At 37.5% G+C, this 123,380-nt stretch overlaps 1 protein-coding gene across 4 annotated transcripts; it reads right to left on the bottom strand.

Annotated features, from left to right (window-relative positions):
* Positions 1-1,728: 1,728 nt before the first annotated feature.
* ofcc1 (orofacial cleft 1 candidate 1) lies at positions 1,729-81,399 on the bottom strand. Of its 4 annotated transcripts, none has more exons than XM_027169841.2 (21): positions 80,729-81,398; positions 71,013-71,079; positions 70,432-70,635; positions 65,042-65,146; positions 64,256-64,345; positions 62,377-62,555; positions 60,942-61,016; positions 60,644-60,717; positions 59,323-59,440; positions 55,321-55,560; positions 51,676-51,939; positions 50,633-50,750; positions 45,652-45,725; positions 43,792-43,913; positions 31,036-31,269; positions 28,807-29,059; positions 26,714-26,877; positions 19,382-19,541; positions 6,208-6,387; positions 2,028-2,163; positions 1,729-1,927 (listed from the first exon to the last, which is right to left on the bottom strand). In XM_027169841.2, exons 2-21 carry the CDS (start codon positions 71,014-71,016, stop codon positions 1,872-1,874), a joined length of 2,850 nt encoding a protein of 949 aa, XP_027025642.2. In that variant the 5' UTR covers positions 71,017-71,079; positions 80,729-81,398; the 3' UTR covers positions 1,729-1,871. The 4 variants fall into 4 exon arrangements, 3 of the variants coding, with proteins under 3 accessions (XP_027025642.2, XP_027025652.2, XP_027025661.2); XM_027169851.2 differs by having other exon boundaries at positions 80,909-81,398; XR_003444240.2 differs by having other exon boundaries at positions 1,898-1,927; positions 6,208-6,937; positions 80,729-81,399.
* Between the last annotated feature and the right edge of the window lie 41,981 nt (positions 81,400-123,380).

The following is a 123,380-nucleotide window of genomic DNA, read 5'->3' as shown; positions in this document are numbered from 1 at the left end:
AAAAAAAAACAAAAAAAAAAACACAGTTTGTACATTATGGCTCAGAAGAAAGGCTTTTCTTTTAACTGAAATCAGCAGCTGTGGAACATGAGTACCCAGGGGTCCTGCTTGCAGAAATCAATTTGAAATTTAAATCGCTGTGAAATGGTGTTTGTCATTAGCAATCAAATATTTGAACCGGTGGAACACTCCAGTCCTTTGGTAGAGAAAGCGATTGCTCTCAAAGCAAAAGCCGGCACAAAGGTCTGGAAAAGAGGCAGAGCTTTCATTGCCAACAGCAAAGAAACAGACAGAAACGGAGAAGAAGCAATAAGACAAGAGAGAGAAGAACTTGTAACACTAAAACAAGCAGCGACTCTGACATGGCATTGTGGTGTGTGTGACTCTGAAGTGTTTCACAATGTTCTACAGTGTTGTTGTACACCTACTGTATATGAGCAACATGCACATTACCGTGTCTATGAAGAAATATCCACAAGACAAATAATATCTGGTCAGTGGTGGTTATCTGGTGGGCAGCTGACAAATTATGAACAGGACCAGAAGGGTTATAACCATTAATAACAAATATAATTGTAGTTAAAAAGTAAGGTGCTCATACAGTAATAGTTCTGAGTATGTGTGGCCATTGTATCAAAGCATCAATGACAAAGGACAGAAAATCAATCATTAACACAGGAGGTAACACAAATGTCTCCAAAAATGTGTAAGAATACAATAATAATAAATATAGTATAGTGGAATTTTACTTGTACAAACGAAGGCATAAGAATAGATTCAAACACTAATCTCACACCCGACTCGACCTTTATAAATGCTCCTACAAATGAGTTTGAAGTACACATTCAGTGATATGACTTCCATAGCAGATAGAATAGAAAAAAAGCATATGAAGTGTTAAGAATCTCCTCTGATTCTCTACAGTCACACAGAAGCTAAAAACTTCAATGGTCATAAGAATGTAATGACTGCAGAGGGGACCACAGTTCCTGATCACTTCATACCTGACCCCCCCCCCCCCCCACACACACACACACACACACACACCAGCTGCAACTTTGAGCCATTATGACTTACCATAAAGAGAATCATCATCAGAATCATCATCAAAATGACAGGTTATTAAGATCCAATATTAAGCGATGGGCTTTAATAATGATAGGTTATCTATAAAACCTTTACAACCTGGCTCAGTGCGAGAGCAGGTCTCCATCTCTCAGACACATGTTAATAAGCCCACAACCTTTAATTAAGCTGTATGTATAAGTAGGCTCCCATTATGGCCTGATTTGTGGGCCAGTTCATTTCATCAAAGCCCCAGCCAGCAGACACATACTCAATACAAATCAAGGCAGCTAGAATATTATCCTGCCTAATGGCTTCCCAATATTGATATTTTATCACTGGCTGCTGATAAGTGACTTTTAGGATCCTAATTTCTCACAATGTGGAAGCAGCATCGAGGATGTAACAACCAGCCTTTATTATAATGGAATGTTTTTTTTCTTTACAATGATTATAATGTCTACATCAGACTTTATATTCAGGTTTAGCTTTATGGTGTCTACACGATTTTCAGTTAGTAGGTAACTAAATGAAAAATAAAGTAGATATGGTGTATACACTACACACAGACACATGTTTGGGTGTGTGTTTAGGTGTGTGTGTGTGCTCATTTGTGCACAGTGTATGTTTTATCTGAGGTGTATCTCACACCTGGTCAGAATGTGTGTATTTCATTATTTATTCAAGATGGAAACATTTAACTTGGAATAGAAACATTAGCTCATGTATTTTCTTTAAAAAAAATGTTTGTATTTGTGACTTTTCTTATTTGGTTTTAACTCCAGTAAAGCAGCCTTGCTTCAGCTTCAGTGATCCTTAGGCTCACAGGCAATCCCACTGAGAGGTCCAACCCTGTTACAACCTGAAAACACACACACGCACACAAACAAACAAATGAAAAACACACTCAGACATAAATCTAACAAAAGCTCAGTTTAGTTTGAACAAGGCCAAACACTTACGCCATGTAGGATTCTTGCTCTTCCTCTCTCTAAGTGTATTTGTTGAGTTCTTCATCCTCCTATCAACATCATTCTGCCCTTTCTTCTGATAGTGGACGTTCTGATGAGCAGCGGCACCGTCCAAATCCCCGATGAGCTGAGCACCATAGACAGGAACACAAGACCAAAAGATAAATTAGATATGCATATGTGAGTTTCATATTTGAAGACATCTGTATGAATTTAACACTCAATGAGAAGAACAGATTTCCTCTCCCGTCAAATACCCTACATAATTGTGTCTAACTTATCACATGTGTCACAATTGTTGGCACCTCTAGAAATTCTTATTGACACGCTGATAGTCATCACTGATGTCTTGTATCAATAGGATATAAATCAACCCCAAAATCTATAAGTATTTATTATATATCAATCTTAGCAGAGAACAGCAGAGTGGAGATGAGCGTGAGTTCAGAGTGGAGATGAGCGTGCAGCTAAGTTAAAGTCCACCATAGTGAATGTTTAATATAGGATGTCTGAACACTGACAAAATATAGACATTGGTTATAAGTAGGATGCCAATATTTTTGAGAGTTGAAATTTTATTCATTTATCAACATGAAGAAGATTAGAGAACACACCAATAAAATGAAACAAATGCATTTTTGACCTTCAGTGAGGCCAACATAGATACATGACTATAAACATGACCATTATCACTGTTAGAATATATCTAGAGAGGCCAAATAATACAGTTGCCAATGGCCCTAAATATGGTTAAAGTAAATGACCACAAAATGTATTTTTATGACTACACTAGTCCTCTGACTTGAACCCATTTACAGTAAAATCTGTGGAATAAACTAAGAAAGAGAGTCCATAATTTGGAATTTGGAGAGATTTTGGAATGATCTCATCAAGCATTACAGTAGAACAGTCAGTGCTGTTATGCCCTCCTCCCTCCCACAAAGAGATTTTTCAACTTTTTTTTACCCCTCTCTGTTAACTGTGCCAATAATCTTGGAGGCGACAGTAGAAAATCAGCAGTGAATAACAAATCTGCTCTTGAGCATTCACATGTTTGAAGAGTTTATCTGAATCTGTCTGTAAATAGTTCTGTGATATTCTAAAAGCATGTTTTGACCAGCACAAACCTGCAGGATAATTGCACCATTCACAAACCCAAGGTCTCCCTACATAAGAGATATGCCTTCCAGCTTGCATTATAACACACGCACGCACACACACACACACACACACACACACACACACACACACACACACACACACACACACACACACACACACTCGCCAAGGACATCATTTTGCAGCAAATAAATAAAAAAAAGGAATAAAGTAATTTTTAATTTTTTTTTTTTTTTTACAAAAGGTGTAAGCTCAATAAATCACCTCTGTATTTTTTAAGTGATGCGTCAACCACATAGCAAATGAAGCATAGTCTCCCCCTCGACAGCAGCAATCAAACACGTGCAGGAGTAATTATCAGAGCAGGCCAGGGAGGAGAGAGGATTGATGCAGCTTGTCAATTAAAGTAGCTGCAAGGTTCTTTCTTAAAGGTTAACTTTTTCATATTCTGAGAACTGATCTGAGTCAGTGTGGGGCTAAGAAGTGTTTCACACGGCTGCATACAAGGTGAGTCATGAACATGAGGCACAGATAAAGAGCGATTAATGAGAGATTTGATAGCGTAATATGTCACTTTGCACCACGAAATATGCAAGTGTGTCTACTTTAGACTTTGTACAATACAGCTTTATTTATTTGCATATTCATGAGGAATTTAGTCAAATCAAGGTATTCAATGCTAAGAAGCAAGATTTCTATTCACCAGGTATCTCCGAACATACAGTACACACCGAGATACCTGGTAAAGAGAAATCTTGCTTCTGAGGTATCTGGTGAATAGAAATCTTGCTTCTTAGCAATGAATTTTCAAACCTAGACTAATTCTTTAAACCTGAACAATAGCACAAAGGTTCATTATAGCATGCTGGTAATTCAGGTGTAGATATGTTTACTGGCAGTAGGCAGTCACACACAAAAAAAACTGATAAACTCTAAAATGTTCCAAGAAAAAGTGTCCGTGCTTAGTGCATGCTGAATGTTCAGAGTGCTTTTGTTTTTCATTTTCTCTTCTCACAAAGGCATTAATAATCTGTTTGGAGGTAATATTCAAGCTGTTGGAGCTTTAGTTGTGCATTTTTAATGGAAATTTTACAGAAGTGATGCCAGGCTTCGCATATGCTCCACTAGACATATGGGCAGGAGAGACGACACAACACAGTGGGCCACAGCAACGTTTTCTTAGGCCACAGACACTTAAACAGTAGCCTGAGAGGAAAGACATGCGCAGACGTACATAAAGCCTCTATCGTTCTACTGCAAAGCATAATGAATTCACACACGTTTATGTCCAGCGGCAACTTGTTTCTACAGATGAAGCTGCACCGAGCTCAATCAGGAGCTGAGTAGTTATGGTTGCACTCAGGTTTGAGCTGTTATAATGTGCAGTTTGGAGCCATTCAGAAGTTGGTAAACATCTGTTTAAATAATGGTTTGGTTTCATAAGCAATTTCTAACTTTGCATTTAACATCACCGTGGTGTAATAAAGGTAGGCTGTGATTACTAAATGACTGTTTACATCGAATAAATGTTTCAGCCATATGGTGAGGAAATTTGTTTTCCACTGCACTGTGTTTAAAATCAGCCTTCCAAATATTATGATATGTAAAATGAGATTTATCCATCAGAGACTAATGTCTCAGGATACGAGGTTGAACGCTGGCAAATGCCTTCTTGTAACTTTCATAGTAAATAACACTATCATAGAGATACACAAAAACTACCACCAAAACATAAAAACACAAAATCAAGTGTTTGCCCTTCTATATTAAATCTTCAGGCCCGTTTGTGTATCTTCAACAAATCTCTTTGGCGCTAGAAGATAGTTGATGGACGTCAAGACTAACCAGTGGCATGCTTCATATTCTTCAGAGTTACAGGAGAAGTTCTCACACCAACTGCTCTGATTGAGCAACAGTTTTCTCTTATACTTTGCATCTTCCATGCAGAAGAAAACATGAATGTCCTCAAGAGGTACGATCTCCTGGATTGAAATTTAGCATGGGCAGGTATTTTAGCAGGTACTGGTCAGGATGATATCATACATTTCATCCAATACCGCACTTCCGGTGTGAATCCCTGAACAATCAACAGAAAGAACAACCAATTTAGATGTGTATGTGTTAAGGGAAACCCTGTAGGACTTCCCTGGAAAACTAAACCTAATTTTTTCTTTTAGGATCACTTCACACTCCTTTGTATTCTATGCATTTGTGGAGCATCGCTAAGACTGATAGATATGCCGCGTGTTGGCGTCGTTCTCATCCGTCAAAAGCAGACTTGTGATCCGCCATTAGCTGAGTGCAGTCCCTGGGAGCAAGCTGTTGACACACACGCGGCATTAATCTGCTGCTTTTGACATGAAAGTTTTAAAATATTAATTTTGTTGGGCTGATCCAGGTTGTTCTTGGGGGGATGCGAGTTAATTCATATGCTTGCAGTTGTTACCAAGTGGAATCTGCGGAACATTTAATTAGACAGCAATCTGGCCAGCAGTCTGCTCAGTGCTGCTCGACTGGGTGCAGTAATGTGTAGCGTCATGCAAAAACATACCAAGTATACAAGCACTGGGGAACGCATCAATGCTTTTCTCTTAGCTTCTAGCTGAAACCCAGAGAGCAGGAGTTAGAACAAGGTCAGCAGGTGAAGGATACAAAAACGCTTAGGTCTTCTTTAAGCTCTCTTTGATCCAAGTGACCCCACTGCCCCAGGCCAGATACAGTAGTCCTGGTCCTAGAGTATATTCATGTATCTTTCTTACATCTCTTTCTTCTTCTAGTAAAGTTAACAAAAGGTTTAAACCTGGCCCATTCTAACCAATGACCATTCATTTACTTTTTTCTTTACTTCATGCATTAAAAAGGGTGTAAAGACAAAGTTACCAAAATTGGGATATTCACAGCATATTTTTTGTTTCCCAAAATTACCATCATGCCTTGATAAATAGTGTCATAGATTAGACTGATAAATTAATGCATGGATAGGATTGGACGATTATATATGAGCTTATTGGAAGCAATAAGCAAGAGTGTCTGAGAGAGAAACATGTCCCACCTCTACAATGGCTCCAGTGGGCTGCCTGAGGAAGTGTCTGTAGCACTGACGAAGGCCGCTCAGGTATAGCGTGTAGATGGAAACATGGGTGCTCGTCTCACCCACTTCTGTGGCTATAGCCCCAGGGGATTCGCACCCTCCAGACACCTCCTGGGTCCAGATGTAATCATACACTGCCACCTAGTGAGAGATTCCCCCATCCCCCAACTCATTAGAAACTACTCAAAGACACAGCTATGATCAAACAGCACTAGATTAGCTAGTTGAAAAGTCAGCGAGGAGAGACTGTAGACGGCAGGAGGAGAAAGAGGTCACCATCATCAACTTCTCCACCCAACAGTGTTATGTCTACATGTAGGTAGGTGCTTACAGGAAATCAGGCCCAGCTAAAAATGAAAAGCTAAGTAGTGAGAAAACGTCTCTGTAGTGCATACATTCTGGTAGGTATGCACACATTCAAACAAAGGGTAGAGGTGAGAAGGGTTTTAGTGCCACATACCTGCACAAATGCTCACTTTGATGCAATTACCTGCCTGTACCTTTGACAACAGTTCAGCACTTTTGAGATGAATCAAATCCCATACCAGTTGACAGTAATCCTCTTTAATTTAGCCACTCTTCTTCAGCTTTACTGATGATCCGTACTCGCTGGGGCAGGAATGTAGGGGATCAAGTTGCCAGATTACTCAACCAATTCTGACCCTGGCACGACACACAGCACACCCACAGCCTGGAGAAAATTTATTTTAATCCGTTTTCTTAATAGAATAAGAAAAGAAATGCACGATATGCTATTTGCTTGTAATAATAATGTTCTCTAACCTATGCTGAAGAGGTCCAGGTAAAATGAGATCAGATGTTATGAAGTTAGTTTTTAATATATTTCCATATAGTATGGTCATGCTTATTATTGGCTTCTTACCATTTACTATGGCTGTACTTGCTTCTGATGAGCTAACATTCATTTAAATTTATGACTAAATGATGGCTTTACCAGGTATCAGCTTGCACAGCTCTGATTTGGCTGATCAGATTCCTGGTGTGGTGTTAAATCCCATACTGCATAGAACATACCAGCAATCCAAGTGTGTAGCAAGGCCTTAACATCAGTGTGACAAGATCAGTCTCTCACCAAGCTGAACTAGCTTACATTCAACATAATGTCATGTTTAACAAACAAATACTAACCACAAACACGTAGACATTTATTTAAATAATTGTTTCTACAAACAGTATTTATGCAAATGCGAGTGATTTAGTCAGCATTACAGTTTAAACCCTTTTCTCGGATATGGTGAGTTGGTTGTGGAGAAGTTAGGAGGAAAACAGAAACTATTGAGAGCGGGAACAGATTCAGGGGCATCAGTCGTAGAGATAGAGAAAGAAGCCAACAGGCTAGGACAGGCCTGTTGCTGCATGTTATTTTTTTTTTTCGAAAGCACAATTCCGTTTCCCATCCTCTACCTCATTCAGTTTTCCACTCTCTCACTGTTACTTTTCATGGTTCTTTTCTACAGGCTTAATCAAGGCTTAAAGTTTATCAACTATAAGACTCAAGGTGACCCTTCAGCTGGCCCAGTAATTATGACTCTGATCAACAACAACAACAAGCAGGAACAAAGTGTTGTTGGGAAAACGAGGGCAGGGTCAAGCTAAAAAAAACTTAATTTCAAGTCAGTTTTTCAGCTACTTAAAGGTGTTGCGTACACTGACTGACGTTACTATTAGGACAAGAGTCATTACCGAATGCAATTAGACACTTCACAAGTATAGAAAGCCCGGAGAGAATGCTCACATTGTGCACCATCAGAAATTCTGAAAGGCATCAGAAAGAAATTACCTAGTAAATTAGAAACACTCCCCTTTCCCAATCACTTCCAACCTGAAGTGTCTTGTGTGTCAGGACCCGGTGTTGACTGTGCCACATGTGTGTTCTATATTGTATTTTACTCTACATAGTTTAATATGAAAGCATCCCAATTCCAAGGTTGTACATTACGCAATACCTGCTCAAGTCCTTGTAATCATGAGGAAATCTGGCACTCTATAGAGTCTGGCTCAGTGCTAATCTGCATGGATCATTGTTTGGGGGTTAAAATGCTCATATACATAAATACATCAAATTATAACTTAAATATATCATTTTGATCACTTTTTTCTCATCATAATTCATCTACTGAATATTTTTATTAGCATAATGAGGAGAGTAAGTAGGTGTTATCCCGGTGTGTGTGTGTGTGTGTGTGTGTGTGAGTGTGTGTGTGTGTGTGTGTGTGTGGTAGAGTGGTTTCTGTGCCATTGTCCCAGCGCTGGCACTAAGTGACTGATTTAGACTCAAAGCCTGGGTGTTCTCAGAGAGCCCATCTGTGGATTAAGCAGATAGCATTCAAGTGAGCTAACCTAATTCTAACCAATCTAGTCTGGATTTATTGTGGACGTCTGTACATGGGGATCTGATAGAGCCCCATATCTGTCCCTTTATTTGCATCAACAGAGACAGCAACTGCTTCTTTGAGGACTATAAACATCAAACCATGTCTCCAAACCCTGACATAAATTCTGCATTTTACAGATGTTACGGCAAATGCACAGACAGGCCAGGATCCAGGAAGTGGAAATAAAAACGGCAGCCGAAGCTCAACTCTCCTCGAAATGAGCCTGCGTCTGCTCCCAGCCAAATGAGATTACATGTTTCCAGATTTGTAAAAATGGATATACGAAATTTGATAAGCGTCGCACTCAAGTGTAAGTGTCTCCTGTATTCAATACATTCTTAATGCACAAGCTAAAAGAGTGTCGTACAAGGAAAAGCTGCTTCATAATAGAGTTGTAGTTGTGCTGATGGAGAGTCATATGAGACTGGTGTGGATTATACTATATGCTGTGCAGCACCGAGAGGGAAAGCCACAATAACAGACTCCAGAAACAAAAGGTCAAATAAACGTATGCAGATTTGAAAGACCATATATGAAATAATAAAACTATAAAGGTTAGTAATAACAAACCAGGAAAAGCTACACATCATTGGCACAGCACCGGTGTTCTGCCTCCACAAACTGGTTTGTTGTCTTTTAAATTCAACTTTTATTAACACCACATATAGAATAATTGTTGCCATCTACATCATCTACTGTAAGTGAGCAGAACAAAAGAGAAGAAAATCATAAAGGCTATTCTTCAGGAAAAGAAAAAGGTCTAAACAAAGCTTTGTATCATCTCGCTCTCAGTGATCCAAATAAGATAGTGCCATCATTACTGAGTCTACTCATCTGCAGCGCTCCCTTTTTAGCCTAATTTTACCTTCCATCTGCATACTCGTTGAGCTAATTAAATCTTTCCCTTCTCTCTCGCCATCTCTGTCTCTCTAGTCATCTGGATGACAAATAATGCAATGCAATTTTGGCACATTATTATGTATGAAATGTGAGGAATAATGTATTCCACTCGGCTGAATATCTCTAGACTTGCATGTAATGAGCACAACAGCAAAGTCAACTGTGTGTACGCATGTGTGTCTATGTATATGCGTATAAGTGAAGTTTCTCACATCTGCCTTCCTCACGTTCTCACCCACCTCCTTGCTGGTGACCTCTGTGATCAGAACAATCCAACCAGTACTTGGAGATACACTACATATAAATACATACATCACATACACAGACAGATAAGTAGATATAGAGATAATGATAGAGTGAAGAGTGAGAGAGTGATAAAGAGAGTGTAGTGTTGCACCTGCTGGATCCTCTGGGCTCCTGGTTCTGTCCCACTTGGCTTTAATTTACAGTGGGGAAAAATAATTAGAATCTCACTTTTGCGAAGAGTGGAGTGAAAATGTAAACAATGCTTCCCTGCGGGCGAGTGCTTTATCACAGTGACAGGTGCATTTGAATGAGTCTGTGTGTGAGTGTGTGTGGCGGACAGCCTGGGTTATTTATGTGGTAGTGGCACATGGCAAGTCTGGTACAGTTGGATATGATAGAGCACAGAGCACAAAGAGAGGATTGGTCGATCGAAAAGGAATGATGGACAGACAGACAGAACCAACAGGAGCCATTGTGTGCCAGTGAGAGATTTACATCACAGACATCCAGTGATACAAATATAAATATGTATAAAGATTACAGAAAAAAAAAAAAAAACTTATTGATGCTTACTTATGCGTAAGATGTAAACACAGACCTAAACATAACCATGTCTGGGAACACATAATTTACATTTTTTAATATCTCTCAATTTTTTCTCAACAATTTCATGTTTTTGCTCATTGACACATGCACACAGATGCACAGACCCCAGGCATGCAAGCATGACCTGGTCAAGCTTCCAGTACTAGGACACTGTGCAGACACTTGTTCAGTCTGCTCAACAGATCTGAATCACATGCAGATATATAAACCAATAAATAAGAGAAACTACAAGAGTGGTTCACAATTTCCATTCATTTGCTGATCTCCAATAACCTGTTTATACTGATCAGAGTTGAGGAGGATCTGGAACACTGGGTCTAAGCACGCATTGGATGGGACGCCAGTCCATCACAGGGCCACATGCACACACATTCTTATACTTAATCACACCTCAGTATTTACATTTAGATTAGCCAATAAAACTAACATTATGGTAAGGGAGGTGTTAGTAACTGGTGCTAGAAAACCCAACTGAACCCAAACTCACAACCAAACCAGCAGTGAAGCGGTAAATGTATTCTGTTCTGTATTGTGCACGGACAAACATATCTGACGTGTCTCCTCTTAATGCACCATAATGCATTCACTTATCAATTCTCCATAAATAACAGACCAGTAAAGTGTGTGCATGTGCTCTACAGTTCTGTTCCAAATACAACCGTCTCGTTTGATTAATGCCTACATTTGAACCATAATGTTTACATAATAGCGATGCAATTTTTATGTCATTTCTGTGAATGCAGAGTTCTATGGCTGAGAGTTCATATTGGAAAGCAGCAGAGCAGATGCATTGTAATTCTAATTCATATTCTAAACCAGCAGATGTAGAAAGCTCAGCTAATCAGAGCTCGGTCCCACGCATGGATAACCCGCACATTGCCAGCCATTAGAATAGAATTGAAATAGGCTATTATTGTAGACTTGTGGAAGAGGGAGCAGCCAGTTTATGCAATTAATGCTGTTCATCTGCTATTTGGATCTGCAGAAGCTGACTGTTACCTGGTAAATGCTCAGATATGACATGGTAACTGATGGAAGAACGGCATGTTTTAGTACTGCAAAACCATTCATCTGTCATTTACCCAAGTGTAAACTCAGTCTCTGCACTAAAATCCTAGCTGCTTCAATGTAAGATTTAGAAAAATTTTAAATACTCAGAAGAGAATAACACTAAGAACTGAGAAAGTTGGAACAAAGAAGGTAAAAAGGCAAGGTGAGACACTTCAGGTGATAACATCTCATCTGAGGATTATCTAACTGATGCATCTGCATAATTCCCTGTCACTAATCTGCTTCTATAAATGCTTTAAAACGCCTGTTTAATCCATAAACAATTCCTTAAGGTGATCTTCTACTTACTAGCAAAGACCAAAAGTTCCTGGGAGAAATACTTTCTAAGTTTTGTTTGTTCTCAGGGTTTAGCATCTTGCAGTACGCATTTAAGGACATTCTCATTTTTTTAAAAATAAAATCTGCAACAAGGAAATGATGCATAAAATGTGCTTTTGGTTAAATTATATTATATAATCTAAATTATTTTATTATATTCCTATACATTTCCTGAATGTTAAAAAAATAAATGAATAAATAAATAAATAAATAAATAAATAAATAATAATAATAATAATAATAATAAAAAGAAGAAGAAGAAGAAGAATTTCACAAACATCACTATTTTATTTCCTTTATATCATTATCCCAACACATTTATTTATTTATTTATTTATTTATTTATTATTTGAAAGCATCATATAGAAGAAGGTAAAGCAAAAAAAAAGCAAAAAAAAAATAAAAATAAAAAATTATCAACAATTCAACAGCCTAAAAATCAATCTTAGACAAAGACTTGGACGATTTTACTTTAATCTACTTTCTCAAATAAATAATACATATTTTTAACGGAAGGCTAAAATATTTCTCAGTTGATGTGTATTTTTAATTGGTTCTCTTTTATTCCAGTATGAGAAAACAGCTGTACAATGTCCTTTTGCGTGAACAATTCTGCAGCATTATATACTGCTCCTAAACTTAAAACGAAATGTATTAAAAAAAAGAAAACCCTCTAACCCAGACTGATACAAATGCTAAAGATTATATTATGATATAATGGTAAACAATATCACTAGTAGGCTGGTCTAATATTAACCTAGAGCATACATAGTCTTTCTTAAAAATTCCATTCATCCAGAACATCTCTAGAGAATGTTCCCTCATCTGTCGACAGTTCAATTTGGTCCCTCTGTTCTACATTATGAGAGGAGGAGGGGTGCAGGATCTACGAGAGTTTGAACATGTGGACCTAATTTTGCAGCTTCCAGCTGCATTTGTTTTGACAGCTGACTTGGTGAGCAACATATTAGGATGAAATGAAATGAAAAGCCCATCTCCAATGTGTCTGCTGAATGAATCTCCCAGATTTTGTGGAATCAGTCAGTCTAGCTCTTTAGCTAAATGAAAGACTACTCTTTTTTTCAGACCTTTGACATACATCTGATCTACAAAAAAATCAGCAGCAATGAAAATATTGCTCATTATCACAACGAGGTAAAATTACAAAACTTCTGATAATTTCAGATAAAATGACTATTAACCTCTATAGTAATGATTATTATTTGTCCCACACCACCTTTTATTGATTAGAATTAAGCCGGACTTGTTGAAATGTAAAAATTCTATTGATAAACTTAGAGTCGAAACCACTCAAGATATTAAAAAAGTCAAAGAATTTAAAATCTGGCTTCGTATAATATTTAAACCGGTGTCTGAAATGATGTGATTGTACCTCTACTGAAGGGTAAAAACAATGACGGTACAGAAATGAACAATTCTTAGATAAGATAAGAATAAACTGATCCCAAAAAATAACAGAATCCCATGAAACAATATTTTTAGCATGAATCAATACATCATCTAAGCATACATGGACAATGTTTTAGGAAATAAGCTTTTCTTTAATAAGCTTTTTTTTTTTCATTTGTGAGTAGATGAATAATGTCATACAAAATATATACAAATACATGTATATACACCATGTATAACTCTAAAAATCACCTGGTCTACTGTCACGGTCATCATCTGTTTGTGTGAGTCCACTGAAGCCTTACAGTCCTGTTCTTGGCTGAGAGGAGTGGAATCCAATCTAGTGCTGTTGTCTGCCTTAAGGTTTGATGTGTTGTGTGTTCTGAGACACTTTTCTGTTCACTATGGTGGTTATTTCAGTTATTGTTACCTTCCAATAAGCTAGAACCTTTCTGGGCATTCTCCTCTGAATGCTCTTATCCACAAGCTCACAAACTCTCAGTTATTATTATTATTATTATTATTATTATTATTATTATTATTATTATTATTATTATTATTATTATTATTATTATTATTATTATTATTATTGCACTATTCTGAATAGAGTGTAAAAATACTATTGTGTACTATAGAGAGAAAATGCTCAAAATATTTAATACACAAACCAATATAGTAAATGTAAATGCACATGCAGGGAAATTCTTTCTCTACCTCACGCCTCACGACTTCCTGTACCATTGTGTGGCTGCACAACTTTCACACATTGCTGCCCAGCAAAAGCTGTTGACCTTTTCTCCACGGCATGCCCACCCCTTGCCTAGTCACATCTCATATTGTGATGTGTGTGTGAGGGCTCTGTAGCCTCAGGCCTGCCAACCCATGCACAGCACTGTCCACTAATAGCATCCTGTAATTGAAGAAGCAGCTCTCAGACATAATGCAAGCAAACAGCTTTGTAAAAGGGACGTTGGTGTGCTTGTAGAGGGGTGCAGGTGCCTCACCGTGACCCCAGCAGTATCAGGTCAACCCCTCCCTTGTGTCATTTTGTCATGTTTTTGTTCCTGTTCGGGGTTTGTTTTCAGGGAAACCTGCTTCCTCTGTAGGCTCACAGTGGAGCCGGAGCACCCGGTCACGCGCTGCTAGTCAGCAGGTGAGAATTAACAAACAAATTCTGTGTCTAATTGTCTCATGAGCATAATGGACTTCTTTCTCATGTTACAGTATTTGTTTCTGATGTTTAATGAATGTAAGCATCAGTAGAAGAGAGTGATGTAGAATGTTGTGGCTGCACACACATCGGTCAGACTCATAATTTCATAACAATGTCTGTAGGCTAATAGATGGTGATGCAATGTAACAATTTGTAATAGCAGCGGTTTATGCTGTTATTAACTATGCACTGAATCTAAGATTGAGGCCACAGATCACAGTAGAGGTCTTCCCTATCACTCACTTAATAATATATGAGAGAGAGAGAAGAGAGAAAGAGAGAGAGAAAAATCAACACAGTCTGCTCATCATTAGGCCTCAATTCTGCAGTCTGCCTCTCATGACAGCCCCCCAACATACCCACCAATCCGTTGTTTTGTAAAGCACCTTCGGTGTTCCCTAAATTCTGCCTGTGGAAACACATTAAGGAGAGACGGGGAGACAAACGCTGTGGCTTTGTTAGAATCTTGATGCAATTTTAGTTGCGAAAACATCTCGGGGGCTATCAGCGGCCATTAGCAAAATCAATGTCACCATGAAGTTTCTGGAGAATTATGGCGAAGATTAGAGTTCTGGCACACGGCTGCTCCGTCACTGTCAAACACTCGGTGACAAAACAGTTTGCATTACCTGCTAAAACGCGGCAGGCATTAGTACCTCCCTCCCAGGTACAGTAATCAAGAAGGCGACAGCAGACAATTAATGAGGTCCATCTGCACCAATGGCTATACATAATTAATGCCCTCATTACACACACGCTATGATTTTAGGCACCACTTCATTTTCTATCTCTCTCAGCTCCATGCAGTTGCTTTACAATGCAGCACACAAAAACTGAAAAGAAGATTAAATAAAGGGTGAGTTGCCTACTTCACATAGACAGATAACTGCCATCAGTGAAAGCTCTGCTGCACAGTTTTGAAGTTGGAAATTGTTGCAATTTATACTGAATATTAAATAGGCACAAAAAGAATACGCACAACTGCTAAATCTAGTGGCATTTATGTTATAATATTCAGTACTCAAATGTTAATAGCAGAGTGTAATATCTTAAACAGGAGCAATAATGATCATCACATGGCCTGAAAGAATATAAGCCATAATATAAAGTTAATTAAAGAGTAAAAAAATCGGATTATGTTTTATGATCAGCTGCTGAAAATTACACAGTGTTTGATGATAGTAACACCAGGCCATTTGTGGATGTGTTATTGAATGTGGATCTTGTTTTATTGTTTTAAAGCTCATGGGAAACAAACTAGCATTAACACTTTACTACAGTTTGGTCTTTAAGCATCTTGTTTGTAGTATATTGTGCAATATAAATACTGAATTAAAACTGCAGTGTATGTTGCCAGGTGTTTAAAGGTAAAGCGTAACTTAAATCTTTTCATTATTTTATGTGGCACCGTAAGACAAAGAGACACCAGAGACTCTGTGTGCGTTTGTTATTAGTATTTGTTGTTATAATACTGCATAACCGTAAAACCACTGAACCTCACTTAAACCATCATGAACGATTCGATTAAGATCTATTTGCGTCTTCTGTGGAGAAATTCCAATTTTCTAAGGAATGGCAGCATCAGTTTTCTCCACATATGTAAATGTAGCAGTGTAATCATGCTGACTTATGGTTTAATTATTTCTACCGCAAAAGTCCTCAGCTGTATGAATCTGTCATGTAGTGAATCTTTAGCCATGAGTGCTAGAAGCAGCCAGGCTTAGCTTATAGGTAATGCATAATAATACCAAAATGATTATCTTTCTTTCTTTCTTTCTTTCTTTCTTTCTTTCTTTCTTTCTTTCTTTCTTTCTTTCTTTCTTGTTTCCTGTCTTTCTTTCTTTCTTTCTGTCTTTTTTTCTTTCTTTCTTGTTTCCTGTCTTCCTTCCTTCCTTCCTTCCTTTCTTTCTTTCTTTCTTTCTTTCTTTCTTTCTTTCTTTCTTTCTTTCTTTCTTTCTTTCTTTCTTTATTGTTTCCTGTCTTCCTTCCTTTCTTTCTTTCTTTCTTTCTTTCTTTCTTTCTTTCTTTCTTTCTTTCTTTCTTTTGCAAAAAGTAATAATTTTTTTCTTTAACTATACTGGGATTGTTATTTATTTATTTGGCAGACCTGAGACTAAAATTAGGAATACCATTCTTTTAAATAAAGTGATATTTAGAATTTCATACAATTTTATTAAAAGAAAGGGATTTACTTAACAATAACACGTGAATGAATTCATCAACTAATCAGCACCAACTGTGTTTAGATAAAAAAAACAAAGCTAGATGATGTAGTGCAGGCGTCATTCTCTAACAAGTCGTCATTTAACGGGTCAGTGCATTAGTGTTCTTTAACAGAGTCATACAATTTTGTAGAGCCTCTCATGGAGAGAATAACGACACTGGGCCTGTTTTAATTTGACGTATTCTGTTTAGGTTTGTACATGTGGATGCCTTCCCCAGTGTAGACTATAGGTTTAATGGTTGTTTCAAACCTGTGATCTTGTGCTCCTGTAACCATGCTGTGATCATCTGGATATGTTTGCTAGTCCCACAGACTCAGGGGCTTCATTTTGTGAGATGAGCTCTGGAAGAGTTTACAACTCTTCCACCATCATGATGTTGAGGAAGGTCATGTCTAATAGGTGTTTGTTTGTTTGTTTGTTTAATTTGATGATCACAGTAATCAGATAAACAATACAATAAATTAAAGAACTGTATGTGGATTTTATGGTAAAGGTTTTCCACATGCTGAATGACAAAAAGTGATAAAGTGGATAGACAGATAAGTCTAGTTCAGTAAATACTGAAACCAAAATAGGTGAAAAAATTAGTTTTTCATATTTATATGGTAAAAATAAAAAAAAGAGATATTTTATATGAAATATATAAACTAAATATATAAAACTAGATTTAAATCAATCTCTCTCTCTCTCTCTCTCTCTCTCTCTCTCTCTCTCTCTCTCTATATATATATATATATATATATATATATATATATATATATATATATATATATATATATATATATTAGTTTTATTTACATATGTTTTGTCCAGTATTATTTGATGCTTTATAGTTTAGTGTTGTTGTAATTGTGTCAATCATTTCCTAATCTAATGATTAAATTTTTTTTTTATCTCTCTTATGGTTATTTTTATAAACTGAAAATTCTTAATTGAGAACATTAATATAAAACAAAGGCCAATATATAAAGGGCTAAAGCCTGCTAAAATATTCACTGTAAAATCAAATGAATGTTTGAAACATCCGATAGCTCAGTTTTTGTACTTAGAGAAACTTCAGATTCTCCTTCTTCTTGTCTTTCCTAATGAAAGCCTCATGGCCTCTTGTTATTAAAATTGTGCCTCTCCTACATTAATTGGGTTCATAATAAGAAACATGCTGGATTCTCTATGTAATTGCTACGGCACATTTGGAATACAGTTTTGGAAATGTATTTTTAATGAAAACCACTGCATCCTGACCTAATCATATCAACCTTCTCCTATCTAATTAAAGATGCAAAAATCATTAGAGTTGCAAAATATTAGTTTCAAATTTGTCTCAATGCTCCCTTCCCTATCTGCATACGTTTCTTTGATATGGTGATGATAAATAGTTAATGAGATATAAATGACAAAATTTGCATGTAGGCAAATTAGTTTAATAGGGATATGTATTTGGAGAGTTGAGAAAGTCACCCTTTTTTGCAGGCAGAACTTGCTATAATAATTATAAAATAATGGCCCAGGCCGTCTTATTTAAATGAAAAATTGCCTAGCTGGATAATGTTAAAAATGGTGAAATGCAATAACCCTAAATTTTCATCATGCTGGCAAAGGGCTTTAATGTGTTATCATTTTATCAGTTCAATAAGGGGGAATTAGGGGCAATATTAGGAAAGCAGTGATTGCTGTAATTCTGGAACAGAACTGTACAGCGACTGAAGGTTGGGATGAAGAGAGGAGATGGTGAAAAGTCATTGTCTAAATGAGAATCATTGCAAATGCATTCCACTGTTCTCCAGACACACACAGCTAGTGAGGTCTTACCCTGTATGTTACGTACTAAGCCCTGAAGGTCAGAGAGTAAAAAGATTGAAGAAATCAAGAAAGTAAAAGCAAAACAAAGATGTTGAACTGACGGCAAAGAACGCATGTTAATATGTGAACTGTAAAAAAACAATGGGGGGCTGTGAATTTTACCATAATTTACTCAAGACAAAACCCTTTAACCTTAACCTTCAGCTGAGTGTTATACATCAGTTGGAAGTCTTTTCTAAAAGCATCAGCCAAAAGTAAATATACTGGATTATGCGTTAACGATGGGTCTAAAGGCAGGTATTTGTTAAAATAGCCTTTCTTCAGTGAAAAATAAAGTAAAAAGTTAGAACCTGGTTTCCGTGGTCTAATCAAACAATTGCTGAGATCCAGTTTGGGTAATTATCTCCAATTAATTAACATGAAACTAAAGACCTCTGAGATGAATTTGTAGCTTTCAGAAATGTAACTAAAGAATCATTTACATTACTGTATCTTCAAACTCCATGCATGAATTATCAATCATCCTAATTCCTGATTTCATCAGTTTTTTCAATTATCATTCCTGTTCATGAGCAGTCCTTTGTGATGTTACAGGAAACCATTAGAGCATGTTAAAATGCCATTAAGCTTTGATAGACTCACTTTAAATACCCAGAATCAGAACTGTGTTAAAAATCATTTACAAGAAAAAGTACATTTTTAAAAATGGCTTTCCTTCTTCACATAGTCTAGGAGTCATGACATGAACTATCAGCCAGCAGTTGGGCAATTTAGCAGAAGCAATCGAATGGATTAATATTAAGCCTTTTTTTAAATCACACATTAATCCAGCTAAGCTTTTGGGCTTGAGGAACACTGAGAGATTTGGCAGTCTTTTTGATGGTGAAAATGGTGGTTAAAACACACGAGACATCTAGACCAATGAATTAAAGCAAACGATCTGCACAAACCTTTCGTCTCTCGCCATTGAAACCTCTCCATTGCTCCGCATTTTTTACAATGTAACTAAGCTCCTGATTGGACACTTCTAAATCATCTGGGATAAAAAATGCCCTCTCTGGACTGTGGAGACGAAGGTACACATCCAGGATTCTGCCATCATTATGGGACCTGGAATAAAAAAGAAAGCCCACACAAGAGTATTAATCAAATATAACCATTTATCCCCGAATTGCTCTCATCAGCTTAGAGGTTTTTTAATTAAACACAACAAGCATTTACTTATTTATCCAAATTAATAACCATGTATTATTGAACTGCATCTGTTATCCAGTCAGTCAATCATGCAGCAGCAGCACAATGCATAATATCATTCAGATACAGGTCCAGAGTTTCAGACCAAACATCAGCTTCACATCAAATACTAGAATGTGTAAAAAGTGTGATCTCTGTGTCTTTAACCATGGCATAGATGTTGGTGCCAGATGAGCTGGGCTGAGTATTTCAGAAGCTGCTGACCTAGCATTTTCCAGGGTTCACAAAGAATAATGTGAGATACAAAATACATCCTGTGATCAGAGTGTCTACATGCTGAAACACAGTGTTAATGGGAGAGATCAGAGGAGACTGATCTGAACTGCCCGAAGATCTGTATTAACTCAGATAAGCACTCTATAAAACTGTGGTAAGTCAAAGGTATCTCTGAACACACAATGCATCAAACATGGTGGTAGATGATTCAGTAATTTATGAATACTCATACTTTAATTCTTCTGGTACCAACAATGATATGTTTGATTAATATGTGACCTGGAGTATTCTCATTTGTCCAGGATGCTGCATCGTTCCTGAGATTTCCCTATTCTGATGTTTGAAATAAATGATAACTGAAGCTCTTGACCTGTATCTGCATTATTTTGTGCTGCTGACATATGTTTGGCCAATTGGATAACTGCATAAATGTGCAGGTTTACCGGTGTTCCTATTAATGTGAATATGAGTGTACTGGATATGACAGTAACACAGTCACACCAGAATTATGTCCAAATCATGTGCGTTAGTGATATTTGAAAGTTATTATTTACTGAAAACACATATACACTTGTATACACTTGTCTGTCCACATAATGTAATAGACAATTCATTAGATGCGGTGATTGTTCTTCTTCTATTGTGTCCTGTGGTAGGTGCTGTCGACAGTAGACAGGGGTCACTAGTCTAAGCAGCCCCAAATGCAGCATTATGTGTTCTGATACCACTGAATCATGGTCAGAGTAAATTCTTTTAGGAATTTGGTTTAGAAAAGTTAATGTGTTGGATACAGAAAACATGGGAAAGGATAAGAAGCCAAGCAACATTGACAAGGGCTAAGTTGTGATGGCTAGAAATAATAGCATCTCCAAAATGGCAGATCTTGTAGGGTGTAAAACTGGTTTGCAGTTTTAAGTACCACCCAAATGTTTTCCGAAGGGAAGGACAACTGGTGAACTGGCAACAAGATGATGGGCACCCAAAGCTCATTGATGTGAAAGGCTAGAGCGTTTGTTCCAGTCTACTGTAGAGCTACTGTATCACAAATTGCTGAAAAAGTTATTGACATAATTGCTGAATTGAGCAGCAGATATCAAACATCTGCTAGATGTGCTGGATACACAAGTCTCATCCATGGAGGCCCATCTCACAAATGACATGAATCAAAGGATCTGCTGCCTATGCCTTGGTGGCTGAAACCACAGCACACTTACTGTGGACTGAATACCAGGAAAAGTATAGCGCTGTGATAAATTGTAGCATTGTCAAACACAATAGCTCAGTTGAACTGTTTTATCAATTAGCACTATTCCATTCAAAATGAATGTGAAATGAGAGGCACAATATGGTTTAGAATTGAACTCATGTTGCACTGTACACACCCAGTTTTATAGAACAACTCTTGGCATGGGTTCTGACACTTTGGAAACCTTTTTGAGCTGTGTTGTCTCACTGGATAAACAGAAAAAATAACTTGGCTGTTAAGGTGTGCCTAATATCTTCACTCTTTCATACAGTAAATCCTAGCTTTAGCTTAGCCTCAAAGATCTGTGTGCAGGGATAAGATGGATGCTTTGTCTGATGAGGAGTGCTTGAGTAAAACGGGGAAGATGGAACGGCTATTGATTGGAGTCTTGAGGTGGCAGTGCATCAGACATTTTCTCATCTAACAACTTGGCTTCTGTTCAAAACTCTCTGATCTTCGACCCCAACAAAGGGATTTGGTTCAGTTAAAGGGTAATCGGAACTCAAATAAAACTCACATGACAAAAAAGACTAACTCATGCAAGAGAAGAGCTTACTGTCTCAATGGGAGAAGGCAGAGAGTGATGTCTGTTGGCTATCATATGTAAAACATGACCTCAATGCATCTGAATAACTCACATACACGGAAACAAAGCAAGATTCAGTTCACTGACATGACCATGCTTTCATGGCATGGAGTGAATATCAGACGGTTTCGCACTGATATCTTTAGCAACGATTTACAGAATTGGCAACAATTAATGTTATGATCATATCCAAATAAATGTAAGTAAAAGAACATTATTGTCAACAATATTGTCCTGAACTAGACTGACACAAGACCTATTTAACATACTATTTATTTCATTATTATGTCATAATTTCTATGCATTGGATATCCTGGTTTATTCACATACAATGTTCAGGGATAGATGGTGTTTTTATAAAGGTCATTTTTTCCCCCCATACTTGCCAACTCCATGTAACATCCCGATTTGAATTATTTTCCACCCATGATCTCTAGTGGTCTTTCAGGATACGTTTGTCAAGTGTGATCTTTTTGTGAATATCTAACATCCAGCAGAAAGATGCCAGACAATACAGTGAGGTCACACATCATACTGTAGAGTAAATACAAGTGTATTCAGTGTGGTGAAGACCAACCTACTCCAGTCCAACACATAATAACACTTTTTAATACGTCTACTCCTTACATTGAAGCCATTTCAATGTAATTGAATTGCACATCACACTAAATTTAATAATGTGCTTAATGTAACATTCTGTTTTTCCTTTTTGCAGGGAGTGATGCAGGGCCTGCTAAATGTAATTAAAAAACAGCTATCTATACATGCAGCCTTGGGAGGTATTACAGAAATAGGTCAGCTGGTGTGTCATTGTCTCTCTTCAGGCAGCCCATAGGAACATCTTAAACCACAAAGCATGATGGGTAATAAACAGGCCTACATTTAGAGTCTATGCTTTTGTCCCAGCGCTTGGACAAAAAATGACAGATAGACATGACACTAACACATACAATAAACAGCAGAGCACAGAATCTCTGAAGCTTCATTAATACCAACCTAGGATTAGAGCAGTTTTATACCTTGGACTGGAAAATAAAGCCAGTTCCTAAAGCATTATTCAACTATATCTTGTTTACACTATTGAATATAGTCTATTATTTACTTGCAACAGTAAACATAAAAGAAAAATTACTGTGTGAAATGCATTGCAGACACAACGGTGGTCAGGCAACTCAACCACTACAACATCCCTCAGGCACCCTCACACCAACTAACCCCAGAGAGCAGGATTTCATTTCATCAACTCCATTTAATTTTTTTTATGCTGGTCCTTTGCTCATCAGCAATCACTTGAGACTATTAAATCAAGGTGCATTATATCAGCAGCCGGTTGCCAGATGAAGGCACAGAGGAAAATGTCCCATTAAAGCCTATTTATGATGCTTATCATTTTGTGAACAGGATACCAGTATTTTATATTATGGGCAGAAATGTTATGCACCAGAAAGGTCAGGGGAGAAAAGATAGTGTGTCCAAATGAAATACGTAATACTAGTGGGGCAGCTGGACTTGGATCTCATTCCTGCACAATCTGACCACTCTCATCCACTCTTCCAGAAAGCCAGTGCAATCCTGCCAGTAAATAAGCTTGCGAATTCAGTCAGATCTCACAGAAAGTCTAAGCAAATCTGTCCAACCATGACCACTCCTACAGAAAGCCTGACCTATCCCATCTGCAGTAAGTCTGACCTATCCTGTCCATTCACACAGTTCACAGATCACACTTCTGATGCAGTGCCTTTGTGAATTACATGTCACTCATAAAACTGAGCAGGAACAATTGAGAAGAGTGGAAAAGTAGGAATTTCAGACTGAGAGGACAGTTATTTTTGCTTGTATCTACCTGATAAATTTCCAAATGAACTTTATTTCTATTTACTAAAATACAATGAACTAAGTCATTCCATTTTTTTTTACCCTACGGATAGACTGTAACTGAGAAATGGCATAGAAAAATAGAACCAGTATGAGCCAGTCATGTGCACAGTGTCCAGGAATGATGCAGATTACAGACAAATGAGTGTATTTTAGTCAGATGTTAATTATTAGCAGAGAATACTGAGTTTGTGGGATATGTAATAATGACATTTAAATAAAATTTTTGCACATAGTCCACAGGTAAATACAGAGCTGATCGGCCCTATACGCTCAGTTGCGTAGGGCCCCGCAAATTACGCAAGGCCCCGCCTCCCCCTGCCGAATTTTACAGTGTGTGTTATTGTTTACTGTGTAGATGACAATATGAAGCGGAGCTATCCATCTGGCCATGAAAACAGAAAAAAGAAACAAAATGAGAGTGAAATGCGAGAACAGCAATCAGGTCAAGTTTGATGTCAGCAAGAGCAAATAACAGTAAAGTTAAGTTAAGTTGATGTGTTTCTGTCTCTAGTCTCTATCTGACTAGTTAATTTAGCTGTGCAGTTCTGCCAGTGCAAGTGTGAATGCGTGGCAAATGTTTACATAGCTCATGGGTCAGGTAGGAGGGCCCCTTAGCAGAATTTTGCTTAGGGCCCCAGGGAGGTCAGGATCGGCTCTGGGTAAATAAACATAAATATTATTAGTCAACAAGCCTATGAATGCAACAAACAGCCAAAAACAAGAAAACTTTCCAAAACATGACGTTATGACATGGCTGCTAGTAACATTTGATTTATCTTTTTTTTAATGATACTAAATTGCAAATTACGTCTAACAACTAACTTAGAAGGCATATTCTTAAACATACAACATTACTTCTTTTTAGCTGGACCACTATCATATGTCATAAGATGTTCATTACTCTTTCCATTTTGCTGAATCATTAAGACAGAATCACTTGCTTTTAAGCAAAAACTGTTTAGAACAATATATTAGGCTGTTTTGCTATTGTCTGTTTAAATGCATGATAGAATGACTATTCGCTGGTGGTGTTTAGTCGCATTGCAAAAAAGATGACTAAAGTCTATATGTTTGTGTGCTTGAATATTGTACTATTCTGAATATTTTTACTGGACACTATGTAGCAGGTCTATCATAGATGTTTCAGTCAAATACCAGTAAAGACCAGCTAAGGAAAACATGGTATACATTATACACTCACTCACCCACTCACTCACTCACTCACTCTCACACTCTCACTCACTCACTCACTCACTCACACTCTCACTCATTCACTCACTCACTCACTCACTCACTCACTCACTCACTCTCCTCAGCCTCCCTCACTCCTCACTCTCAGCTCACTCACTCACGCACTCACTCACTCACTCCACTCACTCACTCACTCACTCTCTCACCCACCCACCCACCCACTCACTCACTCACTCACTCACTCACTCACTCACTCCTCACTCACTCACTCATCCACTATCTCACTCACTCACTCACTCACTCACTCACTCACTCACTCACTCACTCACCCACCCACTCACTCACTCACTCACTCTCTCACTCACTCACTCACTCACTCACTCACTCACTCACTCACTCACTCACTCACTCACTCACTCACTCACTCACTCACTCACTCACCCACTCACTCACTCACTCACTCACTCACTCACTCACTCACTCACTCACTCACTCACTCTCTCACTCACTGACTCACTCACATACACACACACTCATGCATGCAGTGAAAACTATTAAGACTATATTAATACTGGGTATTCCCCAAACTACACCACCTCCACCAGCCTGGACTGTTTGAACAAGGAAGGTTGACTCCATGGATTCATTCTGTCTCACAGAAATCAAGATTTCTCAGACTAGGCTGTTTCTCATCTTTAATTGTACAGTTTTGGAAAGTCCCACTGCAGCCTGTTGTAGCTCATCCACTTTAAGGTTCAGTTGTATTGTGAATTTGGGATGCTTTTTGATTTTATGCATTGCTCTGCTGCCAAATGATTAGCCGTTTATATACTGTACATAACAGTGTCATGCATAAGTATTCAGACCCCTGGCCAATTCCTGCAGCACGTCCGGGGAAATCACTATTATATACACCTTATTTGAACATGCCACCAGCACACGTTCCTTGTCAGATGGTCTGTCCAGTTTGTCTTGTGTGTCTGAGAACCATTCTGCCTTACTTCCTGTTCTGCCTCGCCTGTTTTTGACCCTGTCTGTTGTCCGTTCCGGATTTCTGCCTGCTCTGTGCTGCTGTGTCTGTTGGTTTTGGATTATTGAACTGTCTATTGACTTGGATTACTGCCTGCCCTGTGTTGTGTCTGCCTATCAGTTCTGGATTATTGGACTGTCTATTGACTTGGATTACTGCCTGCCCTGTGTTGTGTCTGCCTGTCAGTTCTGGATTATTGGACTGTGTTTGAATAAGATTACTGTGGCTGTATTGCTGTCTGTTCTCTCTTCACTTTATCCTGCATTTTTCCCTGCTCTCATTAAAGGCTTTAACTTGAACGCTTGTCTGCATCCTGCATTTGGATCCGAATGTTACCTTTTGTAATTCATCCATTTGGTCTTGATATAATTGACTGGTACATCATTATTCACTCTCACCCACTGAGCTCTGTAGCTTCTTTAAAGGGATTATTGGCTTCTCTGTGGCTTTTCCCATATGTCATATCTCTAAAAATGTGACAAATATCTTTAATGATTCACAGGGGGATGCTGATATTAAGGTAAATGTGTCCTCATTAGGGCAGTTTATTTCATCAGTGTAAACTGTATGTGTTCAGAGCACGGGGTTGAATACATGCAAGCAAGGTTTTGTTTTGTTTGTTTGTTTGTTTTTTTTCCTTAAAAAAAGGTTTCCCAACATAAATCCAATGTCACTTTGCAATAATTCTTAGTCTCAGGTTTAATTTATCACATGTAATTCATTAACATGAGAGTATTCATAAGTCTAAATACTTTTGTAAGGAACTGTATGTATCTATATAATGCGTAACTATTTTATATATGAGCCTGCACACAGCCTTGTGAAACAGTTAGCGCAGAGGAAATACAAACCATATAAAAAACTTTGTGGCTCAGGCTCACCTGAGAAAGTACATGTAGAGCATGGTGAAGGAGAGAAAGAAGAGGACGATGTACAGGAAAAGGGTGATGAGAATTCCGGCTGTGCCTGACTGCTGCAAGCGATGGAAGTGCCAGTAAAGCTTAGCGGCATCAGCCACTGGCTTTTCTGCACTGTAAGACAGACGCTGGAAGTGATGTATACACACACGCACACACACACACACACACACACACACACACACACACACACACACACACACACACACACACACACACACACACACATTATATATAATGAAAACACTTCTGTTTTAACATTAAATAGACAAAACTTTGTGCAGTGTAGGAAATTTTATACATTTTTCTAAGAATAGGGACCTCTTGGCTAACAGAACAGGTACAGTAAAGTAAGACAGCAGTTGGGATGTGTGTGTGCTCCACTGCTGCTGCACCATTTTCAGCTAATTTAAAAAGCGACATTTATTAGGTAAGCATTGTTTTGCAACAGTGCAAAAGCAGTGCGAAAGCTGTACGATTAGCACTTCAGTTCAAAATAAGGTTTACCATCCTCACATTTAACTACTTTCACACTGAGCAATGTGGTGGAAACAGCATAATTAACTGGAGGTCCATCTAGTCCAGCTAATTCCTGATCCTTTTAACTCTCTTTCTAGCAGTAAAATGAAACCCTGCATACAATTAAGCACCATTACCAAGCGTAAAGTACTACTGATATTAGTGGGGTATCAAAAATTAACCTTTTACTATTTTGTTAAGTTACCACAGAAGCTATAAATAAATGTGAAATCCTAACAATGAAATAATTCTATTAATAAAATAATAACCTTTAATAATCCCTAATAATCCCTAAAATCCACCTTCCAACCATCTCAAGATGTCTTCTCTATTTCTTCAGTCACTGTCCCAAAAGGACCATTATGGACAGTAACCTTTATTTTACCTGCTAGACCCAACATCAAGGAACATGTCTTCATCTGTGAAGAATCAAACTGGCCCTCAATGCAAAGTGAGCCACAGATCTCAGCTGTATAGTTTCTGATATGCAGCTGCAACAGCAGCAGGAGTTACAGTATTTATATACACTGTGGTAAATACAGTAGGTTAAGATAAAGAGATTGTTAACACGGTGACAAAGTGGCTTGCCTTTTCAGCTTTTAACTCACCAGCACACACACACACACACACACACACACACACACACACACACACACACACACACACACACACACACACACACACACACACACAAATCCTCTCCTTAAACATAAATGAGCTTCTTTGCTGAATTTGTACAATGTATTACAATTTTTAAGTTTGTTAAATCTGAAATATTTTCAGCTATGCATCAGTTTGTACATAAAATGCCTTAATCTAATGAGGTTTAGGTCATGAATTCATTAATTTTGAAAGAAGAAGAAGAAGAAGAAGAAGAAGAAGAAGAAGAAGAAGAAGAAGAAGAGCACTGTTAAAATTAGGCCAACTGGGCTTCCAGAAGCTATGTGAATATATTTCAGTACAGCATCTCGGAAATCTTATGACGTTTCGTTCAGGGTAATAAATGATGATGTTTAGTCAGTACAAATTTTTATAAACAATTGGAAATGGTATAAAGTAATAAAAGTGCAGTTCTTTAGTTCTCTTCATGCTGAAAATAACAAATGTATTTCAGTTGATCACAGCAGTTTGTGTGTGTTTGCACACACAGACACAGTCGCGGGGGTTAATTATGTAAGCCACAGTGAAAATATGCGAGATTATGAAAATATGCCTGCAACAATTTTGCAGTACAGCAAATGAAGGATATAATCAAATAATACTGTTCTATAACTCCTGTATAATCAAACCGTTCACAGAAGCTTAGAACTTATTGAATAATCATAAACTTCTAATCAAGCTACATCTCCCTCTCTCTCTCTCTCTCTCTCTCTCTCTCTCTCTCTCTCTCTCTCTCTTTCTCTCTCTCTCTTTGTGACAAACTCTCACTTTAACCCTCAAACTAGTTTAACTTTGTATTTCTAAAGTCACTTTGCTACAATAATTTAGAAACTTCTATTTACAGTGCCAAAATGCTCATATGATTTTATGTGACTTACCCCAAGGACAGCGTCTACAGTGAAGACCGCCAGAGGGTCAAGCACTGTCCACACTCCCAGAGCCATGATCAGCTTTGACAGGAAGGAAGGAGTTGAGCCAAACACTAGCTGACAGAGCCATCTGATCAGAAGCAACAGAAACATAGCTGCATTCAAGGTCAAGGGCCCCAACAACACCAGCAGCAGTTCCTCCAGGGTGAGCAGGAGAGAGCTCTGATATACTAAATCCACTGTGTGGGCATGGAAGCAAAACCTAGACAGGGTGGGTAAGAAACAGAGAGGGGGAGAACGGGGGAAAGAGGGTGATTCTTGTGTTTATGTGGGCTTTGACACACATCAGAGAATAGACAGTGAGAAGATAAAGATAGTGTCTGTTATAGTGATCTCTGCTAAACCCAGTTCTGGCTTATATCCACTGTAAATACAGAAATTTGTTATAAGTTAGAATGGATAAAACTGTGAAGACATGATTGTGGATCATAAAGGATAAGTTCAGCTTCGACGTATGTTGACTAGCAGGCTGCACAGTTTCACTGAATAGGAGGCCTCCTAGCTCTCTTAATTTAGCATTTGCAGGACGCTGGTCTTTTTGTCTGTTCATTAATTTCCTTTAGCATGCGTGAGTGAGGCAGCACCACCCCCCATTACACCTGCATCGGCCCATTGGAGTTCCTCTCCCTGACCAAACGGGGCATCGAAGCATAAGCAAGTCTTACTGGGAGATTTATAGAGAATACAGACAGGTGACATTTTAAAGGAAAAAAATAACGAGTTTTAGTAAGGTGTTGGGCAACCACAAGCCACCAGAACATCTGCAATGTGCTTTGGTACAGATACTGCAAGTCTCTCAAACAGTGCTGCATAATAAATGCACTCGTTGTTCATCAAAATTAGTATTTTTTTTTAGTATTTTTTTGTATATTTGCTAGTGCTATTTGATACACTTGAACCTGTAAAGACCAGAGATTATGATGCTTATAGATGCTTATGTAATTTTCATCCTCATTAAATCATTCAGTGAGTCCTATGGCTGTGGTTATGTCATCAAGGAAGTGATTGCTCCCATCAAGATGAAGGTGATTAGTCAGAAGACGTCTGCATTGACTTTCCTCTGGACAAGTAGCGTGAGCCATCTTCTGCATAAGCGACATGAATCTTGACCAAACAGTTTATCTCACCTCTAAAACTTACTGAGAAACTTCATACATGTCTCAGAATGAGCTCATTCCACCATGTCACTGGCAACACTTCTCATTTAGAAATCATAGACTTGTAACACACTGACCTAAAAGCATGACTGACAGGGAGCATAGCAGAAATGATGAAGTTTTGTGTGTGTGTGTGTGTGTGTGTGTGTGTGTGTGTGTGTGTGTGTGTGTGTGTGTGTGTGTGTGTGTGTGTGTGTGTGATAACTCCAGTCCTGTGGAGAAACACAGAGAGGATAAAAACAGATAGACACAAGGAACTTGTCATCTGCCACTGCACCTCACTGTTACTTGCTGTTTATCCCCATTTCCCCTTTGCTCCCTCTGTCCATCCATTCACTCAACACAATTCTAATTCATTTCCCATGTTCTGTGGTGTTGATTTGGTCTGAAAAAGAACTGGGGTGTAAGTATATTCACTGCACCTCTCCAAGACAATAAATTAAATCAACACCACATGCACAGTGCAACCAGAGCATCTGACTTCATTTTTATTATATTTTTTATGACAAATGCCTGTTGACACAATAACGCATTCTAAATTCTTTCCACATAGTGCATACTGAAGGGAGGTTGTGAATGGATCTAAAATTGTTGAACTTCCCCCATGTGGAGTCATTAAAAGCTAAGGGAGGGTTTGTAAATAAGACAGATGTTGCACTCAGTATAGAAAATTCAGGAAGTTATCAAGCACATTGTAAATGCATAAAAAATAGCATTAGGAGTTCCAGATTTTGTGGCTTCAATTCTTTAAAAAGTGCATATAAAATACTAAAATGTTGCTGTCTTTCCATAATTCTCTTTATTTCTCTTCTCTAAAAACACACTCAGTTCAGAATTTGCCTTGTTGTCATGTGTGCTGTCTCACTCACTCACTCACTCACTCACTCACTCACTCACTCACTCACTCACTCACTCACTCACTCACTCACTCACTCACTCACTCACTCACTCACTCACTCACCCATGTACTCATTCACTCACTCACTTACTCACTCACTTACTCTTTATACGTCTGTCTCACCTGTTGACAGGAACGTTTCGAACATGAAGGTAGAGCCACTGGCTGCAGTAGTGCAGGTAAAGGCGGGGAAACCAAGTGAAGAGGATGAGGGTGAGGAGGAGTGTGAGCTGGCCAAAACTGGGCCGAGGGATTCCAGATAATCCAAGCTCTGTGGGAAGCATACGCCATACAATGCGCAACCGCTCTGCTGGACCACAGCAAACAATATTATAGAGTGGAGCAGCTCGCTGAGATCTGGGAGGAACACACACACACACACACACACACACACACACACACACACACACACACACACACACACACACACACACACACACACACACACATGTATTATACTGTATGTATACACACACTATATACACAAGCTCAGTGCAAACACAGGATAAACTTCACACACCAGCTTCAGAATCATGGGCTGTCTATCAACTAGTGTTGAAACATGGCTTAGGCGTGACTAAGGATCATGCTGAAAGAAACACCAAACACTCTCTCTCTCTCTCTCTCTCTCTCTCTCTCTCTCTCTCTCACACACTCTCTCTCTCTCTATTCCTCTCTCACTCACACTCTCACACACACACACACACACACACACACACACACACACACACACACACACACACACACACACACACACACACAATAAACAAAACCCTGCACTTACATGTATAGAAATAGAGACAGCTCCAGAAGTATTGAAGTGTTTGATTAAAACATTATATAGATTCAAATTTCCACTAAATTAAGTGAAGAATCTAATTAAATATATTTTAATAATTTCTATACTTATATATCTCAAAGCACAGAAACTTTAAAAAAAAGTTTAAAATTAAATTATTATTTATCTCTAACATCCAATGTATCTCTGATGAGCAAGCCTGTGGCGAAGGTGGCAAGAAAAACTCCCTGAGATGAACCCTTGAGAGGAACCAGTCTCAGAACCCATCCTCATTTGCATGACACTATACACTGAATGATGTAAATGTAAATAATGTCCTTTCTACAACAGTTTATAGCCGAGTGGTATTGTGCAACCAAGACCGCCTGAGGAACTAATAGGTCAGGGTACATTTTTTTTTTTACATTTACATTTTCATCAACAAAATTATTTTCTTTTTATATACTGCAAGCGTGTTATGGAATATTAAGAGTGCACTACAAGAGCTGTTTAGGTCTGCAGCTCAGCTCTGACACTGATCTACATGCAGCAATAGACAACCGGAAGCATTACATTCATCTGGATACTCACTACAAATTTATTCTACAATGTGTCACAATCCAGTGACCAGCGTACCACAAGGATGAACGACTGGCCATCGTCTCACTCTACACTACGTCAATGAGTGCTCGGCTTACACAGATACAGAGTGTAACCCTGAATAGTGTGTGAGAATGATTTTATCATCGATAGCAATATCATGATAAGTGTTGTTTAAACAGCCTTCTGTGCTTCTAACGAAAGTTAAAACCAGGCACTAGACAAAAAGCCAGTGTGTCAGAAACAAGTGTAAGATGGCTGGCTGTCAACGGGCATCATGCCAGAGCAGCAAATAAAAGATGACTTCCATCACTGCCATAATGAAGATATTGATGATGCATGAACTGAAATATTTTCAGCTGTCTGTTAAAAAAAGGTCACTTCAACAGAGAATTTGTTACAGAATGTGAAATCTTTCATCGTCTCTAAACCAGTTTTCAACACCATGTATATATTTAACAAGGCAGGACTTTCAGGAGCAAAAGGGTGTGAAGCATTTAAAACACAACATTTTAAATATTACAATATTAATATTAATTATCAAATACCAAATATATATATATATTTGAATTTGCTTGACAATCTCGTCATCATAAACAGAGATTTTATTTCATGATGTTGTCTGTCAGATGTGAGATGCCAGTGTATTGGTCTGTAACAAGAATTTTTTATATCAAGAATAAAGAACAGTGAGCAGGAACTTTTCTGCCAGCTCTGAAACTGATTTACACGTTCAAGCCCATGGGCTGGAATTCTGGGAACTATTTGTGCCTTTGGTTAGGGTTCTAAATCTTGGCTTACTTAAACACTGGACTTATCCTTTATTTAGTGGATTAAGTTATTTGCTATCGCTTTTTCCCTCCTTCTTGTTTCAGGCCATAGGCATTTTTTAGTGAATGATCCAAAACCCACTTTTTAGTCTTTTGTATCAGAGGATGGAATTAAGAGAATTAGAGATTACTGTAGGTGAAAAAGCATAAAGAAAAAGAAAAGCAGACAGGGGAGAGGAAATTAGAATGAGAGGAAATTGTGATTGAGATTCTGTTGGTGTGACAACACTACAGAGTCAGTACAGAAAGTGAAGCATATTAAAATGTTAAGTAATTAAAACTATAAACAAAAGAATGTAATATATCATAGTTATTAATCCATAAAAGAGATGAGCAGGTTTTCTGTATGCACATGATTACATGCCTCTGCAGTGCTTGTCTGTCTCTGCATGGGTTTCTTCAGGTTTCTCTAGTAAGTAGAATTGTTAGTCTAAATTGCCCCTAGTTTGAAAGAGTGTGTGGATGTGTGTGTGCATGGTGATCTGTGATGGACAGACATTCCAAGCAGAGTGTGCTCCTTCATCATGCCCAGTGTTCCTGGACTGTTCCTGGAGTGTTCCAGCTCACTGCTGCTGGGGATGCCTCCTCATAGACAGCCTTGAGACACATGAGACTGTTGTGGATAAAACCTCTAGTATGCTGTGGTGCCAGCTTTGAACTGTTGTTCCAGCAGTCAGGTTTGCAATTGGGTCTCCATTATTGAACATTCGATGGCTTTGGCAGGAAGGAATTAGTGTTAAAACTATAATGAATTTAGTAATTTTGCTGATTTATAGGTTTCTCAATTGCTCCTGGTTACAAAACTCCAATTGTCTACATGCAGTTTTAGAAAGTAAATTATATATAATCGCATGAGGTGTCACACACATAAGGATGGGTTCCCATTGGGGTCTGGTTCCTTTCCGGGCTTCTTCCCCACATCCTCCCAGAGAGATTTTCTTTGCCACAGATTTGCTCATAAGGGATGAATATAAATTAAAATTAAAAACTTTGTACTTTCTATTCAAGTTTTTTTTTTTAATAAAGTCACTTTGAGACATTGTCCATTGTTAAAACCAGTATACAAATAAAATTGAGTTAAACCTAAAAATCCATACCAGACAGCTAATCTGTAATATCAGATTAAATCACAATCCACAGACCAAAACCATTACACTAGTCACCATGATGAAGTCTCGTACTGAAATGAAAAACAAAAAAAATGCATACACTATTAGTCTGTGCTCAGCTAACTCAGCGGTAGCTGTACATAAATTAAGACTGTGGCTTTCATCTTTAATGCCAGTTGACTGCTTTCAGAAACATTTAAGGGTGAATCCTCAAAGCAACAAGTTCTTCTCAGACTGTGTCTATGAAAGGAGAGCGACGTGCTAAACAGACCTATTTATCTGGGAACATTTATGGATGTGGAGCTGTGCATTTCTTATGATACAGGCTGTAATAACAGCAATACGAACAAATGTCTTCAGAGCAAAGAGCTAATACAAACGGATGAACTACTTTCGAGTGGCTGTAACATGCCACTTCTGCATGCAGCGTCTTTGAAGTGAAGAACAAGCACCGTATTGACACTGATCACTGAAAACAATGTAACTGTTCATTTCCATTTTTACACATATTACATGCCCAAACACACTCACTCACGTGCTTTCTCGTGCTCTCTCTGTCCAAAACTCACACAAACACAAACAAACACACACACACAGCTTGGTTAAGCCAAACCTTATGTTAGTGTATTAATACGATAGCAGTGTGATTTACAGCAGATCCTTCATGCAGTTCAAAAGCAACTGTTATACTATTTTACAGTTACTGCATGAAATGTGACTGTATTCATAACAAAACACACCCACTCACTCACACACACACACACACACACACACACACACACACACACACACACACACACACACACACACACACACACACACACACACACACACACAAAACATTATCCTCACACTACATACTAACACCTGTATTATTACATGGAAACCTAATATAATGTCATCAGAAAAAAATGTTTCCTGTTATAAAGCAGAGAAAGGTTTACATCACATTATAATCTTCTTGAACCACACACAGAGACCAAAATCAAAAACAGACACATACACACAGTCTTTTTGTGCGACTCTATAGGGTGTCGTAACACAATGTAATATATTTAGCACAGTGAATAAAAAAAAACTGGAGCAATAGTAATCTACTTATACACATTTATGGGGCTATGTAGTGAAAATGACATCATTCATTCATCTCCAGTAAGCGCTTTATCCTGGTCAGGGTTGAGGTGGAGCCATAGCCTACAGCAGAGGAACACTGGGTGTTAGTAGACACTGACAGCAATGCCAGTCCTTCAGGGTACCATGTACACACTCAATCACACACTCATTCAGATTTAGAGCAATTCCATATAGTCAATCCAACTTGATGTTTTGGGCAAGGAAGGAAACCTACATGACCACAGGCATAACACGTGAACCTTATCAAAATTACATCTCTTTTTCAAATCCTGTAAAAACTATGACACACTAATGTATCTACAAAGAGGAGAGGGCTGGAAAACAGTCCCACTTTCAGGGAGGTCATATAAAAGATAATTGGTCAGTGTTTCATTTATTATTTTTTTTATATCTAGATTTTAAATTATTCCATCTGTCACACTCTTGAGCATGTACTATAAACTAATCACAGAATATTCCACAATGTATCTCATTTGCAACTCACTCGAAATAATCACAGATAATGACATTAAGGATGGAGGAGAATCAGCTCATTTGGACAGGATTTGTGTTGGCAGAAAAAGGGACTTTTTTCTCATGTGTTCACTGATTTTCATGTTTGTTTTTATGTTTTTCAAGCTTGCAATATCAATCCCCTTTACAGGTATTTTCCGTAGCACAGGCATAGTAAAGGTGCATGTAAATTTATTTCATTGAGAGAAAGAGAGAGGTGGGATCTAGGGAGCTGTAAAAGCGAGTTATTGCTCTCTGACGCAGCTGTAGGATTGGGCTACGTCTGATAATTAGAACAGGACTTCAGCCACTGCCTAATTATGAGAATTATTTGCAGCTGAGATACAAGAGGAGATGGCAAATACGGCACTCTGACCTAATCTGGAATATGAAACTTAGCTCTTATTTGATTACAAGCAAAGTGCTTCTGAGGTTCTAAACTACAAGACAAGTGCTGGGGTCTCTATAAAAGCATGAGAATGCCAACTTGGGTTTGGATGTGCAGCGAAGTGTGTGTGGCACCCTACTGTGAACACATGCACACAGCTTTTCTCCTTATAGTGTTTTTGGCTTCTTAGCTCTTTCTCCCTCACACACAAACACACACACACACACACACACGCACACACACACACACACACACACACACACACACACACACACCGAAACACACACACTTTACAGGCCAGCAGTGAGTGAATGAGTGTGATGGTAGTTGATTAAAGCGCAGTACAACATGTGGTCGTTTATGTGCTGTCTGTGTGTCTCTGCAGGGACTATAATGTCGAAACGGCCGGATCCGCCAAGATTCGTAAACCCAGTGGAAACATCGGCATCTTCACCTGGGGTCCATGCTGAGACGTAAAGGACTGGGTTACGAGCAGGTTGCTCTCCAGAACCACTAAATAAATCCTCGCTGTGACCTTTAACAGGCTGATGGTGGATGGCTCTCAGCATGGGAGCACTGGGTTTTATCAGTGTCTTTATTAGCAAAAGGAAACAAGGCATCATCTAATATGGGCTTGTATGCTGTGTGGAGCGAAACGCACCGACACAAACACACAGATATCATGATGGTGAAATGAAAAAGAAAGAAAAAATTTGCCAAACGTCAAATCTTTTTAAGATTTGCAAACATTCAGTAATCGGCATGTCTGGTTGAACTGACAAAAACTGAACTGACAAAAATGAACTGACAAAACTGACAAAAATAAGTACTTCATGTAGTGTAGTCATGTGTATGTATCTTATGTATGTAGTCATGTGTATGTATCTTATTAAGACTAGTTCATGTAGTCTATTGTACCACTAACACAGACACACTGATAACAATTATATCAACAACACAGATAGGTGAAGCGACAACAGCAGTGGTTTTCTCTGTGATTACTCACATAATAAACCAACCAAAAAGGGAAAAAGGGAGAAATTCTCTGATGGAGGAAGGATGAGAAGGGCTGAAACATTATATTCAATGATCAAAAATTCATTAATAGAGAGTGATAAACAAACCCAGGTGGCAAGTAATATCATAAATATCAACCAAGCATGCAGAAAAAGATAAATAAACTTCAGAGGAACTTCACCTGTGCACAATTAACCTATGATTACATAAAAAACACTGCTATTAATTGTAAAGGATTGTAAGTTCACAGTCGAAATGGCTTATCAGTACAATATTATTCCACATGAGCCTCTGTCTCGACACCTGATGGAACAGAAAAATACTGATTAATTGGGTCTGTTCTGTTCTGTTGACTTTTTCTTTTCTATTTTTTTTATTAGGTCATTAAAAAAAGTCAAACTTTGACCATGTTCTGATGAACAGAGTCAGTGCTGTTTTCTGTTTTGACAACGGAATGATATGATTATCACAGACATTTCTGATTACAAACTGAATCCAATGTCCATTTCTCTAGAGCATGTGACCGTCCAAAAACATGTTATTTATTCTGTGACAGTAGAAAGCAGACTCTTAAGCAGACTTCTAGATAATGTTAGTAATATATATATATATATATATATATATATATATATATATATATATATATATATATATATATATATATATATATATATATAATACTAATAATAAAATATATTTTATTTCATATTTAGTGATGTCCGGTTAATTTTTCCTAAATGCAACACATTTGTTCTTTTATTATCAAAAAGTTCCATATCTATAATCCACCCAGTCTTGGGTCTAAGACACTTGGGTTTAATGATATCTTTCTAGGAACAAAAGTATGTGAACACCTGACCATCGCTCTCATATGTGTGTGAACATCCCATTCCAGATTGATTCCCCTGTTGTTATAATAACCTCCACTCTTGTAGAGTGTGACTTTGAGGATTTCTGCTCATTCAGCCACAAGAGCATAAGTGAGGCCAGAAAAGGATGTTGGGAAAAGGGTCCTGCTGTGCAATCAGCATTCCACTTCATCTCAGGGGTGTTCAGTGTTGTGGAGGTCAGGGCTTTGTAATGCTCACACCTTCCTGGAGCTTGCGTTGTGCACAGGCGCATTGTCATTGTCATGCTGGAACAGGTATTGGTGCCTTAGTTCCAGTGAAAGGTAATTCTCTAATCCAGCAGAAAAAGACATTCATTTATACAAACAGCTACGTGCTTCTAAGTTTCTGGTAACAGTTTTGGGGAAGACCTGTATGTGTCTGATGGTCAGATACTTTTGGTCAAATAGTGTACATTTGGCAGTGCCTTCGATGTTTGTCTCCATTCTCTCTTCATTCTTTCTTTTCTGCCATTTAAAACCCTGATATTAGCATAGCCAGGTTTTGGATACAGCTAATGTGAGTACAATTATTATTCCCAACTCTCAACAGCTTAGAACCGATGAAAATGTCTGTGAAAAAAGGAAGCTCTGAAATACGGCTTTTGTTCTCACTGTGATCAGATCTATCAGATCTTCACTTATTACACAATTCCATGCACCTACAAGCTTTTGTAGAAATGACATTATTTACATTTAGATTATTTACTGTCCAGTGTCACCCAAATGAGGATGAGGTTCCCTTCTGAGCCTGGTTCCTCTCAAGGTTTCTTCCTCCTATCATCTCAGGGAGAATTTCCTTCACCGTCGCTGCAGGCTTGTTCATTAGGGATAGATGTTAGAGATAAATAATAATTTAATTTTAAACTTTACATTTTTTAGTCTGTATCTATGCTTCTGTAACGCTGCTTTGAGGCAATTTCTATTGCTGAAAGTGCTATACAAATAAACTGAATGAAATTGAATCTTAAATTAAAAGGTCCATACACAATGATTTTTTTTGATACAGTGGAATATCTGACAATCCTTTGAATAGAAATTTGTTGTTGTTGTTGTTCTTGAAAACTAGACGAATGAGTAAAATCAACACAGATTTATCTGAGTTATGTAATAATTGCAGTTATGTATACTTTGAGCATTAAAGTCAATCAGTAATCAGAATCATATTTTAATCCCACTTGTTTATTAACATATAATAACCATGACGCTGAAATCAATTTGAATAACACTGTGTCTTCTTTTCCCCCAAGAAAGGTATGAAAACATCTGAAATAGTGTCTGTTTATATATGGGGAGATTGTGTTTAAACCCTTTCACGGTTAAATGTTTAGCACTAGTACGGTCTGCTGAGATCAATGTGTCATATTAAAGTAGCTCAAGTCTCCTCAAGTGGAGAGAGAAGGTATTTTATTTCCTTTTTTGTACATGACCATGACCTTATACAGCATTGCACTGAGCACCTGAGTGTCTCAAAGCACTTTAACAGAAAGGCTGTGAGAAAACACACACACACACGTGCACACACACACGTGCGCACACACACACACACACACACACACACACACACACACACACACACACACACACACACACACACACACAAGCATATAAGGGCCTGGATATTGCTCTGTGACCAAAAGAAGTCAGAGGCCATGTACACTGGCAAAGGAGAAACCAACAGATGTGTGTATATGCATGCACATGTATCGTCGCCTTGGTTCTCAAGGGCTCAGGTCTGACTGCGTTTCTTTGTCTCACTTTCAAAACAGAAAAGGGCCCTGAGGTGATTAAATGCCAGTCTAGCCACAACAATCCCATGCATCACATCAACACTGATTACTCTATGCCCATTTAGGATGGAGCATCTTTTCAAGCATCTATTAAGAACATTTAAGCATCTTTTTTTTTCTCTTTACACACTTCATAAGACACTTCATAGAGTTACTATAGGCCTAATGTGTGTCTAGCAGATTTGTCTTAAAATTAGTGATCTTTCAATTCACACTCTTATAGCCAGCTTTCACCTATCCTACAACAGCATGTTGCTTCCTCAAATACACATGAATCTAACTAACCACAGCTTTCCAAACTGCTGCTCATGCCATGTCACAGTGCAGCATAACTGACTGAGAGGAAAACACTGTATACCTTCTACTGCATGCATGCTGTTACACACAAGCATTATTGGCTAGGTTCACAGGTCAAACTGTTTCGGTTACCAACAAATCGGAACAAATCACTTTGAATCTGGTAGTGATAGAAATTTTAGCAAATATCTAAACCTAAAAATTAATCAACTCAATAATGATTTGAGGGTGAAAGAGCTTCTGAAATTCAGACTTTAAAGCACTGCTGATTTATTGCTGAAATACAAATGCAAAATTGTTCAACACAAGACTGTGCACTCTATCTATCGCAGTATACATGGGGAAGATTGTTACATCTAATCAAAATGGCTGCAATAAAAGAACAATGCAATAAAAAAACTAGCCCGTTTGAATTTCAAACATGTATTAAAAAGAAACCATATTTCAGGAAGTAAATTATTCTAAAAGGTAAAAGGCAATTTTATGTCAAACAAAATAGATGTGGGAAAACAATGTGCCATTTTCAGTGGGGTGGGGTGGGGTGGGGTGTGGTGGGGGGGATTTGCATAGCCTCTCTAAAAGAGCAATAAGTGGAGCATGTGTCTTAATATATCAGAGGTTTTCCTATAGCAGAGCGAGAAACAGAGAATGAGTGTAGAGAATAGTGGCAACACCAAGCGTTCTCTGGAGGCAACAAGGCCCCTCCATCACATCTTATCATCTCTTTTCTCCTTTTTATAACAGGAAAAGTCACAGATATAATTGATATGAGATTTAGGGGGTATATTTCAGTGTAATTAGAGTCTTGATAATTGGGCTAATTAGATATAATTGTTATGTGAGTCTGAGTTTGATTAAAGCAGGTTTCCCCAAAACGAGCAAAAAAAGGGGAAATATTTAGTTGGCAGGCTAACAATGCAGCGGATGCACATGCAGGCAGATTAATTAAAGAACAAACACATGTGAAGAAGGGACAGGCATCAGCTCCCATTCACACCCACCCACACATACAGGCCCAAGCAACCGACAGACTGACAAACACCCAGACACACACTGTATCTGGGCTTGTGAGCATCATAATCCCAACACATTATGCATATTGAAGCACTTATGCCTCAAAATGACATGGGCATATTTGTTATTTAAAAAAAAACAACAACAAAAAAACAAACAAAAAAAAACCATATTACATATATTGAAGCATTATTTATTTATTATTTATACCTCAAATTGACATGGGCATATTTATTATATTAAAAAACAAACAAACAAATATATATATATATATATATATATATATATATATATATATATATATATATATATATATATATATATATATATATAAAACAATAAAAAAAAATCATTCTTGGACACCTGCATACATAATACAACATGCTTCTGTCTGTTCCCAGAGAGAAAGCCTTAAGCATGATTAACAAACGAGCAGAAATGAACACCAAGAAGAAGTAAAACACCAGCTGAAAAAAAATTAGCAACTGAGGAGCCAGTAAAAGTGCTGGACCTCCACTTGGCTCCTGTGCTTTTTTTAGCTACTTCTGTGATGAAGGTAGCTAAGTCCTCTCTCTCTCTCTCTCTCTCTGTCTCTCTGTCTCTCTCGCTCTCATCCACACAGGCACACAATACACAACACACCCAGTAAGCAAGGTGTAAGGTCATAATGAGACTTTCATCTTCTCTTCAAACAGATATCAACTGTACCGGCGTGGCCCGTAACATCATTCCTGCCATGTTTTTTCTTCTCTCTTTTTCTCTTTTCATTTCTCTCTTCATTGAATACAATGTCAATACTTGCACTTCAGTGCACTGTGTTTGTTCTTTGAAATTGTAATTTATGGTTTACGGATATTAGCCCAGCTTGGATGATTCGGGAAAGTCGCGTATGAGGTTAGCAAACAACAGCTCACTTTTTGATATGTAAATCTGAGTGAGGATAAAAATGAGGAGGAGGATAATGAAGCTCAAAGCTAGAGTGAGTGAGAAAGAGAAAGAACCGCCTCTGCCCCGTATAGATAAACTTCAAATATAAAGCGGTATTCATGTGATCCTCTCTTGGAGCAATAGACAGTGTTCAATGTCTTTTAAGATAATGCCAGGAGCTTTCACTAACTGCTACATGGTGTTAAGGACAGGTTTGGGATGTGGGAGGATACAGAGGTTAAAAAAATAATGGAATGTGTTAGCTTTGTGGTTTGATTAAAACGGTATTTATTTAATTATTAATTTCAAGCCTTATAAGAATTAATTGATATAAAATGAACATTTTTCATGTCAAGTATCTACACGGTCGACACTGCTTCTTTAAACTATGTATTTAAAGAATATTGTGCAGGTTAGTTAAATGTTTATGTTTAACTTTTTACATTTTCTTTATCATGCAAACTGAAAAATGACTCCTTAACATGTTTTGTGCAGCTTTAATAAGCAGCGTGTAGAACTTTTTTCACATTCACTGTGGGGTCTCTTGTAATTCTCTAGATGGCAGTAATATGCCTCAGTCATCAGAATATAGAAGCAAAAATCAGCAAAACCTTCCTTCACTGACACTTTCACATCCGTACTTTCTTTTTGTAGTTGCTTTCAGAAGACATTCAGAGCTGTGAGTTCTTTACAGCATTTTCCTTCTGTGCTCTATGTGTGGCCTGCACCTCTAATCATTTTATTTACTTTCAAGAGCTGCAACTGTAGAGTCTCTCATCATGTTTTAATTCCAGTCCAGCAGCAACAAATTACCAATCCTCTGAAATGAGGAAAGTTTTAAATCCTAGGGAGCAAAAACCCTCAACATTTTTCCTTCAAGAAAAAGGCATAATGCTTGACTATAGGATTCGAAATGAATATAAACATACCTGGATTCCCCCATTTTATCCCCATGGACTAATCATGGGCAAACCACTTCCACGTGTTTTTTTTTTTTTACTGACAATGTAGAAAGCAGTTTCACAAAATGCAATTTGACCAGGGCCATTTATGAGATTTGTTTGGTTATGTGACTTGTCTTGGTGAGTTTCCGCTCCTGTTTTCTCATTAATATCAAATGCTGAGAGACACAATAAAAAGGAGAAAACATTTATCCAGGAAGCCTTCTTCTGCACTCTGCATCACCAGAGAAAAAGCAATTATCCACACTGGGAGGTTTTATGTGTTGTCAGTGTCAGTATTACCCAGGTTTCCTCAATAAAAACAAACACTGGCACTGACAGAAAAGAAACATTCACATCATTGATCTAAAGGAATGAAATGAACTTGAGCAGGTAACTGCATGCAGATATGCACACTCACAGTGTTCAGGGGATCCTGAGGTGCAAACTAAGAGACTGGAGCTTAAAAATATGCTAACAGCTTTAACGCTTCTGTTAGAGACATTCTATATCTAGCTATTACCCTTATTACTCCAGGGCAAGAAAACTGCCTCTCTATATATATACAGTATATATACACACATGCACTCTATCTCTCTCTCTCTCTCTCTCTCTCTCTCTCTCTCTCTCTCTCTCTCTCTCACGCACACACACACACACACACACACACACTCACTGTATGGAGAAGGAGAAGTGTTGAAGTTCTTCTGTGATGATACTCTCTCGCCGTACCTCTCTCTCTCCCTCACAGCAACTTTGGCTGGTTATCTTGTGGAATGGCTGGTTCTGTTTGCCACCCTAATTGGACACACACACACACACACACACACACACACACACACACACACACACACACACACACACACACACACACACACACACACACACACACACACGTCAGCCATAATCAGAGTGAATTTTACCCCAGAGAGATGCAATGACAGTTTGCCTTGCCTTTATCCCATAAACATTCCCACCAGGACTGAATGACATTCAGATTACACACGTCTAATCAAAGTTTATGTGAGAACCAGATGAAGGCAGAAAGGGAAGAAAAAGTAGGGTTTTTTTTTGTTTTTTTCATTAAAAATGCAGACATGAAAGACATTTTTAAAGTTCCTGATACACAGGTCTTCTCTTCCTTCTGACATTATTGAGAATTATTATTCAGCAACTTGCTAACAGTTTAGATAGAACAGTGTTGTATCATCCGGTGGAAAGTGCCTCTGGCTGAGCTTAGGCCTGCCTCTGTGATAGTGGAGCCACCACATGACTCTTAATGCTAATGAGACTCACACATTATATAGATGCTATTTATGGATTAAGAACACAGCAAACATACATGTGTGCTGAGTGAGCAGAGGTGAAAAAAAATTAAAAAGACAGGAAAATGACTAGATGAAGATGAACCTGACAAGACATTTCTTGAAATTAAAGATAAATAAATATAAAGGTATAAGTGCAGGTATAATTTTATTATATATTATATATATTTTATATATATATTTAAAATTCTCTAGATTATAAAAAAAATAAAAATACTGAAAAATAGAATTGTGTTCTGCCTCAGGGATAACCAGCAGCGTGGTGAAAATACATTTTAATTAGGCAGCAGTGCAGGACCACGGGTGAGAAGCTGATCCTGTGGCCTCCAGGTTCAGGCAGGTTTTAGATCAGATCACTTCATCATTAGACAACTGGCTGAAACTAGCTGACATTTGAGGGAATCTGAAAACAACTGCAGCCCTGAGCAGAAAAGCTGAGCAGGAAAAAATGAGAGAGAGAGAGGGAGAGAGAGAGAGAGAGAGAAAGAGAGAGAGAGAGAGAGATAGAAGAGAGAGAGAGAGAGAGAGAGAGAGAGAGAGAGAGAGAGAGAGAGAGACGCATTGCACTACATGGTTTATTATGGAATATTTTTAAAAAAGCTAATTGTTTAACTGCTTCAAAAATAAATGAACAAATATTATACAAAATATAAGTTTCTAGAGAAACAGAACATTATCCTGCTAAGACGTGTCAGATGTGTTAAGATGTAGGATGTTAAATACAGTTGATACACGGTTTAGATCTATTTTGAACAATTTTATGAGCAACAAATTTTGTGTGCACTAATTTCTGTGCAAAACTTTTTTTTTTAATTTTTATTATTTTTTAAATTGACAAAACTCAAACACCAGCCCTGCAGACGTAGCACGAGGAGGGAAGACAGTGTATGTCTGTGATGTCTGAGACATCCGTAGCAGGTCAGCAAGAAAATGTCACTCTGCAATTATCACTTCAAAAGCAGGCCAAGCGGTGTAGGCACTTTGATTTATTTAGTTTAAGAAGAGTGCAGCGCAGGAGACGCGTGAGCACCGAGAGTCAGTCACTGCTGAGCACACAGAAACGCTGCTGTTTTGGCTTGTCGAGCACATTGCGGCCTGCTTTGAACACTCTGCTAATGTCTGCTGGTGTGAAATGTATTTTGACAAACGTCAGATATAAAGAGGAGAGAGGTAGAGCGGTGAGGGCGCGGGTGCTCATGTGCAACACACACCTTGGCTTGCGTTCCAGGTTTAGTTTTCTCTGACGTCGGCTCTAAGACGGGGAGAAGTTCAGCTGGACTCTTACCTGCGAATAAAGAGAAAGAGCTTCAAGCAGATGATTCAAGATGAGGAGTCTTGCACCTGTGAAGAATTCATTATTTGTTAGGAATTAAATTGTTTCTCAAGTTTGAAAAGAATGACATCTTTTTTTTTTGGACTTAATAAAATAAAATGTTATTTAAATATGCTGTAAATCAACACCTCGGTTTTACAGAATACCACCCAAACTTGTGTATATAAGAAAGATTAAGTAGCGAGCTTGTATTCCTCCCTGTAGCTGTGCTCTAACTGATGTAACTCCAGCAAGACGCAGGTAAATGTGCTGCACTCGATTGTCTAGAGACTTCACACAGACAACAAAGACAGTGAGGCAAGATAAAGTGTGATGAAACTTTCCTGGCTTTCTCTCTCTCTCTCTCTCTCTCTCTCTCTCTCTCTCTCTCTCTCTCTCTCTCTCTCACACACACACACACACACACACACACACACACACACACACACACGCACACACACACACACACACACACTTTTTCCCACCATCGCTTCAATGCACACAATTAGACATGATGAAAAATCTGAAAAGAAATTAAATTTAGTTGTAATACATATCACCATTCTTTTTTCCTTTGGAAAATTACTTTTGAAATGTTTTCTCTCTCCATCTCTTCCTCTCTGTCTCTCCCTCCCCCCCCCTTGTCTCTTTTTTCTTTTCTGCGTGTGTAATTTAAATGGTAAGCTGCCAGATGTGTGTCTCATGCTTGGAAGTGCAGGAGCTTTGCATTATTTAGCATATTAACATTCACAGAATTTAAAAAAGGGTTCCTGCATTGCCTGGAGGTTCCAATTAAGTAAACCTTAGCTTGATACATGTAAAAAATTTCACCATGAGAAACTTTTTTCATTGCTTTTTTTCCCCCTCTTTCCCTCTCTTCCTGTCCCATCTATATAATAAATATGGAAACTTCCCAGATGATATAATTTTTCTCTTGCTGCAGGATTAAATATATCAGTAATAATAACTTTTAAACATAGGCTACATATCAGGAAAGGTTCTGAAGGCTAAAAGGGGGTTTAATAGCAGTCGTTCTCAGCCTCGCAGGGGAGCAGACACGTCTTCTTTCCCATTTTGGAAACTGACAGATCTGATTGAATTTGAGCCCAGATGTAGTTTTTAATTACCATTGCTGGTAAACACTCAAGCTGCCTAGAGTTACAAGGTAATAGTGTTAAATCTGTCCTATCTTAAAGGCAAGGAGATGTGTTTATTGTATTATAGTGATTTCATAATCATTTCTGCTGTTGTAGGATTTGACTGTCATACTTGAGCTATCCTCACTCCAACTGGTGACACACCCGATGCGTGTAGAAAATCTTCCACTGTGTTAGCTAGAAATAAAGGATAAATAAATTCGCTGTTTGCCGAGGCAGCATGTCTTTGCCCAGGTAACCTTTTTTAATCTCCAATTTCGCCATGCAACAGTATACAGTAAAGTGCAAAATGTTTCATAATAATTTCTACACAGTTGCGTCTACCAGTTCATTCCTTTCTAAAACAACATCCAGTTTATTGCAAAATGATAATTAGCTCAGACAACACAGACACTGGTATAACTTCATTATGTAAGTCAGATTAATGGCTAGAACATACAACACAGAGAGAAACTGGCAATTTAATACGTGTATGTTATGTACTCACAGCTATTTTTTTTTTTATGCAAAATGTCCGGTTTATGGTTTGTCATGACATCATTTTGAAAAAGAATATGAAAATCCCAACTTAGATAGCATCTGCGTTAGCAAGGAAACTAGCATTGGAATAATAAAAGCAGACTGTTCAGTAATATAACTAGCAAATAGACCTGCGACAGAATGGAAATGAAGCTTGCGTAAAACAGTGGCTCAGAGATGTAATAAAATCGTTTGTAGTTTCCTGTTTCTGTCCAACAGTCCATCCTCCTAACAGCTGACAGAATCAAAAGCCTGGCCTACACCTCTTTTCTCTGCCCAGAGACTATAACCCTGTCAGCAGTGTCTTCAACCAGCGCTGCAGTATTGCCTTTAATTACACTTACTTCTGCCTGATGCTCACATGCTGTTTCACAAGAATTAGCACAGCGCTGACAGCTATAGGTTACGTCCATGAACTTGGAGCAGTGCAGTCACAACCCTTGGTCTCCGGGGTCCGACAATAGTTCCTTGTTATCCATAGCTTTCCCACTGCTATGTGCGTGTGTGTTTGGTGAGCAAGGCCTCAGGCTGGTAGGAAGGTAGGAAGAGGTAGGAAGAGACGACTGAGACCTCATCACTCACCCAGGCTCTGGATTGCCCCTTCGCTTGTTTTAGGATTTGCAGCAAATCGAAGGTCAAGGAATTGCTGATTTCCCGAGAGCAGCGGCCTTCATTCGAATTACAGCCTGATAAGTGACCTGTGCTATTGGAATAGTCTGCAAATGATCAAGTCTAGGGTTGGATTTAATTAGTTTTAGCATTTTGATAATAATCATAAAATATTACTGTTTGAGTTGTGCGTTTGTTTGTTTATATTTAACTTCATCGCTATGCACTTTATTGAAAAATGAAATCTAAGACAAGCTGTTTCAGATTTTTTTCCCAAACATTGGCTAATACAGTAATCAACATTACCTTAAATCACAGAGACCAAGTTAACATAGAATCGAGTCACTTTTGAATTTTTGCATGTTTGGGTTTTTTTTTTTTTTTTTCTGTTCTTGTAAACATTTCTATTCATTTACATAAATAGCTTTAGCTTTAAGCAGAGAAGATGATTCTGTTCTAACTGCTAAATGTTAGCTGTGACCAGACAAGCTCGACCTTGGAAACCATCTTTCTTAGTAGTGTCTTCTAAATGTATTTATGTAAGAGCTTAAGAAGAAGTTTTCAGCAGCTCATTTATATAATACTGCATAGACCAATTTTATTACTCATTTGGATTCTACAAATTATAAATACAAATTCTGTGTAACTGAATGATTCCACTAACATGTCAGCTAACCCACTGTATCTGCAGCCAGATCTTATCTCATATATCCTGGAAAATAATCAAGATTTTCTGTTTGTTGTTGCAGTTTTTTTTTGTTTTTTTTTGTAAGCAAAACATTTTGTTATATATGTCTATTCTTTGATGTATCTTTGTATTCAAACCAAAAACAATTTTTTGGGCTTAAAATTTGCTAAAGACTGGATTAAAGCATCATTGTCTACTTTTAGCATTTTGGTAATCGATTCATATCCTGACTATAAATTGTGAAGAATCCTGAAAGTGCAAACCAAATAAGACCCGAGTAAAATCTGATGGACGTCTGTTGTGAATAGAATTGTCTCTGGGGAGTAGTTTGAGGCTGCCGGTTCACTCTGTGCTCCTGGACTTGATAAGATTTTCTCCATCTCCATCCAAAGGCAACGCAACTTGAACCAATCCATATGCAAATCATCCACTAATGTCAGCTTCATTTACCCCAGCAACACTCTGATGCCCCATGAGAGCCATCCTTTGATCCACCATTTCAATGAACCCAGAGTTCACTTTACCTGCACACCCTTCCTCATCCTACTGCACCTGCACCCCATTTTCACTCTCTTTCCCCTTTTGTCATCTGTTCTGTACTTTTATTTATTTCTATCTTTTGCCTGGGTGGAATAATGCCGAACATAAATCTTTGGCGTGGGGAGGAAGAGGAGGGGTCGACATTCTACCCCCACCGAGGGGGTGTTAGGAGCAGGGTGGGAGGTCAAAGTTCGTGGCGGAGAGGAAGTGACAAGCTGTGAAATGTAAAAGACCAATTTCTTCCACATGTTTCAGCACTCAGAGATCAGCGCTGAGCTGTCAGCCGACATCACGCTTAAAATGGGACAGGTTGCTACCCAGCAGACCTGTCACAACTCATTTGTAATTAAAAAGTCTGTGCGATGTTTAAAGCGAAACACCCCTGAAACTTTTTTCATACTCCAATCTGTTAAATAAAGATGAGTGGTGCCAAGAAAAAAAATTATTATTAGCTGCAACCTTCCTTCCTGTTAGATCAATACCAGACAAGCCTGTTTGATTTGTTTGAAGATGTGACCTCAGAGAGGTGGCAAAGGTTTTTGTATTTTTATTTTTTATTTATTTTTGCGTGAGTGTGGGAGGAGGTGAGTGAGCGTGAGCTTGATGTGTTGCTTTATCATAATCTATATCACTGCCAGTCTTTGCTCTGTCCTTTTTAACGCAAAGTCTCTATAGTAACTCAATCTACACAACTAATATAGTCAGTCTGTGAAAATACTAGTTCAAAACCTATCAATTTTTTGGTTACAGAAACTAAAGCAATAAAAACATCTTCATATTCAACCAATACAATGCTCTAACCAAAGCACTTTATTAAATATACAGTACATAACTCTTGCTGAACAGGGCAAGAGAATTGATTCTGTATTCCTGGGAAACACGGTCACCACAGTGCTGAGATGTGAATTTGTATGTGAATGTGAGATATGAATCAGACTTCCTGGTTTTGTTCTCCAACTGTTCCAAGCAGTGTGTTTGCAGGTGTGTTTGCTAATATCTATGTGCAGCTTGGGCTTTTCCCAACACATGCCTGATGTTGCAGTGCTTTTATCTTTGCAGGTAATGCCTCATACTCACTCACTGTTTGCTGTTTTAAAAACAAGCTGCATCTGCCTTCTCACACTCAGAATATCAACATGGCAGTAGTGGCAGTTGGGAAGTTCCTATTAAAACCTTATTTTTGTAGCCTTTCCTCAAGAGGCATAAAGGAGATATTATAGAGGAACATCATTATTTTCTCTGCATGACACCACATCACATCTAGCCTGGCACCTGCCACTCTGCCACTGTGTGTGTGTGTGTGTGTGTGTGTGTGTGTGTGTCGGCATTCACTGACACACCTTTCCATGCACAGGGTATGCTGTTACCTGCTAGAGAGTTAGAGGAGCAGGTAGAGGTGGATATATCAGGACGAGGCTCTTCATTTGTGCCTTCGGTGGCATTGCACTCTGGAACTATTCGATCGCTTTGCTGGAGTTTCCTTACCTACAGAGACACACTTCTGTCACTCTACATATAAAACCTCTTAAATACCAAATGAAAAAGAACTATGGCACAGTTAGTTACATTTAAAACCTAATCTAGGCCACATTATCTGTTTATTAGAAATATCATTCAATTCTTGGCTGTACAGCTGTCTAATTTGTCACAGTAACCTCACTCCCATTATCTTACAGTACATTAGTAATGTTAATCCATAATTCAGTAGTGGTGTGGAGATACACAATAAGCAAATCCAGGTCTACTATGAGAGAAGCCACTGCACCATCTCCTAATTAAATGAAGATGTCATGAAACTGTATCACTAAGTTTCCTTAATTGTGTCCAGGTTTAGTATAAAAGTGGTTTGTTTACAACTGGTTGTAATTTTCGATTTCCTCTTGAAATTCCTGCTCTGCGGTCATCACACCACTAGCACATTACACACACAGGTATTAAAATGAAATATTCTAAGGACATTTGATAGTACACGTTGAATTGTACTTCCTTTTTTTCCACACTTTTCATTTTTTCTCAAAGTGCTTTAGATATAAAACATTTATAAACGGTTCAAAGTGTTTATACTAAAGCATCATTTTTATAAATGTCTACACACTACTGAATTATTAATGAATTCGGAGCATTAGACATTATATGAATAAGCTCAACAGACTGTAGATGAATAAAACCTATAGACATACAGTATATTGTAGGCCGAATAATATTATAATATTTAATAATGTAAAATGTAAAAGAAATTCAACTTTGTTGACAAAAATGTTAATAAAACCCTACAATGATTTAAGAAGTAACTGTCTATTAGAATATTCCCATCCAATGAACAGTAATAGGCAAGTATCTGTAGTTATTTTAATAATTGTTAGATATGTTGTCCAGGTCCTAACGGTTCAGTGCAATTCAGAATGAGTACCTGGAAGTAAAGGTTGCAGAGCCAGTTGTCCAAGTCAGCAGAGAGCAGCCGCTCTATTTTACTGAACTGGTCTATCGCTGAGTTGGGACAACCCCGAAGCAGTGGAGTGCGAAATCTACCTTGGATAAGGGTTAGAGAGCAGTCACACACGGGGAATACCCCCCAGGCCACCACTGCACTCACAGCACATTGCTTACTGGGCATGCTCAGAAGCTTGAACATCAGCACACTGGAGGGTAAGAGGTCACATGATGCAGGCAAGACCTGAGACAGAGAAACAGAAGCAGCAATTTGTATCATGTGCTACTAAAACAAAGGGCACACCTCACTATTAAAGGCTAAAATGTAAACAAAAAACTATCATAAATAATTTTTTTCACATAAAATGAAATACTTGCCATTTGCATATTTTAAGTGTGATCAACCTGTTCAGTTTGATATTATTAAGGCACAATATTACCATGAATTGTGACAGGGGCTTGGACACAAACTCAGATGGTACAACATGAAAAAAAATTGGATTTTTTCTATATTTCGCTGTCCAAAATAAAAACTGAACTAAAAGCTGAAGGGTTATTCGAATAATGTCAATGTTAACTGTAAATGTTTCTAAAACATCTCAACAATATTAAACCATATCAGCGGTTAAATATCAAACCATATGTGCATGTAATCCTGGTCAATTTTAGCAACAGAAATAGAAGGTTTAACACTATTGCATAGTTTTATTTTAGTCCTATTTCTGTGCTAGGGAGAGAAGCCAAGGTATGGAGATCACAAGAATGTATTCCACATAATCATAATGTTCTCAGGCCGTGTGTAGAAACTGCATGCATGTGCCAAAATACATGTTTAAAAAGGACATTCAAAAGAATTTAGCCATGATTTATTGTACCTTGTATAAAATACACATTAGTTGACAGCCATGCTGGGCTTCATGCGCTTAACAAACATGGATTCCTATTTACTGAAAATGTGAGAGACAGACCTGTATCACTGTATTAAAAATGGAGTGACAGACACAAGCTGAGCACTTGATCAATCATACAGAGAAATATTTAAACCTAGTATTATTTGGAATGGAAAATGGAGGAGTCTTGCTTTATCCCATCCATCATGCTCTTTCTCCTCACTGCATCTCCATCACACTGGAGAAATGATGATGATTATCCGACTCAAGCCTGGAAATTGTTTAATAATCTCCTGCGTTTTACATATTGAGAAACAAACAGATTTCATATACTATAAATATCAAACAAAATAAAGGCAAAGAAGAGAAACAGAGAGGAAATAATAGAATAAGGTGGAACAAGACACTTGCTTCAGCTTTAGATGGAAGCTGCTTTTAAACCAATAAAATAATCCCTTTTCATTCCAAACACCCTGCATTTTCAAACAAGCGGATGAAGTAAAAGGATGGATGAGGGACAAAAAGGATGGATAATCTCCAACCTCATACATTAAAATGAATTTTTTTATATTTTTGGAGGGTGCATGGTGGTGGAGAGGTAGATGAATGTGTAAGTTTATGGTTTTTATAGTCATTTACGAAGGCAAATGAAATACAAAGGCAACTCTCAAAACAATGGACATACTAAAGGTCAGGCAATCAGCAAGCTTGAATAAACTAGACAAGGCTAATGGGATAATGATAATCAGGCAAAGGTCAAAACAAGGAGGCAAACAGGTAAAAAGCAAAGGCTTCAAATTTGTTTGTCTTGGGTATTTATAGTGTCAGTGGTTTTGAACAGTATTCCTGAGATCATAATCAGGTACAGGTATTGTTTGGCTTTGTGACTAATGTTATTGTGAAGAACTGAGGATCATGAGAACTGTAGGATGAGGAATTTGTGAGTTAAACACACGGGCGTGACACCATGGACGTTTTGTAGAAATGGCAGAGGCCTTTAAAAAAAATGACAAACAAACATGCCAAATATTTGCTCATCATGCTCAGTCTTGTCTGTACCTTTGAATCCTGATTTTATAAAAAGACCTTGATAAGAATGCCAACACACACACACACACACAAACACACACACACACAAACACACACACACACACACACACACACACACACACACACACACACACACACACACACACACACACACACACACTGCACTGATGAAAAAATTAACAGATTTAAGTTAAGAAAACATGTAAAGCAGGCAATTACACCTTCTACTGATAATTCCTCAAATGAGAGAACAAGAGAGAGAGAGAGAGAGAGAGAGAGAGAGAGAGAGAGAGAGAGAGAGAGAGAGAGAGAGAGAGAGAGAGAGTTACAGACAGGTCTTTTTTCCTGTAAGTGACCATAAAAGAAAAAGACTACTGATCATAAATGTGCTGTTTTTCTAAAGGTTTTTAAAGGATTTTTCGGGCTTATCAGGATTTATAGATTATTACTGATGGGGAGGTTTTTGCTTTTGTATTGTGAGGTAAAGCTGTGATCAAAAGCTGCTATAAAAGCCTGTGTAGACAAACCATTTCAACCGTACAACTTTGCATTTGAATGTTATATTTTGAAATATTTTTGGTATATAATAATAATAATAAAATTGTCTATACATGGTGTATAATGAAGTCGAACAAGTCTTCTTTCCATCATAATAAAATGCTCTGCCATTAAATTATTGAAATGGTGATTGTTTTAAGATGCAATGACAAAAAATGATGACTTAAATATAGAAGAAAATCCACAGTTTTGTTTTGTTTTGTTTTATTTTGTTTTGTTTTATGTCATCTGTCATTTTTACACAGGCAAAAATGTGCTTTTCATCACAGCTATAAGATCATCTCTCTCTCTCTCTCTCTCTCTCTCTCTCTCTCTCTCTCTCTCTCTCTGTCTGTTCTCTAAATTTGTCTACAGTTCTTACTGATCTTCACACATCTCTATGCATAAAAATGAATACATTAAATAAACACAATTCAGGACTGTATACGAACACAATGCACAATCCAGAGCATATTTAATAGGCTGTGGATGATAACATAGAGATGCTGAAACAACAGGAGCAGTCAATGGACTTGTAAGTGTTCATACAAACAGGTTTAATAAGGAGAGTTTATGACCATCAAATGGCCAGATTTCAGGCCACAAAAAAAGCCACATAAAGTCTTAACTTCACTTTTCTGAAGTGTTTCATCACTGACTAAGCTGAAATACATTTGACCATATAGTCTCCTCTGCATCTCATTAAACTACTAAAAAGATTGTTTTCTTCATTCATGTTAACTATTTTTACTTTTTTTTTAAATGATCATAATTTAATCAATAATAATAAAAAACCAAGATGAAATCATCTTTTCAGTAATTAGTAGTTTGTCCTGAAAAGTTTTCTGTTTTTATTGAAAATGACTGAGAATCAATTAGACGAAAATTAACCCTGTTTTTAATAGATATTAACAGCTAGTTTTACTAATGAATGAATTAAATGTATAAAAAATAAATCTGAGAAATGTTTATAAAAGAGTTAAACCCAGAATGATCTCAGTTTTATCTGCAGTATTAACTGTAGATGTTTGTGTTAGATAAAAAATGAGTTAAAAACTTTTAACTTGTATGTTTTTTCCTGTGCTTTATTACACTTCAGGGGAAAGGTGTGAATTGAGTTACCGACTCTAGTCTGTATTTTTTCTCACCACATGGAGGTTCTGGTTAATGAGTAGCTCCATGTCACAGATTCTGCCATGATGTTCCACTGGCTCTGTGACTCTCGTCCACTGCTGCTCCTTCAGGCGAGACCAGCGCAGCGCAGGGCCACTCAGCCCACTCTGCAGGGACACACACACACTGTACAGCCCCCTGCTGAGCTTCTCCCTCACTGCCCGTAAACACACCACACGCACTTCCATGGGCTGTGGGGTGCGTGTCCACTCCACCTGATCAAACACAGGAAAGGAAAGATGGACTAAGATAAAGATGAACAAAAACAGAGATTGTGTGGGGAAGTAAAAAGAGTCCAATTTAGCGGCCTGCAACCACCTGAGAGATGCAGCCAGTAAGCAGTATTTGGAAGGCACTGAGGGAAAAGAGGTACAGTGATAGTGAGGGATTACTTTCGGTGGGCGGCGGTTAAATATAAGTGTCTTTGAGGGAGGGGTGTAGGCCTCTGTGGAGTAGATGTGGGAGGGAAAACACACATACACAGACTGGTGGGCGATTCCTGTCCGAAAGCCAGGACTGCGCTGACCCGGAGCACACATCTCTGTCTGTCTGTTTCACGCAGACAGGAATCAGACATGGAATCCCTTATTCTGTTACACACACACACACACACACACACACACACACACACACACACACACACACACACACACACACACACACACACACACACACAGCATAATTTATAGTCTGAAGGAATTTTTTTCTTTATCAGAGCTATAAGCAGGGAGACAAATCTGTGTTGAAATTTTTTTTGTTGTTGTTGTTGTTTGTTTTTTATAATAACTGATAGCTATTCTAAACAGCATATATGTAAATACCCAATATATTGTGTTATCTCAATTATTAGTAATATATGACTTTTTTTTTGTTACCTGTTATCTGTAACTATATCTGTAATATGAATTACTTTTAAATTTCAAATGTTTGTTACAAGATCAGGGGACACATAAAGGTTGGAAATCCTCCATGTTCCTTAATCTTAAAGCTAAATTTCAATTTGACACAACGTAAGGGTTCAATTTCATAAATAGAAAGACAATCACAGAGCGTAAAAATTCGAATATTCACATCTTTAAAAGGTTTTGTTATAACAATTGTAGGGTTTAATCTGAGACACAACCTTCTTCATTAGTTCTACAGAGATAAAATGTGTTAAACAGATGAGGTGCATTAATGATGAAGAACTGTGTTGTTAGCTGTGTTAAAAGAGCAAGTAATGTATACATGTACACACATACATCCGCATACACACATGGGAAGTGAGAGAGATTTCCAGGGGGTTAAATGGAAAAGCGAGACAGTTTTGAATCTAGAAGTTGACAGGGTTTTCCTAAAGTGCCATAGCACAGCTCCCCAGGACGAGATCAAAGCTCCCGGATCCTCCGCTTACTCCTTCTCTTTTTACTCCATACATCGCTCTCCATCTTGGCACATAGAATATCTTTCGTTGAAACCTCTTTTCAAGCACACACACTGACAGATAACAAAAATACACTTTAAATATACACAAAAACTTCTTTTCTCTCTAAGTATAGACTAATATTCTGAGATTAGGCTTTCTTGTTAATTATTTTCATTTTAATTAGTAAATCTTAATTAACAATGAACATGTACCCTTAGAATTTTTGGCTCCATATGTGGGGGGAGGGGTGAATAAATATGACAATCTTTTTGGAACCCGAAGGCAGGATTACTGATGCAGGCAGAGCTTAGTTATTAAACACATTCTAAATTAAATGCCTCCATGAATTTTGCACAAAAATATATTTTCATAGTTTTGCATGCCAAATGTGACATTTTATATTTGAGATTCATCTGCTGTAGTAATTTTGGAAATGTCATACAAACAAAGATTTTGTCGTTTACCAATGAAATTACTATGCATGGCAGGTTAGCCGTTGCTTTTCAGGCTGCACTGGTTGTTTCAAGTCAGCAAGCCATAAAAAATCTTTATCTCTCTGAAACACAGCAATTTGGGAGATAATGGAATGGTGACTTGGGGGCAGAGATGCCAGTGTGAGGAATTATACCACAATCTCGCACCATTTACAGCCTTCCTCAAATCCCGATCTCTCTCTCTCTCTCTCTGCCTCTCTCTCTCTCTCTCTCTCTCTCTCTCAAGCTGCCTGAGACAGAAATCATTACAATTCTAAGCTTGGACTATGACAGAAAAGCAACATCTTAAACTATAAACACACACACACACACACACACACACACACACACACACACACACACACACACACACACACACACACACACACACACACACAACCTCCTCAAAACACTTTGCTAATAATATGATGTTTTATTTTGATCTTTCCATCATTTTTCTGTCCATATTATCCTATTTAAATACTCACCTGGAAGCCAATACATTCTTACTGATATCTGATATACCTTCTTAAATGACACCAAAAAACTAACAAACAAAAAAACATTTCTGTCTGATTCATTCATCATGCTGTGTTTAAAACTGACTGTAATATTTTGCGTCTCTGTACCGTATGTGTTATTACAGGTGCAGATAAATGATTAGTGAGAACAGCCAGGGTGAGCAGTTACAATGATGATAAGCCAGTCAGCATTGGATGTTTTTTCAGCTCGCTATTTCTTGTTGTTGCAGAACTATTCCCACTGAAACCCACCACCTGCTAAAGTCGACACACTTACCAAATAATCTGTTAAAAACTATTCTTACTAGTTGAATAAAATAGCTTGTAGTGATTTATTTAATTTATTTATTTATTTTACAAACACAGGGATGTGGAAATAGTGACGTAATTAAGAATAATACAGAACTGCTAAAAGCATGTGGAGCACAATTATGGGCCAGACTTGGTGAGGAGAGAAAAGTCAATATTAGCCAAAGCTTACAAGCAGAGTATGCAGTAAATTTTACTGAGATAGAATACAGAGAGTCATCATCTTCCTGGGAACTGGCGTATTCACACAACTCTGTTAGTTATCATTAATGCACTTAAGGATTCTCAAAGCATGTAACCAGGGACTCTTTTAACTATACAATAAATTAAACAGACCCCTTAGCTTACATTTATGAACATAATAAATCAGTCTTGAATTGAGTCCAGTAATATTCTGGTTATTTATTCAGTGTCTAAAGTGGCAATACTTCAATTCAAATTCATTCAACTTATTGAGTTTGATGGTTGAATTAAACCCACTCAAATAATGTTTCACATACACTATAAACAATGAAAACATAATAATAATAATAATAATAATAATAATAATAATAATAATAATAATAATAATAATAATAATAATAATAATAATAATAATAAACCTTTGTGTGGGTTTGATGTCTAGCTCATGGCTATGAGTCACTAGACCTTGCTTTAAGAACCACTCACATAGCTCCATTGGATGAATTGGTAGGAAGGATGGATGGATGAACAGATGGCTATGTATATGCATGTATGGATTTAACCAGAACTCGAGCTTTTGTCAAGGTGGAGGAAACCATGAATGGCTACAAATAACAGTCACTTTTATTACAAACTTTCAGGTGTCTGCTATTAAGATGAAGATGAAAAGGAACGTCAGCTTTCATCGCCACAATTTTTCATCAGACCCTTTTTCAGAAGAAAAGAAAAGAAAAGAAAAGAAAAAAAAGAAAAGAAAAAGAAAAAGAAAAAGAAAAGAAAAGAAAACAGGTGACCTGAAACAGCCAGTACAATTTGGTGGATATTTGATAGATCTAGAATATTTTTGCAGGAAAGATTTAGAAAATATCAGCAGAACAAGATCTGCTGTGCTGATCGGCTTTTATCCAAAAAGATAAGATCAAAAAGGATCTTTTATTGTTTCATTTTTTGCAGCAAAAACCTGCAATATTTACAGGTTATGTATGCTTATTTGGACTGTGTGTGTGTGTGTGTGTGTGTGTGTGTGTGTGTGTGTGTGTGTGTGTGTGTGTGTGTGTGTGTGTGTGTGTGTGTGTGTGTGCTTACCTGCCAGGGAAGGTCAGATCCGATGCCCAATGGCTCAGTGATGTCAGTGATTTCTCCATACTGGGCAATGACTTCAGCCTGACGCTGACGCAGTGATTTCAGCAAACGTCTCTCTGAACTGATCGTTCACACACACACACACACACACACACACACACACACACACACACACACACACACACACACACACACACAAACACAAACACACACACACAGCTCAACATTATAGACAAAACAACACATCCAGTAATCCTGTTACCAGCCACCCTCACATTGCCCCAAATGTAATCTAATAACCTGCAATAGACCTAACACTTTCTAACACTTTTCCCTCGCTTTCCATTCCTCTTTTTTTCCTTCTCTCCACCAGTCGGCCTCTCTGTCTTATTGGGGCCAAAGCAATAAAATCCTCCTTTGTTCCATCTCCTCACCTAACCTCTTAATTCCTCAAAACAGCAATACCACAGCGCCTGTCTCTCAGAAAGGAAAAAAAGGTGTAACGCATGTAATTGAACAAACACACCAGAAACATCACTAGAACAGGAAAGTGTTTGTATTTCTTCTATTGTCGCTGTCTGCTGAAAATGTTTCATAGTGTTTCATCACTAACAATGCTACAGTATTTAGATAATAATCACAATGTAGAGATTTTAAGACAAAACACAAAAAATAATGTAAAAACAAAACAACTGTGGGAAATGGGAAAAAATGTTTCTGGCATCTGTTTCTGCTGAATCTCTAACAATTGGTGGTTGAATCTGGGCAAAGTAGCTTTGGGCTAATTCATGATGAGACTCTCCTATCTGTTTGCTGCCCACCAATAAAATGAGGAGAAACTTGCAGGGCCAAGGATGCTCGGATAAGGTCAAGGACCAAAACTTCAGTTTCCAGCTAGCTACCAACTTCAGTTTCTAACTAACACCCACAGCTTAGCCGCCTCGATGCATCGCATATTCCCCTGATTTTATTATGTCAGTGTAGATGGGGCTGAACAATTCTTAAAAACTTTAAACACACACTCATGCCCACAGGGCTGTGTGTGTGAGGAGGATAGAGAGAAAGGGAAAGAGTGATGTGCATGGAACTAAATTGATGCTCTTTTTGCATCCAGTGACACAAACAGATTTTTCTAGCCTCTGGCAACTTACCCACAATGCACCAGAAGAGACAATGCATTGTGAAGTATATAATGGAGTATATTACGTATCGTCGCAAAAAACTGTCAACAAAATGTAAATGTTGTTCTGTACATAGATTAATGATTATTTCTTGTAGCAGCAGATTGAAAAGCAGAAACTTGCATGTAAAGAAAGGTGCATACCGCTGAAAAGCCGCATAAAGCCGATCCTGCAGTGCAGCTTCCTCTTGTTTCAAGTCTCGTACGGAAAACGACTCCTTTCAGGACAATGTTATTAAAAACAGAGAAATCTTACAATCATGCAACAATCAAAGGCATAAGTGTCCAACAAACTCAGATTGAACATGAGTACAGAAGATATCTAATTACATTCTTTTTGTACTTGTCACACAATACACAAATACATACAGCCACAGAAATGTGCCCCTACTACTTTGGCACAACTACTGTCTCTCCATTTTTTCTGAACGCACATCAATACCTTTGTATTCCCCCTTAAGACAGCCATCACTCTCCGTTTTCTCGTGCACTCCTTCTCCTCCGCCGTGCATTCATCCTGTCAAAGAAAACCATGCATTCACTGAGTTTCCACCGAACAGCACACAATACTCAGCTCTATCACAGTAATAATCCTCAGCTGATTTTTGTGAGCTGCTGCCCTACAGACAAAAGACATGCTGCAGAATTTAAGGGATGGCATTTACTAAGCAAATACACACGATTTTGAAATGCTACTGTAGTGGATGAGTAAAAGCAACGTGACATCATTAAACTGGCAGAAACATGGAGCTGCTCTAAAATCCTAAACAGAAAGCAACTAGTTGGGTATTATAGGATGCAGAATGTGTGCATGGAAACTCGAGGAATAGCACTGAGACAAGTGAAGATTATCCAGCAAATACTGATGGGTCAATAACCATCTTTACTCTGTTTTATTGTGGAGGATTTCTACAATTAGCTATACATTATCTACTACACCACACTGAAGGAATTTTACTAAGCTTGGATTACTGATTATGGGCAAAAATCAAATTTTCCTAGTCTTTTCTTAATGATTTAAAAATCATGAAAGCAACAGAACATATTTAGTATTTATTATATACTGTAGCTACATCATTTTTGCATTAGTCATTTTTGCATCTTGCAGAAAATTTCCAAACATCCTTCTGCTAATAGGAAACTGTAAAAAAGTAAAGTGAAGATATCTTCTAATAAATAGAATAAAAATTCATTCATACTGTCATATATTTACTGTATAACAATTTCATAATATTTGAAATCATTTTATAACAAATAATAAAAATATCAAACCTATTTCCAGACAAATATACTATTTCTTTATTTAGAATAATTGTACTATTTTATTGGCAGATCATTTTGCTTCAATCTACAAATATACACTATTGAAAAAAGCAAAATGATCTGCTAATAGAAAAGACAAGGTCAAAGCTTGAAATTAGTGCATTTACTAAGAAAGATCCATAATTATTGTGTTTAAAAACTAAATTAAATTTGTCAAAATCGAAATATTCTAAATAAAAAAATATTTTTTCAGTGAAATCGTTGAACACTCAAACGGTATCTGATATATAAAAGGAGAGCATAAAAAAGGTGAGTAAAATAAATTGATTAATTTATAAAAAAAAGAATCAAAAATTACATGTAACAGTTACAGCAAGTAAATAGCAAAAAACTCTTAAACATGTGCTATAACAGATATATCTATACAAAGCTGTGCAATATGCTCAGATAAGGAAGGTTACACAGACCTCTAATATAAGCACCCGTATGTATGTGTATTCACTGTGTGTGTGTGTGTGTGTGTGTGTGTGTGTGTGTGTGTGTGTGTGTGTGTGTGTGTGTGTGTGTGTGTGTGTGTGTGTGTGTGTGTGTGTGTGTGTGTGTGTGTGTTTGACCTGCTCCAGTGAAGCCCTGCCCACTGGGATCATGTCATCCTGCACATGTTCTCTCAGTTGTTCCACATAGTGGGGTATAACCTGTTCTCTCTTCTCCAACTTCTCCCTCAAATGATCTCTCCATCCAGCCTGTGGGACTCTCGGAGCCACAGCCACTGGTCTTTCTTCCATAAAACTACCTAGAGAGAGAGAGAGAGAGAGAGAGAGAGAGAGAGAGAGAGAGAGAGAGAGAGAGAGAGAGAGAGAGAGAGAGAGCAAACAAGATTAGGGGACAGTAGAAAAGTAAGATATTAATACTAAATAAGTGACTGCATTATGATGTTGGAGTTTAGTTTTTATGTGTACTGATGAAATATAATATATGGATGCATAATGTGGATAATTATCTATATTATATAGACATTTCAATGAATGGTGTTTAAGCATTACCCTGCTAAATGATATCATATAATATATTGTTTTCTGATGCCACACAATATCAATCTGACCAAAACTGACCACCAAATAATACACTCTTCCCTATGAAATTTCATACTGTCTTGTAAATGTACACCATAACATGCTAGTCAAGTGATTCAGATTTATCAGATGACTTGATGTCCACATTATCCTTTTCAAAGTTATCCATGTAGTGACCAAATCACATAAACTTTGACAAAAGGATGTCTTCAAATAGAACTGCAAGTGGACAAATGAGGAGTTCAGCCATGCAGTAGGCTTTGTCACACAGTCTTCTCACAGTCCTGTTCCACGAACAGGGGCAGACACTATCAGGGGTTAAAACTCCATCTACACCTGTGGAAATGTGCCAGATCATCTTTAGTCTTTGTTTTAGTAGGAAGGTACTCTTGCACATTTGGTTAAGGTGGTACACGGCTGTTGTAATCCTTTAGCAGGATCAGCAGTGGGTTTTAGGCCCCGTCAGAATTCACACATGTAGTGTTAGCCGGCGAACACTGCATTCAATTGTTTGGGATTTTTGCTGGAGCTGTGAGATTAGTCACTGAGCTATTGTCCCAGAATGTTCATGAAATCCTACAATGAAGCACTAGTAAAGAGGATACTGGGATTAACGCACTTCTACCACACCAGGAGGAGGAGGAGGCTGATCACTGCCTCTTTTCCTCTGCCACCATGCAGCCAGCCATTGAGGCTTCAAAGCAATAACAATAGGTCTAAAACAATTGTCTCAATGTTTTCTTGTGGTCCTGCTTCCAACTGGTGCATTTCCAGCTCCTCTCTTTGGTCCTTTTGCGCCCCAAGAGCTTTGCAGGTTTTTTCCCCACTATCACATTCTGCTACAAAGCATGTTAATGAACAAGACATGCAAAACATCATTAGCTAAATGGACGTAGTCCAGTGTGCAATGTTTAAGAAAAGGGAATCCTGGAGAAATCCCTCTCGGGGGAAGCCATTTGATGCTGCTAGACTGGAGTTACTTTAGGTGGCAAACTGCACATGTTGACTGTATTCAGACATGCTTACAGGAAGAACTGTAACAGTCCATTAAGCACAACACATTTATTCTGAAGAATAAACCACAGCTATACTCTCTGTACTCATAAGGGATAGCTGTCCTGGGATAAATATTAGCCATGCACTAGTGCTTCCTTTATTCATCAACCATGTGTGCGCATATAGATGAATTTGTGTGTGTAATGTGTAGTCATTGTCTTCATTAGCAAGCCTCTACCTGATTAACTGAATTGTTTATTGAAATCACTAAAGCTATGCTTAATTTATTGGCCATAACCATTTATCTGTCTTTCTTGATTGCACCTAACAGTGTGTGTGTGTGTGTGTGTGTGTGTGTGTGTGTGTGTGTGTGTGTGTGTGTGTGTGTGTGTGTGTGTGTGTGTGTACAGTTCCTGGTACTTACCAGGTAAATCTATTACAGTCGAAACTTCATCTTCATTCAGTATCTGAGACAGTTTCTCATACAGTCCCCGTTCGTCCTCATGCATGAATTCTGTGCCACAAAACAAGCAAAACATGAATAAATGCATAACAATTTCCATTTTAATGTCATACATATCAATCAACGTCACCTGTGCTGCTAAATCAAAATGAAAACCATGCAACGATTTTCTAACAAAGTGACACTAATTCTTGACCTTAATTTACATTCATTCATTATACCTCAAAGTTAATAATAACAGACATGTAGGTCGTTCTGTAAGGCTTTTTAAGGAGAGGAAATATATGCAGAATTTTACATTACACTCTACCCACCTAAGGAACATGATTGTCAAAGGTGATTCTGTTTGGTAGGATTCAAGGATATTACAGAAAAGTGGTGTCCAAAAAGATACAGTTGGAATGGCTTTTCTGTTAATAGGCAGATTTCATTATAACATGCATATTACCTCAATCCCAAGAGCATGTCTTTAATAGGCAAAAGGGGGGAGATCTATCACTGTACCAAGGAGGTTCCCCGCTGTCATTTAGAGTATGTTAAAGTAAATGGTGAGGCACTGAAAATGGAAGCAACCAATGATACATGACCTTCAGCAATGACGGCCATGGCATCGGACTATCTCGCTGGCCTTTGGTTAAAAAGTATTTACATAGACCATCCAACTAAGTGCAGTGGCTGGCCAAGAGTGAACTTGCTCACCCTGCTTTAATGAACTAAGGCAGCCCATTACAAGCAAAAATGGCATACTTAATTCTAGCTCATCTCCCGCGCCAACCCTGAACATCCCGTGCTGCCTCAGGTCACCCTCCACTGTCGCCCAGGGGTCAAAGTAATTTCGAGCACCTTCATTTCCTGTGGAAAGTACAGATGGACGTCAAAAGAGAAAAGAGTGCAAAAGTGAGTGAGATCTACAATGAGAGCGAGAGAGAGAGAGAGAGAGAGAGAGAGAGAGAGAGAGAGAGAGAGACAGAGAGACAGAGAGAGAGAGAGAGAAGTGTGTGTGTGTGTGTGTGTGTGTGTGTGTGTGTGTGTGTGTGTGTGTGTGTGTGTGTGTGTGTGTGTGTGTGTGTGTGTGTGTGCATGGGAGGGGGAGCAGGGTTGATAGGTGGCAGGTTGGTTGAGGTTAGTGATTATTAGAAGCATATGAAGCGAAGATGTTAATTTTTAAAAGCCCACACCAGCCAACCTGATAGGGCTTCTCTCTGCCTCTGTTTCCCAGAAGTGAATGCCACCAGGGCCCACCGCTGCTCTGGGGCCTAATTAGCATGCTAGGAAAAGGTCAGCCCAGGCAATCTCTTAAACACAACCTGCCATATGTTACCTGTGTTCAAACGAACTAATGAGAAACGTGTAAGAGTATAGAGGCTACAATTTCAAAGACAATATCCTAATGCTGAGGGTCAATGGCCAGAGCTAGAGAGAGAAGGAAGAGAGAAAGTGGGCAGAGAGTAAGTAAGAGAGTAAGTAAGCACACAGAGAGAGAGAGAGGGAGGGAGAGAGAGAGAGAGAGAGAGAGAGAGAGAGAGAGAGAGAGAGAGAGAGAGAGAGAGAGAGAGAGAGAGAGAGAGAGAGAGAAAGCAAACTCCATGTCCCATTGCCTTCTTATTAGCAATCAGTGACCTATGGGCATCAAAGCTGTGTTTATGGGAATCCAGCAGCTGGAGGGGGTATTCTCTTAACCAGCTACACTCTTCTACACTTGCATTTATGTGGCCGGACTGTGATATTTAGGCCAAGCATTTCAGCCCTAACTGCATCAAGTTACAAGTCACTGTTTAGTTAGTTAAAATCTGTTGTTATGGTACCATTAAAACGTTAATAATTGTTATGATACCATTAGAACGTTAATACCATTAAAACATGCATAATGCTAGCTAACTTTGATGCAGTGTCAAAGTCATAAGTTAGATTTTTAATTTCCCTTAAATTTTAACACATTTCAACACTTGTACATTTCAAATGGTACATTTAGTTTAATGTTAGTTGCAATTAAACATAACATTAAACATCTTAATAACACTTAAAAATAGTATTTATTTATTTATTTATTTATTTATTTAAAAATAATATAAAAAAAGAAATGAAAGGAATATTCATTTTGTAAATAAAAGAAAAAAAGTGCAGGCTTGACTTCAGTTCATCATTTGTTTATGTACTGTATTGTTTAGCTTTTGTTTATGTCTGGCAGCTAAAACTAAATCACTTAACCACAGTAAATAATCAGCTTGTCAGTTGGAAGTTGGCAAATACTGTAATACTGTATACCAAACACTACAGCTAATATACTGCATACTGACATCCTTTTAGGCAGATCTAAAATCTTTATATTATTATGTTGGCTTTGTAGAAGCCAACATTCTGTTTTTGTATTTAAGCTTAGACAAAAATTTATCAAAATTATCTCCTCCTAGGGCTTTCGAGCCACACACCAAATTCGGATATGTTGTAGACCCTGGTCTGAAGTTTTACGCTATTACTTTTCTAAGCGATCTGAGTACCGGTACTTCCGGTACTGGGTCACAAAGTGGCCTTTTTTCGACATAGACTCCCATTATAAACTTTGGAGGTTTATAACTCGCCGACAGGCGGGTTGTCCTGCAGCCCCGCCCCCAAAATATGCTAAATCAAAAAACTTTTTACATTGACATGTCATATATCAAAACACTCAGAACAATGAAGAAAACTTCCTCACGGGTATTCTGATGATGTCACATGATGTCACGTGATGTCAAGTGATAATCAAAAATTAGCACAACATGGACGTGTCATATATCAAAACTCTCAGCCCAATGAGGGAAACGTCCTCAAGAGTATTCAGATGACGTCACATGCTTGTCTCCACTTGCCTCCAAATGTTTTGGCACCCTAGCTTTCTGTCCACTTGCCTCCATAAAGTACCAACCTTTTGTGAATACTTGCTTCGTCAGAGCCAACATCAAAGCTTGTCGCGTCAAACTTTACAAATCTAGTTTGTATTGTCCTGTTCATCTTTAAATAACAAGGTTAAGAAATAGGAGTTGTATAACATGAGATGTACTGCAAACATTTAAAACAAGTATCATACTTATTAAAAGCGAATATACCAGACAAGTCAGTTCCTCAGTCTTGCTCATCAGATGTACTATATGTTCTCAAGAACAGGCAAGAAGCATGCCGACATCCATGTCAAAGGTTGATACGTGTAATTTATTTAACTGTCATTATGCTTTTCCTTATAGCTTATAGATTAGCTTAGCAGTATTGGCTCAGAAATAATATCTAACACCCAGTAAACCAAAAGTAAAAATTAACCTTTAACAAACAAACAAACAAACAAACAAGTAAAATAATTGGCCTCATGACTAATTACACAGTTAATGCTAGCTTGCTAGATAGAAGAAATCAAGTTACGTGATAATGAACTAGCACAATCATATGTGCTTTAATATAAGAGAGATGAAGGAGATTCTGATTTTGAAATAATTGGCTGAAATGGACCTTGGTGCTACACTCTCCCCTCCATGCTAAATCTAAGTGTTATCATGTTAATTACACAGATATTCCAAGCATGTTTTATGATTACGTTTTTTACCTCTGCTTTCAAATCCAGAAATAAAGAGAAATCAGCTTGATGTAAAAAGGTATATGCCTAAATTTAGCTAGCTAGCACTGGATTAAAGTGCACGTCCTGTATGTGATCCTGTATTCTTTGGTATCTCTTTAAAATAAGTGTTTAGATGTCCCCTTCTTCATAAATAAAAGCTTCCTAAGGTCTTTTGGAGATCATTTTTGTATTAGTCTTTTAATAATAATAATAATAATAATAATAATAATAATAATAATAATAATAATAATGAATGAAGCAATTCACCTTTCACCTTCGAAATATCAATAGGCTTCGTTCCTTTCTCACCACTCAATCTACCACCACTCTTATTCACAGTCTAGTAACCTCCCGGCTTGACTACTGTAATTCTCTTCTTATTGGGCTTCCTCACAAAACCCTTCATAAGCTGCAACTCGTTCAAAACTCTTCTGCCCGTATTATCACTCGTACTCCCTCTATCCATCATATTACACCTGTTCTGGAACAGCTACACTGGCTTCCCATTAATTTTCGTATCAAGTATAAAATTCTTCTTCTAACATTTAAAGCTATCCACAATCTTGCACCTTCATATCTTCTTGATCTTCTTCATACTCCAAAACCAACTCGCACTCTTAGGTCTTCTTCTTCCACTCATTTCATTGTTCCCTCTGTCCGTCTTGTAACGATGGGGAACAGAGCTTTCAGTTACTCTGCACCTCAGCTCTGGAACTCACTTCCATCTGAACTCCGTAATATTGATTCTCTTTCATCATTTAAATCTCAGCTTAAAACTCATCTGTTTAGTTTAGCATATTCTAGATCATGATTTGTAATGTTGGTCCAATTTTTTTTCTATGTAAGTATTGTATAACTATATTTTTTGTTGTTTTTCTTCTTCTTTTGTACGGCGACCTTGAGTGTTAGAAAGGCGCCTTTAAATAAAATGTATTATTATTATTATTAATTCATTTTAAAAAGAATTGGGTCACACAGTTTGTAATTTTTTGTAAACCAAGACCACCTCAGATGATCCAATTGTCAACACAAAAACGCTCATTTTGCAGCTGAACTGAAATACAATTTTCCCAGCTCAAGCTTCCTGTTGAGGCTACTCTAAAAGGACCAGATGCTACAAGGTTAAATTGCCAAGAAAAGACTGCCACTACCAGTGGGATCCATCTCACATGTGTGTGCTCTCTGGCTTTGATAGAAAAATATGCTGCTATTAACCAGTCAAATCATAATGTTCATTGAAATTTTTTTGTTAACAATATAATTTTCAATTGTTAACAGCAAAATTCTAATCATGGACAAAATCTAATATCTACCCAGCTTTCTCACTATTCTTACCAAAAACACTACAAATACCACAATTCTCATTGATATACTGTACATCCTACACCCAGTATTCAATGTGTGTGCACTGTAGAGGTGTAACACAATGCCTGTATCTGTATCTGTCTAACGCTCCAAATACTTGTAGAAAATTTGTTGTTGTTTTTTTTGGTTAACCTTATGACTCTGCCCTAAAAACACTGGAAAATACTGGAAAATAAAAAGCGCTACTTGAAATCTTTCACAGATTATAACACTAGATAGCAGTTTGCAGAACCAAACCATTCATTCTTCTGAGCCTGACAATCCGTGGACCTGTGGACTTCTAATATGACTCAGGAAACTAGGTATGTTTAAAAGCAATGTATTTTCAAAACATTGTTGATGAAAAGAAACAAAAAACAAGCAAAAATAATCAATTTTCTTAACAGATATAGTTTTGACTTTTGTTTCAGTGCAGATTAGAGAAGTTCCCCCGACATGCTATCACAATTTAGTATAAAGCTGAGATGGCTAATGTTAGAAAACATTCTAACATTCTTCGAACTTACAAGATTATTGTTCGGTTAAAATTGAATAGTTTATCTCCCATTAATTTTTATGTTAATGATGCTGGTTTGGGAGAAGGGTTGCCAGATTCCCTGTACGATGGCCACATATACGGATGGAACTAAACACCACTGTTAAACTGATCCATCCAGAAAACTAAAAAAGAATTCTAAAAAGAAAAATGTCTACTTATCAACTAACGGATAGTTTCAAGTCTTTTTTTGTGGATATTGAAATGTATTTATGGTGGAAATTTTACTGAAACCTGCAACTGTCTTTAAAGCTTTCATTTTCTCTGTCCTTAAAATGCAACATTAAAGTGAAAACCTCACACGATTTTTCCTTTGTTTTGTCCACTGGGATCCTGAATGCCTGAAGCTGGCAAGCTTTGATAAAAAAATTATAATCCACAAATTTTCATATATATCTGTATTCGTATATTTAATATACCTTAGATGTTTGATCTGAATAATGTATTCACGTTCAGTTGCACCTAGTACATACACACACACACACGCACACACACAACAGACAAGTACATCCAAACTCATATCTGCTCTCAGAAATAGAAGGAACTACTTGTTGAGGCAGGCTAGCTGAGGAATGTGGGATTGTGGAGGTTAGAATGGGAGGCAGGGCGAGTCTCTGTCACTGTCTTTGAGTGTAATGAAGAGTGAAGCTTCACCTCTTGTGCTTACAAGGGCTTCCAGGTCCTTTTGCTGTTGGTGAGCGGCAAGAGTGCTATCCTGCCCGTCACCTCCTATTTCTCTCCCCCCATCCCTCTGTCTGCAACAGCTCTGCTCATCCTCCTCCTCTCCACTCAGGAACCCAGGATTTACAATGCCCTTCATCATCACCCCCTCCTCTTCCTCCTGCTCCTGCTCTTTGGCTGGGGAGGTAAAAAAAAAAAGAGAGAGGAGGTCAAGGTAGTGCGTTTCTACCCCAAAGTGTATTCAATATAGTGAGCCTTCTTTCCCAGCTGAAACATTCATGTGCAGCCTGGAGACTGTAAGTGAAGAACAATTAGGTTAAAATTGACCCCAAAATCATGCTGGGAATGAGTGGTGGGGGGAAAAAGAGAAAAAGAAAAGAAGAAGAAAATGAAGATGGGGATGAAGGAGAAAAAGAAGAAGAAGAAATGATTAAAATAATTACAAATTGTGCCCTGACAAGCAAGAGCAAAATTTAGCCCAGAGCCATTTGTCTTTAATTAGTTAATTAATCCTTACACAAATTATGAGCAATAACTCATCATACGGAGCTCACCCATCAGAAATTCAGCCGACTTAGATTTCTTCTGCTTAGCTTGCTTCAGAGCCTTCTGCTCCAACTTCTGGAGGGAAATTGTTAAATGAATAAATTAGTTGCAGAATGAAGATCATCATTTATGATCCGCAACTAACACAGTATTTTAAATATGGAACGACACCGAAATGACATTTAATTTACATCGCTGCTAAAGGGGTCAAGCACTAATTGAACAACAGGGGTGGAAAAATTTTAATCATAAATAGATAAGAAAAGTTGACACGAATGCCTAATGAAGGTCACATTAAAATAGTTCCTCCTTCTAAACCACAGTCTTCACACAAACCAAGCAGAACATTTTCCCTATCAAAAAATGCACATTTTATTCTATGTGAAAATGCTGCTATGTTCTGTGAATATGAATATGCAAATCAACACAAACACTTGCACATAACAGTGAGCACACATATCCCCCCCAACCACCACACACACACACACACACACACGCACACACACACACACACACACACATACACACACACACACACACACACACACACATGCACAAAGAGTGCAAAATGGGAGAGAAAACAGGAATCACAGGATATTGAATAAAATAAATAACAATTTGTTAAATAACACACAACACCAGAATGGTATCAGTGCAGTAGTTAAAGCCTTTTATGTGTAACAGCAACCCGACTGCATAGATCAGAGTGATAAAACAGTCGGCACAGGAGCAGGCTGCTTGCATGTACACAATATAAAACATGGTTTCAAAAATGAAGAATCAGGCTGTGTAAGAGGAAGATGTTTTTCATTCTAGATGACAGCGCAATTAAAGCAGCGAGAGGACACATTCCAATCTGGAGAGAAGAGTTTAGCGAATCTGTTTTTACATCCAACAAGCCCTAAAGCCAGACATTCATTTGCACCACTGAGATTAATGCTCATCTAATTGTAACTTATTTAAAAACCATTTTCTTTTTTTCATCTTCTCACCACTGCCTTCAAATCAATTTCTCCAACAGAAAGACTGAAACACTGACCAAAAAAAAAAAACCCTCAATTGTGCCAATTATGTTGTGGGAAAAATGTTATGCTAATAATAATAATAATAATAATAATAATAATAATAATAATAATAATAATAATAATAATAATAATAATAATTCTCATTATTGTTGTATTATGTAATGATCCACACTAAGACTACGATTGTAATTGTTCCAGCAGAGACAGAATTGTTGCCAGCTCTCCAAGGAGCCTGAACCAACTGACCAGCTGATGTGCTGATAAACTCAAAACTGCACAACAGTGTAAATAACTCATGAAGTTGTAAATGTAATGGCAAATTTTATGTTTTTGTTTACTTTTTTCTTATTAGCTGCTGATTTTAAATGCACAATATGCACAATAATCTTTTTTTTAACATCTACAAAACATTTTGCTTCATTTCAAAAACATGGAATTGTTTAGATTGCTAATTTGTTATATAAAAAATAGAATCTTTAAATAGAATAGTTATAATAATAATGTGCACTCTCGGTCAACATGAGTGTGCTTGTGCTTGTCACATTCAGCTTTTTAGCAGGTGCTGTAAATGCAAGGTGTGTTTGCTTCATATTTTGGTAACTTTTTGTTTTACACACAATGTCAGACGCAGACATTGATGGGGCTGGTCTTTGTTACACTGATGTAATTAAGTTTAAATTAGCTCAATGTGGGCGGATAGCCTTTAGATCTCAAATCAGTGTTTTTTTGCCCTTGAGACTCAGGCACTTTGAAGAGGGTGGCAAAATATAACAGATATCAAGTTTAATTATTGTACCAAATGTTTCATTGTCACCCAACATGAGCATCATACAAGAGATAATATACCAAACTTCACTGCAAGAATTAAATTTAATTATTATTATTATTATTATTATTATTATTATTATTATTATTATTATTAATAATAATAATAATAATAATAATAATAATAATAATAATAATAATAATAATAATAATAGTCATTATAACAATGACTATTATTATTATTATTATTATTATTATTAACATTTTCTATAGTTCAAAATAGAGTTAAAGTGAAACTACACATGTTAATGTTCCTTTCACATGATTTTCAGAACAATAGTAGATTTGGTAATACTCATTGCTCATAATTTAACACATTCCCTAGTTCCGTGTTTTTTTGCTTAAAGATACTGACACTGACACTGCAGAGAAAAAAAATCTATGCTTGTAATTTAGTCAGTAGTCATTTAGATTGTTCTAGCTGGAAAATTCAGAGAGCTGCACATAATCTTTTAATTTGACTTTCCTTCCTTCCATTGTCTGTTTTCCCCGTTAGGTATGGTACTTGTCAAAACAGAAATCATTCAAGGACAAAGCGTACATCTGTGTGATATCTGAATAAATACACCACAGTATGATCAAACCCCGTAACGATCAGTATTCAAGTGGCCGGGCACACTGCCAAACTGGGGTTCCAAATCACTGCTTAACTGTTACAATATTCTAAATATCATAAGCCTTTGTAAACACAATAGCCCAGATCGTTCCTGACACATCATCCTAATGCAGATAAATATATTAAGATTCCTGCACTGGTCTAGTGTCTTCTGCCAAGCAAAAGCTACATTATAAAACCACAAAGCTACAGTACAGGCCTCCAACAAAATGGGGCAGAAAAAAACTGGCAAGATTAAGATGACATCCGGAGGCATTCCGTTTGTGGTTTAAAAGTGAAAAGCCTGCCCTTTTTCCCAAGAGTCCTAAACATGAAGCTGCTAGTTTAGTTTAGTTTAGTTTAGAATAGAGAGGACAGAGGGAGGGGAAAACATCCTGTAACTAAGTGGTGACAAGTGAAATGTAGGAAGTTTTTAAAAGAATGTGATTGTTGTCAAAAGCAATTGGGCACAACGGCAGCTTGTTCAGTTCAGGTTGTAGTCAAAAAAGTGGTGGTGCTGGGATAGGTACAGATAGACAGGGCACAGGGCTGGTGGGCATAGACCAGCTCCGCAGTGAATTTTGCATACTGTACGGATCAGCGCCCAGTTCAGACAAGTCACATTGAATCTGCCATCAACCAACTGTGCTTCATGAAACCGTCGACTCTCATTTACGTCTGAGTATATGCCTCGGCCCAGCTGCAGTAAACAAACCCTGCACGCTCAAGCGTTGTGTTTAACCCATTCATCTCCCCATTCATCTGCAAATACAAAGAATACTACATGTCCTCCACAAAATCACCTGACCCTTAAACATGGATGTTGTAAGCTTGTTTCTCTCATATTCAAAAAGGAGCACCTGTGCCTACTCAATAAACACGCACACATGTATACATGCACAAAATAAGATTAGGCATCGGTGGCGCTGCTGCTACAGTATAGGCTTTGCCTAGAAACCAGGCTAATTTATGATGAAAGTGGTATGTTCTTAATAACAAATAATAAACAGAAACATTTCTAAGCATTTCTTCATTTTTTTATTTTTAGAGAAAGTTATACTGATGGTTTAATTTAGAATAGAATAGAATAGAATAGAATAGAATAGAATAGAATAATTTTAAGTTAAAGCAACAGTGTTTAAAGAGTCGTTGGTGTGCAGCCAATTACTGCAGGTCTTTTTCAATACATTTTTTGGACAGCATCGTTTCAAATAAGCCCAAGTAATTGCTGAGAAGCTAACAGATCTTTGTTGAACAAGAGCACTGTCAGTTGCTAAAGACAGGAAAACATAATTAGTATTCAGGCTTAATTAATCTATGCTAGCCCTTTTAAGAGAATTAGTCAATTATTTATGCATGTGTACCACTTTGATGCCAACAGATTAAGGTTGCAACAACAAAATGAGACACTTATTTCATGCTTTAATAACGCTATTTTCACTACATTTACTGTACTATAAACATCAACTTCTTTAGCAAGTGCAGCTTCTTTGATACAAGCCTTGTTATCCAGACAAAAATGGTCAGTCAAAGTTTACAAAAAGAGCTCTAGAAACATCATGTGTAGAAAATGGATGGCCAATAGGACCGGTGCATAATAAAATACATAAATGTTATGTTCTATTGTGCATAAGTCCAACACATGAAATATCTATTAAAGCTGGGGGGCTTTGCTGGATCATGAGAAATTTGCCAGGGAATTGAAGAGGCTTTTTGTTCATCTACTAAAGGCCGTCACAGTATTTCTGCTCAAATTCCATTCCCCACTGACCTCTCACAGGCCACCGTTTTGCACGATAAATGTCAGTGGTGATCCTGCCTCACTACCATGACAGAAAACTATGAGGTAGAGGTCTGACCTCACCAAAGAAAAGGGATAGTTACAGCACCGAATCCATCCACTGTTTCAGACTGTGAGACCTCTTCATCAAGCTACTGACCTGCTTGATCCTGTATGTGGGTGGGGGTGGATGCAGCATGTTACCATACGTTGCCTGAATTTTTATTCTTGTTGTGCCTTACTCATCAGAGCTAGAATTCAAAGTCAGCCAGGACTGCAAAATCCCTCAGAGGTTGTACCCTGTTAGTCCATCCACACTATTTTACACAAGGGCCCAAGTTTTACACTTGTGATCCAAATTCACCACTAGACCATGTGTTATCTGAGGTTAAGTTTCCCTAAGAATGCCAATGGCCAGATTGTAATTGGCAGAGACGAGTAAAAGAACCTTTGCAATCTCACTGCATCTCCCAGCATAGTTCATGTACTGATCTTAACTTAGCAAGAACAATATTTGACTGCTATGGCACGAGTAATGAGTAACTCCATCACATACTGCACAAAGAGGCACATGCAGCGTTTTACTCTGTTTTACTCAGAGCTTTTTCCTCTGAACATGCTGCTGAGATATATATTTATTTATCTATTGTTTTTTGTTATATAAAAACAAACCTTGCACAAGACATGCGGTTAAAATACACCAAAAGCATACTTTTACTAGGATTATATAGCCTGCATGGAATCATCTGTACTTGTGAAGTATCCAATAGCTGTGCATCACAATGATGGACATGCATTATATGCTATATGATTACACAACCAATTTATAACTCTTAGAAAGTACACTTTTGCAGTTTTCAAACAATACCAGTCCTCATCACTATAATCTAGGATATATTTATATCTAGGATAGAATGAACCTGCATTACTTTTTATTTACAATAGTTAAACTCAAAAAACAGTGTGGAGGAATGATGCAGATTAGCAGAAAAATAAATAGAATTCCTGTCATAAGTTAATTCTTACTGCTGCAAAAAAAATGGTGAAATGGTGGGTTATAGAAGAACAACACCATCAAGTAAAATGAACATTTAATTATAATTTTTTTGCATTTAGTCAATATGCAAATAGAGGCACATGAGAGCATGCAAGAACAAGAAAATTTCCACTAATAAAGAACATTCATTTATGAGATGGTTGCTAATAAATATAGATTACAGTACGGTTTTCAACACAAATACCCCAGACATACTAATCAGCAGACTTTTACTGATCCACCACTGAAAGCAGGCTGGCATAATGCATTTTGGTGCAGGACTTTGGTGTAGGACTTTTGGACCTCTAAAGATAATTAACACAGCCCAAAAAATCACTAGGTGTCCACTGCTCTCCCTGGAAAACTTCACCACCTCCCACTATCTCCGTAAGGCCAAAAGCCTCATCAAGGACACATCACACCCAAGCCACCATCTGGTTGATCTCCTGGCCTCTGGCAGGCGGTAAAGGTCCCTAAATGCAAGGACAACTTGTCTACAGGACAGTTTCTTGTTGTTACTTCTATTTTGCTCAGAGAATACACATGGACTGTGCAATATTTAAGTGTATCTCAGGGGAGTTTTTACTCCAAACCATTGAACTTTATACAAATTTGGTTTGTCATTTGCTAAATCTTTTATTTGTTTTGTTTTATTACATTCTCACTGTTTTATATATATATATATATATATATATATATATATATATATATATATATATATATATATATATATCTGTGTGTGTGTGTGTGTGTGTGTGTGTGTGTGTGTGTGTGTGTGTGTTATACATACGTGTGTGTTAGATATTCATAAAATATTGCAGTCCACAAAACAATGGGAGACATAGCACAGTTGGTTTGTTCAAGAGCCACGGTCTCCAGGGTAATGTTGGCATACCACCATGATGAACCACATCCAACAGGAGTAACTGTCAACACGAGGAAGCTGTCTAAAGGTGATGTCTGGATACTAACCCAGATTGTATCTTAAAGATAAAACATAAAACCACAGCTACTCAATTTACTAAAAAATTAAATGCCTGAAAAATACACCAAAACTGTTAATGGGGAGATCCACAGGATCAGTATTTGGCTGTATATGCCTGCTATAGTCAATCCTTTGGTCACTAGTGCCAATGTCAAATGTCTGTTTCAATGGTGCCAGTGGCAGAGATCTTGGGCTATGAACAGTGTAAAACAGTGTAAAACATGTTCTCTGACATGTTTTACACTTTCCCACATCTGGTAAGAATTACTGTGTGAAGAAGCCCCAAAGAAGCTTACCACTCAAACTGCTATGTCCCAAGAGTGAAGCATGGTGCTAGACTAGTCATGCGTTGTGCTGCAATATCATGCTATTCCCTAGGCCCACTACTTATGCTAGATGGTTGCATTACTGCCAAGCATTGCTGAACCATTCAGGAGGACCATGGACACCCAGTTCAAACATTGCTCATTGAAGGTGGCACCGTGTTTCAGGATGAAAATGCACTCTTGAGCTGTGGCTCAAAATTCCCCTGGCCAATATGTAGAACTTGTATATGTCATTTCCATGCTGTACTGGCTGTAAAAGTGGCCCTACACCATACTAATAAATAATCATGGTCTAAAATGCAGGTGTTTAAATTGCCAAGTATGTTCATTATATTCGTATCCAAGCCCTGTATATTCATTTGTATGAAACTGAACACATCAAGCTCATTTGTTCAAATATATATATATATATATATATATAGAGTGTGTGTGTGTGTGTGTGAGAGAGAGAGAGAGAGAGAGAGAGAGAGAGAGAGAGAGAGAGAGAGAGAGAGAGAGAGAGAGGGAGAGAGCACAAATTATATAGCATAATTTAAATAAATGACCTTGATAATTTTGGCTGAAATCTGTTTCATACAAATCAAGATAAAAGGAACGGGATGAACATAACCTTTGTTACTAAATTAGTTTTGCAAATAGTACTGAATTTACAAGAAAATGCTTGAGTATACAAACCTTGCATAAGTATTCACCCCCTTAACTTTTACATTTTCTCTAATTTTGTAGCATTATAAACCAGAAATTTAAAAGGTTTAAATTTAATATAAAAAATACATCATGCATGTATCTCATACATACACAAAAAACCTAACATTATGATCGCATAGGTATTCACAGCCTTAAAATTCCTCACATTTTAAATTAGAATAATATATCCAAATTAAAATAGCAACATAAAATAGCCTATAAAAAAGTACACATACAAATGACAATAGTATCCAAAGCTATTTACAAAATAAAACATAGTACTATTATTTGCATAAGTATTACTTAGCAACCCATTACTTCGAAACCCTATATTAGTTCTGGAACAGTTGGAAGTCAGAAGTTAAATAATGAATTAAATGCAATCGACCTGTGGGCAACTATAGTGTCACATGATCTCAGTATAAATAGACATGATCCAGTAAGAACTCAGAATTTGTACAAATATAGCAAAATAAGCATTATAAAGGCCAATGAGCTATCAAAAGCATGTCCGGGACACAGCCCTGGAAGTTATGCAATCACAACTGTTGTTTTTTATTTGAAACTCATTTCAATATAATCACTGGTTGCACAACGTTGCACACATTGCTTTTTTGCATCAGCAATACATGGTCAAAATGACAATAACGGCCTCTTGGCTTGTCTTGTCCTATTTTGTAGATTTATATATTATAATCTCAGTAAAGTACAGTTCAGGTCTAGGTTCCACTACAAAAGTGGGTGAATACTTGACTGACATCTGTTTTTAGGAAAAGATAAAAGAAAAGAAAAAGCAAAAAGTAGAAAGCTATCCATATTTTCTTTACCATTTATTAAAAAAAAAAACAGTTAAATATATTACCAAAAATAGGTGAAAATACCACAATCACATATTCAAATGCATACAAATGTGCATTCAAAACAATAATATATTGGAGCTCTGGATATGAAATGCATAATGATGCATCTCACCAACACATTGACACTGTTGAGTAAGCTCTTTCTCTTCACCTTTATGAGGTTCAGTGTGTTTATAGTAGCATTATCTTGACACAATATCTAGATGAGGGACAATGAAAGAGGCATTCATTTATTATCTATAGTAACAAATTATTTCCCGTCTATTCATTTCCGTCAAATAAAAGACTATTTGGTCTTTTTTTCATCTCGTTACTCCATTGTAATTCACACAGCTTCCTCAAGTTCCTGCTGAAACAGCAAAACAAACCCCAGGCTAAATGTGAAAGATTATCCCTTACCATGCAAGTTAGGGTGAAACTCTACACTTTTTCACACTAAACAGCTCTCCATTGGGTGTGATTGTAAAACATGTTAAGCTACTGAATGAACATTTTGCATGGGGGGTAGAGGTGGGGAGAAATGTGTGTTGTAATACGTTTAGGTCATTGTTTCTGACTACACTGCAATAATGAAAACAATCCACCATCTCACAATAAGAAAGATTAGACCACCAAATTTCACAGCATATGTCACATGGTCAGATATGTTTATCTTCATAATGTCACTTACTTCATTCCACAAAATGCCTTAGTACTAAAAACACCAAAGACAAAGAAATGTATATGTTCTATTCCTAAAGTGCTATAAATCAACAGTTCCTCAACGTATGCATCCTAATGGACCAAGTTTTAGGTCTACATTTCCCATTTGTTGATTTATTTTTTTTTTCTCAGCAAAAAAGTGACAGGGAATAGATGCTTTATATGTTGCCTAGATCCCAAATCATGTTATGACAATAAAGTGTGGATGATTGTCACAGGGTCTTCAGGGGCTCATTTTAACAAATGCAATTGCCTGTACATTCACACAGCACACACAGTCCTGAGACAAAGAGTGACAAGCCTGCAGCTTCTGCAGCCCAGCAAGCTTCAGCTCATTTCTCTATTCTACAATTCTTCATGATGCCATAAAAGCTGTAACTAAGGACAGTAACAGTGTTAAGTGTGAATGTTAGCATACCCTAAGGACAAAATGAAAAATATAAACATTTATAAGAAAGACAAACATTTAGAAACTTGTTTTAGGTTCTACACAGGCCAATGTTTCTTTGTTATCACATGAAACAGTGTATGTTAAAATATTAATGAAAACAGCAAAAGGGTTTGCATCTCCATTTCTCTATTTACCTGATAATGCTTTGAAACCTGTGCATGCCCATTGCTGGCTTTAAAACTTTCTTCAATTTAATTTGTCTAGTTAATTTGAAAAGCTTCAATTAAATAAAGACATTCTAGTACATTCATTGATTATTATTAAATGGAAGTATATTTTTTCTCTTTTTTTTTTGCATTTCAATGCATTTACTTCTTTTAATTATGTATTTCGCATGCACACACACACACACACACACACACACACACACACACACACACACACACACACACACACACACACACACACACACTTTCGTTAGCCATCACACCATCTCAGTAGAAATGGGCTACCGTTTCAGTCAGGTTCGCTCAGCTGTTAATCCTGGGCAGGAGGGCGTTCTGTTTTCATTCTCCATAAAAAGAGCTTCTCGCTATTGTGGCAGCTGAAATATTTGCCTGACATCTTTTGTTACCTCTGCAGCAGAGCTGAAGGCTGGAATTTCATAGCTACCCGAAAGAAGATCAGTTCACCTCGTTGCCTAAGCGAATATCCCCGGGCCTGTGAGTCTCGAGCCCGTTATTGCTGCAGGCGATTCCTGGACGGTGAGGATCCAATGAAACTTTTTTTCATAGTTCCACAGACACTAAACAAACCGAGTAGCTATGACAACAGATAGGGCGCGAGTCTGGAAAGCCATCTTTTGTGCACACGTGCGGAGAAACGTAATGCATGCGCGAGGCCGCACTCTTCTGTACTCTGCTATTCGAGCTGTGGGCATCTATTACACTTTCAGACCGACTGCATTGTGGTTCGGCTGTTTATCTGCTAAACATAATGTTAGCTTCTGTTGTTAATTCATATGCACATTTAATTTCAACCGTGCACAAGTTGAAGCAACCTTTTATCATCACCTTTCTCCCAGACTGCATTAAAAGGAGTATTATCATTTTATTATTATTAATTTCTTAAAATGAATGTATTTTCTGATTTTATAAATTCAGTTTCACACAATGTATTTTCACACTCATATTTATAGTAATTCACGTGACACAATGAATATAAATAGCTACATAATTCCACAATAATGTGAATATTCCTTAACATATTTGCTAGGCTAAATATGGCCGTTGATGGTAAGCACTGTAAGTCAATTAGGCCTTTCAAGAGCCAAACAGTGGTTCAGGGCACTCCATGCAGAGAACCTTTAGCAATGGTCATCCAACGGCATTTAGCTCTGTGTTATAACTGAGAGTAAGTTAGTTGTGTCAGGACCTGAAGACCACTTTAATGGCTACATTTTTGTGCATTTTGCTCAGCTGTTTCTTAAACAGCTGTCTGTTGTTCCATCAGGCACTTATTTGTAATATAATGCTATTATTGAGTCAGCAAAGAATCACTAACATTAAGGTCCTCTTAGCAAACATTATAAATAAATGTGTTGCGAAATTACTGTCAAACAATGTTCCTAATCAATCCATGACTAAAAATAAGGTAATATGAATGAGTAAAAAAAAAAGACATCATTTTCTAAATATAACTTACTGAACTCTGGTCACAGTTCTGAATTTTCAAGTTAGACAAAAATCAAGTAGAGTTACCAAAATATTGTAGAGCAAGCTGACCTGAGCTGCTGTTATTTGCCCTGACAGACTTGTAATAGCATTCATCAATCAGCACAGTTTTGAGGTGTCGTGTGAAAATTGGAAAAAATTTGTACGCTTGCATCACACTACAGAGCTATTCAGCACGTCATGTTTTATTTTAAGGTACAAAAGTTGGAACTACACAGTGACTGAAAGGCACTACAGCCAATCCAGAGAAAGCTAGACTACACTGGATGGAGAGAGAGAGAGAGAGAGAGAGAGAGAGAGAGAGAGAGAGAGAGAGAGAGAGAGAGTCTAATGTACTAGGAGAGGAAAGTCAAGTTTTGCATTTCGTTCTCTTTTGTCTTTTTGAGCAGATAAAATGTTCAGTTATTCTCTAGTTTGATGTAAAGCTTATATAGTAATTAATAATGAATAATAATAATAATAATAGAAATAGTGAATAATAATAATAATAATAATTGTGTGTTAGTGTGTTATATAGTTACCCAGTTGAGAGGCTGCTTTATCTAGAAAGCCCATAACTGCAGTGTGCATTGTTGGGCTACATTCCAAACTGCATACAACTGTACTAAACTGCATGTGTCACAACAACATTGTCATTACTATTTTGCCATATGTCTTAGTGTGCATTATGTAGTGTGAGACCCAGACTTGAATTCTGTCTGAATGTGTGCATTCTCAGCATGCGAGATCTGTGCCACACACTACAGTGCAGCTCTGGCTTTACATTATCACTACATTTAATTCTCTTTCTCTGAGATATCATGGAGGTGATATTATGATTGGTAATTTTTATAAAATAAAAGTGAAATCCTCATTTTGAAAGGTATATATTATTTTTTATATTTTATGTTAATATAAAATGTTTGTTTGTTTTTATATATATATATATATATATATATATATATATATATATATATATATATATATATATATATATATATACGCTCTCCCAATGAATGAAGTACGGTTTGCATTATAAAATATTCTGTGATATGTAGCTCGCAGTAGTAACACTGAACTGGCATTATGTTGGTTTTATTTTGTTTAAGTAAACCATTCATTAATGTGGATGTTTCCTACTGCAGTTCTGTATTGAGCATTACCAGCAGTGTTAATGGCATTTAATTAGTTGCTTTTTGCAGTAGAAAATACTGCAGCGATTAAAAAAAGTGTTTAGCTTTCTTCAGCAGGGGGTGCTGCTAAGAGGTTGTAACTGGTAATCTTGAATTTTGATTCTCAAAAGTGATTTTCTGGCCAGAGAATGTGTTTATGTCCTATAGTAGTAATGTTTTATTCATACAGTTCACACTTTTTTAAGAAGAACCAATCATGCTATGGAAAGATTTCTGGAAGCAGTTATATGTTTACTTTTTACATGATAAGTTGGGGGCCCAACTTATTTAAGTGCATGCAATTCACTTATTTTATATGTACACAATTAAAATCAACATTAACATTTAGTGGAAGCTGTTATATCAGTTAGATGCCATGTCAGAACTACTGCTAATATTACAGTGCCCTGCGTCTACCAGATGGTCTACTCAGTTTAGACCTATTCTTACTGTGCTTTTATTATTGATATGAATCTCCTGGCATTGAGGAAGGCGTTAAAAGAGACTCTTGCCTGTGTTAGTAGTACTCTATGTGCGAAAGAGGGCTTTGTTTCTTCTCAACATCAATTACTGTAATGAGGTCCATTCAAGGTAACCCATCATGTAGGTTTGTAAACATTCATTATACAGCATGACAATTTATACAAAGGTTCCTCATTCATAATTTACAGTGTCTAGTACAAACATACTTCAGCACAAAGGCAACTAAAGGAGTCAAACAGCTGTTATGAAGGATAGGTACAAAACAAAGCATTTTGCTTGCAAACAGTCACAGGACATAACTGCCTAAATACACACCCGCATGCATACACACGCATTCGCATTGTCTCTCCAGCTCTCTCTCCAGCCTTTCTCTTTGCTTTGTTACCGACTGTCATGTGACTTGGCCATTCATGTCATTTTTGTTTGGGACGTTTTTTATGCAATATGGCCATGTGCTTCATGGAAATTGTTTAGAAACAATAAATGTGTTATTGTCTAAACTTATAAACATAATTACACCTCTTTCTCCACCACACACACATCATGTTCAGAAGATGTCATCTGATGCAATTTTTCATCATTTAAATCAAGTGATGATCATTTTGACTGATATGCCTTTATTTGACTGTATTTCATCACAGCTTTGTGTTTGACTAATGACTTGGATTTGATGATAAGCAGCCCATGGGACGCACTGGCCCATGATGTCTTTTTTAAAGATGGCGCCTTTGCTTCAGTGCTACTATTTCACTTTCCTGTTTCATTATCTATATCACAAAGTGTGTCATTAGGATCTATGTGCTTAATAGGCCGATTGAAAAGACAATCTAAATAAGACATCTCCTTGTGGTCCTCCACCTCTCCTTTATGACTGTCCTTGATCGGTGATATGATTAAATATAGACTTGAATCTGTGTTTCCGGCTTCAGCTTATCCAATTAATTGCATGTGTAGGCATGAGAGTGGTTAATGATGTTATCTTACCTAATTAACCTGCATAAAGCTCCAACCGTGGACAGTCTTGTTCATCCCTCATCTAAGTGCTCATTACTATCATTAATGTAAAGGGGCTAATCCCGCACTACTGATGTCGGGCTGCTCAGGCACCATTAATTTAGATCGAGCTCTATTTTGGCGCTGTGCTGCAGTCATTTGTTAAAGCTGAAATTATACAGCTATCTGCAGCTGACTGCTGGTTGGGGGAAATGGCTGCCAAGCATGCTTGTTTATTTAAACTGGCATGAAGTGAAGGTTTATTTAGTGCCTGGGAAGTGTTTTGTGAATGGACGTTTTATGGAGTTTTTTACCAGGGCTGAGTGAAGCCTGTATTTCAGAAATAGCCTTTGTGTAGTAGACATGCTGTTCCTGTTGCAGTATTACATCCTGAATTACAGTCAGAATTGAACACACAAACAGGTCACTGTCATGCATCTGTTCTAACTGTGATGTGGTATAATAAAAAATACTAACCAGAGAAAATTAAGTATAAATGTATTCTTTTCTGTCACATAAAGCCCTTCCTCTTTATAAGGTTTAAATTAAGTTAGAGTTGTTTCAGCCAGACGTTTTGCTACAAGCTGTTACATGAGAAAAGCTCTCACTTGCGTTCTTTTTGTGTTTCTCCGCCTGTCTTTCTTTCGCCAGCTTTCCCAATTTTGCAAAGCAGCTTCAATGCATTAACGTTTCAGAATGCGAGTGGATCAATAGCATTCATTGGGCAATGTGTCATTTGTTAATCAGGTATTGATGAGAGTATCGACAAGAGGCTAAATAATCACAGAGCCAGCACCAGGCTTTCATATGTTTCCTTAATTATGTTCTTCATCTTAGTCTACTCACTCCAGCACACACCCTGTCGTCTACTAGTCTAACAGGCTACTAAGGGCTGTTACTGGCTTTAAAAGCTGCACGTACCAACACATCTATATCGGCTACAATTAAAGGTCACAAGTTTATGGTTGATCTACAGATCACTATTCTGCACCAGGAGTGAACTTGGACATTGAAAAACTAGTCATATTATTTAATTATATATTTTTACACAACAGCTTAATTAGATAACCTGGCATTTCTACTACATCTGAAAAGAAAAGTATTCAGTTTGGACATCTCTGATTTTGTGAGTACAGTGAATCAAGCTGATACAGCACTTGGAAGTGTTTAAACATTCTCGTTCGTTGTGACAATGCCTACTGGAATCGCTACTATCAGCCAAACAGGAGCAGCAGCCGAGCCAGGCGCTAACCGCTAATGCATACGAAACACATGTGGCTCAATTACACAAAACCCAAACGCCGGCTGTGCATCTTGGTTGGGGTTTTTCATTTGAGCGGCAGCACAAAAGAGTGTTATCATCTGAACAATTAAAACAAAACCATGTGGGGTCTGAGTGCAAACTCGCTCATTAGCGAGTTTTCTAGGCTGCCACAGTGCTGTGGCTTTGTTGCTGTTAGCATGTTAGCTCAGTCCTGGCAGCGTGAAACACCAGGGCAGTTTGGGCCATATTGTCATTCAACCATGCTCCCAGGCTTTAGACACACACACACACACACACACACACACACACACACACAGTCAGTGTACATGAAATGAAAGAAGAAAGAGATGACAGGACAGACTGCACCATTTAATCAATAGAACTACATATTAGGTGGTCTGCCCACTAGCATTGCCCTCCTGAAGGTCGGTTCTGCCATCAGCATCACTTTAGGGAGGGGCTCCAAAAGACTGCTCCCTAAATTGCAGCCCCAAATCATACCAAAACCACAACATCACCCTTAAGTCTTGCCTTGTGGATTATAGATATAGTGGGGATAAAAATCATGTCCTAGAGCAGTATCATTGTCAAAACTTGTGTCATTGTCAGCATAATAATATTTATCAGAAGAAACACCAACATTAATAGATTCACTTGTTTTTATTATATACAGGCATCCAGCATACGTATGGATGCCTGTATATAATAAAAACAAGTGAATCTGTTAATGTTGGTGTTTCTAATAAATAAATAAATAAAATTTGTTCATTTATTTATTTATTTATTTATTTGTTTGGTTTAGGTTTTATTTATTTAGTTTTCATTTATTTATTTGTACAACTTTGTCATTTTGTTAAAATTCTGTTTCTTTTGCCATTTCTATGTCTGCATTTATGATCCTTTAGAATATACATGCTGTCAAAATTGACTTTAAAAAGAGCATTCCCTCTCTAAATGAAATATTCCTTCCCCAAATGAATTCACAGATAATGAACGTCATCTTTATATCTTGTAAAGCTGAGTTTGAGGCCTCAGTAGATCAGGAGCTGCTGCTGCTCTTCTAAGAGAGCAGAGGAAGGCTGTAAGAACTAACAGCTGATGCCAAATTCTGGTGATTGATTAAGCAAATGTTTATTTGGCCTGCACCCAGCTCCCTCTGCCATCAAAATGTCAAAATATTTTGCCATATATTTAAGCCTGTAAGAAAGATGAAGCTATAAATAACACAGCTCTTGGTGGAAGGAAAAATACATAAACGTTAAGGCTAATTTATTATTCATGCCTAGATTATTCAAGTTTGAAAGCTATGGTGTTGCACAGGGCTTGACTGATATTAAACCTCATATTTTTTTGAATTGCAAAAATGTCAGTTCTTGGGTTGTGTACTGTGACTGCGAAGATACAAGTGGTTTATACAGTTGAAATGAAAGACTGTTTATAGTAATTAAAATCATCGATGTAACATCGATGACTGTAATACAATGTGCTGTGCTACACAATGAGATATTTATAAACTGGGGCTAGAATAAAATTATTCCTTTTTTGTATGTGGTTTGTTTTGGTAGCTCAAACCAAACTGTCTTATTTTGCTCCAAAATAAAAGAATGTTTCTGTACATCTTGCCCAAAATTCACCTCTGCTTGCATTTCAAGCGTCACCACGCCACAGCCAGCACGATCCACACACTGTGCACAGGGTAGCATCTCTATGATCAGGTCTCTTAAAATTACACTTTTTTTTAATGTGACTGCTCATGATTTGCCACTTAAATGAACATTATTCATTCTCGCAGCAGCACTGTGTCACAGCTTCATAGTAGATTATGAACATAGTAGTTTGTCCAGCAATCCTTTACTGAACTTTTCTGTTGGTTGTGAAACGTAAGATATTTTTTGATATATTGCTATTTGGATTGATATTTCCCTAGCTTACTAAATCACATGAAGCCTTTCCAGAAAGCTTAACCGGACCTCTGGTCAACTTAATGTTGAGGTACTGTTCAGGAGATAAATATATAAAAATATGTTTGTCCAAATCATTCCAAATTCAAAATATGTTGTTTAAACTTAATCCAAAATATTTTCTTATCACTAAGTAAATGCAGTATTATTCTATTCTGATATTTGTGCCTCCTGGTGGTCCAGCAGCATGATCCTGTCCTCTCGTTGCTGTGACCCAGGTTCGTTTCTGAGGCAGGGAGCTACCCACTATCAAAGATCTAACTATCAGTGCCGGTCCCAAGCCTGGATAAAATTGGAGGATTGCATCACTAAGGGTATCCGGTGTAAAACCTGTGCCAAATCAAATATATGGACCAGATGATCCACTGTGCCTACCCTGAGCAGGGAGCAGCTGAAAGAAGAACAAAGACGTTTTTTTCTGATATTTAAATCTCTAAACATCCATCCATCCATTTTCTGTACACTGGTTGGCACGGAGTCTGGAGTCTATCCCAGGGGATTTGGGACATAAGGCAGGGGACACTATGGACAGGGTGCCAGCCCATTGCAGTGCACAATCTCACACTCACACATCCTTTCACACACTAAGGACAATTTCAAGATGCCAATCGTCTCCGTTTCCTGAAGCTGAACATGCAAACTTTAAGCACACAGGACAGAGGCAGGTATCAAGCCCCCAACCCCAGAGGTGCCACCGTGCCCTCTAATATTCAGGTTTTTTTTTATTTTGCTTTATTTATTGAAAGTTCTTTTTTTTCATGATCCACTTCAACTTTTCAATAGAATCAAATTGCGTAATCTCTTATAAGTCAGGGTTGGATGTCAGTGAAAGTTGAGTCAGTAATGAAGGACACTCCTTAGACATGCCCTTCTAATGTTACTGGAGTCAACAGAGTTATCTTACAAAGATACTGTGTTAGCAGATATATGTGGTTGTACTCAAGGAAGTTTTCTGGTATATTCTGCCAAGTTAGATCAGGTTAGAACGATTTAACAATAAAGATATGAAGACATCTTCCTAGATGAGAGAGTTCCTCTAAATTTATTCTCAAAGAGAATTTCTGGGAGAACTTGTCATATCAGTCTTATAGTTGACAGTAAAGATTTTACAATTTATGATAACCTTAGAATCCTCTTATACATTTTGTCAGGTGTGCTCATGCTGGCTATATACCTAACCAGTCCTGCAATCACAAGAATGTCAATTTTAGACCTTAAAGTCTTATTGTGCTACTGTTCACTAGGATAACTCCAAGACTGAGGAAAAGATCACATCTAAAAGGCAGATACATGGGAAGCTACAGCTGTCCTAAGCAGCTGAAGTGGAATGATTGCTGAAAGGCCAGGGCACATAATTGTTCAGAAATGAGCCTAGAGTCATCATTAGAGCTTGATTCTAGGCAAGTGGGGAGCATTTAGGGATAATCTCATTCCCCATTGCACTGCTGATGTCATGCTACAGGAAGAAATAAAAATATAAAAACATGCTATTATTTCTTTGTATTACTCCGATTAGGATCTTGTGATGCCTCAGTGCTGTCACACTGCCTGTAGGGGACGGTGCCCTAGGCTGATGTGTGTCAGGGTGGGAGAGAGGGTGAATAAACATAGGCAACGCACTGGATTTTTCTGTTCTTGCAGTGACTGACTCATTCTGACTTCCTCATAAGCCAAACACTGTGGTACACATTGCTACAGGCAGCATAGTATTATACTGTGATATACACTTGCTAGTAAATAATGTTTGTTTAGTGAGATAACTTGCTTATGCCTGATGTAAAGCATATAGGGTTTTGTGGGTAGAACATTAGAATTGGCCAACCGTATGAAATGAACATTCTGTACACAGTTTAATATAAAAATTTGTCTTGGATGTTCATTCTTGTGCATTTTGGTGCCAGTGGGGAAAATGCACATTTTATATTCACAAATATTTTTTTAAAAATGTGTAGATGTAGAAAAGATTGAGAAAAAAAAAAAAACACTTGTGCCTGAGAAACAGTGCACAGTGTGTGTGTGTGTGTGTGTGTGTGTGTGTGTGTGTGTGTGTGTGTGTGTGTGTGTGTGTGTGTGTGTGTGTGTGTGTGTGTGTGTGTGTGTGCATTAGACAGGGAAACAGCATATGTTACTGAGGCTTTGATCAGCTGAGCGCAACAGCATGCCAGACCACAGTGATGCTGAGGTGGGGGACACACGGCGTGTACACAGCGTTAACCAGTAGCACTGTCCCTCAGCCTGTATTAACTATACTGTGCTTTTGAACTTTTAATCATCACTCTCTTATAGTTAATGATTCATCTTGTAGTGCACCAAGGTCAGTGAAACATGCATGAGGATGTATATTTGAGAGCCATTGTAAGTGTGTGTGTGTGTGTGTGTGTGTGTGTGTGTGTGTGTGTGTGTGTGTGTGTGTGTGTGTGTGTGTGTGTGTGTGTGTCTGTGTCTGTGTACCCCCCCTCACTCTGTCTCAGGATGGTGAAACATTTGATTTCACACCGTGGCTCTCCTCTGTTTGAACTGTGCAATAGAGGATTTCAGTTTGCAGACTGAGGTACCTTGTTTGTTCTCTGTTGGGCAGCCATGAGTTATTACAGACAGAGTGTTTGACTGTGAAGGAGAACTGCATAATGAGGAGAAAGAGAAGTATTGACACACTTTTATATCTCTAAGCGCAGTAAATGTCCACTTTATTAAAGGCAAAATCTCTTTAGATACGACCCCGAAGATGCTACAGCAACAAGATGACTTGTATTAAAATAATATAAATATAAAAATATAACATCACTTCTTGTGAACTGTCATGTGATCTTGATTATTCCTTTAATAGGCCCGGATAAGTTTTAAACTCAAACCTACAATGAAGTACAAAAGTCTCAGACCACTGGTGTGAATGCTTCTTCAGTATTTTGCATTTTAGAGATAAAATGCATATTGCATTTAGAGATTTGTGGAATCCACAGGAATGTCATCTGAACACATACTTTAACGGAATGTATAAGACTCAAACAAACATTACATAGAAACCTAGAAATGTCTTTAATATTAAATATGCATCATATGGAACATTCCCTTTGTTAAAATTTTTTAAAGATTGTGTTTGTTGTCTATTTCAAGCACAATTCCTTTTGAATGAATAGAAAAAGAATGAATGTACATAGTTCCAGACTATTGTATATTTAAGGGAGTTTATTTAAGGGAGGCTGATGTTTTCCGTTACAAACCTGTGACTTTGTTTTACCAAATCAAACACTACTAGCTATTCTTCCACAAGTAATGCATACAACCAATCATACAGGCTCTGCTTAATCCTACAGTGAAATTGTAGCAGCTGTAGATGTCCCTTCGAAGCTTATGGCTGTGATTAGGCCAGGCCTAGTGAGGTTGTTCCTACATTTAGAATTATTCCATGCTGTATTTATAGCTTCTTCCTATAGCTGACTTCATTCTTAAAACTCTAGTTAAGCCAGAGGCAAGACAGACAGTGTACTGGGAGATGACTATGGACACTATAATTACACTTCCGATTGCTGTTTCTTGGGATCTGATTGTGTGTGTGTGTGTGTGTGTGTGTGTGTGTGTGTGTGTGTGTGTGTGTGTGTGTGTGTGTGTGTGTGTGTGTGTGTGTGTGTGTGTCTGTGTGTGTCTGTGTGTGAGGTGTGTTCTCGCAGGCATTAATGCATCCGTATGTGTCAGGATGCTTTGCATGGATTAGTAATTGCTAAAGGTGTCTTTATGTGTGTTTGTGCGGGTAATTAAGAGTGTCCTCAAAATACTGAAACGTTTGCAAGTTTCCTTTCAATGCATTATCATGAACTTTTTTTTGTTAAGATGGTATCCTGTCCTTATTACACAGTAAGTTGTGATTGTCAGTGTATAAGTAGGATGCTGTACTGTATATGAAAGTGAGTTTCATGAAATGAGTTCATTCTGTTCTGAAGACTAAAAGGTTGCTTTACCCAAAACCATCCAGGTGATAAACCTTAGTGCTGTAATTGTCCATCTGAATGTAGATAAACTCCTGTCATGTTCTACCAGCATTAATACCTGGCATTGTAGGAATTAATGGTAATAATCCGTTACTTACTTATGCGTTAGTCAGGTTTTTCACTGGGTACTGGTCCATGCAGACATTCCCGACATCATCACACTGCCACCATAAGTGGGTATTATTGGCCTCATACAGGATTGTACCACATGTGAATGATCCTTGAACCAAATTATAATCTTTCCATCAGCATTCTGCTGAAGAACCTGTATTTGTTTAATCAGACATGGCTGGTACAAGTTTAGGCAACATCTGACACCAGACGTTGTAGGTGCTTTCGACAGTGAATGGGAGCTGGCATAGCATCTGTCCTTAAATTTAAATCTCTGTCATTCTATGAATTCGGACCAGATGGGATAGCTTACATTGCTCTTATGCATTGATGAGTCGTGGGTTCCAGCGTCCTGTCACCAGTTTGTGGTTTGTCCTTCAGACCATTGTTGACTATGAGCACCACACAAGCCTTGCTGCTTTACTGAGATGCCACTGAGTGTCATAATGCAGGACAGTATTGTTGAGTCTTTGCATTTTGGTGTGGTGTTTTCAGCATTTTAATAATGTGTACTTTAATATGTTAGAATAGTTGTATAGTTAATTTAACTACCTACATTTATTTGGGCAGAATTAATATTATTTATTAACAAAGAGCCTTAAAACTAGCTACATGTTCACTTGCATCTTTCTGCCTCTTTAGTTTGTAATAGTTACTAGTCATTTTATTAGCCTACTAAGTAGCATCTAGGATACAAAATAAGAGCACATTAACCAACTGAGAATCAAATTAGAAGATTCGATAGAATAGACAGTCTCTTGGTATCTGTAATAAAAACAAATTTGATATAAAAATGTGACAGTTGCATCTGGGTACACACAGTAGGCAGTTATACCAGTTACCTACACACACACACCACCAAATTTAACCTATCAGAATCAGGCTCTAAAGCAGGTTATTGGGAGCCGAGACGGATGCAAGTGGATGTTTAATGAGATCAGAGGAGACAAATTCAGAATGTGAAGCAGAATCTAATGTCAAACACAGGCGTGGGTCAGGTGATTAGCAAACAGAAAAAATTATGCAAACACAAACGCATGAGTAAAGAAATGGGAAAGATTCCAAAAACTATAATCGAAATCACACACACAAAAAAAAACAAGGCTTAGTAAGATCAGATGTACTGGCAAACTGAACGATACTCTGCAAGCTTTCATAGCCTGAGAGGCAGTAGTGTGTGTGTGTGTGTGTGTGTGTGTGTGTGTGTGTGTGTGTGTGTGTGGGTGTGTGTGTGTGTGTGTGTGTGTGTGTGTGTGTGTGTGTGTGTGTGTGTGTGTGTGTGTGTGTGTGTGTGTGTGTGTGTGTGTGTGTGTGTGTGTAAGGTATTCAAAACAGGTATGTGATCAGAATGATAGTGATTAGTGGTGGAATCTGGGGTATGTAGTCCAGGGCGGTCATGTTGGTTTGTTGATTCTTTGGGCCTGATTTGAGTGTCACAATCAGCTTGCTCAAGGGCTCAACGCTGTCTAAAAAGTATCCCTAAGCCTTAGCTCAAAGTCCTTTAAATATATATTTTTTGTGTTGATGTCCACATTTGATTACATCCAAATAAAATTGAAGTTTTGTCCTTTTGAATTAAAAAACATACTGTACATCACAGTGGAAAGACAAAATGATTCCTCTAAAGTAACAAAATGACCTGCATTGTGTATTTATACAACATTGTTTGTTTATTTATGTGAAAAACACATTAATTCATTTCATTTATTCATTTAATCATCAACAATGTTTTATGATATCCTACTTGTCCCATATTAAATTTACAGCAGTAGAATATCTATATAAATATATCATATAAAATAAATAAAAAATGAGGTAAAGCAGTGCTGTATAACATGATGCTCAGCAACTAATAAAACAAAATGTCTAAAATGATGGTTCATAACAGAAATGTTTTTAAAACTTGTGAAAAATTCTACATCGAGCAAATTCTACATCAAGCAAGAGAGCATTCTAAACAAGCCCATGTCTGAATCAAATGTAATAATTTATATGGGCAGCATTCATAGATAAAATGCTAAAACTGACCTTAAATTATAAAAAAAAAAAAAAATAAATACATTTTTACATCATATATTACAAAATATAATGCACCGATTTCATACAAATAAAAATAATTTACTGTCCTATGTGTTTTAAAATTGGAAAAACAAGATAAAATAAAAAATCCAAAACAATAAATGTTTTTCTGTGGTGTCCACTGCTGACTGGTGATTCTGTATCTGTATGCTTTTATGTATCGTGCATATGATTGGCTGATTGGATAACTACATAAATAATCAAGTGTTCCTATTAAAGAGGCCAGTAAATGTATATGCAGTTGTACCAGCAAAATGACCATGAAATCATCACTTTATGCAGTACTATCTTAATAACTACACTGTTGTTTTTACCTACCTTTTCTCATGCTCTGAACGTCTAAACATATCATCTCTCTCTCTCTCTCTCTCTCTCTCTCTCTCTCTCTCTCTCTCTCTCTCTCTCTCTCTCGCTCTCTCTCTCTTCAATCTGGTCACTTTTTAATGCTGTAGCTTTGCCCTCCGGTTGCACTGCATAGCTTAATGACAGTCTGCTGCACCCATTGCAACAGGAGATGCGAGTTCCCAAATTAATTTACAGTTGCTCACCTTACAGGTAGCATGGATTGAAGTAATTACTATGTGGAACTTAAATGAGTGTAATTGAGAAAAGGCCTACAGCATCCTCAATAATGAACGCTGAGCTAATGAGAGATTTAAAGCATCATCAGGGTGATGGTGTACAGCAGCACTGTGCTAGTGGCTCATTTAGCTTATAAGCTGTGTCCCATTGAGAAATCCCTCTTTCCTGCTCGATGACCTCTCTGAACTACCATTTAACCTTTTGTCAAGGGCTTTTGGGATAAATATGCCTCTTCCAAGATTTCTAAATTGTAATATTGCCATTTGAAATTTTAGATTCAGTTGGAGAGGGTTTGTCATTCTAAATTACTCTGGGTTGCTGGTATAGCCAGGAGGCTTGAGGAGGTCTGCCTTCACCATGGTCAGCTAGTGACAGTTTTCAATGGGTTTTATACTGTACCATTTCTCTTATTCTATCCTGTGGATTCATGTGGTTTTGGAAATGTGGTTTTCTACTTACACTTACTAAAATACACCTTGTGTTTTATTCTTAATGTTTGTCATTGCTATGGTTTTCTACTAACAATGATTTTCTTAATCTTCTAACCAGGGCCAGGCCACTGTCTGGATGTGGAAGCAGATATATAGAGCAGATATATGTATATCAACAGACTGACAACCAACCAACTGTCAGGAATTCAATAACTAAATCCTGATGGCTGTAACAAATACGTTTTATGTAATAAATTTCAGAAATATAAAAGAACAATTTAAATAAATGCATGAGATTAGATAAGCCATTGTTCAGGCTTATCCGGTCAAATGACTTTATTTATAAAAAAAAAAAAAAAATCCTGAAAGCAGTTCACTAAGCTAGAGAGGACAGAAAGTGAAATTTAGATTAAACTCTAAGAGAAGATATGTGTGTGTAAGTTTAACAAGTCTCTGGAGCAGATCTTTTCTTCAATATGGACAGATATAAAGCTTGCTGGATTAAGAAAGTCCATGTTCATTAACATGGGACTGTAAAGGTTGTTTGTGCGGATCATCGTTGTGCTTCATCATTCATTTATCTTCAACTGCTTTATCCTGTTCAGAGACTCAGTGGTTTAAATTAATAATTTCTTTGGGAAAAGGAACCACAATCTATAGGAGATTTCACAGGCAGGTAGAAAAAAACTAATAGTTGCCAGAGCAGGATGGCTAAACTTTCTGCTGAATCTTAAGTGGAATTAAAAAAATATAGTAACATGCACATTGTTACATCAGAGTCCATGTCATTAGTCAAACATGGTAAAATGAAGTGCTTCTACAAAGCAAAACATAACCACTTTACCCACTTTAAACTGGTTTAATTATAGCAACTAAATAATCGTTACCCACTCTTAATGCTCCAGAAGGTGACAGAATACACATTGGTTGTGATATGAATGTGGTCTACTTTGGTGTGCATGTCATTCTAGATCTTTCCATTCACTCATCAATAACAGACAGAATCAGTGATGGGCAGAAACACATGGGCACAGACATGGAAGACAAATGTGCTTCACTGTCAGACATACATGTGCATGACACTGTGCTCTTTTTATACAAGAATGAATGTTCTCTCTGTACCCTTTCGCTCTTTCTGTCTTAGTTTGTATGTCACTACTGTCAATCAAAATCAAGACACTGTAGAAAGGAAGGTAAAGGAGAGAGATTGGGCATCTCAGGCTGCTCTGGCAGTGGCATGTATTAGGGGTTTCTGACTGGGAAACAAAGCAGGAGGACTTGAAAATCAATACAGATACACAGACCAGACCAAAATGACCCACATACAGACACAAGCTTGGCTTTGCACCCTTTCTATTTGTTCGTGTGTGTGAGTGCATGTGTGAATGCAAAATGGGTGGGAGTTCACACACACGCCCTGCCCTCCTCTTGCCACCCGATTTCACAGTGACTGATTCTAAGTGACACAGAGAGCATAAAAGAGCAAAGCTGCTTGTCAGCCTCGATTAGAGCGGCCAACCAGACGAGACTATGCGGCTCAGCCCCCAACATTAGTCCAGCTGATCACACACGCCAGCAGTGACTGACCTCATCATTCGCAACCACACTGTACTACACACTCCAACCCCCCAGTTAAGAAAAGCGGACAAGTTTAGTCTTGGTGACAAAAAAAAAAAACCACCATGGTTAACTTAGGAGTCTTAAAAATGCTGCAGTATGCTCAGGGATCAGGGTGCTGCTGGAAAATGAATGCAGCTGGTGACTTTCCCAAGCAAAGACCCCAGCACAGAGGGCTTAATAGGGTCAGGAAGGGACTCCCAGGCTCAGGAGTGAAGCTTTGCTGGAGCTACTTCAGTGGAAGACTGCAGCGCCCAGAAAAATTTGCTCTCTTAATAAAAGTCATATGGGGACTTGAACTCTAGAGAGATTCATTGTGAATAATTCTCTACCAGTGTGTATCAGTATGAGAGAAAAGAAAGAAAAGAAAGTAGGTTTTCAAGAGAAGGGGGGGGGGGGGGTCTCCTAGTTTTTTTCTTGTACTTATTTAGAATATATTTTCTAAGAAAAATGAGATCAATCAAACCCATCTGTGAAATCCTCCAGTGAATTATGAGTGAGGTTTTGTTGACTGTCTCTGCAACCCACACTTTTTCCTGCATATAAAATTATATTTTGGTTTGGCTGTTGCAGTTTACTGTGGTTTAAAACCATAATTTACAAACTGTGGTTAGTTCCTCAAAAGGTTTAGCTTTTATTGCCAAAGCTAAAGGCTTCTTAGCTGCTGTGATTCTATGTGGAACCTTCCCTGATGGCATAATGCTCTGTTGTAGGGTTCTCCAAAGAACCTTTAAGGTTCCTCCTAAATGGACAGGACAAAAATCCTCCTGAATAAACATAATCAGCCCAAAGTGCCCAATACCACATTCCACTCTCTGATAACATTCTATATTCTATTCTACATTTAATATCTAAATATATATTTAAAAAAAAAAACTTTTTAAGGGTTTCTACAGCAAAGAAAAAGAAAGTGTCAAAGCAAAGAAAACCTTGTGGATTCTAGAAGCAAAATATTAGTACTTTTTTCAGGAGTCACCATTAAATAAAACTTTTAAAAAATGTTATTTGGGTATTTAATAGTTCTGGGTAAGTCATTTTATTCGGAACAAGGAGGTGGAAAACCTCTGTTGTGTTGCTCTAGCTCATCATAGCATCATGCATCATAGATTTATTCATGCTTTTTCAATAACCACTTTATATTGGTCAGGTCATGATGAATCCAGAGAATATGCAGAGAACATTGAGCTTAGGGCAGGAATATGCCCTGAATGGCACACTTGCCCAATGCAGGGCACCACACATACACACACATATTCACACCTAGGGACATGGTAGAGTACCCAATCCATTTACTCTTATGTTTTTGGGAGGTGTTAGTACCCATTTGGACATGAGAGACACACACAGAGCTCAGGATCAATCAGGAACACAGCAGCTGTAATGTGGCAAAGATACCTGCTGCTCCGCCATGTCACACTTCCCATACACAATTATTAATGCTGTTTTAATATCTGTGTCTGTGTTTTTTCTTTTTTTTTTTTGCATGCTTGTTCTTTCTCCTGCTCACTCTTTTTGATCGCCTCCCTCCTTCCTTGCATGACATCCTTACGCCAATGCAGCACCTGCGTAATGGAAAACTCTGTGTTTATGCTGCTCAGTCAATACAGTAGTCTGTCAGGAAAGACTGATCAATATAGCAGCCGCTGCGTCCTGCCCGGACCCAGGATCCAATCACTCTATCCTTTTTGCCATTCCTCTCTTTCCAAATCTTTAAAACTCACAATCATGAGCAAATATTTTATGTGTGATGCTGAGAGAGAGTGAAGCTGCCCAGTTGCTTTATGGTTGTAAGGTCTGAAAGAGGTAACAGTAATCAATCTACAGCATAAATGTATATAACAGTAAGCAAGCTTGCCTATTAAAAAATACAGTTTTTGTACATCTGTTTGTTTACAATGACTAGAAAATGCTTAAAATGATATTGAATAGATATAAAGCTGTACGTACAACAAAATACACATCAAACAGTGACATTGTAGGATACCTCATTATTTAAAAATTACCTCAATATTTAAAAATTATTTGCAGTAGGTTTTCCTCAAGTTTTCTTGATATTTTCAGCTACCATTTCTTTAAATTTTCAAACTGGCAGTAGAAAAACATTCTACGTCTTATTAACTATTGTTACTGTAAATAAACTCGAATGGGTCAAAAATCTGATTAATATTACTAACAAATCTAAGCTTTAAATCATGAGAAGAATTGTTTTATTGGTCACATGATGAGTTCATTTGTAAATTTCTTCTTTTTACCTGCAATGTACACTCATTGGCCACTTTATTAGTTCTGGGGCTGGAAATGTCCTGTCTTGGTTTGAACAATAATGGAAATGACTGAATTCTTTACTGAGAGATTTGGAACCTAATGTGGTCTTCTGATGTAGTTCATCCACCTCAAGGTTCAACTTATTGTGTGTTCTAAGATGTTTTCCTCCATGTTTATAATAAGTGTTTATGAGCCTTATTGCAGCATTTCTGACAGCTCAAACTAGTCTGGGGTGGGTTTCTCAATAAATCCTTGTCCTTGAGATGGTTGTGGACTTCAGGAGAGCACAGAGCGACCACTCTCCGCTGAACATCGACGGATCTTCTGTAGAGATCGTCAAGAGCACCAAATTTCTGGGTGTTCATCTAGCGGAGAACCTCACCTGGTCACTCAACACCAGCGCCATCACCAAGAAAGCCCAGCAGCGTCTCTACTTCCTCCGAAGGCTGAGAAAGGCACATCTCCCTCCCCCAACCCTGACCATGTTCTACAGAGGGACCATTGAGAGCATCCTGAGCAGCTGCATCACTGTCTGGTTTGGGAACTGTACGATCTCGGATCGCAAAACCCTGCAGCGGATAGTGAGGACAGCGGAGAAGATCATTGGGGTCTCTCTTCCCTCTATCATGGACACTTACACCACACGCTGCGTCCGCAAAGGCAACAGCATTGTGGATGACCCCACACACCCCTCACACACACTCTTCACCCTCCTGCCGTCTGGAAAAAGGTACCGAAGCATTCGGGCCCTCACGACCAGACTGCGTAACAGTTTCTTCCCACAAGCCATCAGACTTCTCAATAACCGAACTGTACTATACTGAGCACAACATACACACATATCATCTGTATGGACTGCACAGACCCTCACAAAACACACACACTGTTTTGCACACTTTTCTGCTGTTTTTGCACATATTGGACAATATCTCAGTCATCTGCTGTTTTTTGCACAACTCCATATATAATCCAAAGGACCTGCTGCTAAGAACCTGCTGCTGTTCATTCTTTTACTGCACAAAATACTGTTTGAACATTCAGTATTTACACCGGTCGGTCGGCGCTGTTTCTGTTACTGTGTATTGTCTTCTGTGTATTGCATTTTTTGTACTTTTTGTATTGTCTTGTAACTTAATGTCTGCACTGTTTTTTGTCCTGCACTGTCTTTTGTCCTGCACTGTCTTGCTTGTCTTGTCCTGCACTGTTTGCACCAGGTTGCACAGTTGCACTTTATGTGGCTAAGACTACTTACATGTCCTTAGCCCTGTCTTTGTTTTATGTAGCACCTTGATCCTGGAGAAACGTTGTCTCATTTCACTGTGTACTGCAACAGCTATATATGGTTGAAATGACAATAAAAAGCTTCTTGACTCTTGACTTGACTTGACTTGTCTTCATGAATAAAAAAATTAAAGGAGGATATGCAGTCCCTTAGAAGGTATAAGGAAGCCGAGGCCAAAAAATTTGTTTGTTGTTTTTTCCATACAATGAAGACACATTAAGAGAAAAGGTGAACAGAAAGTAAAGATCAGATTTTTAGCTTTGATTGAATCATATTTTCATCTAATTGTGTTTAATAACTTAAAATGACTAACGTATTTATGTTAACATAAAGTAAATAAATTCATCTTTACACCTGCCAGCTTTGCATTTAACACACAGTTTTTAAATTCGGTGTGTTTCATTTATTTTTGTAAGTTAACATGCAAATAATAAATAAAAAAATATAAAAAAATGCATAATCTCGCACAGGCAGTGATCTGGGCTGTGGCTTGAACCGGAAACACTAGCACTGCAAAGCAGCCACACTACCCACTGCACCATTGTGTCATGAAGTCCCTAATTAATCACAATTACTAATTACTAGGGCACTCAGTCTGTTGTATAATTGTAATTTTTGTATAGAAATTAGCGGCCTCTGTCTTTTTAAGGTAGAACTGCGTGCAAGCTCCAGATAAAGTACTTAATGCAATACAAACTCACCGTCGCCTCTGGCTTGATCATTAGGGATACAGGTTAGAGACAGATAGTGACTAAATTTTAAACTTTAAATCGATTTATTTATTTATTTTTATTCTTTTTCTTCTGTTTCTATACTTTTGTAAAGCTGCTTTGAGACAATGAGAATTGTTAGAGGTGCTATACAAATAAATTGAAATGAATTGAATTAAATTTAGAAATAGACACTGGTGCAGAGCAGCTTTACAGATATCTGAATGTAGATTTATATTTAGTTCTGTAATAGGTAAACTATAGGAGAAGACACGCTGAGATAACATGAAGAAGAAAGCTTTAAGAGGAAACAAACTCGAACTTATCCCCTCACAGAATAGTGGGATAATAAATCAGGGGGGCACGGTGGCTTAGTGTTAGCACATTTGCCTCACACCTCCAGGGGCGGGGTTCGATTCCCGCCTCCGCCTTGTGTGTGCGGAGTTTGCATGTTCTCCCCATGTCTCGGGGGTTTCCTCCGGGTACTCAAGTTTCCTCCCATGGTCCAAAAACATGCATGGTGGGTTGATTGGCATCTCTGGAGAATTGTCCGTAGTGTATGAGTGAATGAGAGTGTGTGTGTGACCTGCGATGGGATGGCACTCCATCCAGGGTGCCTTGATGCCCAATGACACCTGAGATAGGCACAGGCTCCCCGTGACAAGAGGTAGTTCGGATAAGCGGTAGAAAATGAGTGAGTGAGAGAGTGAGTGAGTGAGTATGATGTGAGCATCTTTATGATTACAGGAGCAATGAATGTATAAGTTTATCCACTGAAGAAAGTGTGAGGGGACCAAAACGGTTTCTGTTTCAAAATGGAATCGGATTTAAATTTGAAGCCCAAATTTAAATCCGTTTCAAATTTTGTGGCCTAGTTATGCAGAGTTGAAGAAATTTGTATTAAGAATGGAAGAAAATGTTAAACATTTAAATGTGCAGAGCTCATATATTAGACTGCAGTTCAACAAGTCACACTGAGGGGATGAATATTGTTTTAAATAAGCAGTTTTTATTTATTTATTTTTTTTAAATTATTCTGAACACCTTAAAATACTTCATTTAATTTTATTTCTGCAGAGGTTTGCTTCTAAAAAGAAGAAAAAATTAATTAATGTTTAATTTTGATTTTACAATACAGCAAAAAGAGAAATAATCATTGGGGTGTGAATATTTTCTGGAGGCACTGTATGTGTTGAGTGTTATAAGGGTCAACCATGAAGACAGACTGATCTCTTATTCTTTTAATTGAAATGACTACTGGGATATTAAAGAGCTAAGAGAAAGTCAGACAGTGTTTCCTTAATGGCTAGTGAGGTTCCTCAAATGGTTTCCCCATATAGTTATTTGAATAAATAGGAGCATTTAGAGGTTCTCCCAGTTGTCCTAGCAAACTACAGAACACTTGTCTTGTAATGTATAGATTTAAAAGATTTTATAATATTTTAAACTAACAGTATTTCCAGGATAAGTTTTGGATCTACTGTAGCCCTTATAAGTAACTACTGAAAGTGGGTAAGTGAATATACATTTAATCCATTATAGCAACAGAGTCACTTTTAAGCACCGACAATGGCAGGATTTGATATTTACTGTATGAAGCATATGTGATGCTGAGTTTTTTTATTGAAACTTTTTGATTTTATGAACACATTTTCACATTCTGTGGAGGCAGACCACAGCTTTATGGCACTGATGGGACAATAACACCAGCAATAACAGCAAAATTTTGGAGTTGTTTAGGTCTAGTAGATAAAGTAAGTGTGTGTGTGTGTGTACGTGTGTGTGTACGTGTGTGTGTGTGTGCGTGTGCGTGTGTGTGTGTGTACGTGTGTGCCTGCACAGCAATAAAGCTATACCAGCTAGTGCAGTTTTTGCAGATTGACATTTCCCTTGGTATGCAGTATAGCCTTATCGTTAAAATCACTTGGTTACAATACAGATCAGTGCTTAAAAGATATTTTATCATTAAAATCCATCTATACATTTATAGATAAATTTTACATACTGCAAATACATACAAATTTACATAATAGCACTTATAAATCGCACCCACAGACATTTAGTGGCAGTAGTGGCTCAAGTGGTTAAGGCTCTGGATTGTTGATCAGAGAATCGGGGTTCAACGCCCAGCACTGCCAAGCTGCCACTGTTGGGCCTTTGAGTAATGCCTTTAACCCTCTCTTCTCCAGGGGAACTGTATCATAGCTGCCCCTGTGCTCCAACCCCAACCTACTCAGTTGAGATATGTGAAGAAAAGAACTCTGCTGTAATGTATATGTGGCAATAATACAAGCTTCCATGCCCTATTCATTCATATGAGCTCGCTCCACATCCAAACCAACACAATTACAGTCCAACATAATTTTATGGATTCCCAAGTCAGAACTTTCACCTTCTTGTTTTAATGTCCCTTTGCATTGATTGTGATTTTACCCACAAGCTTAACTATTTAAGGGTACAGTGTATACATTTTCATGCTACTTCTTTTCCATCACCCACATCTCAGAATATAGCAAATTTTAATTTTTTTGACAAAATGGCAGGTGACTGCATTGTGCTGGTGAGGGTCTTCACATTTCTCCTTCATTCAGAAAATCAATGGAGTTATACTTGTTTTATTTAGTCCCCATGCACATTTGTCGGAGTTACTGTCCAATGACAGCATTCTGTCTGGGGAGAAAACAGATTCAAGGAGGCTATTTCTGCTCCTGAGGAGCATGTATTTGGGGCGAGGTGTTTCTTGCTTTCTCAACAAAGACCCAGAGGACCATTTCCCTTATTTTCTACTTTTTATGGATAAATTGAATCTCTCTCTCTCTCTCTCTCTCTCTCTCTCTCTCTCTCTCTCTCTCTCTCTCTCTCTCTCTCACACTCACACACACACACGCACACGCACACACACACACACTCTCTCATACCATACCCAGTGCCTGGTCTGTTTAGAAAGTGAAATTGGGTCTGGTGCCCTAAATAGAAAAACTATTTTTCACTCTCTAGTGTTGTATGTATATTTCGTGTTGCTTTAATAGATGACAGAGTCACTGAGAAATTATATATTTATTTATTTGATTATTTTTTAGTTTCTTTGTTGTGTGTGTGTGTGTGTGTGTGTGTGTGTGTGTGTGTGTGTGTGTGTGTGTGTGTGTGTGTGTGTGTGTGTGTGTGTGTGTGTGTGTGAATTTGATCACACACTGTGTGGGTGTATCTGAACACATTTATGTCAGGCCTATAGCTTAAGGCTGTGCTTAAGTTGGTAGGGAAAGATGATTGAATGATTAAAATGTGAATTAGGGTTGGCCATTCTGACAGAGCTGTATGATCGAGTGAACTGCCATTCTGTTACCCATGAAATGATGAATATGGGGTACTCAAAAGAAGTGTGTGTGTGTGTGTGTGTGTGTGTGTGTGTGTGTGTGTGTGTGTGTGTGTGTGTGTGTGTGTGTGTGTGTGTGTGTGTGCGTGCGTGCGTGTGTGTGTGTGTATATGTGTAATTTTTCCATCTTTTTGTGTGTACTACAGCACTCATTTACTCACTTATTTTTGCTGCCTGTAACCATTGTAACGAGGTGTGAACAACTCTACACAACAGAAGTGCTGTCACTCATTTGTTCTATGAATCACAGAGAAAGTTTCTGAGTATGACAAAGACCCAAGATGAGGCCAGGCCAGAGCAGACATGAAAGCAGATGTGTCTGCAGATTGCAAAGCTAGGGTTAGGGATAGGATTAGGGATAAGTGTCTGATGTTTCTTCCTGTCTGTGCCTCTTCCTATGAAAACATTTTCTTATTATATGTCATTCAGGGATTGATGCATATCACAATAATTTCAGGGATTGATGCATATCACAATTTTTTCAAGAATTTAGCAGAATTTATTCATTCTTGTGTATAAATGTAGATCTCTGATATACCATAAATTTACCAAGGTATTTTATTTGCTGAACAGCTCACTCCAGTTCTCTATTACTCCCTCTATAGACAGGTCATTTTTCAGTCTTTCTTTTTTATTGAAAGTTTCACTATAATGTGGTGTATCTGAGCTGCTTCAAAAAGCATGTCTTTACCAAAAATGTTTCACTTTGTGTACACACATGAGCCTTTCTTTCATGGGAATTAAATTAGGTGCTTGAAAGGTCAGTTTTTGTAATTAACTTTGATAATTTTTGGAAATGATTTGATAAGTGTTGATTTAAAGGATTTAGGTACTTAGCCAATATTATTGTATAAGTGTATTCTTTTAACAGCAGTTCTGTCGCAGTTCAGGATTATTGAAATCTTTTATAACTCAATTCAATTTTTTTTACCTAATTAACCACAGCACGCTTACACTTTAACTTGAGTGCATGTTTTTATTGTTTTCTGCACTCCTGTACAGTACGTGTGAGTTAAAATCTGGGACACACCTAATTAAATGTAGGTTTTATTTCACCGGGGTGATGAGAATCACCAGGATGCCTTCTTGTTTGCATGCATGTAGAGACCTTTAAAGCAAAATACTATGAATACTATGTCATATTGAACTGTGCTATGCTAATAGCCTGTGACATCATTCAGAGCTACAGTTTTCACATCACCAAAGAAGGGGAACAATTAATTGTATTTTTATCTATTTTTATGTTACCAGCTTTTTAAATACAACTCTGTGGAATTCTGGGCATTCATTAGCTTTGAGACTTTTCCCTTTTTAACATTATCAGCTATCACTCATGACATAGTTTGCTATAAATTTGTTTTTTTTTTTCTCTATTTGGCACTTACCTGATCTGATTCTAATCACAGGACTTTTTGCATTATCATTATCCTCTTGGTATTTCACTTATTGTGCATCTACCTAAGCAGCAGACCTGTGGCAATGGTCACTAGTGTGGTTAAATAGTTCTCTCTCCACATAGCATGCCCTGTTTATCGCTGAAGTTTTCACTTTGTATTGTCATTCATTGTATGCTAAGGTTCCATCCACACGACAATGCATTTTCTCTTAACTTTGGAAGCCAAAGCTAACCAGTTGCAATGGGTTGATTAAGAGTTATACATAGTGAGAACTGAAAGCCAATTTTAAGCATATTAGTATCCTTAAAACTCATATATATAAAACTCAGACCTAACTAAAGACTTAGTTAGCATATCACAGAGTTGTACATGATTCGAACTCAGTGCATATTGGGCCTTTCTGATGTGATATAAACTCAAGCAAGGAGTGGCATTCAAGGATGGCATTTGAGGTCAACATTAAGTACACATATATGACACAATTGATTGACAGTACAAGCCCATTGTTTTGTCTTACTGTTTATACAGTATGGAAGAGAATCATCCCCTCAAGCGCCTAAAGGTGTCTTACTCTCTGTCCATCTTATGGGTATAGCAAATTCATAGCAGCTTTAACTGGAAAATCTAAAAGATTTTCAGAACTGGATTATCAGTCTATTAATCTGCTTCAAAAACAATGACCAGATATATACATCCTATTTTATCCTGTACCACTTTTCTAGAAAAACAAGGTGTTTCAAATGAAAGGGGTTCACTCTGTTGGAGTTAAATAGTGGCCATAGATGCTTCCTTCATCCTTCAACACTGGAACACGGATGTATGACCCATTGGTGTAAGATCAGAACACATCAACCAGCTGGACTTGACAGTCTGTCCGGCCCTCAGGTCCTTCTTACAGGTAATACAACTTTGTTATAAGCTTTTGGTACTTTTGTGTCAGCCCCTCTAAACCAAAAGATGATGGGAAACACCAGGATGTCTTCTTATTTGCCTTCATGCAGAGACCTTTCCATCAAACACTATATACCCCATAATGAACTGTTTACTGAAAGCTTGTGAGTACAGTCAGAGCTCCAGGTTTCTTATCCACTAAAGAAGAGAAAGAGTCATTTCAACTCTTCTACTTTGTTAAGTGTATCTTTATATTTTGGTCAGTGCACAAGTGTTTATGGGCTATTTTTTGTTTTTATTTTTTTTAGTTTGTAGCTAGCTTCTTTTCTCACGTTCACATGTTTAGAAATACTGTATCTTATACCTGTAACAGTGACAGAACAGGAGGTGTACTGTAACAGGATATCATGTGAGAGCGGATGTGTCTGAGTTCAGTGGGGTTTAAAGACAGTATCTTTACCCTACTAGTGATATTTAATCTACAGTGTTGCTGCAGATCAGTACACAGAAGGGCAGGAAAAGGTGTGGAGGAGTTTTTACAGCCTGTCAGCACCTGTCAGGTGAGGTTTAGTTTTTAACACACTGTGTGTATATGTGTGTGTGTGTGTGTGTGTGTGCGTGTGCGTGTGTGTGTGTTTGAAGGTATTGGAGAGAGTTTTAATAAGATTGGGCATCTGAGGAATCTTCCCACAGTGTTTGTAACTGTGTAACACCCACAGACATGCCTACATACCTAACAGAACACACACACACACACACACACTCTCTGACACCTTTTGAAATACTCTTTCTCACTCTGCCTTTTATCTCTCCTTCCACTATATAGTACTTAACTTCTGCATGTATCTTTGTTCAGGTTGAGAATGATAATCATCTCAGCTATTCACAATTAAGTACTCATTCTGTCTTTTTTTTCCTTTGGGCTGTTACTGAGGCAGTAACTCTCAAAGTCCAGTTCTTTATCTACACACACCATGTCTTTAACACCTCCAACCAAGAAGTGTTGTGCTGCCAAATGATTGAAAGCATGCTTAAAATTGAACAAAATAAAGGCACAATAAAGGACAGCTACCTAATCTGTTCAACTTCTTCACACCAAGCTGGGCACTTAGAGTTTCCGAGCCCAAAAACAATGTTAGAAAAAGCTCAATGTCCTGAAGTAATCAAATCCTATGAGGCGAGTCCCTAAATCTCTGTCTGGGGAATGTGATTGTTATAATGTATTTATTGAAACGTGGCTAAGGTTTTATTTAATCCTCCTCGCTGTAACTGCAAAGGTGTGATGAGAAAAGCACACAGTCTTTCATCATACTACCATCCGACACTATTAGATTCCGCCGTGTACTGCGTTACACTCTGTGCTTGTATGTGTGGGTTTAATTTGGAGTTGATGCAGAATAAAGTTCACCTTGCCTTAATATGAGTGTTATTGCTGTCATATAATTCACATTCACAATACATGCTTTCAATGTGCTTTACATGGCCATTATTTAGTAATTTAGCATCTTTCGTATAAGAATCAAGAATATGAAAGTGTTAAGAAAAAATTGTGAAAGCAGCATTGTCTGATGTATATTTCTGGCAGACAGCCCAGCTATTACTGTGTTCTGATTTAGCTAAAAGACAAACTATTCAATATGAAAGATTTCCTATTAGTAAAGCTAAATGATTACAAGAAAATACAGAACTATCTGCAACAGGTTAAATGATTTATGTTATTATCACCTGTATTTAATTTATCTACAATGCGCAGTCTATTCATTTTTCATGCTATTAGGTTTGTCTGCTCTACTAGAAATATTAGTTTGAAAACCATTCAGTTCACCTTTGCATGTGAATATTTGCAGATTTTTGTAATTAGCTTTCTTGTAATATTCTTGTAAGATCTAAAAGCATCATTCGCACTATAATCCTTAATAAAGCTTACAAACTCCTCCGTGCCACTGTTTTATCAAACGCAGATCTGAGACTTGGAGTGCAGGTATGTCTAAAACTTGTAAAAGTGTGTTATTTACGGCTTCATCTGAACTGATGACAGGGCTGCTGTGAAAGCTGCTGTGAACACAATGTCCAAGAGGAAGCCCTCACCACCCAAGATGCCATGTAGATGAAGGTCTGTTAGAGGCACAAACTAATAGTATATATTCTCAGAAACACTCAGAACACACAGTCAAGTTTTAATAATAATAATAATAATAATAATAATAATAATAATAATAATAATAATAATAATAAATATAGCCATAAGAAGTGAACACTAACACACAGGACAAGCGATTGGTTTTGGGAGCTTGACTATCACCCCAGCGATCCCAATTTGTTTGAGATTGCCTAGGACACCAAATATCTGATGATAGGCTTTGGAATAGTTTGCAAAAGGTTCTGAGTACCAATTATAGACCAGGGTTCCCCTTCTTACAATGGTTTAGTTAACATGATTTGTCTCAGCAGAGAATCCGAAGATTTGCTATGATTTCATCTGGAGGTATGGCAGCTATTTAATCTGCATAAATATGCTAAGTATTCATCAGACTTATCCAAAGTCTGGTTCTGCCGCACTCTGTGTTTAAAGAAACTAAACAGGTTTTCTTTTGCATATAAATTATCAGATCAATAAAATAAAACAATAGTGATTTGATTTTCAGCTATATAAACCTCACCATGTGAGCTAATGATTTAGGATTGAGTTTGTGTGAATTATGAAATTTGGTAACATGGTACAGAAATTTGGCCAAATGTTCATGGGTTTAAAGAAGGGTTTTAGTTCCACAAAATATTATTAGCAGCATATTACTAGAACCCAGCTAGAAATTAGATTTATATAGAAATTATTTAAGGGTGTAAATCTTTTTTATAATATGCTTATTTAATATCACAAATTTACACTCTAAATTAATCTTTCACATTCAGTTCTAAAATATTTGTGTATGTGAAGTATGTTTTTTAAATAAATACAAGGATTGTATTGATTCCCAGGGGCTGACAACAGTATACAATAACAGACATCCAACATAAATAGAAGATAGGGTTTACCTTCAGCAGACAAAGTGCCAGACAGTACACAGTGTAGTATGTTATACACAAAACAGCTGGAGTGAACCAGTATTTAAAAAATAAAATAAATAAATATAATAATTCAAAATGTTGAGTGACTCGCAAGCCTGAGGCCTGCCTTTAACGGGGTGTGTTGAAATGTTATGTGGTATAAAACATATACAGTGTTTATCCCAAACCAGGATGGGCATATAATAATAATAATTATTATAATAATAATAATAATAATAATATAAAGCCAACATGTTCTCATTTTGTTTTTTAATTAATCTATAAAATCTATTTTCATGTCAAATAGAAATTCATTTTTGAATGGAAATATGTAAAGATACTAATTACAGATAATAATCCATTAACATTCTTTCTTTATGGTATTAGATGAATCATCTAACATCATCACTTCTTTAAAATTTTATTTTATGTATTTAGTAACAGTAACACTCAGTTTGAAAACTATATTTGAACAATAAGTGATTTGTTTTTGAGATTTTTTTATCTGTAATATTAGGGACACGCACGCACACACACACACACACACACACACACATACACTCACACAAAGAGAGATGCTCTTTGAGCTGCACTGACTTGTTTCTTAAAATTACTCTATGGAATTTTGTGTTACAAAATCACCTTGTACTAATGCTGTGTTTGAGGTAAGTTACAACCAGTAAAAAATACACTGAAAACAACCTCAACTACCTGTTTCTTTCCTGTTTATGAAGTGACATAAAATCAACCTAGCAGCAAACTCTGTGAACCATATAAAGTGCCATTTCTCTACTTTTGAAAGAGTTTATAGCAGTTTTCAAACTCTTAATCAACATTAGCATTATCATTAAAGGTAGTTAGCTAGTTTGTTGCTAACACTACTCACTAGTGTTTGTTGACTAGCTTGTTGCTATTTGCTATTGTCTTCTGTTGGTTCTGTTTACAGTTCACAATAGTAGCAGAGTACCAATTGTCACTCAGGCCTGTAACTGTGAAAGTGTAGTTAAAGTACTTGTTTTTAAGCTTACATGCAAACAACTTACAGTATAGAGAAAACAAGGATGCATCCATGGTTTTTGTTTTCGCTTGGCACATTGAATATGCTGCTGTGTGAAATTATTTTACATATAGTAAATTACCACTTACTTCAAGGACCCATGAAGCCAGCATAACTATGTGCTAATTTATACCAGTTTGATCACTCTAGTGACTCAACCCCTACTGTATAATTTAACTCTACCCCCTTCATAGTTGACAGCCAGTAGCAGAATGGCAGATACAAATACATAATGAATATAAACTGGAAATACATCATTTCTCTCAAGAAATCCCTCCTATACCTAAAACAAACACTGATATTTCAGAATAGTTGTCACTGCTGCCTCTGACTTGGCAGTTGTAAATTATTTAAAATGGGATACAAGTGACGGAATTCTTTTTTTTTTTTTGGAGGGGCTGATTAGTAAAAATAAAAGAGATGGGAGTTGGTTTAGAAAGCAGGGGGTTTACTTTCCAGCAGTCACTGTTTTATACGTCACTGTTGGTTGGGCCCTGAGGCAGAAGAGGCCTGTGCTCATAAATGAGCACTGGGCCTTGTTCTGTTGAGAACTCCTCCTCTCCAAATGGCTGCAGGTGAAAAGAGGAGGCAGACGGTACTGCTTCTGCTGCTACTACTTTTGTCCTCCGTCTCTGTGACACTCTGTGTGTGTTTGTGTGTATGTGTGTGTGTATATATGTGTGTGTGTGTGTGAGAGAGAGAGAGAGAGAGAGTCAGTGTGTTTTGCTTTTCATCTGTTGCCTGTGGTGTGCCAGAGTACTGCGCACCCACCTTCCATGCTCACTCTCCCCTCCAGAGTACTTGTCAGCCCACATGTAGTAGACACTATAGCTTTGTGGGTCTCTCTCTCTCTCTCTCTCTCTCTCTCTCTCTCTCTCTCTCTCTCTCTCTCTCTGTCTGAGACGAGTCTTTGTGCTCAGGGTTTGAGGTGGTTTGGGATTTCTCCTGGTTGCAGGCCTCGGGGAGGACCGGTAACTGAGCCACCAGTCGAGGGAGCTGGACCAATTACACTGCTAGGATAAATGTAGCACCATGCATGGATTGTGGTACTTAACAGGCCGAGAGAAGGCAAGCTTCACCAGGGTATTTTAAATGGAAGGGAATTTAAAAACAGATTTATGGGGCAGTTAAAAATAGTAGGCGACTGATTTTTCCCCTTACTCGTTTGCCTCTTTTCTTCTCATCCCTTTGGTCTTTCATAAAATGATATATCTGCTGAAAGGAGGGAAAGCTCTCCCCAGTGGAGCAGCCAAACACAAATTGACTATTTCAATTCTGTAGTATAATAGCCTCATTGTACCTTTTTTCCAGCTTTCTCTCTCCCTCTCTCTCACATCTTTTTTTTTCCTGACCAACAATGACATATTAAATTTAGCCTTAACTAAATCTGAGTTAACAAATGATTACAATACCTACGATGGGATTATTTTAATTAATGAGCCAATATACCTGCTGTCACTCCTGTTTCCAAATGAACACCAAGCCCAGCTTTAATGTCTTTTCTGACACAGATTTAGAGACACCACCGCCCAAATGAGCATTGTAGAAAATGAATATATCTCAGCCTGCTGGCCTATTCCAACTCTTGAAATAGAGCTGAGAGAGTCTCTCACATATCCTGCAGTTACACAACATTTTTAATTGTGTAGGTGTTTAGATATTCATCATTTAGTAAGTGCCAAGGGGTAAATTGGGTAAAATAGCAACAGCACAGATCATAGACAGTGTAAAACTGTAAATACAGGTGCAGAAAGTAGGAAAAGAGCCAAAAATGCAAAGTAAACTGTGGCTTTGGCACGAAGATCAAGCATGTGAGTGGGTTTTGTTTACCTATCAACCACAATTACTTTTTTATATTGATAATTATTTAGATTAAATTATGACCAATGTATCTCAATGTTTGTTAAACAGTTATATTGTCATTATATATAAGTCCTGTAACTGTATAGTTACAGTTATGTTGTTATTGTAATACAAGTCCAAAAAATGGTCTGGGTCAAAGGACAATTTGTAAAAATCAAAGTTGGTCTTTTATTCATTATTTACACAGTTAACACATGGAAATTCAAAGATACAATAATGTACATTGAAATTCTGGGGGATTTCTCATAATTAAATACTGGACAGACAGTATCTAGCAAAATGTAACAATGAGAAAATATACACAATATACACAAAAAAATATTCAGTAAATAATGTAATATGGAAATATTGTATTAATTGTTGAACTCATGCCAATGAACAGCTCAAATACTTGTCCAAGTGGCTATGGGTCATGTGCAGTGCTGGGGTGTTGTTGGTGGACCTGTTGGCACAGTACATAAATTGCAGTTGGTCTAATGTGGCATGTAGGGAGGAGAAAATGACAGATTTGACCAACCACATAAAGCACTTCATATTAATGGACATAAGTGCGGTGGGGAGGCAGCCGTTCAAGCAGAGAATAATGGATTTCTTGCGGACTGGGTCAATGGTGGCCTTCTTAAAGTAATTGGGGATTGTCAGTTGTAAAGTAATGAAGAGTGTATAATTTTTAAGCAGATGTCTTCATTTTTGAACAATTGAAGCATATTATTATGTATGTGTAGCCAGATCCAGTATTATTATGTTTGTTGGCAGGAAAGAGTCCCAAGTCAAGCCTTTCCCAAGCTTTCTTTCTGTTGCTATGTAGGTCAAACTTCTAAAAATGGAGACTAGAGTCATTTAATTAAGCTGGCTACCACAAAACAATAGGAACGGTCATCACAGGATTCAGGTAAAGTCATGAAGTATAAGGAAACAAATTATTTTCAATAATTTCAGCAACAACAAATGAATCTGTGATCATTTGCAACAGCTTGAGCTTGTCTACTGTAGTCAATTGAACAATGTACATCCCAAACTAAATGGCATCAATTTATAGCAAATGATATGGGTATCTTAGGCTGCAATGTCAAAACCGTTGATAAAATAACGTGATAAATGATCAGCTTCAAATGTGGAATGTTTTGAAGAACACAATATTTGTTAACCCTGTTCATGCAGTCCATATTTTCCATTCATTTCCTTAATTATGATTTTCTTATTAAATATTTAATTTTATTTCAGTGTAATGATATATTTTTGGAGATATATCAGAATTCATACTGTAACATGTAGTGTACTAAATTGATCTAACTTAAAACAATGCAAAATGAAATAAAATTAGAATGTTCCGTTCATTTCTACTTAGATTTTTATAAAATTATTAATTAAACTGCATCATTGAGCTTGTGTTTGTACATCAGGAAATGCTCAAGAAAAAGACGCTGTTTGTTTATGCCAAGTGTTTTGGTGTCCTCTATTTCTCCTTCATCGCTGAGTTACTCAAGTGTGACCAAAGTGAATTGGTAATGAATGTGGAGCAAAAATATTCAGAGCAACATTAATGCTATAATCACTATATAATAAAGAGTAGTGCATGTGCTGACTTACAATAAAACAAAAATGTCTTTAAATTTTGTTATATATTATATAGTAACCTTGTTTGTGTATATATTCCTTATAAGCATGATCTTGAATAAAAAAGTCCCCGTACTGCATCGATGAAAATCTAGTTGGAGAAACTGTCCAAACAATACCAAGCGGTCTCATATATTCACATTGAGAACATTCCGAAATGTTTTTTGTAGAGATTTTATAATTGTTAAATACAAATTTTAAACGGTAAGTATACTTATGATAAGAAATGAATAGGAGGCATTCATTTTGTGCCATGGTTTGGAATGAAGAAGGAAATATGTTAATCTTACAGTATATAGATTGAAATATAGATTGGATTGTAGATTACTAATAAACATTTAAATATATTATATCATTTTGACAATATTTGGGAAAGCTTAGTCGCACAGGTCTGGCATCCAATGTTTACTGCCTTTAGGTACAGAAGGTATTTTGTGTATGGAGACCTATGTCCTATTTCTCACAAACAGACGATACCTTTTCTAACATTTATGTCAGCATACTTAAGATATACTGCTGTGCCTCTAAATTTGATCAGATTAACTCTAAATGTTAGCATGTGTTTTTTACTGTGTGTGTGTGTGTGTGTGTGTGTGTGTGTGTGTGTGTGTGTGTGTGTGTGTGTGTGTGTGTGTGTGTGTGTGTGTGTGTGGGTGTGTGGGTGTCTGTCTATGTGTTATGGAAAGAGTTAGTCATTATTTTAATTGAGGCACACCTGTACTTGAGGAACATTGCAATGCCAAAGCAAGCCAGGCTATTGTCTCAGTGGAATACTACATTACTGACTCACTTAGACGACTGGACTCTTGCATACACACCAAGCATACACTCATGCATACACACCAAACTCTAAAATGTCCCACAAGCACCCCATTTACTACTGCTCAATTTCCACCACCCCTGGAGAGTGAGATACATCCGTCCCTTCCAGACTTGATACAGGTGTATATTGAGTATGGGGAAATACTTTTAGTTCAGCATTTGGCATTTGTCAGGTCGAGTCTGACAGACAGGCTGGCAGAGTGAATGGACTCTAGTTGTGTTTGGTATTTAAAGTTCAGACATGTTAAAGCTGTAGGCCAGACTAAAAGAATAACAGTCTGTCATTATCATGTTCTTCACCACCTTTCTGTTTCAGAAGAGTTATACATGGTCTTTCGTATAAGAATTCCTAGAAACAGTCTTTTCTCAAGGGCAAACTACAAAATATAGAAACCAGGAAGCAGGGCAAGATGAAGAAACACTCACAGATACATAAAGCTTGGTAAGTGAGGTAAGTGTACACTGAGTTGTAATTTGCAAAGAATCATTTTGAGAGTCAGTGTTTACATAGGATGATATTAAACAGGCATCTTGTACCTAGAATTCAGGTGAGTGTAAATGTCCCGGTGTAGTGAGGTGTTCATGGATTTTAATCTGTGGAAGTTATTTTACTGACTACTGTGTATTCTGGATCTTTTGATTTTCTCATTGCATCTGTCATTTGAGACATCTGACAGAGATTTCACAGAAGTGAAAAACACATGATTAAAGACTAGTTTGGAAGTTTAAAAAGAGGTGGGAAGGCCAGGTGAAGGGAATGTGAGAACCTTTCGATTATAACCCTAATCACTGTCTTGCTATCTGAACCAGGGAGGTCCATAATGAAGTCTATCTGAGATGAAGGATATTGGGTATGGGCAGAGGCATGGGTGTCCCTGCTAGGTGGGTGCTTTAGTTCTGGCAAAAGTTGTACATAGTGGGCTAAGCATGCTGGCCCACCAGTACCTTGCCTTTAACAGGTGATATGTTCTCTGTGTTGCTCCTTTTTCACCAAAGGCAGTTTGAGTGCTGGTTCGGAGCTAGAGCCAAATTTGAAACCAGTTCTTTCTTTTTCGACACTGGCTCTGAACCAGGAAAAGTGATTCATAAGTAGCACTAAATGTTGCTAGTCTAGACTTAAGATCCGCTCACGTCAGGGGCTGTGGGCGGGATTGTAAGGCGGGGTTACTATTAGCGCCTTTGATAATGTACCTTAAGTATACCAATGTTTAATACACTTTTACTTTACCGTAATATGATTAATTATCAGCACACATGATAGTAGGTAGCTACATGCTAAGGCTAACTTTTTTCTGGGTTAATGATAAAATAATGTTATGTACTTTCTCGGTTGCAACCTCAGTTTAAACAAATTACATGGAGCTGCACATACACGTTGGATTCGCCACATTTGGCTGCCAATGTAGGGTCACAAAGCATTATGAGCATTAACAGTAAATGTTGTGATGATGATGTTGTGTTTGTGTTTGCCGCTGCTGCACTAACGTTGCTGGGAAAGATGAGACGTATACAGTGGCGTAACACTTGGCTCTGTGATGGCTCTCTAGCCCATGGAAAGGCAAACCGGTTCTTAGAAGGCTCACCAGTGGAACCAAATTTGAACCCGCACCAGCACTACCTCTGAACCAGCACCCAGTTCTTTCTGGTGGTAAAGGGGCTGTGTGGCAGGGTGCCCTGTTGCTGGAGTAGTGCTCAACTGATGAGCTTGCTCCTTAATTTGGAAGGCTCAAACATTTGGTTTGGATGTGATTGGATGGTGGGGAGTTGTACTGGCTTGCATACAATTTTACTGTCAGTTTTCCAAATGATAGTTCTGACAGAGAAGGAGGAGGGTAGTATGGATTCTGGACTTGTATTTTTGTTGTAAGCGTGGTAATGATGGAACAGAGAGTTAGCTTTGATATTCTTGGTGCTAAGTCTGTTTGAAAGTTTGAAATTAAAACAGGCAGCGAACAAGGCCACTGGGTTGACATTGGTTCAGGCTCTTGACCATTTTCAGACACTAGAGGTTCTTGTTGTCAGTGAAGTTTGTGAATTGGTGGGTCAGGGTTTTTATCACAGGCAGGGCAAGGAGCCAGGAGGTAAGTGGAATGATGACAGTAGAAAAACATCCTTTCTTTTCTTAATTTTTCACATTCAGTGTTGTCTGGGCTTGTAGCAGTCAATTTCTGTTAAAGGTCTGTCCCCTTATGCACTTGGTGGTTACAGATGTGATAGTCCAGACAAATGACTAGATCAATCAAAGAATCAAGAGGGACCAATTCATTGTGATCCTGATTAGGACTTTGACAAAAAAGGGCAGGGCAGCCTTGTTCCATCTGTTCCCTGTCACAATAGTGTGGAACTCCAGTGCATACTCTGAAGACTTTATTCTGCATTGAGTGACTGTCAGGAGGGTGTGTAATTTCCATAACACAGTCATAAGACAATAACATTACCCCTTCTTGATGCCACAGTAGCCCAGTTGAAGCTTTTTCTGTGAGTAAACTTAGGAACTGGGAAATCTGCTGTTGATCAGAGACCTCCTCTTGGACTAAGATGTACAATAAACACTGTAGTAGAAAGCCATTAGCCTGGGAAGTCTATTATGCATATATGTCTGGGAGAGCATTAAGAGTGCTAAGGGGTTTGTAGCCTTTGGAGGCAAAGGCGGAGGAAATAGTGCCGATGAGCATGTTTCATGTATCATGATTTTTGTGTCTAGCTCAGCCAGGGGTTGTTGTTCTCCTACCAGCTTTCTGTGAGCTGCCATGGCTTTATTCCAGTTTGTTCCTCCTGCTGCATTCATGGTGATGGCAACGTAAACTGTCATGCAACAGAGTCAGAGACAGATGCAATTGCAGTTTAGAATCTTTATTAAAACTGGCAGACCAATACACAACATTGAGGCAAAATCATAATCAGAAACAGGCAAAGGGTCAGGCAATTAGCACACAGAAATATGAATCTAAAATCCAAAATCCTGAAAGGAATAAAAGACAGAATAGCATTCATATATTCAAAGCTTGTTTAGTCAAGTAAGCATATATACATTTTTGGGGTTTTTTTTTGTTTGTTTGTTTATTTGTTTGTCATTGTGAGACTCTCTGTGTGACGGAAAACAGGTGTGCATGGATAGAATTTAGCATTGATGAAAGTGAACGTACCGATAGAGTGAGATTTTGGTGATTTTAGACCATAGCCATATTTGCAGGCCCAGAATGTATCCTGAAAATTTTCTGAGGAATCAGATAACTAGCTTAAATAGTAATCAACTATTTAAAAACTTCACCTTTCACCTTTTCAGTTAAATGAACTATTACTGATTTATAGGATTGAATTTAAGTTTACATTAATGTTTTAATTGCTCCGATTTAATCTTTATTTCTAGGCATAAGTTAGCCAAGTGTCCATTTGGAATTCATTTCATATAAAAAAAAATGATAAAACTGATGATATTTTTTTCAAAAGCAAAAATAATTAGAAAGTAAAAAGTATCTAATTTCTTAATAGTTGCTCAAAATATGTGCAAGAAATTCGATTTAATAGTGCTATGTACATATACAGCACAGTAGATCTTATTTTGTCCAGCTGGGAGTCATTTGATCTAATGATCTAATCTAGTTTAACTATGATTGTTTACACATCATTAGAGCTCTTACCAGGTCTGCAGGCCTTTTAAGTTGTAATAGTGGGTTGTTTAACCATTTTAAAGACTCTGGTTTGGTTTAGAAAGTATAATGAAAAGCTGTCATTTTAAATCTAATGGAAATAATTGAAATAGATTACATTTCTGCAACTTATTTTGAATGTGTTATGGGCCGATATAGTGAGAGACAGCATTATGCGTGCATGTGTTGACGTGTGTGAGGCTATGTGAGTTTACTGGCCCTGCCATGCATTGGAATGATTAGTGAGGTTTTTTATGACATTCTCTTAGTGGAGGGTTGTGAATGTTTGCTGTTTTTTTTTTTTCCAAAAATTTTTTCATTATTAATCTGTTTCTGGCTTTTCATAAGCAATTGCTTATTGTAGCTTGAAGCAATTAATACAAATTTTTATACAAACCTGTGTTATCTTCTTGACTTGTTATATATGTGTTAATGTGTGTAAGTATGTATATATGTCTGTATGTACTGATTTATTTGTGTGTGGAGAAGCCAGATGTTTTGAAAAACTAACCGCTGAGAATAGTCCTACCTCAGAGTAAGTAAGAAGGCACTTCCTCTCCTATCTCTCTCCCTGGCTGTTGTGGTCTCGTGTAGAGCTCCATTTAATTTGCAGGAAACACATGTCTTTGTTTAATTAAGGTTATATGGCCATCATAAATAGACTCAGTGTTATTGAAGGAGATGCTTTATGGGAGCTCAGAAAACCAAACTGCAGCTTTGAAGTGTTAAAGACACTGTGGTACAAACAGTAAACGTGCTGAGCTGAAGGCAGTCAAATGACATTTACTTTTTTCCATAAACTGACCTAGTTTGATGTTTAGCTTTATTGTGCTGGTGGAGGTATTAATTGGTTATTTTAAAAAGATTATATTGGCAAACCTAAGCGTTTTATATACTGAGATGCACATTGGCAGCACATGTATTCATGCTTAGTGTATGGTGACATGGTGTAACAAACGATAACATGGAGCAAATATAAAAATCTTATAATAGGTTAGAAGAGGAAACTCAGCTCTACAGGTAGTATCCTTTGTAGGATTATATCTATAAAGAGAATTAAAAGTTAGACAAGAAAAGAAAGTTGCTCGTGCTTATTAGCTTTCTGAAAACTGTTGAAAGTATTTGTGAAATGTTTGTTTAATATAATAGTTTTAATATTTGTAAATGTGAAACATCATTGTCTATTATACGATCAAAGTGTTTTTATCTAAAGATTTGTATTCTGGCATTATATTATATTATATTATTCTTTTAAGAAACAGTTGCTCTTAGTAACTATGTCAACTGTCTACACTTAAGCCAGTATCAGAGCAGAGGCCTTGTATTGACCTTTTGGATGCAGGGGTGGTCATTTTCAACATTTCAGCCTAGTGTACGACTGCAGCAGAGCATGATCTTAAAAATAAAAGTTATAACTGTCATATTTAAGAAGTGAAAACTTCATTATATTAGTGGACATGCCATGATCAGTGGTAAGGTATGTTTATAATAATCTGTTATTTAAATATTATTAAAATTTAAACCTTATATTTACTAAACCAGGGAACGACAATACAGAAATATTGCAAAAGCTCCAAGCAAAGTCAAATGCATTGACATGTCATGTTTGCAGTGTTAGAGATGGACTTTACCTGTTAAACCTGCTTTAACTGCTTTCTAGTAAGGCACCATTACTGGAAAATTCCCTCTCATTTGTTACACAAGCTTTCTAACACACACTTCTTAATCTTTCTTTTTATTTAAGTTCTGATGTTTAGATCTAAATTCCTACTCATGACATGCCACCTTCTGGAAAAAGCAGCGGAGGGTGCACTGATTTTTCTTTTTCATATTTGCTCACTGACTTCATGTGAAGAAGCAAGTCATTTCAGTGTTCGAATACTAGTGGTCAACTGACCAATTACACCCATACATTCTTGTCCAACATCAACGTCCATACACACTGCATGATTCTGGGTATTTGCCTGTTTAGACACAAAGGCATTAGTGAGGTAAGGCACCGATGTGGCTGAGGAGGCCTGGTATGCAGTCAGTACTCCAATTCCTCCCAAAGGTGTTCAATCGGGTTAAGGTCAGAGCTAGAGATCTTCCAAAGCACCCTTGCTAACCTTGTCTTTATGGAGCTCACTTTGTGCACATGCTCATTGTCTTGCTTGAACCAGATCTGACCTCTTTCTTCTGAATGAAATTTGTAATGCTACAGCATACAGAGACATTATAGACAACTATGTTTCAAGCGTTCTCTTTATATATTTTTAATGCAATCTGATTGTGTTGACTTTTGTTAAAGCTGGTAAGGCTTGATGATTAGTAGGATAAATCTGAGACCACAATGAAAATCTGAGGATTTATGAAAATTTGAAGGTGCTCAGGCTTTTGGACCCCACTAGATATAATCCTTTAAACCATTTTATTTGTCTGCATTGTAAACTTTGTCAATACTGGTAGCTTGGTATATGCAGGAGATGATCTGAAAAGGCACGTGGTTAAGCAAAGCACAAAAACTCTTATCTCATAGGATAAGACAGAATCTTTAGCAGCATTTATTCAGTTTTAGTCAGGTACAGTATATATGTACTGTATATATAACTTAAAACTATATTTAGCAATGGTACTTGTCATATTTTATTTGGTTTTATTTCAAGCTTTAGCAGGCTGATATTTGAGTTTTCAAGTTGGGCTGGATCGTTTACTGTTGCAGGGCAATTTAATTGAATTTAACTTATATATCAATAATAAACTAAACGTATGACTAAAATTACAGAGATTGGTAATAATTATATTACCCCAACCTTTTATATAAAATCATTTACATGATATGTCGATTGGGTTTAAGTCTGTAAAATAATATTGTGACTAATATTCAAATTGTACTACAGAGAAAATATAAATGTTGTTATCTATCACTGTGCGTCTCATCCTCACCATGACTGCACGATTAGCATCAGGCATCTATCTCCGGAGATGAATCCACACATCCATTCCTTACCTCACCACCCTACATGACAACTCACAGGGGTTTCAGTCTGTCTGCCCCCAACCCAACCTTCAGATAAGAACCATCCATCACTCTCCACATGCCGCATTAAAATTTAACTCTGGTTACTGAGTGAGGCCATTCAAACTTTTATCTCAACCCTTCTTTATCTTCTTTTCATTAAGCTCTCGCGTGGTAATGGCCCGAGAGTTCGGCGGCTAAGGATGATGTTTTGAATAATGAAGGCTCATTATTTCTGCGCAGAATGCTTGTTAATTCAAATGATGATATTAAAACTATAGTAGCCTTTAGCAGTGGGGTGATTTCTAGCATACTTTATCACGTATCAATATATACTCTGTTTGTCAAAACTGCCCAGGGCAGGAGATGACATTCTCTCAGGAGTGGAGTGCTTCACATAGCTCTGAATACTCCAAGGTGACAACTCTTACAGCCCAAGGCCTGAGGAAAGTGGGGGATGGAACCCAACTTGATGTGTCGTCATTCTATAAATCCAATACCCTTCAGCCACATCCATCTATCCTTTCTCCATCTTTTGATTTGTTGCTCCATCACAGACAGACAATCTTTTATCTGCTCTGACCATCATGAATCCACCATAGATTTGGACAAACAATGTAGAGTCAAACATAACATATTCAATATGTGCATTGATGAGCACATTTTATTTACATTACATTTACAAGATTTGGCAGACACCTTTATTTAGAGTGACATACAACAGTGCTTTTAAATCTCTATCGATGAATACATTAATACTGGTTCACTAGGATACAGACTTAAGATACCATCAATTTTAATTCTTTTTTTAACATACACATAACAAGCAAGGGAAAAAGTGTTAGTTCAAGTGGTTCAGGAAGAGGTGGGTCTTCACCCATCATTTGAAGATAGCCAGTGAGGTATTTGTTCGGACAGCTACAGTAGGGGAAGTTAATTCCACCACTTCTGTGCCAGAACAGAAAAGAGTCTTGCTGTATACCTAACTCTTACCCTGAGAGATGGTGGGACCCCTCGAGCAGTGCTGGTATTTTATACATCTTGATTCCCCCTTATGTATTTTACCATTTAAGCGTATACATTCGGCTGGTCAGGTTTTTGAATGTAACTGATGCTTACCAAACTTTATGTGAAGTTATATTTTGAGATTAATTACAATGCACACTGTACTGTTTTCTATTGTAAGAATTTCAGATCACTCAATTCATGTAGTTTAATTTTTTTTTATATTATATATAATTATATATATATATATATATATATATATATATATATATATATATATATATATATATATATATATATATACTTAGATATAATATAAAAAAAATTTTATAAAATAGTTTAATTTTTTTTTATATTATATCTAAGTATATATATATATATATATATATATATATATATATATATATATATATATATATATATAATTTCAATATTCTTTGATTATATAATGTAGTTTTACATGGTCTGCTAGAATGCATCTTATAATAATCATAACTATGTTGCTGATTTCTAACTAATTTACCACTATTAACACTTTATTCTTGCATACCACACATTTGGCTCTTTTTCTATAATACAAATATTGGAAGTGCTAATATAAATAGCACTCAAATCATATCAAACATTTTGGGTTGTTTTTTTTTAAACATTTGTCCATATCGCTCCATGGAAGTCACTCAGGTTCTTATTCATACCTCTGTACCGCTCCCAAAATAGTAATATGAATTTCCTCTCACTGTCTGAATACCTAAGCCACTGGGTATAATCAAGTGAAGACTGAAAACTCACACATTTATG

Source organism: Tachysurus fulvidraco, chromosome 25, assembly GCF_022655615.1.
Source record: "Tachysurus fulvidraco isolate hzauxx_2018 chromosome 25, HZAU_PFXX_2.0, whole genome shotgun sequence".
NCBI lineage: Eukaryota > Metazoa > Chordata > Actinopteri > Siluriformes > Bagridae > Tachysurus > Tachysurus fulvidraco.
This window is presented reverse-complemented; position numbering and strand designations above follow the sequence as displayed.

Excerpts from the sequence above, each read along its gene's own strand:
- ofcc1 (XM_027169841.2), bottom strand. Across the intron at positions 50,751-51,675 it reads TCTGCAACCTTTACTTCCAG|GTAAGGAAACTCCAGCAAAG; the intron begins GTACTCATTCTG and ends GTGTCTCTGTAG. Across the intron at positions 26,878-28,806 it reads CTGTAGACGCTGTCCTTGGG|CGTCTGTCTTACAGTGCAGA; the intron begins GTAAGTCACATA and ends CATCACTTCCAG.